At 43.7% G+C, this 144,179-nt stretch overlaps 2 protein-coding genes across 3 annotated transcripts; one reads left to right on the top strand and one right to left on the bottom strand.

Annotated features, from left to right (window-relative positions):
* Positions 1-31,552: 31,552 nt before the first annotated feature.
* On the bottom strand, positions 31,553-104,572 carry ACOX3 (acyl-CoA oxidase 3, pristanoyl). Its single transcript, XM_090035508.1, has 18 exons — positions 104,444-104,572; positions 97,700-97,884; positions 95,563-95,796; positions 93,520-93,594; positions 90,117-90,206; positions 86,460-86,603; positions 83,387-83,475; positions 61,905-62,001; positions 61,439-61,621; positions 59,505-59,627; positions 53,316-53,436; positions 52,681-52,803; positions 51,338-51,451; positions 47,992-48,107; positions 44,314-44,488; positions 43,336-43,394; positions 42,504-42,590; positions 31,553-34,199 (listed from the first exon to the last, which is right to left on the bottom strand). The coding sequence occupies exons 1-18, from the start codon at positions 104,529-104,531 to the stop codon at positions 34,080-34,082; spliced, it is 2,223 nt and encodes a 740-aa protein (XP_089891634.1). The 5' UTR covers positions 104,532-104,572; the 3' UTR covers positions 31,553-34,079.
* TRMT44 (tRNA methyltransferase 44 homolog) lies at positions 104,530-140,033 on the top strand. Of its 2 annotated transcripts, XM_090035507.1 has the most exons (12): positions 104,530-104,863; positions 111,847-111,964; positions 113,383-113,602; positions 115,809-115,877; positions 120,591-120,698; positions 124,210-124,281; positions 129,246-129,352; positions 130,378-130,561; positions 131,643-132,045; positions 132,835-132,951; positions 134,246-134,398; positions 135,029-135,168. In XM_090035507.1, the coding sequence occupies exons 1-11, from the start codon at positions 104,530-104,532 to the stop codon at positions 134,389-134,391; spliced, it is 1,878 nt and encodes a 625-aa protein (XP_089891633.1). In that variant the 3' UTR covers positions 134,392-134,398; positions 135,029-135,168. The 2 variants fall into 2 exon arrangements, with proteins under 2 accessions (XP_089891633.1, XP_089891632.1); XM_090035506.1 differs by lacking the exon at positions 134,246-134,398 and having other exon boundaries at positions 135,029-140,033.
* Positions 140,034-144,179: the final 4,146 nt, after the last annotated feature.

Below are 144,179 nucleotides of genomic sequence, written 5' to 3'. Positions count from 1 at the left end.
CAGACACATCCTTTTATCAAGGATCCGGGATTGAAAAATCCGAAAAATTCTGTGATTGCAATGTAGTCCTTGTTTGTACCTGGGGATCAGGCAGAGGCACAGAAAACTCTAGGTGGGACAGGGGGTTATTCAGACCACAAGAGAGGGAGGGGAGCAGTGGAGGAACACAGTCTTACCTGTCCCTGCCATCTGCACTCAAGTGACAGATGCACTCAAGTGACAGATGCTACTGCTGTGGCTGCTGCTGGGAGACACACTCACTGCAGACTAGGAGCCATCCTTGGTGCCCTGTTCACTCCCCCTCCCTACCCAGATATGCTATTGGCTGAGGGCTGCACCTGCCTTGGCAAAGACTCCTCTGGGGGGGTGCCATTCTGCTTTACCTCCCCTCCCCCCAGATACATTACTGGCTAAGGGGTTGTGTCTGCCTGCTCCTATGGCTATTTCTGCCAGGGCAAAGATTTCCAGGCTGGTGGGGGTGATTCTGGCATCCACTCTAAGATGGTGCCCAGAGCTGGTGTCCTGCTGTACCATGCTCCCCGCTACCAACACCCGCCACCAGCTACACTACTGAGACCAGGGCCCATCTGGGCTGCCCTTAAATTTTTGGATCCATCTGCCCATGACTTCCTTGGCAAAAAGGTATATCACTGTCTGGGACACCCAGATTTCCTTTCCATGCTTCTTTTATCTCCTGACAATTCCTTTAGGTCTGTTGTTGGATGGGGTTGGAGTTCTTTAGTTGACCCAAGATACTCTTCAGTTTGGTGGGGTGCTGTCCCATGCACCTACAATTCAATATTGTGAAACTTCCTCTGTAACTTTTGTTACTAAAGCACGGCATGCTGACTCATGCACACCTGCCACCCATATGAACCAACGTCACTTACTATGATCTTTCTTTTCTCAGGCACATTGGGTATTAGAGCCTCTCCCCTCTGTTCTGATGCAATGAAGCTAAACAATTCCCATTCTTTCTACTACAGTTAATTTATTTCAGACAATATCACTTCCAATAGCAGTAAATTTCCAAAGAAGAAATGGATTGCTCTTCATGACTCACAATAGTTTTCCATCATTTCATAGTGCAGACACTTACTAATTCTCCATCTGTTGTTTTACAGAGATTTTGCATAAATAAGATCGCTGTTTAATCACATTCTTAAACGAAAACATCTTTCAATTTGGTATCTCATTTATAAAAGGATTATAGCTATAAGTAAGGTTTTTAGTAAGGAAATGTACTGTATGGTAAGAATAATTTTGCCTTGGGACAAGATTGTGAAAGATAAGAGAGATGCTTTTGCAGAAACTGATGAGTAAGAAATATTCTGGATTACAGTTGTTTATAATAATTTTGTAGCACTAAGTGATCAATGAAAGCTGCAGCTGAAGAAAATGCTGTTCGCTCAGTGGGCTCAATATTATATAAGCTGTAGACTTTCAAATGAGAATTTAGACAAGAAAACAAACAGAACCTTACATTTTTCATCCAAAGCCACAGTCTGGATATCTGAACAGGAATATATTTATAAGACAAAGTTGAGATTTACCATAATGGACTAGGAAAGCAATGGTTAGAGCCAAATCAAGTTTTCTTTATTTGAAAATAGATATGGGATATTCGCTATAATGAACATGGCATTACCACACATAGTGCTTTACTTTGAGTGGAAACTTACCATCTCTTCTTGTAATGAGCTGAACACCAAAGCAATCATGTGGATTCTGGGTAAAGAAAACAGCCTATAAATAAAGATCTATTAATGGAAGGTCTTTTCCATTCTTCTTTTTTCACCTATTTTCTCTCTTCAGTACTATGTAGCAGCTTTGCTCTCTGCGGAACTGTAAAGGAGGAAGAAAGGGATAAGGATAAAACAGCAATGTGGTTTTGTCTGAAGTGCTTGCTGAATAAAGATGTGATTGTGCATGGGGACTCCAGAGACATTGCAAGCTAGAGACAAGATGAGACAGGTGGGTTTAGAACACAATGGAGGGAGAAGAAAAAGGTAACAATATACTAGGAGATGGTGCTATTCTCATGCTGTATGCTGTTCAGGTATTAACGGCTTCCCTCTTGATTTTCTTCTTCATGTGGCAAGGACATTTTTCCAGGACTTCTGATTTTGGCAGTCATTTATTATGTTCAGAACAATCAGTGACTGTCTCTCACTGGGACAGGTTTTTATTTATTTCTCTAAAGCCTATCAACAATTCGGCAAATTTGAGCAGAGCTGTTTTCACACTCATTACTTGGACTTGACCTTTTTCCTTGAAAAGTTGTTTGTTCCTCTGAAACAACATTTCCTCATGTTCCAGTTTATTATAAACTGGAACATGAGGAAATGTGCAGTCTTTTGCAGCTATACTTTCAAATATGAGTACTATTTTTACGCCTATATAGTACTATTTTTTCAATGGTAAGACCAACTGAATTACAATAACACTCTAAGAACCAATATTAAAAAATGCATTGAATGCTTTAAAAAAGACTGGCTGAGCTATCCTGTTTAAATCACAAAATCCCTGATATGATCACTTTAACAGAATGTGTCCCATTTCTTGCCTATCAGAAGTTAGAAGCTAGTTAATAAATATTATTCAATTCATGCAGGTGAGTGGGGTGCCAAAGAGTTTGCTTGGCAAAATTCACAAGAATGTAGCAATGCTAATTTGGCACAGCCCTTACACAAAGATAATTGAAAACTGACACAGTGACAGCTGGGAAACCAACGTATGAACTATTTGTGTCTGTTTATAGCAGAATTGGCAGCAAATTACTTGGTGCAGTCTCTATAGGACACAGCTATTATGTCTTCCAGATGTGTTTGGCTTTTATTTTGGATAAGAAACAGCTTGCCAGAAAAAGAATGGTAATCTATATACTCTCAGTTCAAGTTGTCAGCTACTTAATTTTTTTAAATAATTTTTCTTAGTGTCTGTGTCTCTATTGTAATTCAGTATGGATAGCTAATGTATACCTGGATGCTTACATTATAAATAACAGGATATAGTTTCAACTTGATATATTTGCATAGCTTCTAATTAGAGGTTGGGGAAAGCTGCAGCCGCCCAATGAAACTTGTATTTGTGTCAGTTTCTCCCCTGCTAGGAGCAGAGACAAACAGCAACAGGGAAATGGACAAGAAAGCAGCGCTGAGTCTGGGGAGCAGATCTTGTGCCAGAAGTACCATGTGCCACTATTTCTGAAACAAAGTTCTTTCAAAATTATTAATGGCTCCTGGAAATAAAAAAAAATGGTTTTAATGAAATCTGACTGAAAACTACATTTCAAACGTACAGAACTGTCTGCAAACTGGAAACCCTGGTTTTTAGTCAGTTCCAGTGAGAGGATCACTTTGTGGCTCTCCATTCAGCTCTTTATGTCTCTGCTGAGATTAGCATCCTCTTTTTGCTAATAAGGGAGTGACATTGTGATGCTGGCATCGGCATTTTTTGAACAGAGGGGACAGCAAGGGTTGAAAGGGTGTGTGGCAGAACTGTGTTGCAGTGTACCCGTCTTTCATACATATAAGGTGTGTTTACACATTGCTATGGCACTGTGCTTTAGTACGTCCTTTTGGAAGTACCTCCTTCCAAAAGGACGTACTAAAGCACAGTACAGTATGGGTAGTTACTGTGCCATGTGCATGGCACATGGTTAGATTTCGCTGCTACGTCACTGTAGCTGCACGCTATACTGGAAGCACTCCGCGTTGCAGTAGGGATGTGTGACCCAACCATTGCCTAAGGCCACCATTCCCCTCTTCCCAAGCCACCTGCTGTCCCCTCTGCCACACACACCATTCCCATCCCCTATGGCAATGGTGGCAATAGTAAGCAGTGCCTGCCAGGGGAAAATTATGAGAGAAAGCATCAGGGGGGCCTGTGGTGAAGAGCTAGGTGAAGAAGAGGGATGCGCTGAGCCAAGCTGAGTGCCATTGATCACCTGTGCTGCTGTGGTCTGGACCCGATCACCTTGCAGACCAGATTCAGCCTATAGGTTATAGGTTGCTGACCCCTGCTATAGAGAACTGAGAAGCCAGAAGGGAATATTGTTTATAATTCCCCAACTGTACAGGATTCTTTAACAAAGGATATTTTCCAGTTTATCCTTTGGACATTAGTCATTTGAAAATATCTTGAAATGTGGGTCAAATCAAGGGAGGGAGTAAAATAACATATTGGTCCAAATTATGAAAATACATAAGTGGCCAAATTGTTTTGGACAGCCCAGGAAGGAAAAACATCTGTGTCAGATAAATGGCTGAAAACCGCTGCTTTGGTAGCAATTTGATGGGATTATAACTTTTTATATGTGCATAGACTCCCACAAGCTAAACTATGAAGATTGTTATGCCAATCCGCCTCCATTAGCAGTTCCCATGTCCTGAATGATGGGCTGCCATAACAGTTAGGTGACCTTTGGTAACTGAAGTGATATACATATGTTTCAAACCAGGCCTCTTGCAGGTGCTGCTGTTAGCAGGATGAAGAGGTGCAGTTAATCCACACTGTAAAAGTGTGGCCTGAAGCCCTGCTTACTTAAAAAAGTTGTAATTAGGAGGGAAACTGCTGGACATAACTATTGTGCCCCAGTTCTGACCTCCGAATCCATGGACCTGACAGTGACATTCAACTTAGTGCACAGCTATTTTAGAGTTAAAAATGAAGGCCCAGGAGCTAAACCAAACTTCCTTATTCTAACATCTTTAAGATCTTTGGACAAAAGAAATGCAGTGTTCCTCAAAGTGCCTATGAGACAGCAAATTCAACGTGAATGTTATTCATCAAATATATTTGTAAAAACTGAACAACCATAGGGCAGCATGTATTTCTTCCAATTAACTCTGAGTTGTAACTCCTGAGATGTGTACCACTCATTGAACTAGTCCCCGATGTAAAATTTTTAGGAGGATCTCTGGAGAAAACGGTAGTTTACTTTGTGCTTTTTTACATTTTTCAGAACTCTTACCTATGTGATGACGGCTATTTTAACACAAGGGAAATTTAGACAGGAAGGTCATGTGGCTTACTCAAGGTCACAGAGCATTTCAGTATCAGTTCCTGGATGGAAACGTTTCTTCATGCCACTGCTGTGCTCTGGCTTCTAGGATATGCCTCATAAAGCTTTCAGGAGCCTGAAATATTGCCTTTGTCAGAAGACTCAACTTGCTTCCCAATCCCATTACTCCCAAAGGGGCATAATACTATTAACATAGACCAGTGGTTTTAAAGTTTTTTTCATTTGCAAACTCCTAAACAATTTTGAATGGAGATGTGGGAGCCCTTTGGAAATTTTGAGTGGAAATGTAGATCCCCTTGAATTGTTAGTGTGGGTATTCACATACTTCAATTGATTGTAGTTATTATTTTCAGACCCTCAGACATAGTCTGCAGACCCCCAAGGATCTGCAGACCACAGGTTGGAAACCATTGACATAGACAAATGAGCACCAACAGTTTCCTTTCTGTTGTGCCAAGACTGGAAATGGCTGGGACATAAGGGACGGCTGACTGCACCCGGGTGCAGGACAGTATCTTTCTGCACATGTGATATCTGGTTGCTCTTGTGTACTAGACTTATTGGAGGTCTTCTCAAGCTGAACACTGATGATTCTGAGGTAACCGAATATTTTCTGTATGTGTTAAATCTTAATTTGTTTGCTTTCCCCAGATACAAATCATCACAAAATACATGTCATATGCATATGACTTAATATAATTTTTATAAGTATACTATGTTATGGAGTGAAAATGGTGGTCTGTCTTAACCTTCTACATTTAATTTCATATTTCCGTTACTGTGACATCCATTTCTCTGGCTATGACAAATTCAGTCTTCCCCTGTTCATAGCTAAGGCTGGCACATAGGAAATGGGGAATAGTCAACAAGTTGAAAAAAGATGAATGTGATAGTAAGATGAATGTGGTAATAAAATGCAGTCATTATTTAATGGTGTCTTAAAGTATGAGTATAGAATTAGAAAAAACCATAAAAAGGTCAGAGTTAAGGTTGTGAATGTGATCTAAAGTGCTTTAGATAATATCTATAGGTCTATAACATCAGTTTGGTTATTCACATGGCAACAACACAATAAATGACTCCATTTAGCTATCTAGACATACTACTGATACTATGTATACCAACATCAAAATAAAACAATACTATTTGCTTCAGTGTACTACACATCTGATGGTAATTAAAAATACAGTAGATTATGTAGATCATTTTGCTGAAACCACAACAAATCTCCTAACTGACCTTGTTGCTGAAATATATTTTGAAGCTTCATTAAACAAAATTAGATTAGCCAAAATTCTCCTGCAAATTTAAAATATAAAATGCAGTTGTAATTCTGTTACTGTCATCCAATGATGGCAACATGTTTCAGTAAATGAAATAATAACAAAAATTGCCAAATATTTTACATTCATGACTGTTGAAATAATGGTCTAATCACCCTTTATTAAATATTTGAGCTAGTTTAACATATGGCAAATAGCTTCTCATTATCACATAATGCTTTAATTAAAAGCAGAATAACTGCATTAGTATTTTCAGTAGAAGAATTCTGATTCAGAGGTTTACATCATGCTTGTAAAATTTTGCTTTTGGATGAAAGTAGACAGGCTTTTTTATACATATATAAAAAATCTGTTGACCCATTTCTAAAGGATGGGGAAAAGTACATTCTTTTTACTTGGTTTAGATATTTGATAGAATTGAAGCAAATATAGATTAATATTCCTTTAGGTAAAATATTATATTGTGGTATTATACCCTTAAGCTTCTAGCTGTGGTAGATAATAACTCAATATTTTTCAGGGCTTTCTTAGGTGTATTGGAACCAAAGAGACTACTGCAGATATCAAAATTAAAGCTGCATCCCTAAAACAAAATATTAAGTTATCTCTTTTCTTAGCAGCACACTTGTCACACAAACCCCTAACCTGACCTCCCGCTGTCTCTCTGTCCTTGAATCCAGACTCTAAATTTTACATATATATTTTTTTCTGTATTACATCTAAAATATAGTCTGAGCCTTCCACGTGACAAAGTCATTCATCCATTCTTTTAATTTTGTATCTCCATTACTGTGACATCCATTTCTCTGGCTATGACAAATTCAGTCTTCCCCTGTTCATACCTGTGCAGCATACCACTGCAAAACTGATCTTCCTGGCCCATCACTTTGGCCATCAATCTTTTTGCACCCTTCTATTGGCTCCTTCATTTCTATAGCATCAAACACAAACTGCTTCTTTTCATTTTCTAGGCCCATTGTGATTTTATCACAATACTCTTAGCTTTCATTCACTTTAAACATGTTGGCACCCACCTCTGATTTATACATCATACCAGCTTCCCTTTTCCATTTGTTTTTGAACAAGTGCTTTCATATTTTCCCTGTGCTGCCTTTCATACCTGAAAAGACTTTGCATGATCATTCATAAAGCTACTTCTTTATCTGCCTTTACCTACCTTCAAACCCCTCCGTCAAATTCTCCTTCACCATGACATGTATTAAAAAATGATTATTAGGCCCCTAGTGCATTGATATTACTGCCTGTCATGCTGATCCCTGTTGTCTCATTCCTCCCCTATATTCACCCATCTCTGCCATTATTCACCCATACATCCATCTGTATTCATCTCCTGTCCCTTATCTTATTTAGCCTGTAAGCTTTGTGAGACAGGGAGCAGATTGAATTTTATTAGTAAATGTTAAGAGTCATGAACTAAAAAATGACAAAAGCCATAAGGGAAATACAGAGTGCCCGAGGGAGGGACTAACATAAAAGAGGTGGGGGTGAGGAGGGTAGTGCAATTAGGTTACAGAAAATACAGCATTAGTCAACTAACCCCGGGGGTGGAGGAAGGGGAGGGAGGGGGGTCACAACCCTGAGAGAGACAGAGGATGGGTACACACAAACCTGTACAATGGTTTGCACTGTTGGAGGGGGCAGTTTGAAGAAGTTGCTCAGTTCCTAAAGTCTTATCGCAGGGGTTCCCTGGACTATGATGCTTAGTTGCTATGAGATTAAAACCAAACACAACAACAAATGAATGAAAAAAGTAATAGAAAATTCTATGGGCCTACGACAAACATAAATGGCTTTGGTAAAAGTTGCTAACTATTCTGCTGAAATCTCTATGATCTAAATAAGATTTAAGGAACTGGAACATTGATGAACAGGTCTGAGTTTGAACCCATAAAAGCTTCTCTAAACAATTATTACTTATCTATTGGGAGGTCCAAAAGGCTATTAATGAAACAGTCAAAACTAACTTTGTGCCAGGGGTGTTTCTGATATAAACTTGTAATGACATTACTATGATATTACCCAGTATAGAAAGAAAAAAATGATGAAATATTTAAAACATCTAAGGAGAAAGCACTTTTTTTTTTTTTGCAAAGAGGTTTGCCCCACACCCTTGGGAACAACCTGAAAATAGCAAAGCTAGCCACTACTTTAGTTTGCAACTTCTTAAGGAGAAAACAAGAAATCTGAGAAACTTAATCATTAAAAAGTTGCTTCGGATTCTGTCTTGGGAGGTTACTGGGTGAATCAGGACTTGGACAATTACATTGTGAAAGAAGTCAGGCAAACAGAAGATGACTCAAACAGCTTAGAGCCAGGACTATTTCTTAAAACACATGTAAATCATTCTCTGAGGTCATATTAAATTTTCCCACATTGAACAATAAGCCTGGCCCCAGAAATAAAAACAGTAAATTGATCAAGCGTTCCTGCAGAAAAGTTCTGAAATCTGAAGTATATGAGGAGGAAAATACAGAAAAAATGGGCATGTCTGGTTGTGAAAACATCTCTTTGGTCAGTTTGGGCTTGGCCTGGATGTAGCTGCTATAGCCACTCTATAGCATACCAAAGTGGCCATATATTTCAAACATGTCAAAAGAAATACCCTGTATACATATTTATACAATAACTATTTCAACTTTAAAAGAACAAATGGTAAAAGCGGTTTATTTTATTAGTGGTTTCAGACAATGCTATGGGACAGGTTCAGGTTAAACTTATTACACCCAGCAGGACAATGCGTCCTGCAACAAAAAGCATGTTCAGGGAAATGCGCTGCCACACAGATTTGTGCTGCTGCAAGCACACGCCCCTGCTCATCTGGACATGGCCCATGTGTCTACATCCTTCCTGTCATGACCTTTTGCAGGACCAGACTGCAATACTCATACTTATGTGGAGTAGCAAGTTATTCCACTGCCATCAGCAAAATTACTCTGTGAACCTCTACCTCTGCTTCCTGGATCTCAGTAATTATTGCATTTTGGATTAAAACAGAGCATGGTTTCCGTGAAGCAGGCTGATACACTTTTAGAGAGCTTGAAAAAAAAATCAAAAACAAACAAACAAGATTTCTCTCCATGTGTATCAAAAAAGAAATGTTCAAGTGGGAACATGCTCCAGGATATATATTTTTCTTGGCTCTGGAGTCACATTAATGAAGAACAGCCAATGCTCAATTCCCAAATTTAAAATGTTTTAAACATCCACAGTTGATAAAAGACATGGAAAAGGCCAAGTGTTTGTGTGGGCTTTTTCTAAGATTCATCCCTCATTAAAAGTTCTCAGTGAACTATATTCCAGGGAGAGCATTTCAAAGGGCACCAGCTGTTTTGAAAAGGAGACCTCAGAAATCCTGGTACAGGATATAACAGACTCAAACTATTTGATTTTTTCTTCTAAGGAGGCTGAGTTTCACATGAATTGCACACGCTTACCCTCAAAGCAAGTGCTTTATGTAAATCACTCCAGAGTCATTTTGTTTTGACAGTTGCTTTTGGAGTGATAGACGCCACTCCTGGTCTCTTAATTGTCTTATCGATGTGCAGTACATAGAATCTGAAATTGTCCATCATTTAAATACATGTTCTCCAGCCATGAAGGAGAGGCAAGGGTTTTTTATTATATTTTTTATTGGACAAACTAGATAATTTCAGGAGTGGTAGGACAAGTTTCTGAGCATCAGGTGTCCTTTCTTAGATCTAAGAAAGAGGCAGATGCAGGTTGAGCTCAATATCAAAGAAAAGTCCCCATGTAAATGCAAACGGTTTGCTTGGAGAGATGGGGGCGGGCTGAGAACTAAAAGTGATCATAGGATCATTGGAAAGTAGGGATGAGAGGGACCTCACAAGAACAGCTAGTCTAGCCCTGTGCTTAGGGTGGGATCATTCCTGACTAAATCATCCCAGTCCAGTGTCTGTCTAACTTCCTCTTGAAAGTTTCCAAGAACGGTGTTTCCATGACTTTTTTTAGATAGCCTGCTCCAATGCTTGACCACTCGCATAGTCAGAAAGTTCCTCCTAATCTCCATCCTAAATTTCTGCTGTAGCTTGAGGCCTTGGGTCCTAGTCCCATCCTCTACAGCTGCAGAGAAAAGCCCATCTTCATCCTTTCTGTAATCACCCTTTGGGTCTTTAAAGACTGTTATCAAATCTACCCTCAGTCTTCCCTTCTCCAGGCTAAATATACTAATTCTTTCAGCCTTTCCCCTTAAATCTTGCCTCCCAGGAATATAATAATTTATTTTGTCCAGTGCTGGACTCTTTCCAAACTGTCCATATCCTTCTTGAAGTGTGGGACCCAAAACTGTATGCAAGACTCCAAGTGAAACCACACCAGTGTTGAATACTTCCCTTGATTTGCAAATGATATTCCTGTTAATACAACCCAAGGTGTGGTTGGCTTTTTGTCTTGCAATAAAAGCATACTTTTGTCTCATATTCAGCTTATGGTCCACTGTAACCTCCAGGTCCTTTTTTGCAATTCTGCAGCCAAGCCAGTCATTCTGCAGTGTATTTGGGCATGAGGTTGTTTCATCCCAAGTGCAGGACTTTGCACTTGTCTTTGTTGAATCTCATCTCATTGATTGCAGACCATTTCTCCAGTCTATCCAGTTCCGTCCAATTTGGTTTCAGCCTCAGTTTTGTTGTGTGCACTCCATCCCATCGTCTAAATTGTTAATGAAGATATTAAACAGTACTAGACCCAGGAGAGACTCCTGAAGTACCCCACTTTATAACTCCTGTCAAGTAGACTCTGCTTGTAAATAGTGCCACTGAGCACTATTTACTGAATATGATGATCCAATCAATTGTATAGCCACCTTACAGTATTTCTGTCTAGTTCTTAAAGAGATCACTCTCTAGCCAGGCTGGTCTTCTACTGCATTTCCCATTCTTCTATCTTATCAGGATAGATAGCTTGCTCCTGTACCCTTAATAGAACCTCCTTAAAGTGCAACAGCTTACCTGAATTCTTTCCCCCCTCAGACCAGCCTTCCAAGAGATCCTGCCCACTAGGTCCCTGAGTCTGCCCCGGACAGTGGCAGCAGTAGGAGAGGGGACATGTGACTGAGTATGAAGAAGAAGAGAATGGAGAATTCTTACCTGCTGCAAGGACTTAAAAAAAATCCCCTGGCTTTTGTTTCTGTGGTCTGGTCAGAAACAGGGGTATGATGATGCCAAGACACCCCCCGTGGATCCACCCTTGTACACAGTATTCCAATGTAGTCCCATGGGGCTATATAAGTAGTTAGAATCAGCTTCCTGATCACTACTCTCCTGTTTAGACACCAATAAAACACATCACCAAAGATGTATTCTTTTGATGGGTGGATCTACTCACCACCTGGATAGAGCAAATGAGGTTGATGTCATACTTGGACTTCAGAAAGGCCTTTGACATGGTCTCCCATGATGTCCTCATGGTCAAACTGGGAAAATGTGGCCTTGACTACTTCATGGTCTGGTGGCTAGGTAACTGGCTCTGTGGTAGGACCCAAAGGGTACTGATCGATGGAACCAAGTCATCATAGTGGAGGGCAACCAGTAGCATCTCTCAGGGGTCTGTACTTGGACCAGTGCTCTTCAACACGTTCATTAACAATTTGGATTCAGGTATTACAAGCAATTTGGTGAAGTTCTCAGATGACACCAAGCTGTGGGGGAGCATTGTCACACTTGAAGATAGGCTGGCAAGACGGGCCGACCTAGACAGGCTTGTGGAGTGGGCAGACTTCAACTTGATGTCATTTAATACAGAGAAATGTAAAGTGCTCCATCTGGGGAGAACTAACCCAAAACACTTACAGGCTCAGCAGTGCTATGCTTGCCAGAACCACAACTGAAAGAGTCCTGGGTGTCATGATTGACAACAAAATGAACATGAGCCACCCATGCAATGCTGTAGCTGGCAGAGCTAACCAAACACTGGCATGCATCCACCAAGGCATCTCAAGCAAGACAAAGGATGTCATCCCTCCGGCTTTACTCAGCCTTGGTGAGACCCTAATTGGAATACTGCGTCCAGTTCTGGGTGCCAAACATCAAGAAGGATGTGGAGAAGCTTGAAAGAGTCCAGAGCAGGGTCACATGCATAATTATAGGCTTGGAAACCAAGACATGAGGAAAGGCTGAAGGTCTTGGGATTGTTCAGCCTGGAGAAGAGAGGACTCAGGGGGGACTTAGTTGCAGTCTATAAGTATATCAGGGGCATACATCAGGGTTTGGGGGAGCTTCTATTCACCAAAACCCTCCAAGGGAGGACAAGGAATAATGTGCACAAGTTGACTGAAGATCGCTTCAGGCTAGACATAAGGGAAAACTTTTTTACAAACTGAGTGCCAAGGGTTTGGAAAAGGCTCTCCTAAGAAGTGGTACAGTAACCCACCCTGGCAATCTTCAAAAAATGTCTTGATGCCCATCTTGCTGGGATTGTTTGAACCCAGCAGTCTTTCCTCCCAGGTGCAGGGGGGCTGGACCTGATGATCTGTAAGGTCTTTTCCAGCCCCTAACAACTATGAAATTATGAAACTATCTAGACTTTTGAAAAAGGATTTACAATGCAGATGGTGGGGTAGATCTTCACATATAAAACAACAACATTTTCTCCACTTAAAATTAAACTAGAAGTGTTATTAATACACTAGACTCCTAGGGCTGTATTATTCAGTTTGAGATTGAAGAAAAGTATATACAATTTAATTGGAATGAGTTAAAAACAATCTGCAGGGTTGTGAAATAGGAGCTTCATTTCATTTCCAGGAGCAGCTAACAGAAAGCAGAATTTCAGAACAAAGGATTCTTGCTTAGTAAAACATGAAGACCATTAAAAAGGAGAGAGCATCATTAGCACCTGTGGGATGAAGAGTTTAGACAAGATCTGTTAGATTATAATGAGCCACAAAGTCAATTGACGCCCTCAGTGCAGCTTGACTAGAAATGTTGTTGCTGCTGCCAGGCAGCTGGTTTTAAACTTTGGGTGGAACAGGAATCAAAGTGGGGTGCAAGTGCACCATTGCACCCCCCCCCCCCCGCATCTGCCCCTGCTAGCAAGGATTATAATCACTATTTTGCCATAGCACATCTGCATTGTCCACTATGACCCTGAGACCCTTCCTAGAGTCGTGGCATTCTAGTATTCAGTGGCCTGAATTCCTATTTATTATTTTGCTTTTATCCACATGAAACTAGTACGAAACATTTTTTCTGTCTTAAGAATATCTTTGTTTGCCTTTTTGTGCAAAGACATCCCGTGACTTGGATCTGGCCCAGGACCCAAGCTGAGGTTGAAAGCCCTGCTCTGGACCATTTAGGAAACTGGATGAAATAATCTCAGAGCTATTAACAATTATCTTTTAGAACTTGGGGAGGACAGGAAATGTTTCAAAGCACTGAACTGGGGGCAGATATAGCATTTATTGAAAAGGGAAGGAGGAGGATCCAGGGATTTATAGACCAACCTGCTCAAGTTCAGTTGCCAAAAAGGTGCTTGAAAAAATAGCTGAATAAACAATGTATAAGCACCAGAAGATAACAAGGCAATAAATAACAGCTAACATGGAATTGTTAAGAACAGTTCCTGTCAAACTCATCTAAAATATTGATATGACATGCTAATATGCCTAAGGGAAACACTGTAAGTTAGATATATCTGGATTTTTATATAGTTCTATATGATCACCTCTTAAGCAAACTAGGGAAATATGATGTAGAAAAAACAACTTTAAGGAGATACTAGTTATCAATAACTCACTCCCCCACTGGACGGAGATATCAAATGTAGTTCTGCAGAACTCTGTCATGAGCCTGATCCTAGTAAAAAAATATATTAATGACTTAGATAATGAAATGGGGAGTACTTTAATAAAAATTGCTGATGGCTGCATGCTGGTAGATGGCTAATGAAATTTCAAGAATAGGATCAGAATTCAAAATGAACTTGATAAATTGAAGAAATGGTTTGTTTGAAATAAATGTGCTGCAATTCTAATACAGAAAATTAAAATGTTATAGTTAGACAGGGATAATCAACTACACAAGTGGCTGGCTAGGCATCAGTTTTGCAGAGTAATCTATAGGTTATGTTAGATCACAAACTGAACATGAGCTAGTAATACCATAGTGTTGTAAAAAAAGCCAACATACTAGCATGTATATACTAAGGGTGTGCAAAACGGGCCATATTCAATTTGGATTTGCATTCGGCCCGAATCAGGGACAGTGATTCAATTAGTTGATTTGGATCACTGTTCCTGATTTGATTCGGCCAAATCTGAAGCTGAAGGTTCGGGCCACAGACACAGCTTTAAATGTTTTTTCTACATACCTCAAGGTACCAGGCACGGCTTATGAACACTGGAATGCTGGGGCGCATGGAGCATCCCACAGGAGAGTTTCCCCCCCCTCCCCCGCATGCTCAGTGGCAAACCCAGAAATGGACCAGAAGTACTTCCAGTCCACTTCTGTGTCCACTAGTGAGTGTACCGGAGTCCCACCATGTCCCACCAGCTTGGTGCTCAGCCATGTGGGGACCCAAGGTGGCCCCCCAGACACAGGAGGCACCAGTTGCCAAGCCAGGGGGGGTGTGGGAGGACCCCTGCGTGCTTCTTGGCAGACCCAGAAGTGGACTGGAAGTGCTTCTGGTCCGCTTCCGGGTCTTCTGCTGAGTGCGCTGGGGAGCCCCACATGCTTTTGTGGGACCCTACATCTGCCCCAGTATCACAGTGTTGTTGAGCTGCCTGGTACCTTGAGGTATGTAGAAAAACATTTAAAGCTGTGTCTATGTCCGAATCACTAAATCTTTCCAAGTCTCTCCAAATTGATTCGGAGGGTTCTGATTCGATTTGGAGAGATTAAAGGGTCTCCTAATTTGATTCAGATTTGGAGATTTAGCCACCAAATTGGGCCAAATCTCCACAGAATCAAACCAGGGACCGAAGTTTCACGCAGCCCTAGTATACACTGTTATATCATTGGTAGGACACTTGAAATGAACCTGCCACTCTACTTATTTCTGGTAAGGTCTCACTTAGAATACTGGATCCCGTTTTGGGCACTGTGTCTCAGGAAGAATATGGACTGATTGGAGACAGGCTAGAGGAGAGCAACAAAAATGACCAGACGGCTAGAAAAATATGATATATGGAGAATGATTGGGAAAAAAATGGGTTTGTTTACTGTAAAGAAGAGGAAACTGAGGAGAGACCCAATAACAATCTTCAAATAGGTAAAAGGTTGTCATATTGAATGTAATAGTTTGAATTCTTGTAATAACTGCCCCTTAGCCAGTTTAGACACAAGGCAAGGTTCATTTTCTTTTCTAGGACATTGCTTGTTTTGCCTGGCCTTGCAGCAAACATGCTGAAAGTCTTGGTTCTTGGATTTTATCTTTAGAGGCTTTTAACAAAATTAACCTAAAAATGACCCTTAAGTAAAAATTCTGAGAGATCAAAACCTAGGGGCTTTTGAAAGGGGGTTGGGAAGAGAGGTCACCGCAGTGGTGTGGAAAATTTCCTGAAGAAGACAAACTGATTACCCAGGAAAGGAATCTGTTGAGTAAAGATCTGAGCCCATATTTGGGAGTAGTGACAGGTTTGGGTAGGAGGGCCTCGAGATGGCAACTCACCCAATAAAAACTGTAACCTACAGTCCCAATTTGGAGGTAACCTCAATTGCAGAACACTGAAGGAAGAATCGCAAGTCTAGGCCAGATCAGACTGATCACCTGAACCACCCTCTCCGTGAACAACAGCTCCCGTTCACGCTGAAGCTGCAGAGTGCCCGAGTGGGACTGAAGGAAGGGCGCTTGTTCCTATCACTGCTGAGACCAACCCTAAAACCATAACTAAAGAATGAGAGTATACCTGGGGATTTGGTTTCTTCAAAAAGGGGAAGAAGGAGGACCCAGGAAACTACAGGCCAGTTAGTCTTACCTTGATCCTAGGCAAGCTGTTTGAGAAAATTATTCTGGCTCACATCCATGAGGGGCCAGCAGGGGACTGCATGCTTAGGAGCAACCAACATTGGTTCATCAGTGGCAGGTCCTGTCAGACCAACCTGGTGGCCTTTTATGATCAGATCACCAGATCATTAGATGCAGGGGTAGCAGTGGACATAGTCTTCCTGGACTTCCGGAAAGCTTTCGACACTGTCTCTCACCCTGTTCTCATTAAGAAACTGGGGGGTTGTGGTGTCAACACCCACACAGTCAAATGGGTCGCCAACTGGCTGGAGGGCTGCACCCAGAGAGTGGTGGTGGACGGGTCATTTCCAGCCTGGAAGGACGTGGGCAGTGGGGAAGCAGGGCTCGGTCCTCGGGCCCGCACTGTTCAACATCTTCATCAGTGACTTGGACGAGGGGGTAAAAAGCACCCTGTTCAAACTTGCTGATGACACTAAGATGTGGGGGGATGTGGGCACACTAAAAGGAAGCAACAGGCTAAAATCAGACCTAGACAGGTTACAAGGTGGGCAGATGAGAATAGGATGGGGTTCAACACAGACAAGTGCAAGGTGATGCACCTGGGGAGGAATAACCAGCACCATACCTACAGGTTAGGGAACTCCCCTCTTGTCAGCACAGAGGCGGAAAAGGATCTTGGAGTCATCACTGACTCCAAGATGAACATGGGCCGGCAGTGTGGGGATGCAGTCAGGAAGATCAACTGTACCTTGTCATGCATCCACAGATGCATCTCGAGCAGGTCTAAAGAGGTGATCCTCCCCCTCTATGTGGCACTGGTCAGGCTGCAGTTGAGTACTGCGTCCAGTTCTGGGTGCCGCACTTCAAGAGAGATGCGGACAGCATGGAGAGGGTCCAGAGGAGGCCACTTGCATGATCAGGGGACAGCAGGGCAGGCCCTATGAGGAGAGGCTACGGGACCTGAACCTGTTCAGCCTCCAAAAGAGACGGCTGAGGGGGGATCTTGTGGCCTGTTATAAACTAGTCAGGGGGGATCAGCAGGCACTGGGGGAGTCACTGTTCCCCTGAGCACTGCCAGGAGTGACCAGGAATAATGGTCACAAGCTGTCAGAGGGTAGATTTAGGCTAGATATCAGGAAGCGCTAGTTCACAGGGTGGTTAGGATCTGGAACCAACTCCCAAGAGAAGTGGTGCAGGCTCCTACCCTGGGGGGTTTTTAAAGGAGGTTAGATGAACACTTTGCTGGGGTCGTTTGACCCCAGTACTCTTTTCTGCCATGGCAGGGGGTTGGACTAGATGATCTACTCAGGTCCCTTCTGACCCTAGAAACTATGAAATTATGAAATGCATTGAGGGAGATTTAGGTTAGATAGTAGAAGAAATATAACTGGACGGATAGTCAAGAACTGGAACAATTCACTTAGGAAGATTGCATAGTCTTCCTCACTGGAAATTTTTAAGAACAGGTTAAATAAATGTCTGTACATCAGTCACATGGCCTGTTCCACCTTCACTACTTTCAACTATTCTTTTCCCTCACTCCTGAGCCTTCAAGGATCTCTGAAAAGATTTCATAGACTTTTCTCTTTTAGTTCCCTTGCAAGATCTTTAACGTCTTCTCTACTCTGATAGTTTCAAGTCATGCTGAGTCATTTGTCCCAGTATGTGTGCCAGTATAAGTGGAAGTTTGTCATAGAAACTGCATAATCCCATCCAGTCTTGATCTTCCATTTCAGAATTTTGCCCCATGGAATGTTGTAAGCTCCTGAGTTTGTAGCATAACTCTAGTATGGGGGATCAGCCTGGTTTGCCGCCATGGGTCAAAGCTTGTGACCTGGTCCCTCCTATGGGCCACAGATATCTATCTCCTGGAGTGTACTGGCCACCTGTGCTATTATCCAGTGTAACCCCCAGTTTACAAGATTCTTCCATCCTACATGCAGGACTTTGCACTAGTCCTTATTAAACCTTATGCGATTTCTTTTGCTCTAATCTTCCAATTTTTCAAGGTCTCTCTGAATCTTAGCCCTACCTTAAACTGTTTCTACTACTTCCCCTTGTTCTCAACAAGTATTTGTGAACTTGTTGAGGGTGTACTCCATCCTGTCTTTCAGGTCACTGATGAAGATATTGAACAAAAAAACTGGCCCCAAAATCGACCCCTGGGGCACTCTACTTGATACTGGCTGCCAATTAGACATTGAGCCACTGACTACTACTCTCTGAACCCAACAATCCAGCCAGTTTTCTATCCATCTTTTACAGATCGTTCATCCAACCCATACTTCCTTAGCCTGTTTGTGAGAATGCTGTGGGAGACCATATCAAAAGCCTTGCTCAAGTCAAGGTATATCGTATCCACTTGCCTCCCCACATCCCCAGAGCTAGTCGTATCATTATGGAAGGCGATCAGGATGGACAGGCATGACTTACCCCTTGTGAATCTATGCTGATTGTTCCACCACTTAACACTGCTTAACATTAAGATTTGGCATGGACTAAATGTATCATGTAATTTCACCCTTGGAGGGTGGAATCCCATGACTTGGGGTTTGGATACTTTTGATCTAGATCTCTAGTTGACCTTTCCTTACCAGCCAGGTTAGAACAATGGACCCAATGGGATTTGGCTTGGGTGGTAAATAATTTTCTTCTTCTATAGGAAGCTTCAAAAGCAATCTTCCCTTTTCAAACAAGGATGCAAACTCCCAAATTTTCACAAGCCAAACACGTGGAACTTTTACAAACTTTCACAAAGTTTAAATTGAGGCATAGAAATTTTTAATAAAGACATTTAATTTTAATGTTGACCATTTTCTTATTTACATACCTAAATGGAGTAGGTTTGACCTGTAAAATATATATTTTTAATTAAAAAAAATCAGAAAGTTTCTACAGCTTTTAAAATATTTTCCTTTGCTTTTTTTTTAAATGGGAAATTCATCAAAACTAACCCTTTGTCATAAATAATTTAAATTCAAACTAATCACCATTTGTGGACAAAAAAGAAAAAGAAAAATTCCCCGACCTGTAAAGTCTTTTTCCTCTGGGTGCTTGTGAATAGCAAACTGATTAATGTGACTCATGTGCTTTATTAGCAAAGGTACATGATGAGGACAGAGAGAAAAGATAAAAACAATAAATGGCCTGTATGTCAGAGCCTTATCTATAACTCTGCTTGCCAGTGTCAGGTAAGTTCTATTTCCTGTGCTGGAAGTGATGCCCAACCTTCTTCAGACAACTCTGTTTCTTTGTCAAAAAGTTCTCTCCAACTACTGATGTACTCTACCACTTCCCTCTCAGGTAGGATCTTTAGGGTTGTAGTGTTCCCTTTAGGCCTAGAAAGACTATATCTATCAGCTGGACAGATATTCCTCAATTTACAGCTTCCCCACTGTTTTCTTGGAATGTTCCGTAACGCTGCCTATCCTTCCTATTGTTTTATGTCCTGTTGGTTTCCTCCTTACAGCCTACTTCAGTTTCTTCAGTCAACAGAAACGATCATCCAAATGACCTGAGGCATACATCATATTTATATATAAAGAAAGCACAGCTATTTCTCTCTTTCACTACCGAAATGTAGTTTTGTTCAAAGATGGAATCTATCTATCTATTCATAGATTCACAGATTGTAAGGCCAGAAGGGACCTTGGAAGATCATTGGCTCCAGCCCTCTGCACCAAGCAGGAAAGATAACTGGGGGTCAGGTGACCCCAGCAAAGTGACTGTCTAGTCTCCTCTTGAAGATTTCCAGGGTAGGCGATTGCACCACCTCTGGAGGGAGCTTATTGCACAGTCTGGACACCCTGACTATGAAGAAGTTTTTTCTAATGTTGAGCCTAAATTGGTCTTCCAGGAGTTTGTGGCCATTACTCCTGGTTTTCCCCTCAGGTGCCCTGGTGAACAGTTGCTCACCAAGCCTTTGATGTACTCCCTTAGTGTAATGGTAAACTGGTACCAGGTCCCCTCTAACCTTCTTTTCCTCAGACTGAATAGTCCCAGATCCCTCAGCCTTTCCTTGTACGGCTTGCCTTTTAAGACTCTGATCATATGCATGGCTCTTCTTTGGATTCTCTCAAGCTTGTCCACACCCTTGTTAAAGTGCAGTGCCCAGAACTGGATGCAGTACTCCAGCTGCAGTCTCACCAGTGCTGAGTAGAGCAGAAGAATCACTTTCTTGGTTTTGCTGGAGATGTGTTTGATGCATTCCACAGTATTATTTGTCCTACTGGCTACAGCATCACACTGCTGACTCATGTTCATACTGTGGTCTATTATTACTCCCAGGTTTCTTTCATTTGGGGTGCTAGTCTGTTTGGTGTCATCAAGCATGTAGGTGTGTTGGGGGTTGCTCATCCCAAAGTGGAGAAGTTTACATTTCTCAACGTTGAACGTCATCAGATTCCGATTTGCCCAACTTGCTAGCCTGTCTAGGTCTGTCTGTATTTTTAGCCTGTCTCCAAGCATGACCATGCTCCCCCATAACGTAGTGTCAGCCATGGACTTGACCAGTGAGCTCTTCACCCCGACATCAACATCTTCATTAATGATTTGGAAAAGTACTGGACTGAGCACTGACCCCTGCAGGACACTGCTGCCCCTTCTTGCCAGAATAACACAGATCCATTTATTACAACCCTCTGGAACCTATCCTGCAGTCAGTTTTGCACCCACCTGACTGTCTCAGAGTTAAACCCACAGTCCTCCAATTTTCTAACAAAGACATTCTGGGATGCTACATCAAAGGCCTTTTAGAAGCCAAGGAATATGATGTCAACCTGCTGCCTCATGTCCAGATGGCGAGTTATCTAGCTAGCTATCTTCTGAGAAAAAGATAGATATTTTGGTCTGTAAATCATGGTGTGATATATACAGCATGAGATGAGAATGTATCAAAATTTGTTGGGTATTTTTTTTAGATTTGAGCGTGTTCATAGCTACTAGGTCTAAGCCAGCATCTACTCCTTAAAAGGTGGATCTACACGAGATGTTTTAATGCACATTAGTCTAATTTACTGCTCAGTCCCCTCACCCCTCCACTTTGGTCCCAAAAACCAGAGACACTGTAACTACTTTTCACATTTTAAGTAGGTTTTTTAATTGTTGGTGTGTGTGGAGGGTGGAGAGGCGGGTGGGGGTGGGTATTATTTAAGGAAATACAGCTTTTTTCTTTCAACCATTTGTGTGTCCTGAGTGTGGTGCTGGGAGTGGGCAGGGGGTATGTGGATGGTGGGCTGGTGGGCTGGCAGTCTGGAGTGGGGACTGCAGGAGGAGGGGGTCACCCAAGTCCTCCTGAACTTGGTGTCCTGGCCTCTGCTGGTGAGTGTGTGGCTGTGGTGGGGCCTGGTGGGAATGGGTGCTGCTGGGGCCAGCACCATGGCCAGCAGGAGCACAGGGTGCTGGTCATCACTGGTTTCAATATGGCTGCCAAGTGCCCAGAGCTCCCCTGGGTAGCCACAGGTCCACATGGCAGGGCTGGAGAGACCTGGTGCTAGATTGAGTGCAAAATCTCTGCATGTGTAGACACCTGCCAAAAATCACCTATTGCGCATTAGCTTAATGTACAGTAAATATAGTTGTACTTAAATGCACATGTAGACATGCCCAAAGTCTTGCACATAGTAGAACTAATAAATGCTGCAGTAGTCATTGACTCTTTGCCATGTGATTTAGTAGTGTGTGGGATGCCAAATTCTATTACATCTCTCTGTGCTACCATTAAACTTTGCAAGTTAGACTCTCGCTTGATTTTGCTAATTCCAACTGAACCTAAAAGCTCCCTTTAAGAGACTTCCAAAATTCTCAGCCAATGACTGGACCTATGAGGAAAGCATATCTGAAACAACACCAATATCAATTCAGGAATGTATAACATACTGCCTGATTAAATCTAGAGGGAAAGAAGAGTTATTAAAACACTCAGACAAAAAACAATAATTACATAAGTTTACAAAAACATAAGGAAAGCCATCCAGCCTGATTTAAAACAAAATCTTATGTGGAATAACAAATAAACTTAGGCTCCCAGAGGAAGAGAAACAATTCAGGAACACTCCCTCAACTTTCCCCAAGAGCTGTACTACATAACTGGCTTTTGTAGTCTATTCTAAAGGTCACCAAGTTTAGGTTGTTTTAGAGCATTTTCTAGAAAGCTTCCATGAAATATCCTCCCAACAGCTTCACTAGAAGAGGGATCCAGGTCAGCTTCTTTTATTTACCCAAGCTATGGTGGAAGTATGTCACCATAAGTGAGGTAATCTTATGTCAATCATAAGAGAGGTAGGGATGTCCCAAGCTTTAAAGGTGATAATCAACATCTCTTTGTGGGTATAGCACACCACATGCACAACTGTGCCCATTTAAGCCTGCTCTGTGTGTGTGTGTATATATCTCAACCAGAGATCCAGTATATACAGCACACAGTAGACACAGTGATTAGGTAGACTCTTGAGGTACACACATTTGTATTCCCCATTTATACAAATTCCAGATGAGGCCCATTTCTAAAGCTTTTTGTGTGCTTACACCCTCTTTGCTTGCCAACAACAATGACTGCATTTCCCAATTTGCTCATATCCCACTCACCTGTGTATGGAGTGGGGTTTGAAATTAATTATGTTTTGCCAATATAGTTCTGGGAAGAAGGATTACTAGCTGATAAATCCAGCAGAGCCAGAAGGTGGAGCCTACAAGCACTAAATATTCTCTGTGTGTCTTGCTGTGAGAGACCTGCTTTTTCAGCTTAGTCAGAGCAGTGGACCTCATGAAAATAATGCAATGATTATAGAACACTATTATTTTTTGAATAACTATGGTACCTAGGAGTCCCAGTCATGAGTCAGTACTCCACTCTTGTACCAAAAAAATGTTCTCTGCCCAAAGAGCTTACAAGGTTAAGCCTAAGAGAAGGAGGAACACATGGCCTGTGGCACCCATTAGGTTTTCAGCTAAGCATTTTAAATGAGTATTTCACATTGTGAAGTATGCATCTTCACATGCAACTGTGACTTGCAGTGACTTGCATATGCTATCAATAACCTATAACATGAATAGGCACATATTCATCTCCTCGTGTGATCCAATCATAATCTTCATGACTCATGTTTGACAGATGTCTTTGGGCCTTGTAGGGCTTCTTTACATGGTGTCTAAGGTAAAGATGGGTTAGGTCACTAGCTCCACTCCTTTTGAGGCAAGAAAGGCCTCAGCAGAATAGTATGCTGCTTTCTCATAGCTCTTCTTTGTAGGTGTTCTTCTGAGGTTCAGTTTATCCTGGTGGCTGCATGAAATATTCAGGCTGGGCATGTCTACATGTTCGCTAATGTGCAGGGGTTACTGCACATTTAATTTAGTACTTGGACCATGTCCCATACTTCAGAACAAGAGACATGCTCAGGTAGGATGGGCTTTACCTCTCCCCCAAAAGTAAGCATGTGTTCTCTTTCAGGTTGGCTGATCTCCTCCGGCAGGCTTTAAACTAGGCTCATTGGGGGAAGGGGAGGATGAGGATGGAGGGAGCCACAGAACACCGAACCAAGAGACACCCACAAGAACAGCCCAGCCAAGTCAGACAACGAGCACAAGAAGTATCCAGGTAAGAGATAGGGGTCCAGATAGTCCTGGGATTAGGGGGGCAGTGCATACACCCTCAGGAGGCCTTAAATGTCTTTACACTAATGCTTGTAGTATGGGGAACAAGCAGAAGAAACTTGCCCTCCTGCTAGCTAACACAAACTCAGACACAGTGGGGCTCACTGAAACTTGGTGGGATCCAGTGCATGACTTGGTGGTAAACATCAAGGGCTATAGGCTGTACAGGTAGGATAGAATGGGGAGGAAAGGTGGAGGTATGGTGCTCTATGTCAAAGAGGAATACACATCCTTAGCAAACAGCACTGTGTCAGAGGAGGGGCAGACTGAAATGCTCTGGGTCAGAATACAAGGGTGTTGTGGGGAAAGGACTTAATGATGGGGGTCTACTACAGACCACCCAAGGGATGTGGTCATCATGGGCGACCTAAACTATCCAGACATTTGCTGGGAAGAGCAGTCAGCTGAGTCTGACTACTCATGTAGGTTCCTAGTTGAGTTACAGGACCTCCATCTAACCCAAGAGGTGCACAGTCCCACCAGGGGAAATGCCTTGTTGGACCTGGTCCTGGCCACAGATGACAACCTGGTGAGGGGACTGTGGGTGCTTGACCACCTGGGCGATAGCGATCATCCAGCGCAGGGTGTCAAAGGCCTGCAGCAAGGCAGCATCCCTGGACTTTAGGAGAGTGGATTTCAATGAGGTAAGCAGACTAGTCGGGGAGGCACTGAGGTCCTAAAAGGAAGGGGAGTTAAGAGTCCAAGAAGAGTGGTCGTTCTTTAAGGAGACGATCCTCCAAGCCCAAAGGGTGACAATCCCAGCATGAATCAAAGGGGGCAAGAGGGCTCAAAAGCCCCCAGGGCTCACCAAAAGCAACCAGGAACATCTCAATGCTAAGGGAGGCATACACCCAATAGAAGGGAGGGGCCATCACCAGGGAGGATTATATACCCCCATTGCTTGAGATTGTAGGGGGGCTGTTAGGAAGGCTAAGGCAGAGATGGAACTGGGACTAGCGACCAGGAGCAAACATAACAAGAAGTCCTTTTTTAAATACACAGGGGGTAAAAAGAAGGTACTGGGTAATGTGGGGCCCCTGCAGGACATGCTTGGCAATCTGGTGGTCGCAGACTAGAAAGCTAACCTCTTTAACAAATTCTTTGCCTCCATTTTTCTGAGCAGGGACTGGGTTATCCCCCCACCAGGATCCCGGATGGACCCAGGGGAGGTGTAGCCAGGCCCAGGGTGAGTGACGACCTAGTGGAACTTCTGGTGGAACTAGACGTGTTCAAATCAGCAGGTCCTGACAATCTCCACCCCAGAGTGCTGACGGAACTGGCAGAGGTCATTGCAGGACCCCTGGCGCAGCTTTATGAGCACTTGTGCTGCTCTGGCAAGGTGCCAGAGGACTGGAAAAGGACCAACGTGGTCCCCATTTTCAAAAAAGGGAGGAAGGAGGACCCAGGAAACTATAGGCCCGTTAGTCTTACCTTGGTCCTGGGAAAGCTCTTTGAGAAAATTATCCCATCTGTGAGGGACCAGCAGGGGAGATTATGCTTAGGGGCAATCAACATGGGTTCTCATTAGAGGCAGGTCCTGTCAGACCAACCTGGTGGTCTTCTACAACCAGGTCACAAAATCCTTGGACACAGGTGTCACGGTGGACAATCTTTCTGGACTTTAGGAAGGCCTTCGACACAGTCTCTCATCTCATTCTCATTAAAACATTGGGCAACTGTGGTGTCACAGGTAGATGGGTTGCAAATTGGTGGGAGGGCTGCATCTAGAAAGTTGTGGTGGACGGCGTCATTTTCAACCTGGAGGGATGTGGGCAGTGGGGTTCCCCAGTGCTCGGTCCTCAGGCCCGCACTGTTCAACATCTTCATCAGTGACTTGGACGAGGGGGTGAAAAGCACCTTGTTCAAATTCGCAGATGACACTAAGATGTGGGGAGAGGTGGGCATGCTAGAAGGGAGGCACAGGCTACAACTAGATCTGGAAAGGTTACTGGGGTGGGCGGATGAGAATAGGATGGGATTCAATACTGACAAGTGCAGGGTACTGCATCTGGAGAGGAAGAACCAGCAGCATACCGACAGGCTGGAGAACTCCCTTTTCATCAGCACAGAGGTAGAAAAGGATCTTGGAGTCATTACTGATTCCAAGATGAACATGAGCCAGCAGTGTGAGGACGTGGTCAGTAAGGCTAACCGCACCTTGTCATGCATCCACAGATGCATCATGAGCAGGTCCAAGGAGGTGATTCTCCCCCTCTATGCAACACTGGTCAGGCTGCAGTTGGAGTACTGCATCCAGTTTTGGGCGCTGCACTTCAGAAGGGATGTGGCCAGTGCATTGAAAAGGTCCAGAGAAGGCCACGCACATGGTCAGGGGAAGCAGGGCAGGTCCTATGAGGAGAGGCTACGGGACCTGAACCTGTTCAGCCTCCACAAGAGAAGGCCGAGAGTGGATCTGGTGGCTGTCTATAAACTGGCCAAGGGGGACCAGCAGGCAATGGGAGAGTCCCTGTTCCCTCAAGCACTACCGGGAGTAACAAGAAATAACGGCCATAAGCTGACAGAGAGTAGATTCAGGCTAGACATCAGGAGGCGCTACTTCACGGTCAGGGCGGCTAGGGTCTGGAAACAACTTCCAAGGGAAGTGGTGCTTGCTCCTACCCTGGGGGTCTTCAAAAGGTAGCTAATCACCTAGCCGGGGTCATTTGACCCCAGCATTCATTCCTGCCCATGGTCAGAGGACTTGATGATCTGCTCAGGTCCCTTCCGACCCTACCAACTATGAAACTACTTGTTATGGATGTCAATTAACGTGTCAACTGGATTTTACATCAATTTTTTTTAACAGGCATTAATCACTCCTGGTACTGCTCTCCCTTCACAGCTCTGCTTCCCTGTGTGCTGGCAGAAAAGTGGCTCCTCTCCCCCACCCCAGACACACAAGCCAGGCAGGGTCCTGGCAGCAGACTGTAGGTCAGTGTATGGGGAGGGTGGGTAGGGGTTGGAGGGTCATATCTTGGAGACTGTTTAAGGTTTGTGTACATGTGTGTAGTTCCAAAAATATTTATAATAAATTGGGATTCTATTATTGTTTACCTGTGTGATTAAAATTGCGAGTAATCACAACTATTTTTTAAAATCTCACGATTAATTACGATTAATTTTTTAATCCCTAGTACTTGTATAATCAAGTACTAAATAAATGCTCAGTAACCTGAATTACTGTGCAGTAGCACTAGTGTATGCCTTTTTAGTAACACTACTGTGCAGTAGCCTAATAATACTGTGCAGTAGTTTAATGGCACTGTTTGTGCTGTGACAAGTTATTCCATGGTATTATTAGGCTACTGGGCATTTAGTGTCTCATGTAGATGTACCCACTAAACAATACCTGTTCTTCAAGTCCCCTAACCTAAAGAGCTAGAGAAGGAAAGCACTTTTCCTCCTATCACTAGTTCCAACTGAGGGCTTCTGAAAGGGGCAGACACAGTAGGCCTCTTCAAGGCCTTTCCTGCCTAGTGTCTCTTTCTTTGTCCAGATAGCACTCCTCAAGTTAAGGGGACCATCCTGCCATAGGGGTGTTGCTATACTATATATTTAGAAAGGTACAAACCTGGACCTTAAATGGACAAGTCATTCAGAACCAAATCTAGCAAAGTGGACAAAGCCAAAGCCCAAAAGCCATGCTCACACAGACCTCTGGGACTGCAGACAGATGTTGCCCCATGCTGTTATAAAACTTCTCATGGCAGTACAAAACCTGAGCAAACAGACATCCAGACACAATTGCCCCAAATTGTAGTAATTCATAGTAGTAGAGTAACCCGGGCGGTACTCCAAGATGTACCCCCCTCTCCAATTGAAGGGATCAGAGCAGGTGCATGAGTGCTGTGGGAGGCTTAGGGACCCTCCCTTCCCCTATAGAGCAGAACCAGATCACAAGTGGGGACTTAACCATATTCCTTTTAATAAGGAAAACATAACACGTATAAACCAGGGAGTATAGGGAACACTACAATGCCCCGAAGGGGTGGGATTCAATAAACATTTGTAGACATATTCCTCCAGTTGGCAAAAAAACAGTTTAAAAAAGTATAAAACACAAACAGCAGAACAAACAATACTGGTTGGCAAAATATAAAATACACAAAATGTCAAATAACAAGCAATATAGGGTATAGGTACATGGAGCAGGCAGGGGGAAAGGGAAAACACAATGACCCCTTTCCACTGCAACCAGAAATCCTTCATATCACTTCACTCACCCCTACTTGGGCCACCCAGGACTTGAACTCATCACTCCCACACAACAAACAGAAACACTATCACACAGCCACCAGTGCTAGTACCAGTTTGAACTGCTAGGGGTTTTGACCTTCCAGGAGCCCTGCCTCATGTCAGGCTTTCCTGCCCCTTCCTGGAAGCAGAGCTGGGAACCTCTCAGGTCACACTGCTCAGCTTCTTGCTGGAGCTGGGGAGCCTCTCCAGCTGGCTGCAGCCTCTTGTACAGGATCCCAAAGCTCAGCAGGGAGCCTCTCCTGTCACCCGCACGCCACGCTGTTGAGGGTCCAACTGCTGCCTGCAGGTCCCACTCCTGGATCTTCTGGGGCACTGCTCCCGCCCTGTTTGGCCCTGCTCTTGCCAGCTCTTTGAAACTCCTTCCTCATGGTCCCTCGCTGGTCTCCCGAGTCAGCTGTGTTGCCCTTTTATTTCCCCTCTGGGTGACCTGAGGGGCCAATCAGGGGACATGGAGGGTAAGTCTCTGGGGTCTGATTGGTGGGGAAGGGGAATCCCAAGCCCTCAAATCATTTCTTACCCTTTCAAAACCCCTGGGCGAAATCATTACTAGATAGCCCATCACAGTAGGTTGTACTGTCTTTTTTGAAGTGAATATCTATTTGCTTATGGTGCAAGAGTGCAGGCAGCCCTGGACTGCCTGCACCCTATAGCTGCCCCAGGCACTTGGGGCTCAGGAGCCTGTTTGTGAGGAACAGCAGCCCTGGGTACCCCAACCCAGGGTGCATAACTGCAGGCCCGGGGCAGGGTTTCCCCATTCCACACTTGCAGACACAGACCCCGGGAATTCCTCTGCAGACATGGAGTGGGGAAGCCCAGTTCTCTGCCTTGCACCTGCAGAGGAAAGCCCAGGGCAAGCACAGAAGGGCCCTATGGCTCTCCTGCAGGGAGATTCCCAGGCACCTATCTACCAGCAGGTGAAATCCCCTGCTTGCAGATGCAGTTGGTAGTAGGTTGAAATGCACACTTGGCAACCACCGCAGTGAGATCCTTGGGGTGTGCATTTCATGCTACCATGCCCTAGTCTGTAAGTGCAGAGGAGGGAATTCACATGGTGCACGTATCACTCTGCTGCAGCCTGACTCGAGTGACACCCAGGGCTGTTGTCTCACAGGATCGGGTGCGTGAAGCTCCAGGAGAAGCAGGGGCCTGACTGCAGGATAACAGCCCCATTCAGTCTCTGTAGGTGCCAGTAAAGTGCATCAGCCATGCCAAGACATCCTAGCACAGCTGATCCCTCTCCAAAAATGACTTCTGTTTATATCCTGGGGACAACACAGTGACACAACATATTGGTCTGGCCCAGTGACCCATGATGACCTACTGTTGAGTATGGGATAGGAAACACTGATGTAGACTACTGGTGAACTTCTCTGGGAACATTGGGACAGGGCTGCCATGTCTGAGTGGTTTGTGAGCGTGCATCCCCTGAGATGCATGTGGTCAGAGATGCAGGCTGCGTGGCATAACCCCCCTCTCTCTCAACACAGCAGACACCCCACTACCATGGCCCCCATCCCCATTGAACCATATGGGCTTGCCTGCTACACAGCCCAGCTGCATGGGCATTCCCAGGCTGCACAGGGGCCCCTGTCCCCTTTCAAGCGCTGGCTTCTCCATCCCCAGGCACAGGGCAGGAAGCAGAGTCTCTTGGAGGGGGAGCAGCACCCGAACCAAGAGCCTGAAGACCATGAAGAACCTTTGCAAGCCACATCTGATGACAGCAAAGTTTGATGTATCCATTCCTCTCACAGAAGCCAAGTATGCAAGCCAAATTAATGTGATAAACAAGGATGTGTAACAATTTTACTACTCTTTCCAATATATACTTTTTAATATAGGAGGAACATAGTATGAACCCTGCTGTGGGTTCTACACCAAAGACCAAACCATGTGCATATTCAAAGTTAAAATATTTTTTAAAAAGCACAAATGCCATATTCACCTAAATCCAAGATAACTTTGATTGGAAGGTAACTCCCCCAATAATGAGATATTTTGGAAAATTTATAAAGCTTTTATAACTTTCTATGTGTAGATTCTAATTATTGGTGTGCTATCTTAAATTTATGCCCCCCCCACTGCTGCAACAGAGCAAATGGCCACAAGGGGGGTAGGCAGCAAGAACCAGGCAGCAAGGGAGGCTAGTGGCCTGACACCTTCCCCTTGCTGGATGTTTCCATCACCGCTTGTGCCCCACTGGGCCTTCTCACTCAGTGCTTGCATGTCCCAGCACCTTGCAGTGATGGCACCTCAAACCCCAGCCTTGGACCCAGGACCAGAGATGCCACCACCAATGCTGTTGCTTCATGACATTCTCTGTGCCCTGCGGTGGAGCAGGAGCCAGAGAGTAAATGTTAACAGGGTACTCCTGAGGCAGTAGTGGTGGCCCTGGAGGAGGATAGGGGAGGGAGGGTTGCAGAGGGGTGGGAGGTAAATGGATATGGGGCAGAGGATCCCCCCCATTTTAATTGGTTAAAAAATACTTGCTCTGGTTTCCAGTGAAAATGGCAATACAATTTCTAGAATCCTAGTTTTTTGTGCACATGGGACAAATAACAAATTTTAATATGGTTATTTTATTTCTGATTAATTTTAACAGTTATAATTTTGTCCATAAAATAATGCCATCTATAGGATATTCTTAGAACTAATGAGATGAAGCAACTCAAATAAAAAACTCTTTAATATGCAAGGGTATGTTTAAATGCTAGGAACATCTAAATTCTTAAAAGGTTTCTATTAGATATGCAGACTAAAGGCGATCCATTATAAAAGGATGAAAGGGGAGATAAAAAGCAGGGATAGGAGAGAGAAAACTCATATTTTGCCACAGAACTAGAAATAAAAAATGAAGCTTGGGGGAAAAATAGAAATGAAGATTATAGGCATTAATTAAAACAAAGATCTAATTTTTCCTTTGGAAATCTGACTTATGTTTTGAAGGTGGGCAAAGTTTCATGAATTTCTTGAATTGCCTTTAGAAGCCTAAACTAAAACTTCAAAAGCTTTTGATTTTGAAAACATTCTTTGAAGAATTCTTATGACATGCTGATAAAAATTAAATGCATCTTCTGTGGCATTTAAAAAGTTTCTCATGTTTTTATTTTAGTGAAACTTTTCAGTCTACTTGATCAAGAAAAGTACTTGATTATAAAGATGTATACATTAGCATAGAAACATATCATGGAATGGCAATCATAAAAAAAAAAAAATTAAAGGATGTGATCCTGTTTCCCTTTATAATACCTAAGAATCTAGCCCTGAATCTTACTCATCTAACATAACATTCCTAACATAAATAGGCTTGAAAGGGTATGTTCATTTGAGTAAAGTGAGGAAGATTGTGTGCTAGATCCATTGAGAGTTATGGAAAAATGAAACAGCAAAGGAAACCAGGCATTTTACCTGAATTTATTTAAAATACATATCATTCTCTGTTATTAAAAAATATGTTAATACCCCTCAATATGCAAAGAAAGTATTCATAACTTAGGGAATATTTATTAAACATACATAAAAATCAATGTCTTTCAGTTCTATGAATTATCAATTCTACTTTGTTACAGACCAAATAATTGCAATATCACTATGAAATAGTTTATTTATAAAAATCTATTTACCAGTTATTTGTCAAATCACCTCTGAAACAAGAGGCACGGTTTCAACAGACATTGAATTACATCCAGTCAGATTTTGTGGGGAGGGGGTGTGCGGGGTGGCAATACCATCATAATCACTAATGAAGATGTACGATAGCTTCAAGTGTGAGTAGGCACACATCACACAAGTGAACAAAAAGCTTTGAATTCACTGTATTTGCAGGGAGGCATAAAACTTAAAAGAAGGATCAATCAAAATCTCAAAATGGAATACAACTTATTACTTCACTTGCACTGAAAGAACAATTAAAATACTTTAAACACTGTGGGCAAGATGATGCAAATCAGAGTAGCTTCATGGGCCTCAAAAGGGTTACTTTAGTTGGCAACAATGATGCTATAGTAGTTTATCCCTAATAGTAGGGCTGGGTGAAGCTTTGGTAGCTGATTTAATTTGGAGGAGATTTGGCCCAATTCGGGGACCAAATCTCCAAATAAAAATCGAATTGGGGGACCAATTAAAAGCACTGAATCTATTCGAAGCATCCAAATCAATTCAGGAAAGCTTTGGAAAAGATTTGGCCGATTCAGAGATTCAGCTATAGACCAAGTAGGCAGCTGATACATCTGCCTCCATCTGGTATATCTTTTGGGTTTGGGGGAGGGAGGAGGGATGACCCGTGGGGGATGGCAGGGATTGGGGCTAAAACTGGGACAAGCTGCCTATCCAGGGTGGGGGGGTGTAGGACTCAGGCATGGGACGCAGGCGTGGCAGTGCTGGGAGTGGGGGCTATGCCCTGCTGCCGCTTGCCCAGCCAGGACAGTGGGGCCGGATGCAGCGGTGCTCTGGGTGGAAGGGGGCAAGCAGCAGCAGGGCATAGCCCTACTTGCCGCTTCTCACAGGCCTACCTAATAGTAATCTGCTGCTCCTTTTTTAAAAAATTCTACTTTGTTTACCCCTGAAGCTTGATACATTTATGCTGGACTAGCTGTCTGTCAGTGGTTGTCAACCTTATTAGACTCAAAACAGCCCCTGTTAGAACTTGCAGCACCCCTTGGAAAATGCCAGCTCTTAGCTTTCACTCATTTTTTTACTTTTGGACTTTAGAAAAATACCATATTTACTCAAAACCAAGATGGGATTTTTTTCCCCATCTAACATGGGAGGTGAGAAAGCTCCTTGTTTTAAAGTACAGAGTATAGAGTACAGAGAGGGGAAGGCAGCTGTTGTTGCTCCAACTCCAGGGTTGGGGTTGAAGCTGCAGATGCTGTCCACCTACCCCCACCCCCAGTCACATCTTCGCTACAGCCCCTCCTCCAGGGAAACCAAGTGCTTCATGTACTGGGCTAGAGTGAGGCTGACCTAGGCAAGGGGTCACAGGCAGCAAAAGGGAAAGTTGTGGGGAGTTGCAAAGTAGTGGTGCAGGGGGGCAAGTGAGAAGAGGGCAAGTGGCAGGGGGTAAGGTGTTAATGGATGCAGGCACTGTGGGGGGAGGCAGGTACTGGGGGAAAGAAAATAGCAGGAGGGCCAGGTGTTGGGGTGGGGGGGGCAAGCACCAGAGTACACAGGCAGTGGGCAGGCAGGGCTAGTGTAATCAGCAAAGGGGACAAGTGGTGGTGGGGAAAGTCAGAAGAAGGGACAAGGTGCAGGGGGTGGTCAAGAGCCAGGGATCAGGATACTTGACCTGCCCCCTACCACTGCTTGCCCCACTGTAGTGGTGGGGGATGAATTTATGATGACCTTCCAATAATTAGATTCTAGAAGTTGAACATTATGATAAGTTTATAAATTTCCACATACTGTACAGAATCTAGTTATTGGACATCACCTTGGATTGTGGTAAATATGGTAAGAGCAATTCATCTGTTGCAAAGAATACAGTAAAAGTAACAGTCACATTGTGTGGTGCCTTGTGTCACCCTTAAAAGAATCTTACAGTGCCCTGGTTGAGAAACATGCATTTATAGCCCAAAGTAGGAAAACTATTTGGATGGTCAAAGTCTTCAGCACGCCAATATTTACAGGATTGGAAGATTCTGATGAGTAATGATGACAGAAATAATATTTAATTTGTACTTATTGAACCCACAAGTTAAAGGTGTGATAAGCAAGTAATATGAATGGAGCTTTTTGACTGATTAATAGCAATACTACGTGGAAATGCTGAAATAATCCTGCCATTATGATATCAACAGTCCTTGAAACTAGGTTGGATTTGATTTCACAGTTGTTCCAGTTCTTCACATCTTAGTATGAAAACCTTCACCTGCAATCCTTTGTTCTTTCTTTTTAGGCCATTTTTTACATCTTGTTTAGGCCATTTTTTACAGTCTTGATCTCAGCCTGCCTACAATGGGCTTATTGGTACAAAATTCTGCCCACCATGATGGTCTCTGCAGGACCTTGCTGCCTTGTAGGACTGTACTCCAGAGATTTTTATATAGCTGCAAAAAAGAGGGGATTAACATAAACCAAATACATAAATCATTTATGTTTTGCATAAGTTAAAAGGTCCAAATAAAAATATTGGAATAGAAGTGCAGCTTTATTTCACGCTTTAGAAATAAACACAAAATAAAAATATGCATAACCATATGAAAGCCACAAAAAAAATTCCAACAACAACAAAAGCATATAGGCCTTGGAGCTTTAACTGCTATAAATCTACACTGCTAAACAGTTTTATGTAAACTGAAGCTCTGCCCTTTTAACTGCTATGAACCAGCATGAAGAAACAGGAGAGGAGTGAAAACTCTTGGGTTCTTGATGTTTTTTGGGACTTTCTTTATTGTGACTGGATATTAATCATTTTCACATGTGTAGTTACTAGAGGAAACATTAAATGAAGCCCTTTCTTATTATGTCCACACCTATAAGATTATAGCTGAGGAAACCTAATTATGTCTGTTTTTATCCTTATGTTTTTATCCTTTTATTTCTTATGTTTCTGGAAAGCTTTAGAATTTCTCTTCCAGATGTGGATGTTTATGGTTGAACATCAGAAATTCCTCTTTTATCTATCAGCACTTCATTAATTCATCAGACTTTTCCAGATTGTTATTTTATACAGCCCCCTTAAAAGGATTAAACGAGATATAAATTCTGCAAAAGTCCATTTTAACAGTGTGGGCTAAGTTGGGCACTAGTCATGCTATACGTTTTGCAATTTGGAATTATCTGACAATTTTACATTTAATTTAAAATTTAAAATTTTAATACTATTATAGAAATGAAGAGAAGAGAAGCCATCTCTTCAGATAGTATCAATGAATATATAACTCTAGATATGTCAAGGGACTCCTGAAGAGCAGGGTCCAGAAGACCTGGGGAGTGTCTGCCCTGCGTGCCAAGCATGCTGTCCTTTTATTCTCTGCAGAGGCTCCGCCCCTGAAGTCAACCAGACCTGCAAGGTGCAGTTCTAAATCAGGTCCAGGGCTCTTTGTCCCTCCCACCCTCCAGGCGAGGCAGGGCAAGCCTCTCCCCGCTACTACCTGATGGGTGGAAATACTCTGCCAATCAAAATTGCCCTCCTCTGAGCCCATCGTGCCAGGCAAAGAAGTGAGGCCACCACAGCCACAAATGAGCAGGCTTCTTACCCATCAGAGGGGATGAGGTTCGGGAACAGCCCACACTAGGACTAATGGGGACAGACCAGTTTGTCACCAGTATATGACATGATTGAGTCCAGTTCCTTTTGCACTAGTCTTATTACAAAAGCATAACTTACACATTTCCCAGAACCCTTTTCCTCACATTTGAAGATCTGGTTGATTTTCTTTTTGTTAGAATGCAGAAATTATGTCATTTAAAAAAGGTGTCCCTCAAAAGTTACTCCATACTGGGCTCAGGTAAGTCCACTTATAAGTAAGGGCTGTTCATTAAGGGCAGTCACCAGAAATTTTTTCCAATCACTAGTAACCACCGATATGACTCAGGAACTAGAATTAGTCCTTAAACCTGGAATGAGAACTGTTTTTCCCTTTGTCCACCATATAATACATATATTAACTCTCTAAAAACATTATGCTATTCTCTATGTCTTGATCACATAGCAAGCAATAAGATGTAGATTTCAAGAGGTAGAAGTCAAAGTATTGAAAAGTATGGGTGTGCTCTATTTAACATTCCTTTCTTGACTTCTTGGCAAACACCCCACAGTATGGAAATTTGATTCAGGCCCATTCCTCACCAGCAAACCAGTTTAAGGGGACAACTAGTTATATTATAGTTATCCTATAGCTTGGTTCTGCTGAATAAGCCCAGATGAAAAATAAGAATATCAGTTAATGATATACATACTACTTCCTTTTGTTTTTTTATTAATATTTTTTAAATTTGTTTCATTAATATTTCAAGGTCTGTTTTGTTGTGTACACTCATATATGTTGAAGGTTTCAAAACAAAACAGACTTTAAAATAAAAACAACAAAAGAAAGGTAGAGACAGATCCCAAAATAACCAACATCTTAATATTTAGGGTATTTTCACAGATTCAAGCTCCTACTCTGTCTGGTTTGCAGTAATGAAGTTAGTTTCTGCTTTAATCAGTCAGTAGCGACTTACTAAACATTCATGGAGCCACAAAAAAGAAAGGAAACAGAGTGGGGACATGAACTAGGTAAATGCTGTAATCAGGCCTATTGGCTATTTTGAGCAGCTCTGTCTACCACTTGGCCAGATTTTCTATCCTTGACCCAAAGCATCTTCACTATCAAATCTTTTATCAAAACCGATATATTTCTACAAAAAGTCTCTCAAACCTGCTGGCACTCATCAGAACTAACATCACGTCATGCTTTTATCTCACTGCCGACCTAGGTTACAACTCTGAAAGATCCATTGCAATAGAGTGGTTTGATAATGCTGTTTGCTTCCATGTGTCCAGAACAAACTGCAGTCAGGGAACACTTTTTTCCTTTCTACTTCTGAAGTTTTTCTCTTTCCACTGATACTACTGTCTCCAGCCTCTGGTTGCCATTCCCCCAACCTATTGCACACCATCCTCTTTATTTATACCTTCTCTCCCTCCCAAATTCTGGAAATTCAGATTTATTCTTTCTGGGGGGCTGTAAATATACCAGGGCACCATTAATTAGGTGGGAGGGTTATGTATAGACTTTTAACTGCATAAATAGTCACAGTCATTGTACAACTGTTTGGGTTAGTATGGCTCTGATTCCTAAGTACAGGACCTGAAGGATGGAAGATGTCTTTATGCTTCTTTATGCTCTCTAAACCATTCTTCTGTCGTTGACCCAGAAATCAAGAATCACAATAATATTACATCCTGCAGTGGCTAGTAACTGGCTCAAAGGTTTATTAGGTGAGCTGGGAATAGCTGCAGAATGTCAGTGTCCCCTCCACTCCAGTAGTGCAGTAATGTTGGGAAGTGATGTCAGGCTGGTTGGCTCAATGCAGTGGCAGGCAATTATTTCAGGCAGAGGGGTACTTACCCAGTTTTGGCAAGCTGTCGAGGGATGCATGGGTAGCCCTGCCCCTTGACAGGTGCCCTGCCCCCTAGTCACCATCTTGGGACCAATAACTCAGGGCCAGCGTCGGTGGGGCCCATAGTGGAGTGCAGGCTGGCTGGGGTCTGTGGAGCAGGGCTGGGCTGAACCAGCAGGGAGAGGGGGGAGCTGGTCCGGCCCCATAGAGCCCCTGCTGGCCAGGACCCTGTACTCCTGCTGCCCTGCTCTGGGCCCCGCCGGCGCTGGCCCCAATTCACTCCCAGTGTCCCCCAGCCCCATGGTACAGGCGGGGGGCAGCACATAGCCCTAACCCCCTGCTCCGTGGCAGGGAATGAGCTGGTGTTGAGCATGGGGAAAAGTCCCCCCCTGTGGCCTGCGTTCCCTGCTGCAGCTGCTTGAAGCTGGCGTGGAGCTGTCCTGAGCAGGCACAGGTGGGGGCTGGGGCGGACAGGCAGCAGTTGTTTGCAGCTGGCCCAGGTTCTGGGTAGCTTCTGACAGATACAGAGCCTGGGCTGGAGTGCAGGGGCTTTGGGTGGGTGGCAAGGGGCAGCAGGGCTGGGGGGCAGGGGCTTTGGGTGGGTGGCAAGGGGCAGCAGGGCTGGGGGGCAGGGGCTTTGGGTTGGGGACAGGGGCAGCAGGGCTGGGGGGCAGGGGTTTTGGGTGGGGGCACAGGGCAGCAGGGCTGGAGGGCAGGAGCACAAGCAGGGCATCCTGAGATGTAACCCCTCCCCTCATCTTGTTTTGAGTAGATACAGGCAGCCCAGTGCAGGCTGTAAGCAGCTGCAGCAGGGACTTCCTGGCACAGGGCAGCTGAGGGGCCGTTTTTCCCTGTGCTCCTCACCAGCTCCTTCCCTGCCCTCCCCACTCTCTTACCTGAGGTTTCAGCGCAGGGCAGCCACGGTCCCTGGCCAGCCCTAGCTGGGGCTTCTGGCTGCGGTGTGGGGCTGGGGGACCCTGCTCTTGTGGGAGCCAGCTGGGCTTCCCCTGGGTCCTACTGCCTCTTGTTTCTGTCATTAATGGCAGGAACCAAAGACAGAGAAATATTAATTTTCAAAATTTGTGAATGGCTCTGCGGGCCAGATAGAATGGCCTTGTGGGCTGGATTTGGCCCATGGGCTGTATTTTGCCCACCCCTGGCTCAGTGACACAGTGGAAATGCTTCATACCAGAGACTCCTCACTTGAACAAAGCAGAGCTAAGGGACTGTAGTGAGGGCAATATCCTAACCCAGAGGTACTTAACTTCTGGCCTCTGGGACAGATCCTGTCCACGGCTGCAAGTCTTCTGGCTGTGGGGCTGCTCACAAGTCTGGGAATTTGGCATGGTGGCAGGTCCATTTCTGGTGGGGCCCACTTCTGGTACGAGAAGTAGAAAGGGGGTGGTACCATGCCCCAGGGCCCAATTTGGCCTGCAGGTGGGCTCCAGGCCACCCATCTGGCCTGTGGTGCCAAAAGGTTGAGCATGTCCTAACTGGCATAAGTCCATCATTGCTAAAGTAAAAGGAAATAAAAGCTATTGCTTTTAAAAGTCTCTTCTCTTCTGCTGCTTCCCACTGTTTCTAGTATTCTCTGTATGGTAACTAATGCAGTACAGCCTACTGATTGGAACACAGTTTAAGTCAGGAACTTAATCTGGGAACTTAACCCAAGCTCCCAAGTGGTGAAAAAGGGCGGCGATTTGACTGTAATGGGCTGCTGGAAGGTTTAATTTACTAATATTTGCTAATTGCTACGAGAAGTTCGTAAGAGTTTTGGAAGAAAAGGCATGGTGGAAATACAAATTCAAAAAATGCCACATTTTACAAACAGGCTGAAGACATGAACTGTTTTAGATGTAATGCTAGTACCTTACAGAGTGTCTAATAAAAGGACATTTGCCAGACTCAGTCAGTTTGCTAGCAGCATGATATCAAAAGTGAGCATCAGCATTCCCTGAACCTCCCACATACACCAGAAATTCCATTTTGATTTGAAACCAGGCTGGCTTTACTTGTAGCCTGGAATACAAGACATATTGTTGGATGCTGTTAGGAAACATCTTTTTGCCTTGGAAAAAAATATTTTTAATACTTAACAGATTGAGTCTGAGCATGACCACAGAAAATAAATTAGGAGCTAAGGCTTTCATTTTGCATAGATATAAATGCTTGATCTAGGAATAGGGTGGCTCTTTCATTCAGATTACTTCATTTTATATCACTGATCTCTCAAGCAGTAACCAGAGAGTGGAACAAAACAAGTCCATCTGTCTTCAAAATTCTGATGATGCTTCTCATATAATTTTTACATGGTGTCTGCATAAAATAAAGCTGAAAATACTATGCAGATTTCCTGAAATGGAGATGACCATTTAAAAATGTTATAGAAACATAAACTTTAAAACTTTTTTTTTTTAGAAGGAATAAAATGTTTTTAAAATGGGCTTTACTATCAAATGGCATTGAGCCAGGTGGTGCTGAGGCCTTGTCCACTGAACTGGGGAGGGGCGGGGAGGGGTGGGGAATTGATGCAGAATCAGTGGGACTCAGTCCACTGACTTCAGCAGGCTTTGTGCCTGGCCCAGTATTCAAGAAACTTTCACACTTCTTTACGTATACTGTACATAGACAAAGCAATATAGGAAATCCCTGGGGAGCAGGGCAACAGAACAGGATTAGTAAAGTGGGGAAACAGGCTGAGAAGGTGGGCAATGGCGACACGTAGGGGATGCAAATGGATGCACGTGCACCCTTGAGATTGGCGGTGCAACCCCTGAGATTGGCTGCCACCGATGCTGCTGGCAGCGCCTGCGGGCAGTCACCGCTCGCCATTCTCCCCTCCTCACCAACAACACCACCAGCTGCATCTGCGGGTGGTCTCCAATCGCCAGTCGGCACTCGCCGTCCCCCTGCCTTGCCACCGACACCATTGTGGCCACCTGTGGAAGCTCCCTGTTTGCCGCTGCCCCTGCTGCCATTTTCTGCAGGACCCCACCGTGCCCCCCTAGCCTTGGGAAGCATGCAACGTTCATAAAGGTGGGAATAATAATACTAGGTGCTCTGTGCTCCATCCAGAAAACTACTGGAGGCATTCTGAATGTGTCCCATCACTCTCTGCTGATGTACAGATCTGTATTTCATTCTTGTCTCTGATCTATCATTATTAGGCACAATAATTCTAGCCATGGGAGAACTGTACATTCTGCTTTGACCAATCTCAGACATTTATTGTAATAAGAAAACTTAAAATCAAAATGATTTAAACATTCTGATCATGATCTTATGATATTATATCCAACTGTAATATAGGCACTTTTCCAAAAGCCTTTGCTCTCTATTGGACCAAGGGAGAGACTGACTCACATAACCCTTATTTAATTTGGCAAGTACAGAGCAAACTGCTTCTAGGGGTATCTGCAAGTCAGCAACACATCCAGGTCTCATAGCAGAATGCTATTGCTAGAACAGGCGCTGTGACACTAATGCGAAGAAACACATTTTAAAATCTTGGCTAAAGTGTTTCCAGGCAGTTCTGGGTGCCTTTGATGTTCAGAATGTGCTAAGCCAGGGATTTTCCCTCTCTTTAAGGAGTGTGTACTCTTTATGGTGGCAGCGGCTGGATGCTGGTGGGGGTGGGCAAGGGTGGTGGAAGCCAGATGCTCAGTGGTGGGGAGATTGCATGTGGTAGCGGCAGCAGCGTGGGGTGGTGAATGGTGACGGCAGTTGCTACGTGTGAACTCCCCCTGCCCCCCACATCTGGGTAACTCCTAGCACTTTTCCAAGCACGCCCGGGGGTACGCATACCCCAGTTTGACAACCTCTGTGCTAAGCACTCACCCTCTGAAACCTGGGGCCCCCTCCTGGTGTTTCAGGTTGGCTTGCCAAAAGCACTTGTTACTTTTGAAGGCGCTGGCCTTGTTTTAACAAACTTAGTTTGAAGCTGAGTTAATTTTTTGTGAAGCACTTGAAGGCCCTTTAAATACTCTTATTTGAAGGCAAAACACAGAGTTGTTATAACTGGTCACTGATGTGTTTTTATGGCATTCTTCAAGCTAAGAGCCATCTCAATCCTTTACAAGGTTTTTACTGACATCTTAAATACTGATTGAGAATGATTTTTTGCTGTGATGCAATGTAATTCCTACTTGGAACAAGTTTTAAATTCACTTTTCTCTTACTATATATAACACTTTCACCAAACGTCTAAAAGTGAAGATGAACTTTCATGTTAATTAGGTCCATAAATGACACTAAATTTGGGGGGATGTGAACATCAGTTAAGTCACTGGAACAATCTTAAGCTATTTAGAAATGGAGACAGAGATATGAGCACAAGTTTCAAACTTGAAAAGTAAAGAGAATAATGCATCTGGTCAGACAATCTGAAACCACAATATTCAGGGGAAAAACTCACCAAAAGCACAGTTAAGATGAAATATTGGCCTCAAAGTCAATGGGAGTTTAGTCAGTGAAGCCAGGATTTCATTCCCAAAGTGATAATGGATGGCAGATTAGATTAACTGGGCAATATAATACAGAAGTAAAAAGCAAACAAAAAAAGCGTAGTCTAGCTTTGGGGTCCATATGCAGTTCCATCATGGAAACTGAACCAATGAGTTCAGGAATCAGAATGAAGAGAAAAATTAGGAGGAAAGTAAAGTTCCTCCAAAGATTACAATATCTAGAAAATAGATTTTTTTTCAAAGAATCATGAAACCCATTTCTCCATAGGATTTAATGTAAATACATATAATTGGTTCTGCACAACCTGCTGCCTCACCCTAGGCCCCGCTGGTGCCCGATTGCTGCAGGCTCAGGACAGAATCCATGCCCTGCAGGTGAGTGCATGACTGGAACAGGGCACAGGCTGCAGCCTGCGAGCAGGGGGAGCTCTGCAAGCTCAGCCCTGTTGCAGCCTGGAGCGGGGGACAATGTGCATGTGTCCTGCCACCCCGGGTCCCACGCTTACACCCTCACCCATGCTTACGCCCCCCACCCACCCACCCCTTCTTGCTGCCACCACCACTGGGGTTCTTTAAATATAATCATTTTTAGTTCTGGGTATGCAGGGATTTTCACAACAGAAAACATCCTGAGTAATAACATATGATTTTTTTTACCATATATTGGAGCTGGTATAAATTGTTGTAGATCAACTGAAGTCAAATTAGTTGCAGCAGCATGTACCAAGGGACTATCTCCCTTATTTCCAGCCTGTGAAACTTCTTCAGCATAAGATATGAGTACGCTTACAGAAATACCATTTCAATGAATGGTTTTACAAACACGGGGATGTTATTTACCTCTCCATCAGATCTGCCAATAGGTGAGTTCAGAATGAAGTCAGGAGGAGCAATGACATCAACCAAGGCAACAGCATCATCTTTCAACTGTTCAAAAACAAAGGGCATAATTTTGGAAGCTCGTATTGATTTCTATAGTTACCTGTAAACAACAGAGAAGCTGAATTCCTGCTCTAGCTACCAGTCAAGAGTAATTTAAAAACTTACATTTTAAAAATTCATTTATCAATTAAAACCATGTAGATTCTTTTCCCCCTTGAGATGAAAACCCCGACAACATTCTGTACTTTACTGACTGCTTTTAAGACATATTTTCATCTAGGCAGTACCATAACATATTAATTTTGTAATTCATTCTTTTAAATAAATCTTCAGGAATTTTCTTCTTCATAATTTCATACATTTCTTGGGCAAAAGTACGTCAGTTTGAAAAAATGTGTGTTGAAAGAGAATAAAACATAGCCAATATTTATGAGCCAAGATGATAACAAAAGAAATAGAACTGCTGTCAAGTGTTTTTACTGGCTCGCCCCTTTAATAAACTTCAAGGCTTCAGATGACAAATGAAACCCAGAACAATACCTGCCAAGCATTTTCTCTAAAACATGAAATATCACTTTATCTAGGCTCTTGGTGAATAACCCTGAGGATTTAACCCACTATTTATGCCACTAACCTGCCCTGTAAGAAAAAAAGCTGTTGAGTTGTTAAAAGTATAGTGTCTAGTCAATGAGCTCTTGAAGTGTAGAATAACTGGTAACGTTTCTTTTTGGTATTAGTTTTATATGCTATCCAACCAGATTAAAACAATATTAGAAGCTTACCTTGGAACAAGTTCCAGAATAGCATTTTGGATGAACCTACTAGGTTGTTCACCTGAAATATATCCACCTGCAAATATATTGATGGAGAAATGAAACTGTGAAGTAAAATCAATTAGAGTTGTACTGATATATTCCTTTTACAAAACACACTATTTACTTGTTTAGCAGCACTGAAGATTATATACAGCCTCTTTTGGGACTCACAGGCTGCTTGCAAACTTAAAAAAAAGAGTGACACTTTGCTTTCAGCTTGGCACATTTCTGTGCCAAGCTTAGCGCATGCCCAGAAGAGGCACTGAGTTAGTTAGACCCAGTTCACTCAACATCTGTATAGCTTGGGCACTTGAGTGGGGCTTTTTGGCTCTTTCATCTAAGCTGATTGAATCAGCTATTGGATAAAAAAACCCAAAAGGCTCTGCTAAAGCACCTGATCTCTACAGAGGCTGGGTTGTATCTTGGTCAAACTAACATGCTTCTTCTTCTAGTATAGCACTGTTTTGTTTTATTTTGTTTTTTTCACGTCTGCAAGCAACCATAGCGATAGTCTTACTCATGACGATGCAAAACTCTGCCTTTTTCATGTAGTTTACATATTCCTCATTCTCTCCCACAGTGGATCGCATAGATGCCCTAACATTGTCTACATATTCTACATTCACTCTCACAGTTGATCACATAGATGGTCTAAGATCTCTATGTTTTTAAAGATTATAGATCAAGTTTTTTAATATTAACAGTAGAGGCTCATGATTTTATATTTAGAGACAAGGAAGGCCTATAGCTTTCCTTGTGGCCATAGGCCTGCCACCCAACTTTCATAGTATATAGGCCTGAATATCTACCCCATAGTGGTGCATAGTATAGACAATGAGAAACAGACCCTGAGTGGAATTCTCTCTTCTTGACAAATGTATAGAATAAATGAAGATTACAATTCAGGGCATTAGACGATGACCAACAGAACATATAGAGGGAATTGATCTCACCTTGATAGAGCACAGCCATATGTTTACTTAAAGACCATAGTCCATAGAGAGCACTGAGTTGCTTTAGTACAGGCTGGAGGGTAGATGGTGTGGTGGGATCATGAGTGTAATCATGGTATCTTTGTAAGACTGTATGCTCAATAAAAGCTATAGCTAATGAACGACAGTAGTATACCTTAAGAAAAAGAAAGGGAGGATTAGATTGCAAAGTTGTTATATAAATAAATGAATTATACTGAGTAAATCACAGATAGATCTGGAACTGCTTGTTTACAGCCAATATGTTGCACTGATCAAGATTGTTTCTTACATTCATTTTGCATTAGTCGTTTGTTTCCTATATATACTTAGTTGCAGTTGGTCTGGTTGTTTTAAATCTCTGTAACAGACAGGAAATATATAGAATGAATAAATAAATATATTATGTATTGTATATAGTCTGTTACAGAAATGTAAAAGAAAACCAAACCAATTATGGCTAACTTTATGTGCATGTAACACATTTAAAAAAAGCATATTCTTAAAAATGCAACTCTCTCTATAACTATTTTATGGCAGTGGTTTTCAAACTGTTTGGACCACATGCCCTTTTACCTGCAAAATATCACTGTTTGTACTCCCTACACCCAATGTATTTCTGCACATTCATTCCTTAGGAAAAGTGTCTACAATGATGTCAGTGCAGTGCAGTGCCATTATGGTGATTTGAATCACTGTCCCGATTCGATTCGGCTGAATCTGAATCCAAAGATATTCAGCACCAAATCTTATTTGGCTGTAGACTATACAGGCAGGCAGTGCTGGTGGGAGCAGCTGGGAGAGCAGCTGGACAAGGCCCAGCTCGAGGCAGCAGCCTGGGAGAAGCCGCGGGGGCTGTGGGGAATGATTGGGGAGCTGGGGGGTTGAACCAGAACCTAGGGAGAAGGCCCTGTTGATTCCCCCAGCCCCTGATCATTGCCCCCAGCTCCCCATTAGAATCCTCAGTTCCCTGTTTGATCCCCCAGCTCCCAATCATTCTCCCAGCGCCCCTATGGTTCCCCCAACCCCCATGGCTTCTCCTGGGGCTGCTAGCACTGCTTGCCTTGCCCCGGGGGGGTGGGGAGGGGACCACCTGGGGGAGCTGTTGGGAGAGCTGTGGCTTGAGCTGGCAGCCCCGGGAGAAGCTGCGGGGGCTGGGGAATCATCGGGGGCTGGGGGAAATGAACATTTGGCTCCCTCCAGCTCCTGGTTCAATCCCCCAGCTCCCAATCATTCCCCCCAGGCCCTTTAGCTTTTCCTGGAGCTGCCAGCACTGCTGGCCTCACTCCAGTGGGGAGGGAGCCAGGGGAGCAGCCAGACAAGCTGTGGTTTGAGCCAGCAGCTCTGGGAGAAGCTGCAGGGGCTGTGGGGAAATGATTGGGGAGCTGGAGGAATGATTGGGAGCTGGGGGAAGCACCTGCTCATTCTCCCAGCCCCTGATGGTTCCCCCCAGCTCCTGGTTTCATTTCCCATTTGATCCTCCAGCTCCCTGATCATTCCCTTCAGCTCCCAATCATTCCCCCCAGCCCCTGTGGCTTCTCCCAGGGGTGCCAGAACTGCCTGCCTCACTCTGCCGGGAGAGGGGAGAGGGTCAGCCAGGAGAGCAGCCAAACGAGCCGCAGCTTCTCCTGGGGCTGCTGGTTCAAGCCGGGGCTCGTCCAGCTGCTCCCATCAGCACTGCCTAGTGCCGGCCTGTACAGTCTATGGTCGAATCTCCGAATCTCTCTGAATCACTTTAGAGGCTTCCGATTGAATTCAGACAGATTAATGGGTCTCTCAAGTTGATTGGGATTCAGAGATTTGGCTGCCAAATTATGACGAATCTCTTCCAAATCGAATCAGCTGCTGAAGCTCTGCACAGCCCTAGTAAACATGGCCCACCTGGAAAACCACTGTTCTGTGGCATCCCAATGTCACAGTCTGATGTAAGGTTAAAAGCCACATCAGAACATCCTTAAACTTTGGGGGGGGAAGAAATATTTTCCTCAACAGCAAGACTTTAACTTGGATCAGAAAGTCATGATTAAAATCAGTTTTTTGGTCACAACCTAGTGGGTCTCAATATTCTGGCTGGATCCCTGAAAAACTCATTCTTGCCCTTCTCTTCCCCATACTTCCCATTTTATAAACACTCTCTTGTAGCCTTTCATTGTTCCCATCAATCATTTGGCCAAGAACAAATGGACAGGATGTCCCTCTGAGCTTGTTAACCTTGTTCAGCCAGCATGAAACATCACTGATGAGTGATGCAAAGCACTCCTCCCTTGCTGCCCTGGGATGTCTCCACTGAACTTCTAACCCCCTAATACCACTGGGACAGACCAGAAATCTCTTCCAGATCTCCTAAAGCAAGACTGAGCACTATTTTGCTTCTCTGCCAGTGGGCAGACAGCAGAGGCTTCTTCATGCCTCAGTGATTTCAAATCAAATCTGCAAGGGGCTTCAAAACTCCAGAGTGTTAATTGTTTTCAGATATTTTTAATGTACACAATTTGCAATAAAAAGCTGCCCTTCCCCTGCATAAGATGCAAAGAATGCCTAATAGCCCAAAGTATTTGGCTTCCTGAGTATAAGAAAGATGCAGAGCAAGACACATCTGTACTGTGCAGTAAAGAAACTTTTTTTTAACATACTAGGCCATATACCACTTTCCCAAAAGGTCTCATTCAGTGACCTAATAGATGCAATCTTAGTATGACTCATACTTCTGTTCGCTGTCAAGACTACTAAGGCAACACGCTGTTCTTGATTTGATTCAGCAAAACACTTCTCTCTTTGCCTGCTCCTATGATGCAGGTGGAGAGGGTTTATTCACATCCATCACTGGTTTTACCAAGTCCCAACCAGGAGACATCCTGGGGGGTAAATTGCTGGGAAAAGCCACACTGTCACTTCTTTGATACTGAGCTGAGTGTTTCTTGTTCTGAGTTTCAATGCACTTTGCAGATAAGGTAGGCTGTCACCAGAGAAGAGAGCTCTCTGGAGTGACAAATATCAAAGTATTCTTTACTTGGGGACAAGCCAATTTTATTCACTGAGGTTCCTGGGGTGTTTGGGAAGCTTGGGGCTGCAAGTGATGGTTTGAGCCTGAGCCATGTTTGGCTGCTAAGCCTTGTTGGGGAGACAGTACGTCCACCATTAGTGGATTGTAAACATTTCCTTTTCAGTCCCCAATGCTGTCAGCCTGGTATCTTTCATTACTGCATTTGAATTATATAAATTCGAGTTGGAAAAGATTGATTAGGTCATCTAGTTCATCTACCAGCCAGAGTGGGATTCTTTCCTACAGTATGTATTTGGCCATAAAAGCAGCATAATATGCAGATGTAGATGTAAAAATCATATGCTGAAGTAGATTTAATAGTAGCAGATACAATTTTCAGAATTGTTTTAAATTAAGAAGCACCATAATAGTGTGTTTCTGTATTTTTCTGCAGGGTACTATGTTTTGGACAAATTTTACTGATCATTCATGCCCTTTAGTTATGCTTAATATGATGCAAATGGATCTGAGTTCATTTTTATTAATTACTATGACTTGTTGCTTTATGCTTCTGGAAATTATATTCGAAGTCATTAAGAGATAAAAGTAAAAGCATTTGAGAAGTATGGATAAAAATAACCAGTAAATAAAAGTAAGGAATCTGAATACATTGCTACCTGGCTGTTGTTTCTTGCCTCAAAATCACTACATCCAGACTGTTTTTTCTGGTTCAACTTTCGGTCACTTTCTTGGAGTAGGTAACACACCAGCCATTTGTAGGCTGCTAAAGGAACTGAAAGAAAAGTAAATTTCCAGGTGGGAAGGAGAAGAAAGCTGAAACACCTGATGCTAATGTTCACACTGCTACATAGCACAAAAAGCATCTTCTGTATTCCAAACCCATATTAGTTTACAATAACACCTCCAATAGGAATCCACTTTAATATATCAATAAAAATCTTTTCTGATAGCATCACCACAAATAAAACAAAATGTGGTTAAATACATTTAACCTTGGTGAGAACCTTGCAGCGATACTGAGGAACCTGCTCTCTGAGCCAGCAGTGAATCAATGCCCCAAGCCTGGTTCTTTGGGGCCACTCTGGACTTTTTGAGATATATCAAGGATAGGCAACCCCCAGCACAGGAGCATGACATGCCAAGGCATTTTGCTTGGCACGTGAGCCTCAGGCCAGATGGCAGGGAAGGGGCTGGGGCTATGTTGCCACACCAAGGATCAGGGCCCTCACAGCTCCTCTGCCACATGCCCCTGGCATGCCAACACCTTAGAAGTCAAGGTTGCAGGTGTTTTTGAGACTCTGCCTAACAATTTTGCTGACTCCTGAGATACATTATTTCTGGTGACAGAGTTCTTTTCATTGGGGGAAAAGTCATCAGGTAGCTGACCGTAATTCTAATTCTAGCATAACAAACTGCTCGAACTTTGCCAGCTGATGTAATACACTTCAGGGCAATTGTAGTGCTACACAGGGGTTCCTGCCCAGTGCGGAGGGCAATCTCCGCTGCCCTCCCAGCCTGAAGACATGTGGTGGGCTCTGCATGAGCCCCCCAAAACTCCAAGGCTACTACAGCAGCCAGTGAGTTTGGGTTTTTTTTGGGGGGGGTCTTAAAGGGCCGGGAGCTGGGGTGGGTGGGGCAGCCATGGGGGGAGGTGGGACAGCAGACCAGGGTTGGGGGGGGCTGAGGGAGCAGGCAGGGGATGGGGACTGGCAGGAGTCCCCCCATAATCCCCTTCCCCCTCCTCCAGCCCCCTCTCCCCTACTTACCAGCTCCGAGTCTGGCTGTAGCTCCCTGCTGCAGCAGGTGGCGACTGCCCGAATCATCAAAGCTCTCCAAACCTTTTCTAAATCTATTCGGAGAGCTTCAAATCGATTCGGACCTTTTAATTAGTCCCCTGATTCGATTCGGATTTGGAGATTCAGCCGCCGAATTGGGCCAAATCTCCTCCGAATCCAATCAGCACCCGAAGCTTCACATAGCCCTGCTACTCAGGGATACCTGAGCAATCTCTGAACATGCTGGCTTAGGGAACAGAAACAATATAGCCTTCTGTTAGTCTTCTGATCAGGGTAAATCAGTGTAGGCACTGTGCTATGCTAACACAGCAGTAGTGTAACTGGGGGTGGTGACTGGGGCAGGACTGGGACAAGGGCGTGGGAAAGGAACATGTGAAAAATCAATTGCTGAGGAAGGTGTTGGTAGCCAGCCGTGCTCTGTGATGATGGTGCTAGGGCACAATTGCCTTGTTAGGCCTCTAACACAGCTACTACTGTGTGCTCATAGAGCTATTCTGGTCCCTGGGCAGAATTTAATTTAATTTAATTTGCATATCACTACAGAGCACTGCAGTTGTTCATAGTAGATCAATGTATGATCTTGGGGCCAGTAGATAGCAATAAAGGATAGGTGTAGCAGAGCTGTACTCTTCACATTGCTTGCCCTGACTAGGGAGGTGGGTGTGGGCAGCCGGTAGCAGTTTTATTAGTGGTACTGCATACTGTTATTCCATCACCCTACTCCAATTTAAGTAGGAAGTGAAATAATTACTTAGTATATAAGCTTATTAATTTTTAAGTACTTTGGTATTTTTAGGGAAGGAATCACCACAACAAACACATGCAAATTTTGTTGATAAATCCTGATTGTCTAAATCCTAGCTAAAGTCTTAGCCAGTAATATTAAATAAATCTTATTAAACAATTAAGAGAAATACAGATTTACAACTGCAATCCTGATGTTTCAACAGGAAAGAGACAGAAATGTGCAAAACAAAACATCGTGTCAGGCAAGCCACCTTCTTCTTCTAAGCCTTTGTATTTCAAAGATAGTAAGATGTCAAGTTTTTTCTCCTAGTTATTGTGACATTATCTCACTTGATATTCTGCATCATTACTAGGGCTTCAGTAATCACAGAACTTCAAGTCAGCTGGTTGAGCACTGATGCTGTCATTACATTCCAGGAAATAAGCAGACTGACTGTTAATGACATGTACAAATTAAGGCTGAATTTTTACCCACAGAATAGTCCCAGTTTCATAGACCTACTTTTGTCTTGATTGTCCATGCAGACCTTATTACCTTTTCAATTTCTCTACCAAGGGCCAATTTAAGCAAATGGCAACAAAACAGTGGGAATGGTACGAAACATTATACTTGAGTTGATCAGAGCAGAAAAAGACAAGAAAACTGCTGAGGTTTTTTGCTCAATATTACTCTACTTTCTCAACCCAAACCAAAGATTACTCTATCCAAACCAAAGATAACATAGTGACATCCTTTAATATAAGACTGCAGGAAACTGTTTTAACTTCAGATGCATACCATGGAAAAAATGTGCCCTGGGTAGCCATCTCTCACTTTCCCCCCAAGCTCCTCTTCTACCCCTTCTTGATTGCAGGAACAGGAATAGAACGGAGAGCTGGTGAGTTTCATGGGCTGCAAAGTGTTCAGGGAATTGTAGTCCTGCAGACTGATAGTGGAGTGTGCTGCTGCTGGGGATAACTTTCACTCCATTTTTTGCCATCAAAGCCCATGTCCAGAAGGGAAATAAAAACGCTAATATGGCAGCAAAAATGGGGGTTAGTTCAGCAAACTCCAGATCTGTAAGTCGTTCGAGAATGTAGTACTTCCCCAAGTCAAGACTCGTCACAGGCAACACCAGAATAGCCTCTTGATGTCTATCTTGGTAAGAAACCAAGAAGTGAAGATCGGATTGAAAGTAGGCGTAAAACCACCATATAATGAAAAGATAATTCTATCTGGACCTCAAATTGGCCCACCTCAAGTTGTGAGGGGATTAGTTCACATTTTAACCTGAGTTGATTAATTCAGCCTTCACCCTTTTGTAGTGAAAAAACCCCTCAGCAAATGTCAACAATGACACAGAAAATAAATATTAGCACTTTTTTCACACTGCATATTAGGGCTGTGCTTCAGAGTAGCTTTGCATGAATATTATGGGTCTGGAACTATTTGTATTGAGAAAGAAAAGAAAATGATTACCTGAAGAGTTCATGCAATCTTCAGCACTAGAGGCTATAAATTTTTGGCTCAGAATATAATGGTAATCTTCCAAAAAGTTTACTGTTCCAAAAGGGGATTCAATAGGCGCTTTATCTGAAATACAAAGGAAAATAAATTGATTTGTTAAAAATCAGAGTATTTGGAGGTAAAACAGTATCTGGGAGCCATGGTTGTTCTTTCATGAGAGGCCAAGTGCACGGACGGCAAAACAGTTAGTTTATTATGGATAATCCAGCTGAATGAGAACAGGTGGTCAAGGCCTGAGAAGCTGATGTGGCTGCTTTTGTGTCCAGGCAGATTCAATCACTATCAGCGGGTTTTCCAAACATGGAGGATTTTGGTTAGTGTCTGTGAGAGCAACATATTCGCTGGATAAAATACTACTGAACAACAAAACAACAATGGAATAATAATAATTATTGGGCTAGGATATATCCATGGTATCATAATACACACTTACACGTAGTGATTTCTCATGCCCTGAGTGGTTTCAGTAAAATGAATGACATGTCCCCTGGAATGAGGCACCATTACCTTTAGGAGAGTGATAGAATCTAAGCTTTATGGTTCAGGTACCAAAATAGCTGGAGCCTTCCTGAGTACAAAACTTCCAGTGATTTCCATTAAACTTCTAGGAGTCTGAATACTTAGCAGAGGTGGCCTGAGGCCCTAAAGTATTTTTGTTGTGTTATTTTTTCATAAAGTATATCTAAAGCAAAGAACAAAAACTGGCTACCACAAAGTCTAGAAGTTAGGGTGACATATAACTGGAATGCAAATATAGCAGGGGTCATAAAAGCTGTTCATGAAGTACCTAACATTGGATTTAGGCTAGATCAGTGGTGCTCAGCCCTACAGGGTGGATGAGTGTCACTGTGCCAACCTCTAAGTGCCACATCCCATACATGAGGCTAGGTTCATTGGCCAGATCCCCTTCGCAGCATGTATATGACTCTTCATGCAGAATCCACCAGTAGCATGACCCTGTGCACCTGGGCAACTGTGTTCACTAGTTCTGGCTGCAGAGTGACTATGTACTGGCACTATATGGCACGTGAGGCTATGTCATCCAGAGCATAGGGATTCTGAAATTTGCCAGTGAGGGAGCTGTAGCAGCATAAATTGCCACAGCTCTGGGAGCAATTAATGCTGCTACTGTTACCTGCTGCTAAATTTCTGGACATATGGGGAGTCCCCACTGGTCAGGTGACAAGGCTCCACAGGCTGGAAGTTGAATACCTTCTGTCAGCATGAGATTACATCCTAATCTCATCACTAAATTATCAACAAACCCAACATGAAATGCAGAATTGCCCACTTACCTTGGTGTTTCACAGTCACCCAACTCAACAAGTAATTGCTAGTTTGCTGCAGCAGGACATTATTGTCTCCTTCGTATGTGCAGTTTGGGTCATTCTCATTGCGGATGTCACCTAGACGATTCACTATAAGAAACAAAAAAGTCACAGACTTCAACATCTTGCAACCTACCCAAAATGTGATTAAGAGTAAAAAAAGATTTAACCTGTGATCAAAGGTAAAAAGCAATTGATATGCTATACAGGATGGGCATTCTTACATGTAGTGGGCTCTAAAGAACAACCACACGGTTCTGAAAACAAACACAGGAGGGTTAATTTTCAAAAGTATCCAGTTTGTGAGTATATTTTTCATCTGCAATAGCAGTATTTGCATTTCTGGACTGAACTCAATTTGCATGTAAAACTTGCCAGTTCTGGCTCCACGTTATTTGCTGGTCCACTACTCCATGTTGCACCAGGAACTTACTCTGTAGAAGCATATTTTGCAGGTCCAAACTGAATATGTAACAAGGAAGACCGACCCAAGGCCCCCTGAAAACTTCTCATCATAAATATCTCTCCCCACAATAACAACTGTGATAAACAAGAGAAACATGTTTTATCTGACCACATTTATACAGTGATTTGTAGCTTACTGGATAGGTAGCCATGTCCTCCACAAGCTTCTCGACACTCCTGTGCTGCCTGCTGTGCAGTCCAGGAGGCCAGTGGTTTGCCAGCAGCAGCCAAAGCATGAAGTTCACGTCCAAGTTCAGCCTTGTGGAAAAAGAGTCACAGGTAAATTATGCAGTAAGACAAAAAAACACACACAAAAAAGGAGAGCGAACCCAAAATCTAGGTTTAAAAAAAAATGTATTTCTGTTTTAATACAATACAAACACCAGAAAAACATATATACCAACTGTACATGTAAGTCTGAACTATACAAACAATAAACAATAAATCTGGGTGCCCCCTCTAAAATCATCTTTACCCTCTAAAATTGGTGGCAGCAGGTTCCTGTCAAGGCCAGGGCAGCTCGTACAACTGCTGTGCCTTCTCCCCAGACACCCTTTGGGAACAGGTATGCGGCCCTGGCTCCCCTGGAGGTGAAGGCAGAAGAGCAGATCCCCAGAGTTATTGATGCTGCTTGACCTACAACATGGGCTGAGAAGAAGTAGACCCTGAGGAGGAGGAGATGTAAAGTTCTGGTCATTGGGGACTCCATCCTGAGGAGAACTGATGGTCCAATCTGTCACTCTGAGCCCTGGTCAAGGCAGGTCTACTGTATGCCCGGAGCAAGGATTCGGGACATCACAGAGACCATCCCAAAAATCATCAAGCCCTCTGACTACTACCTGCTGGTTGTGATCCATGTGGGAACAAATGATGCATCCAAGGGCAAGCCGGACAACATCATGGAAGACTTTGGGACATCAACGGGGGGGGGTTGGGCGGAGATACTGTGGGTCAAACTACAAGGGGGCATGGCGAAAGAGACCTTACGGTGGGTGTCTACTACAGACCACCTAACCAGGGGGAAGAGCTGGACCAGGACTTCTCCGGTCAGCTTATGGAGGCCGTTAGGTCAAGGGATGTCATTGTCATGGTTGACCTAAACTACCCACACATTTGCTGGGAGGAGCAGACAGCCAGGTCTGACTGCTTGCATAGGTTCCTGGCTGTATTACAGGACCTTCACGTTATCCTGGAGGTGCACAGCCCCATTATGGGTAACACCTTGCTGGACCTGGTCCTGGCCATTGGGGAAGACCTGGTAAGGGGACTGCAGATCCTTTACCACCTGGACAATAGTGATCATCACCTGCTGGATTTCATTATCCAACGCAGGGTGTCAAGGGCTTATAGCAAGACTAAAGCCCTTGACTTCAGAAGGGCCAACTTCAACGAGCTTTGGAGATTAGTGGGGGAGACACTGAGGGCCCAGAAGGTAGAGGAGATGGGAGTCCATGAGGGATGGTCGTACTTTAAGGGGTGATCCTCCAGGCCCAAAGGGTAACAGTCCCTGAGAGAAGCAAGACAGGTAAGAGTGCTCAGAAACCCCCATGGCTCAGCAAGGGCATTCAGCAATGCCTGAGGACTAAAAGGGTGGCGTACAACCAGTAGAAGGGAGGGGCTATCACCAAGGAGGAGTACTCCTCCTCGGCCCATGAGTGTAGGAGGGCTATTAGGAAGGCCAAGGCAGAGATGGAACTCAGGCTAGCTTCCAGGATTAAGGACAAAAAGTCCTTTTTCAAGTACATTGGGAGCAAGAAGAGGGCACCAGGCAAAACTCCAGTGGTAACCTTCTGGCTAAGCCGATATTTTTAACAGTTTCTCTGCCTCCGTTTTCTTGAACAGGGACTGGGACATCCCTCCTGCCAGAGGTAGGGACAATGTCAGAGATAGCTCTGACAGGCCTTGGGTCAGCGCAGAGGTAGTTAGGGATCTTCTGGAAGGGCTGGACATTTTTAAATCTGAAGGTCCAGATGCCCTCCACCCAAGGGTGTTGAAGGAGCTGGCGGGGGTCATCATGGAGCCCTTGGTCCGGCTGTATGAGTATTCGTGGTCATCTGGCCAGGTGCCAGGGGATTGGAAACTAGCTAAGGAGGTCCCCATTTTTAAGAAAGGGAGGAAGGAGGACCCAAGTAACTATAGGTCCATAAGCCTCACCTTGGTGCTTCGGAAGATCTTGGAGAAAATCATCAAGGAGCACATCTGTGGGGGACCAGCAGGGGAGATCATGCTCAGGGGCAAGCAGCATGGGTTCATCAAAGGCAGGTCTTGCCTGACCAACCTGATTGCCTTTTATGACCAGGTAACTAAATCCTTGGATGATGATGTCACCGTGGACATAGTCTTTCTATACTTTAAGAAGTCCTTTGACACTGTCTCTCACCTCATTCTCATTAATAAATTGTGGCATTGATGCCTACACAGTTGGATGAGTAAAAAAACTGGCTGATGGGGTGCACCCAGAGAGTAGTGGTGGACGGGTCGTACTCAGCCTGCTGAGATGTGAGCAGTGGGGTCCCCCAGGGCTCAGTCCTTGGGCCCGCACTGTTTAACATCTTCAACAGTGACTTGGATGAGGGGGTTGAAAGCATATTGTCCAAGTTTGCTGATGACACTAAGATGTGGGGCGAGGTGGGCACACTTGAAGGGAGAGAGAGGCTGCAACTAGATTTAGACAGGCTACAAAAGTGGTCAGATGAGAATAGGATGGGGTTCAACGTAGACAAATGTAGGGTGCTGCACCTTGGGAGAAGGAATCCACAGCATACATACAGGCTGGGGAGTTCCCCTCTTGAAAGCACAGAGGTGGAAAGGGATCTTAGAGTCATTATTGACTCCAAGATGAACATGAGCCGCTAATGCCAGACCGCAGCCAGCAAGGCCAGCCATAGCTTGTCATGGACTCAAAGGTGCCTCACAAGTCAGTCCAGGGAGGTGATACTCCCCCTTTATGTGACATTGGTCAGGCCGCAATTGGAGTACTGTGTCCAGTACTGGGTTCTGCACTTTAAAAAGGATGTGGCCAGCCTGGAGAAAGTTCAGAGGAGGGCCACCCATTTGGTGAGAGAGCAGCAGGACAGGCCCTATGAGGAGAGACTGAGGGACCTGAACCTGTTCAGCCTCGGTAAGAGGAAGCTGAGAGGGGACCTGGTGGCTGCCTACAAACCCATCAGGGGAGATCAACAGCAAACAGCCTTTTTCTCCCCAGCACCACCTGGGGTGACGAGGAACAATGGTAATAAGTTGATGGAGAATAGGTTTAGGTTAGAGATCAGGAGGCAATATTTTACAGTTAGGGTGGCCAGAATCTGGAGCCAACTTCCTAGGGAAGTGGTCCTTGCCCCTTCCTTGGGCAAATTCAAGAGGAGGTTGGATGATCACCTGTCTGGGGTCTTGTGAACCCAGCATTCATTCCTGCCTGTGGCAGGGGGTCAGATTAGATGATCTGTTCAGGTCCCTCCTGACCTTAGCTACTATAAAACTATGAAACTATAAGGTAAAAGAAAAGAAAAGAAAAAGTTAAGAGGGAAGGATGGAAGAAGAAAAGCATTCAATGAGTTACCAAAATCTAGCTACCAAATACTGCAAGAATTCCTTCCAAATTGCACTAAATTCTTCAAAGCAGTTAAGCCTGCCCACCATGACTCTCCATAGATGCTAGCTATGCCATCTCATTCTACCAGATTACAACCTTTGGAGATGTCCTACTTGTCTAATGCAGCAATATACCTCTGCATGTTACAAGTAAGGCCCTCTGTAAGAATTGCAATTTGGGAAAGATTCAGTTTGAACTCCTTGGGGATATACCCAAGAACACATTTTCTCCTTACAAACCAGCTCTGTTACACATTGACACTTTAAGCATATCAATTTCATAACTCAGGGCATGACTTCCTGTATGAATTAATGTAATACAGCATTTAAAATTCTATTGTGCCCAAGCCCCATCTAAGGGGCAAGGAATTTGTGAGTGTCCCAGGAGCAAAGCAGGAACCTGATAGTAACTGAGTTGCAATCTGATTGTAGATTCCAGCCTCACACCAGGGGGGATATAATATGTAACATCTGGGTACTTTGGCTCAGATGTACTGGCTGATATTTAAAGGAGAGAAAGCCAGAACTACCATTACCCACTACTCACTTTTGGTTAACAGATGCAGGAGAGGAAGGTTGCATCCCCATGGAAGGTACTTTCTACTCTGTGACAAGTCAGGGCCATTCAAATTTGATGTGACTGAGGGCCGTCCACTGTGTGGGCCATACACTGTAGGGTTGGCTCCCTCCCTCCAGGGGTCCCTCTTGTGTGGTGCAGACTGTATCAGTTTTGTGTGTCCCCCCTCCTCCCTTTCCCCTTCCACCTACTGCCCTCTCCCAAGCCCTCCCTGCTGCATAGTATTGGGAGAGGCAGCTGCAGAGGGGTCTGAGCCTCACATTAACTGGTTACAGGTCATGTGCAGCCCACATGCTCCCAGTTAGACAGCCCTACTTGGGTAATCCCCAAGAATTGAGGCCTGTGTCTCTTACACAGGCCTGTAAGGAGGCTCAAGACTAAGGTTTTAAAGCTCCAGATTTTCAAAAGAGGGTGAAATGGGGGCGCTCAATGATGCTCTATGCTTCTAAGAGTTGCAGAGCCTGAATTTGCGCTGATCTTTGGGGTCCAGCTTGGAAAATTTATCTTGTGTTTCTATCATATGAGCTACAATGAGCTTATAGGAGATGTCCTGCCCATATAGCTGTAGCCTTGTCCAAAAGCAGTTCTGCAGAATTATTCAAGAACTGCAAAAACACTTGTTGAAGGAGAAATTCACTCGGGGGAGGACCTATATGACAGTTATCACTTGAACTAAGAGCAAGGTTTAAGATGGGGACTACCACAAGTAGAAGTATACAACTCTACTGCTTGAAATAAAAGAGCCAGCAGCGTGCAATAAAAAGTTCTGTATCTCCCGTAGCAGTTCAGGAGACAAAAACACACATGACTTAGATTGGTGATGTGATTGAAACCAGAACTTATGCAACATATTGGGTGTCAACAAATGTGGACATGACAAATTCCCTACATTGTAAACTGACGTTACTATAGAGTAAAATGGAGTGAACAGAAGACCTAGCTCCACTATATAGTAAATCACAAATCCAGGGCAGAATGACTCCTTCTGTTCCTTATGTGAGATGTGTTGTGTATTTGCTCCTCTGTTGGATTTCATGTCAGGTGAGCTGTTTGCTCAATGAGAACTGACTCCCTTGTTGCCTAATGACTTGGCACTGTAATAGCACCTACTGCAGGTCACTAGCTTGGGAGACTTGTTCACATTTCCACTCCTTCCTACAGTACAGAGCAATCTAGCATTTCCTATTGGCTGCTGTAGGTAACTCCCCACTCAATGCTTACATACTTTGGAGCTATACAAGGCAGCTCTTGACCATGTGTGAGAAATATGCATCTCCCCAGAGAGAAACAGCATGGTACTCCTGAGGTAAGACAAGTATTTTTGGGATAAGAGGCCATGTTGCCTGAAATACCTAGTAGGTCAAATAGGACTCTGGCCAGGAGAAGCAAGTCATGAGGCATAGTCATTTTCTGCTCTCCACAGGAGGTAATGTCACCAAAACTAGAAGAATTATACACACAAATAAGAAAACTATATAGCACTTATTTAAGTTAAAAGTCAAGCCCTAACCCTGCGCAGGTAGGCCAAAATATTTTTGCTGATAAAGAGAAAGCATTATTTTTGGGATTTCCAAAAATCTGAAATGGTCAAAAAAATCACTGAACTTCATTTTGCCAATATTTGTAAGTGTTAATTTTTGCTATTAAAGTCTTTCCAAGTGCATGAATTGGAATTGCAATATCTATCAAAAACCAGAACATTACCTCTTAAAAAAACCCTTTTATGTGGATCTCATGAAATCTCTTTTCATAGTATTTGAATTTCATGCAATCTCTTTCGTAGTATTGAATTTCAATTAAGGTAATCATAGAAAAGTAGGGCTGGAAGGGACCAAAGCAGGGGCAGCTCTGACTAAATCATGCCTGTCTAGTAATGTACTGCTCAGGCCATCATTTAGGAAAGCACTAATGTATACAGTCTAAACTATGAGTATACTGTAGTCAACAGAACTAAAGATGCACAATAAAGTTAAACTTAAGTGGTTCTTGACTCAGGGTCTTAAATATTGATGTGGTCATTCCAATACCTCAGCCGCTAGCCTATCTTTTTTAATTATAAGACAATCTAGAGCTTGCATATAGGCCATAGTTTAACAAATTGAAAAAATATTGCAAAAAATCTGAGTCTCAGTTAAGAGGATATTTTTAAACATCTCACCTTTCTTCTACTCTTTTCCTTCATCACAAGGCTTATTTTAAATTCTATGAAGTTCATGAACAAAGTCTTGACGAAATGGTCTAAAGCATACGTAGCTGCCAGATAGGGAAGAAGACGCCATTGCTGTAATGAAAAATAAATCCATCTAAAGAAAGATTGATACATAAATATTACCAGATCTATTTAACATCCCTTTAACATTAAACTGTCTTTAGTATATGTACTGCTAAAGTTTCTGGAAAATTACCATTTTTAGATACCAACTTTTAACTAATAACTCATTCCCCTTCTATCCTAATACGCACACTGTTTTTTATGGTTACAATACATTTATAAAGACTCTGTATATCAAGAATGAAATGGATTCACTTCATAGTATGGTTCTGGTGAAATTAATCAAGTTCACAGCTCTTACTAGTTTGTGACAAACAGCACAGTGAACCAACACATAATCATTGAAAGTCTTTGGGGCTGAGACTGTTTTTATTCTCTCTTTTGTGTGGACAGCACCTAGCTCAGTGGAGTCCTGGTCCAGGACAGGGGCCCCTGCTTCAATAACTAAAATACCTTCTATAGGTTGCAAAAGTAGAATATAGAAAAAGAACGTAAATAAGACCTTAGGTGTGTAATGATTTTTGTTAAACCCATCTTATTATGTAAATTACATTTCTTTCTACTGCCTGCAATGAACTAGGCAGTGTATTAATGTAGAAGCTAACAGAATGTAAAAGGGCAATTTTTACCTTGAACAGCTGACTGTCTGAGAAGACAAAGATGCTGACAGTAAGAAATAAAAATATAATGAAAAAGATACACAGCTTTTATACCAATTCTACTTTTCTTCTTTACATAAATTACCCTCCAGCAATACCAAAGTACCCCTGTCTTTTCCGTACCCATTTGCCAATTTGAATCTTTGAGTGTCTCCAGGGTCTTGGAAACAATTTAGATTTAAATGAGGGTGGGTGCATCTACATGTGTGGTTGAATAATTAGCTCAGTAGTAAAGCATCACAGTCACAATCAACACCTGTGCTGATATTAGGGTGTAGTAAACTAACTCCGTTATAGAATAGTACTGTATTATCTTGTGGTGGAGTACTTTACTGTGCTGAAAGGCACATATAGATAGCAACTGGGGGTGTAAATTGCACCTGGTCAGCTAAGGTGCGAATTGCTGGTGTCCTGGGCTCATGCGTTGACACTGCACCATGCAGCAGTTGATTCCAGGGCAAGCTGCTTCGTAGTTTATTGTCACTTTAATTGCACATGTAGACACACCCATTGTGGAGTTTTCTGCTGAACGCCAATGCTTCATGGGTGGGCGACAAGAAGGAATGGTCATGGGAGATGTAGACAAGGGGAAAGTCAAAAAAGGCTTTCTTTCTAAATTTGAAAGAAGTGGGGTAAGAGAAAGATTTCATAAATAATAAAGAGCCTTGAAGGTAGGAAGGAAATCTTTAATCTGATGAGTACAGAAGTAAAGCCAGGCCAGGGATAAAGACTGGTGCATGTTCAGAAAAACATACAAGAAGGATGGTCCCAGTGGCTGTGGTTGGACTGGGGTGGAACTGGTGATGTCAGTGTTGGGAAAACCAGCATGAAAGAAAGTTGATATGGAACCCATGTTTCTAGACTGTAATACATTCCTTCCTACCAGTCTTAGAAATGTTGTTTTCAGATCTCTACACTGTATTTTGGATTTCACCATGCCAAAACCTGATTTTCATTTACCCTGAGGCCCACTTACACCTCTGTGTGTAAAGAGGCCTGAAATGAATATCGAAAGCACACAAATGTATATGCTAACAGAACTTAACCAAGTTCAATACAGCTATGCTGACTTACATCAGCGGAGGAACTGTTTATATTTAAAAATACTATAAAAGAAAAATCTCTAGGTTTGAATGAAAGATTAAACTGAATAGTTTATACCTGCATTTGGTATTCAAGGACTGGTATTTCTTCATCATCTGTCGGCCCAAATTGACGGCGCGTTGCAGAGAAACGAATGGCTATCGATAAAGCGAGCTTTAAATTAGCAACAGACATTTGTACTACAGAAATTCTGGCAGGAGACAAAGCTGCAAGAGAAGCACCAAAATGATCTTTGAGATCCTGAGGAAATAAAAGACACAAAGTAAACCAACCAGTTAACTTGTCATTCAACAATACTAAGCACAATTAAGCTTCTAGCAGGTTCTGACTGCTACACCAAGTGTCACATTTTCAAAAGGCTTGTTAGAGAGTGGGTTCTACATGTCATACTGGCTTTAATGGCATAGGTATAGTAAAATGCTCTCAGTGCCCTGGCCATGATTTAAAGGTGTAGTTCATGAATTTGTGAAATTTCATCATAAAATATTTAATAAATTGGATGCATCAAACATGTAGTTCATACCTTAAATGGATTTGTGTATACCCCATCCACTGTGACAGTTCCAGTTCTATTCAGCAAGTTTTCTTTGGGTATCTTGACATTGTGAAACATGGCAAATCTGTGCAAAGAAATAGATGCATAATATGAATTTCCTCATAATACAGCTTGAGGTAGCTGCACTGTAAATGGATGGCCACGTTATACAAAGGGTTGCATGTAGACTTTAGGCATTGTAGTAAGGGAGAAACAGTATCAGCATAATGCAAGTATTTGGGGGGGATTTGCTTGTGGAAATAGAGATCTCAACACACAAAGCTACAGGGAGAAGCTGACGCTAGGGATGCATTCTGTTATTCACTTGTATTGATGACTTGGTTTTTGAAATTAAATGCAATAGCATTAGGAAAAGTCCTTCCTGACTGCACACACATTTTCTTTCCACTCACTGATTCCATCAGGTTATATTATTTAAACATAAAATCCTGTGCTTATTTACAGAAGTAAGAGATTAAAAAAGAAATCCTGAATACCTTTAGAAAGGACAGATGTTCTCCTCAGTGAAATACAAACCACCATATACAAGAAACCCACAGACCAATATATACATACCTGCACAGAACCAGCGATCACTCCAGACATACGAAGAAAGATGTAATATACTGCTGAATTTGCACTGAGAACACCCGTGATTGTCACCTCACAAATCTCAAAAGGGCTTTCACTCAATAAGGACCCTCCTCCAGAGAGACAGACTGCACTTTTGAAAGAGCTACCCTGATACCACACGAAGAATTTCTGCCGTACTGTACAAAGAAAACCCCACAAATTGAACCCAAATAGTTATGACATACCATCCCTCCCTGGAACCTATATGGAAAATCCTCAAATAATTGCAACCCATACTAGAAGAAGACCCAATTCTTAATGCAGTGTTTTCAGAACCACCCAACTCAGCCTTTAAGCAGGCACAGAATCTTGACAACTTCATCACCAGAAGCAAACTTCCCATGGCCCAAAGAACAATGAATGGATCCAGACCATGCCAGGACAAGAAATGTCAAACTTGCCAACACATCTTCAGCACTCCCACAATAACTACACCTCTCAACAGAACCATTACCATTTCTGGATCTTACACCTTCACCTCCAGAAATGTAATATATCTCATCTTATGCACTGAATGTCTTGCTGGAAAATACATAGGAGAAACCAAACAACAACTGCATACCATAATGAATGTATATCAAAATATCTATCAAAGACAAAAATACTAAATTACTTGTGGGTGCCTGTCAAGTGGCCAGCTGGGTAGCTCACCCTCCCATGAGCCTTTGCGACCTCCTTTTTTGTTTTCTCCTCCCCCAGAGAACTATACACATATATGGATAGATGTTCTAGATGTGTATTTTCATAGGACCTCAGCCTGCCGGCTGAAGTGAAGGACGAGTCTTAGATGGAGAGCCTCACACCCGCATTCTTGTCTGCCACGTCTTTGCTGTTTATAGGAGTATGTTCAGTACCTGGATGTGCAGTTCCTCCTGGTCGTCATTTGCTGTCCTATGATGCTGAGGGCTCCATCATCCCCTACACCCTCGCCCGGTCCACCGGTTGTCTAAGTGTCTTCGGGTTTGGATTCAGCCACTGGGTTCCTCCCCGGGGCCTTTACCTCAACAACAAAAAAATGAAAGGAATCCATGCCTCCTGTCCTGGAGTATTGTCAACCGTCTTTTGGCAATAAACAAAAAAATGAAACCACATCAGTGCAATTACTCTCTCCTTCCCCTGTTCATGTCCTTATGATCGCACCTCTTGTGCCTTCTATTGGGGTCATCACAGTACCCTCATCTCATTGAGGTAATCATTTATAATATTCCTTGTACCCCTTTTAGGGTCATTATGGTACCAGGCTTCGACAGTGCCCCTCTATTAGAGTCTTTATGGTTCCTTTTCTCCATCGCCAGCTGCTGATGAGATCTAGGCAGTTCCTGACCCTGCCACTCTACTGTACCTTCCTTTAGAGCTCCTCCAGGGAGCTCCCTCTCTGTAGGAGCCTCCTGCCAGCCCTCCACATTGCTCTCACAGATTCCTCCAGCATTGCTCTGCCAAGCTCCTTTGCTTCTGGTCCTGCAGAGCCTTCTGCCTGCTCCGGGCTCCTCTTTATACTGCAGTTCAAGTTCCCAGCTCCCCCCATCCAGAAACACCTGGGTAAGAAGGGTTTCAGCTGGGTCCTTTGGGGCTGTGTGTTGAGGGTTGCTGCCTCTTTTTTTACCACGGGCTCTCTCACTCTCTCACAGTGCCCATTTCTCACATGATGTCTGTGGGGCACTGGATAGGGCCAAGGTCCCAGTCAACTTTGCACCCTGTGCGTCTGGGCCATGAGGAAAAAGCCTCATTATCCTCACAGAATCATACAGTAGTAGTTGCCTAGTTCTTTCTTGCTACATCTTAACATAATCTATAGATATTTGTCGCAGGACACTCCTGAGCCCTGCTTCTAGTGAGTTAGGAACTTAAGGGGGGAGGTGTGTCGCAGGGCACTTCAGTGACCTGCTCCTAGGAAAAGGTACAGGTGCCGGTTGCCGGGGCAACTGTAGATTGGTCAGCTGACCAGAAGGGGGCAGGGCCTGGCCTACATAAACAGCCCAGGCTGAGGCCAAGCAGGCAGTTCCCAGCTAACATCCAGGGGAGAAGGAGCTCTGCTGGAGTATGCAGGCTAGGGAATCTTGATGGCCTGAACAGCTTCGGTTTGAGGACTGGGTAGAGAAAGCCCTGGTAGGGAGCGGAATGATGATTAGCCAGGTGGCTTACAGATTGTGTTTTAGCCAGGAGGCTTAGTTTTGAGTTGTAGCTGATTGGTTTATGTTATTGCTTTTGTTGTTACACCAGAGGACTAGGTGAGGCTAATAGGGGTTGGAGGAGGCCTCACAGGGGCTCCACAGTGGTGTGGGGACCCTGGTGCCAGAGAGGGCACAGCATTTAGGGGTGCACTGACCCCAGCCCTGAGAAAGGGCATAGTGCATTGGGGCCAGGTAAGGTTGAGGCTGCCTGAGCCCCACAGGGGTTGTAGACCCGAGGAGGGGATCTAGGGGCCAGGCACGGCTACAGCCACCTGAACCCAAGTGCGGAGAAAGGCCCTAGTGCGGATGAAGCCCCAGGGAGGGCATACAGGCAAGAAACCCCAGGGAGGGCGCACAGGCAAGGAGCCCCAGGGAGGGTGCTCGCTTAAGACCCAAGAGGGGAATTTGGGGGGGCCAGGCACAGCTACGGCCACCTGAGCCGTGATTATGAGACAGGGCCCCAGTGTGGGCAGGATCGCAAGGGAAGGCCCCAATCGCAAGAGTGGGCCCCAGGGTGGGCACAGCCCCGAGAGAGGCCAGAGAGCCTTCACGGAGAACGTGGGCACCTGGGAGAAAAGAGAAGCCAGGAAGTGCTCACGAGGGCTCAGGCAAGACAGCCGCGAGAGAGGCCAGGGAGTGTCCGTGGGGAGCGCGGGCAACTGCGAGGAAAGAGAGGCCAGGGAGCGTCCGTGACGGTGCAGGCCATTGAAAAAGAGGCCAGAGAGCCCTTGAGGGCCTGGCCAGGGGGAGATAACCCCAGGGAGCCCGTGAGGGTGCGGGCAATTACATGAAGAGCCAGGGGTGCCCACAAGGGCCCAGATAGAAGTTGACTAGATAATGTCTGGTACATCTGTGAGGCTTGGGGCATGGTATCAGGGGTGGCAGGAGCCACACGCAGCCCCTAACGCTTTAGTGCATGGAGCACAGACTTGGATACATCGGGTACCATGTCAAAGAGGACAAAAAGGCAGCCTCCCTTAACACTACTTACATCAAAGACGTGGCGGGCAAGATGCTGAGGGTGCATTGACCCCAACTTGGCATGGTAGAGGGCGCTAGGAAAGATCACGGCCACTCCTAGGACCCCGCGCTGTGACAATATTGGGAAGTGTTCTCTTGCTGAAAGTTCACTTTGAGGATGTGAGGCCTCTCTCTCGGGGCTCCACCCTCCCCCTACACTCCAGCCAAACACCAACCAGATGTTATGATATCGCAGGAAATTAACAGATTGTTCTACTTCTTCCATATTCTTTCTTGAGCTCTGGATCTCCTTCAGTGCTAGCTACAGATGAAGAGGCCAGGGTGAACCCCAGAAGAATGTCAAGTCCCCACTATAACCAAAAAGGAAACTGTGACTGCCACAAAACAACATAGCCCAGGTAATTATTCAACACCCCCGAAGTCCCAGAATGCTATGTGCTTTCTGTTTTCTTTTTTCTTACAGGTACAGGTCCCTTTCCCCATGGGCTCAGAAATTTTCCATGTCAGGACACAGCCTTGAGGTAAGAACAACTTAAATCAAAGAGAAAAAACAACTTTACCATGGATAGACAGTGTTTACTCCCCACAGCAGTCCAGTATCCTTTATCACTTGGGGTTTTTCCCTTACCCAATAGGGCCAAAATCAGTCAACCCTCTCTATGTTATATAATAGCAACTCAATGCAAGAAAAAGCAAAGAGAAAAAAACAACAACCTTCTTTCACTCTGAGTGGCTGGCAGCTGCTCTGTCCATCCCATTGCTCCAGTATCCATAGTAGAAGCATGCTGCAACATGTACCTTCAGTAGTTAGAACTCTTCTAAGCTCTGGGACCAAAATCTGGTCCTCTCCCCACCCCCAGGGTTTGCACAGCACAGCTTCAGTCTGAGGTAGGGGAACTATTTTCCCAGTCCATTTTCTCTCTCATCCTCTGCAGGTTCTCCATGGGAAATAGGGCACCGGGTACAGGAAACACCAATCTGGAAGGACCAGCAACTGATAAAATGGCATTCTGGTGGCTGCAATATTCTCCGCATCAACATCACTTCCTGTTGGTCTAGGAAGTTTTCCTGGTTTTCCTTCTTTTTTGCTGAAGAGGCAGAGGAAGCCTCTTCACATAAGGCAACCACTGTCCCTCCAACCCCTCAGTTCTAATCCCGAAAGAGAATTTACAAAATACCTTTCCTAGATGAGCCTACAAACTTCACTTTATAAATCTACTGGATACAAAAAATCATGGACAAAACACAGACATTGGATTTATGGTGCATTATAACCTGCGTAACATCTGATAACCTCAGGTAACCTGTCTGCATTTTACCAGCTACAGTCTATCACAGGGGTGGCAAAATGTGGCCTGCGGGCTGGATGCGGCCTGCCAGGCCATTCTATCTGGCCTGTGTAGCCCCTAAAAAATTTAGAAAATTAATATTTATCTGCTCCTGGCTGCCTGTCATGTGGCCCTCGATGGTTTGCTAAAACTCAGTTAAGCGGCCCTCCACCCAAAATAATTGCCTGCCCCTGGTCTACCACTAGGTCAATATTCCTCCCTCTCCCCCTTCCCCCACCTACCTGTCCTCACAACTATTAATTCACATCCATTCTGATCTTCCCTGCCACACCTTTGCATTTTCACAGACCTGCATTTTGCATATTGGCTTAAGCTTCTATTCTTCCCAGGAGAGCTTACAAACACCAGAAGACTCTCCCTATGCCTGAAGAAGGATGTTTGTGCCTGAACGCTTATAAAGAACATTTTTTTCCATCAATTTAGGTGGTTTAATAAAAGATATCACATTTACTCAAAGAACCTTTTCTGCTTATGTCTTTAGACCAACACAGCTATCACCAAACCCTGAACATATGCAAGACATTTACCTTTGCTCCTCTATTAACAAAGATGCCAATGAAACACCATTCTCTCATTAACTTTGCCTGCCTTTGCCTATCTGGGACCAAACTGTGGCACACCTTTTATGACACCCCCAACCCAAACCTCAAAGGCCCATAGTGTAGAATTTATCTTAAGGAACTGAATGACTCAAGCCACACAGAAAATCAGGATCTGGTTCTGAAAATACTTTGTGGCAAGGCTTATCCATTACTGTATGCCTGTACAGACCCAGTAGAGTTGGCTATAATTTGTACAATAATACAAATAACAAGAATAATACAGAATCAGTATACTGGAAATGAACAGGAAAAGTTCCCTTAATGGAAGTGTTTGCTATGTGTTGTGTGAACACATAGAATCACAGATAAACAGAGTAGGATGGAACGACAGGAGGTCACCTGGTCTACTTTGCTGCTTCTAAGGATAGATTGCATATCCTCAATATGTAATGCTTCATCTTAAAAATATGAGAAAGAAAATCATTTAATAACTTGTGGCATCTGAACAGTAAAACTGAAAGGGGCTGTAATTTTAGGCAGGCATGCTTACTTATATTCCTAAAAAAAGAGTAGAGTAGTCATTTTTAGCCAAATGGGCACTAAGGCTTGGAACAACAGCATAATATCAACTCCATTTCTGGATATCTCAGCATCCAATGGTGCTTGAAAATCTGTGTTAGTAATCAAAGCAAATTCCTTATCCTTGCCAATACAGGCAAGTATATTTAATAACACCCAAGAGACCCAGTCTTTCATATTAATAAATTACATAAGCTTTGCAGTACTACAAGTACTTTGAAAATATAAGTAGTTTCCAAGGAAACATATCTACATATTGTGTTTGCTCTGCTTCAGTGATACAGGGCACATCTACATGAGATGTTTACTGTTGAGTTCCCTAATTAGCTCTGCAGTAAACATCTCAGCTTCTGCATGTGCAGAGCTGTTAGACTGGACTAAACTAATAAACTCTGCCACAGATTAGTACTTGTAAATACAAGTACTATCCTACCATGGAGTTTTTTACTCTGTTGCAATGCATGTGTAGAGGATGGCTGGGGCATGAGGGTGCTTCAGTACAAGGGCTGCCTGTTGGCCAGCCCCACACTGAAGCACCCTCATGCCCCAGCCACCCCTCTGTAGCACATTGAGGCAGGTCAGAGCATCCCCAGGCTGGCAGGCTGACCCCTTGGGCCTCCTGCCAGCTGGGGCTGCTCTGACTCAGCTCCACATGCTGTGGTCCCAGGTGCATGTTCAAACGCAGTGCCTGGGATCAATAAATTCTGGTGTGATATGCATGAGAGTTTATTGTTTCAAATTAACTGCATGTGTAGATGCGCCCACAGAATATTTTTTGCCCAGGACACATACAAAACTGTTATATGTCTTCACTACAAAACAGATTTTTGTTGCCTTTATTCAGCATGGGTGCATCTACACATGCATGTTAATGTGCAGCAATAAACTCTGGCACATATCATACTGGAGTTTATTACTCCCAGGTGCAGCGTTTACATATGTACCCGGAACCACAGCACATTCAGCTGAGTTAGAGCAACCCTGCCTGGCAGGGGACCCTGGGAATCAGCCTGACAGCCTGGGATTGCTCCGACCTAACTCACTATGCTGTGGAGGGGGTAGCTGGGGCACACGTGTGCTACAGTGCAGGGCTAGCTTGCAGGCAACACCTGCAGTCAAGCACCCACATGCCCTAGCCAGCTGGGTCAGTATCTACACGTGGGCTGCTGTGCATGAAAAAACTCTGCAGCAGGACAGCTCTTGTATGTACAATTACTAACCTGCTGTGGAGTTTATTAGTTTCTTGTGCCCTAATAGGACCACATGTGTAGATACTGAGATGTTTACTGGGAGCTGACTAGGCAATTCTGCAGTAAATGTCTCAGTTAGACGTGCTCGTGGACAAGTGCTCTGTTCTGCATGAAGTCCCATTGACTTCAGTGACAGGAATATAGCACAACCTAATGTCTAAGTTCGGGTGGTGAGATCTAACTTTAGGTTGCAAAAATCGTAAGTTCATCTAAGCTAATCTCTATTTGGTTGTGTACAAAAATGTTTATTCAAAACAATAAATCTTAAATTCACTTAACCTATGGTCTCCACCCCTAAAATAATATTCAGAAAAACTATACATTAGGCCAGTTCTAATATTTGTTAGTCATGAATTAGATAAATGTGTCAGGTACAGATATAGTATTCTTACATAATAAAGGGCTGAGTCCATCTGCCTCTGTCCATAATGCTCTTGGAGCAATCTGATTGGTAATGAGACAACCAATCACAGTGTGGCGTGCTGCCATGACAGTGAGGATGGAGGGGATGGAGCAGGGGAACAAGGCCAGCAACACTGGCCTCGTCCCCCACTCTGTCTCTATCATCATAGTGGCACTCGGCGGGGGGAAGGCCAGCAGCGCTGGAAGCAGTAGCAGTGCAGGGTTCTGGCAGAGGGGTACAAAGGGGATGGCGGGGGAAGCTTCCCCCCCTGCTCCCAGGAGGTGACAGTGAGGTGGGGTGTTGGGTGGTGATGCTCTGTCCCCACCTGCCCCCTCACCCCTCTCATTCTTGAGAGGCAGTTGGCTAGCTTACTTATATTTACTATTTATAAGGTAGACCTTAGGAGTCAAACCATGGATCAGAAGCCCATCGTGCTATGGGTTATCCAAACACAAAATAAACATGCAGAATGCTTACAAGAAATAACAAATAAATTTAAGTAGTTGGTGAAGCTCATGGATGTGACATGATAAGCAATATTTAAAACACATCAGGAGCCAAGTTGTTGTAAGAATTAAGATTAACCAGCAGCTTAAAGGAAAGATTTGAAGGAGGTTTGTGAACTAGTTCTGCAGAGGTTTACAGGCAGCAACTTGCAAGCAAAGCGATGACATTGGAGAGAGAGCACAAAAGTACCTGCTTGAAGATCTACTTGGTGGACAATGGAGGTTTGCGTCATGGGACAATCATAGGACAATGCTGACCTGTTCATGCTAAATGAGATGCATAGGGGAGGAATAGGCTGAGAAGAGCTTTAATTGACCTTGATACTAGGAATCACCTCTTGCAAAGACGCACTCTGAGCTGCAATGCTTACTTAATAAAAGGTTGAATGAAGTGAGTGAATATCTTTGGTAGTAATCCCAGTGCACAAGACTAACTCTTTCCACATGCACAGGTTCATCCTACTGCTTATTCACCTATATGAGTTATCTGCTTTGCTTCTGAGAGGAAATGCAGGCTTCATAGACTAAGTGCCAATATCTACAGATCCAAGGAGAGAAATGGCAAAGCCTTGATCTTATCCAAGCACCACACCATTCAAGGCAACTGAGATAAGGACCTGGCACAGATTACTTTTCTTATCAGGGAGCAAAGTGGGTGGTGGCTAGGGTGTGGGGGCAGTGTGGCTTCTAGTGTCCTATTTCTTGATGGCACATGAAGTACCAGGTTCTCTCTTAGAAAGCAAGACGACTGACCAAAACACCAAGCACAGTTGTTGTTTCACTTATTGCTTCTACTTATTGCTTTCTGCTTCAGTGCCATTGCTGAGAGTTGCTCCCTTTGTCAAGAGTTGTGGAGAGACAAAAATAGGACTAGCAGCAGTTATAATGCCTGACAAGAGGAGATAACTGAGACAGAAAATTTTTAAGAAGTGATGGTCAATAACTCATTGACTCAAACAATGCTTTGAAGCATTACATATCTCTGATGTATGCTGCTAAATCTCACTACTAAAGAACGCTGCATTAGCTTAATCTTAATTGGGAGCTTGATGTGCACACAAATAAATGGATCAATGGTTAATTACACAGATCCAATGAAATTTAGTTTCTCTTAAAATCCAGTCTCAGTGTCAACTTTTTAAATACATGGACCTAAACTGATTGGCATTAAAGTAAATGTAGCATTACACAGACTTTTTTTACACAGACCTATACCTGTCAAAAACTTTACTAAGAAGTGCATTTGATTCAATGGGAGAGAACCCTTGTGATAAGTTCATCAACTGGAAAAGTGGTTACAGAACTGAGCTCTTAATATTTAATTGAAAATCCAGTGAGTCCCTTTTACAGAACCACATTCAAGATTTTCTCTAAGAGTTATAGAAGTGACTGAAATATTTTTCCCCTCATCATCTGTTGCAATTTGAGGAAAAAATTACAGAAAGCAAGTCTCTTCTTCTTAGGGGATTCAATATAAAAAACAAAATCCCAGACATCTAAAGTGTCATTTGATCACCTCTATATTGCACAAGATTACCTGGAATTGAAAAGAATATTATCATGAAAAGAAAAAGGTAATATATCCATACAATCACATTTCTTGTAGCAAATGAATCACAAAATAAATTACAACCATTTAGCAGTACATATCTATTTGGGAAAAAAATAATTAAATGAATAAAAGGAGAAAAAGAGGAGCTTTGCATTCTTTAACTAAAATATACTGAAGCTTTTCTAAAGTTCTTTCTTGGTTTTGTACTTTATGGGCTACACATTCCTGCTTTTTCTCCTAGCTTCTGTGAAAATAAAATCATAATGCAAATAGCAAAACCTTTAAGAAGCCTGAATAAGCAGGAAGAAAAATAATATATTGACAAAGTGAGTGAAAAGTGAGATTTAATTTTCATCATATATACGGTATAAGCAGAAGTAAATAGGAGCTGGATGGGCCTGTGAAACTATTGCCAGCTGCCATTATACTACTCCAAGAAATTTTATACTATTTGAAATCTCATTTTGTTAATAGCTAATAATATAGGCCCATTTGAAACGCATATTAAAAGGTGGTATTTCATAAAATGGAAGTTCACTTTTTGAGTTATTACAGACACCATAACTAATAGACCCAACCCAGATCTGTCAAACAAAGTTATGGCAAAAACTCCCTTAAACGAATGGAAAGATTGCACAAATGGCTTGCAGTGTGGAATGGACACAGTCACAGCCACTTTTGCATAGGGGTTATTGAAAGAGGGGCTTGACCCTCCCCTTCTTCTGCTGAATGGCCTTTATCTATAAAACAGTATTGGATGGGAACTCTCCCACACATCTGTTTCTGAGAGGCAGATGTAGGGTCAGACCTGGAACTTGCCTGTTTAAGGTTTATCAGATAACACTAATGCAGACAGAAGCATGTGCTCCCTCCTGCCTCAGCCCTTTCTGATCCGTCTCCACACAATGAACATATGGCAGTTCTACCTGTCAGCATCCCGGCTGAGACCCACTGAGGCAGTACTCTGTGCTATAACCAGAGTGCTACTAAATTTAAAAAAGCATACTGAAGGTGTGCACTAAGTCTGAAGACCTTAGAAATCAATGATCTAGTTTGAAATCTTACATAGAACAGGCCACAGTTTTTCATCCAACCCTGCACTGGAGTTGATAATATATTGGACGAAAGCAGTTCTACCAGGAAGTCAGCCTGTATCAATGTGAAGCCCACCCTAAGTAGTTTGTTCCAATAGTTAACCACCTGTTCTTGTTAAAAACACGTACTTTATTTATTGCTCGGCTGCTAATAAAACTAGACTTATTTCTACAATTTTGCTGCTCTTCGCAATTTATTGTCACTTATTACTTTTGCCAGTCATGATCACTGAAGTCTGGCTTTCACACACAGGAGTCCTAGTTGAGAAGGAAACAGTCACATCTGCCTAACAGAATCTGTCACAGCGCTAGAGCAACCTAACCCCATTGGTGCTACACTGGCAAGTCGGTCCACCAAACAGTAAGAGTAATCTATGGATTTCCATTATTCAATATACACTGATGCAGAACAACTGTACTATATATATTTCTATGTAGGTCAGTAGTATAATCATTGGGTAGGGTGAAGCAGTAAGACAACAGCAGGCTCACTGTCAGATGTCTGGTTAGCAGTATAGGGAACATTTCAAGCAAAGTTAATCTGACTTGCCCTAAATCATGCTGAAATAATTAACCAGATGTGCAACACGACTGATAAAAAGGACACAGGTGGAAAAGCTGCCCATTCCCTTTGCCACCACTAAATTAATCAGCTGTTACTTGCAGTACAGATGGCAAGAATGTGCTTGGAGGAATTTCAAACCTGCTCAAATCTCTTTTTATGCAAATTTCTGGTTCTGAGTATATTGGAAATGTTTAATTGATGGTCCTTTCAATTTGCCTAGCCAAAAATAGAAGACGGGTGGCTGCTATTTGGAGCTTGGGGATAAGAGATCTCATGATTGTTTTGGGGTGAAGATTTCTTTATTGGACAGAAAAGTCCTCTTAAGTTCTATGTTTGCTTGATCCGTGACTGAGGCCCCAAGATGCTGCATTACATGAATAACAAATTCATTGACTATTAAATTGAACAAACATAATTTACAAAGGAATTAAGCTGCTGTATGCTTGGGCAATATGCTGGAAACTCATGTCAGGGAGTTCCAGAACAAAAAGTATAAGATGCTACAATTGAGCTAAAGAGATAATGTTCCCTAGCTAGAAACTTAGTAAACTCCTACTTTCTGGAGACTAAAGCGGAGAGAAAATCAATAATTTTCACTTATAATCACTTCCATTTTTTTCCCCAGGTTTGCCCACTGCTGGTTGTTAGTTCACTCTAGTATTTGAGTCTGGCCCACCATGATTTGGACAGTTGTCACTGAAAATAGGTGTGTGGTAACACTACTCATCCCAACCCTTCCACCACAGAAAAATAAAGTGCTTTGAACAGTCTTAAATAGACTCCCATCTCCTTGCAGTTGGTAAACTTTCACTTCCATAACTTTACCAGTTCTTCATCCATCATAAGTCCTGTCTATGCTAACAAAAATATAGGAGTCGGCAATGGGTACAGCTGAACTAATACAGGGTTTATATATAGCCAGCAATGCATCATGTTCAGTACCACACCAGAAAGCACAGTTAATACAGCTCAACATGCAGTTAAAATGTTCACAATGTAGATTGAATGACACCATTTGCAGTGGCAACCAGGTTTGCCAAAATGGTGCTAAACCGTTTGCCTGCAGTTACTTCTGCGCTTAAACTAGTTTCAACAGTACATCACTTGCAATCATTTGCCAAGGTGAATTTTACAGTTTTCCACAGCAGACAAGCTTGGATTTTCTAAGGTGAAAACTAATGGGAGGAAGGGGGTAGGAAAGGGATATTACTATGTGGTACACTCCTTCCCCTAAATTTTATTTTAAACCTAACTCAAATGTACTTTTATATCTTTTGTGGAGGAGCAGATGTAGGAGGCTGCTGTCACCAATTTATTTTTAATAACTAGCTCGTGGGAAAAATCTTGGGGAGTCTTTCATAACGATGCAGTGATCTCTGCACCTTTAAGATATAAGCCCTTACCCATACTCTGTTACACTATATTTTTTACTCCCTCCTTTTATGGAGCGGGCAAAGCAATGCCCTAACAATGTACACCTTTGAATGTAGCAGTTCCAGTTCCAGATGGATCATGCTCCACCACACAAATGGCAATAAGACTGAAGCAGCCGCACCCTCTGGTGGCTGCACCGTGTTTCTGAATGAGCAGGATGAAGGAAGCAATCTAAGCCTGCAATCTGAAGAAAGTTAGTTTATAGCAGTCAGATATCCTGAATATATAGCAGTGATACTCAACTGCTCAAGGCACCCTTCAGAAAAGGTCAGTTTTTGGTTTCCAGTCTTTTATTTGGCTACAGAAAAATAATAGAGCAATTCTTCTGTTGCAAAGAGCTCAGAAAGATCAAAATAGGTCAGGATGTTTTTAACATTTTGGATCCTATGTGAAAGCTCTGGATTTATCTGGTTAATCATGTTCATGCAGCTAACAATGCTAACATTGTGCAGGATCCTTAGGCACCCTTGAAAGGATCTCATGGCACCCCAGGGTGACCCAGCACTTTAGTTGAGCATCACAGGTTTATAGCATGCTGTAATTTATACACACTAAATGTCATGTGAGTGATTATAGAAAATAAGATGTTTTTATTGGTACCTAAAGTTATCTTCTTCAGGGGAGATTGTCAAAAGCCTTGTTCCTCTGGAGAACCATGTGTCCCTACATCAGTGGTCCTCAAGCTTTTTGGACTCAAGGCACCCCTCACTGGACTTGAGGCCCCCTCCCTAACTTCTGTAAATTGAGTGGCACCCATTTTCAAAAACTAATTTCTATTACACTGCTTACTTCTTTGCAGAGGGGCCTTGCAGTGGGGAAGGGGAGTTGTCCAGGCAGGGATGAGTCTTAGCCTTAGCTTAACAGATCATGGTACCCTCCAAAAGATTTGGTGGCACCCCAGGGTGCCCCAGAACCCTGGCTGATAATCATTGACTTACATAGAGAAACTTCCAGACAGTATAGTAACTAGGATCATCTAAGTTAATTAGGAAGACAGAGAACTAAGGAGGGGAGCCAATGACTTCCACTGGGAACTGTGTTGTGAAGCCAGACGCAGTGTCTAATGAAAGCATAGTCTGCATTGTAAGGAAACTAAATCCAACACTATTGGAAAGCTTGAGGTTAGAAGCCAGAAAACATTGTTAGCATTATCTTATCATTATCTTTCACCTAGCAATTTCTTTAATTTCTCTGCCATGTCCTTGAGTGCCTATAGACTTCCAGAGAAGCTCAATAGTATGAACCCAATTTTAACTCCTGGCAGCCCTTAAGTAAACCTCAAGAACAGCATTAACCTTTTTTACACTCTCAATTCTAATCTTGCAAGTTTACAACAGCACTGCCCCCTCGACTATGGTTTATATCAGTTTAAATGAGGTCAGAATCAGGCCTCACCTGTGCACTTTTATATCAGGCAACACAGAGTGGAACTACTACAAACATTTTGCAGGGTTCATTTTCCTGTAGATTGGAGGGCTAATTAATTGGTTTTCTCTCTTTGATCTGTACTATGCTACCTTACTGAACTCTGTTCTTATTTAAATATTTCTGATTATAGTTTGAGAAGAGCCTGAACTTCTCCTCACCAATGTTTGGGGAAGTTTGCCTGTCAATTCAAGACTTAAACCTTGACTTTTATCTTTAGGTGAAGAGTAAACAGAGCATGTGAATTCTCCTGTTTTACTCCAAGAAACTCAGAGGTCCCCATTTTAATCAGTCAGAAGAGGCACCCTTTAATAAAACATGGTATAAAAATGCTATAAATCTATTCCAAGTTGTATATCTAATTGCAACATCTATGCATCTTCTAGAGATGTATTAAGTGAAGTGAAGCAATTTATACAGTTTACATTTGGGAGAGAAGAGTAAAAGGTATGAAGAGTGAGGCTGATATACCCATTACTGAGTGTGTCGCAAACTCTACTCTGTTGAAAGACTGGTGTAATTTCTTTCCTCAGTTACTGTTCACCCATTTTCATGGCTACAGCCAGAGGGCAACCGTTTTAATTTATAGTTGAGTCTCCAAAGGAACCCAATTATTAGGAGCTGCTCAGCGGGTGCACTGAATCAGCCACCGTGATCATGCCCACTAATTGTTGGTTATTGGGTAGAGTTTGGTATTTCCAGGCCTGCTAGAAGAATTTGATTAGAAGATGCTTTATAGCTCTTTGGATCTTTATCCTAGCACGTTTTCCAACACAACAGGTTTGGAGCTTTGAGTTACACTGGCAGATGGTGAATTACTGCATTGTTTTCATGTGCCCCTGTGTCTGTTAGCAAGCTCCTATAAGTTTCAAGGACTGTCGTTGTTGAATAATGTCCTAGGCCATGGTTGGTGCTTTTACACACTGCTGTAAAATAAAGAGTAAATAATAATAAAAGTAATAATTCTAGAACTGCTAACCCAAAGGGTACAGGGAAAGTACACTAGAAAAGAAAAGTTAGATTATCACAAAATGATATTATCTGTATCCAAAATCGGAATTCCTCATGAAATCTGTGCTTCAAGTTGCACATGGTCCTTACTTAACATGTATTCTATGGACTTCCAATTCAAACATACCACATATATTTTACCTTGAAATACTGCTTACTAAATATTTTAAATTCTATATACCTAAAGACAAATATGTATGCAATAAGCATGTCCTTCCATAGTTACACATACATATATACAGCACAGTCCCTGCTATCCGGCCTTCTACAAGCTGGAACACTCTATGAACTGGAATCTCCAGCCAGCTGGACACAGAGTAGGCCTGTGCGAGTCGGCAGAAATCTGATCCGGCTTCAATGGCTCCAATCCGATCCAGAGCTCACGACCTGGTTTCCACCTTAATCCAGCTGAAGCAGCTCTGAAGCTCTGGAGCTGCCTCGGAGATCTGGTCATAGCATATAATGGGGAATCAATGAAATATCTATAACTTTGTTGTTTTGTGTCTGATTTGGATGAAACTTTTGGGGATGGTAGCCTCTGCTGAGAGCATGAGATGTGCTAAGTTTGAAGAAGATCTGTGCAGGGGCTTGGGGGGAACTGTACCCCAAATTCTTGAAAGCCAAACTCATGTCATAGCTGTGTGTTACAACACGGGGGGGTGGTCAAAACTGCAGTGGTGGTGGCTCTTACTGAGGCCACAATGCCTGCCAAGTTTCAAGGAGATCAGTGCAGGGGTTTGGGGGGAACTGCACCTCAAGTAAAACTGGTGCCATGGGTGACACCGCGTGTGCTAAGGCACAAAGGGGTGACAGCTTCAGGGATGGTGGCCCCTGCTGTGATGCCTGCCAGCTGTCGAGGAGATCGGTGCAGGGAGATTCTGGGGCCCTGCACCCCTAGCTGCTGACAGCCAAAACTCGTGCCAAGCTGTCTCTGTGTTGGGGCAGTTGACTGTCTGTATTGAGTCTTTCCTCTCCTTAGCCTGGTTTTGTAGGTGCTCATTGATGCTCATTAAGTCATCATGTAGTAGCTAGGTCCTGTGTATTGAGCTGGTCCCTGAGTCCCTGGTCCCTGAGTGAATCATGATTGATTGGTAACTGGGAACAGGGCAGCTTAGCAGCCAGGCCTGCAGCAGTGTCTCCCCTCCCACCCCAAGACAGACACAGTCAGTCTCACATCACCCATGGCACCAGTTGTGCTTGCAGCTTGAGGGGCAGTTCCCCTCACCCCCTGCACCGATCTTCTTGAAACTTGGCAAGCTTTGTGGCCTCAGTAGGAGCTACCACCCCTGCAGTTTCAGCTTCCCTGTGTTATAACACATAGACGTGATAGGAGTTTTGCTTTCAAGAATTTGGGGTATAGTTGCCCCCAAACCCCTGCACCAATCTTCTTGAAACTTGGTAGACTTCATCCTCTCTGCAGCATCTACCACCCCTTAATGTTTCATCCAAATCGGACAAAAACAGCAAAGTTATATTTTATTGTTTCCCCATTATACCCTATGGCCAGATCTCTGAGGCGGCTCCAAAGCTCTTTGGAAGCTCCAAACCACTTCAGGAAGCTGAATGAGGCCAGCGCTTCGACCCGGATGTGCTGCTTCAGACCTTGAAGTATCCGAAGCTTATCCGGATCTGCAGCTCTGTCCAAAGCCTTGCACAGCCCTAATGCAGAGGGAAGGTTGGGGGGCAGGGAAAGTTCACATGTAGCAGAGGCCGCTGTCACCCACCACCCTGCACTGCCACTGCTCCATGTACAGGTGCCATCTCCCCCACTCCCCACTCCACGTGCAACCACCCCCTCCCCCTCTCGCTCCCCACCCCAGCCTCCACTCTGCATTATCTGCCTCATATAACCGGAAGTTTTACATAACCAGGACCCAGCGTTCCCTACTCCTGCCGGATAACAGAGATTTTACTGTATATGGAAATTATACATTGATACAAAATTAATTTGCCAGATTCAATAATTTGTGGCTCTGTGCTTCAAACCTCCTCTGCAGCTCAAAAACAAATATGAGCATCATTATTTCATTTCTGTATATAGGTGAAACTTCGTTCCTGCCTTTCGCTACCATCTGCTGGCTTACATTTGAAGTGCACACTAAGACATAAAATAAAGTCTCTGTCTTTTACAGTGTTTTTCATCATAACATCATTTTCCCCATATGTAGGTTTTAGGGTATATACTGAATCTACATAAATTTTTGTATTATCTCTTTTCCTGCCCCATTCAGAGGCACTGCCCCATTGGACTTCTCTTGAAGCCCACTAATCCTGGACAAAGACTACTAATACCAGTCTCAGTGTTGGCAAACAAGAAGGTAATACATTATCACTTGACCATCAGTAGTCAAAATGTCAAATGATGTCATTCGGTAAGGTCCCCTCGTTGTCCCAATGTTGGGTTTATGTCCTCATTTTCTCAAGTGAATTAAAAGGAAGTATTGCTCCTGAAACTGTCTAGGCCTCTAGCCATTTCTATTTCAGACTGCTGTATTGGAGTTTCTGAGCGTCATTCTCTTGGTTTTAGTGCATCTGTCACTATCTTATATGTTCAGTTTTGCCCTTGTTTAATGAGAATTAAAATGCCAATGCTAGTCTGGGTTGGAGATGTCAGTCAAAGCTGAGCTTATGCATTCATTCATTTCAAATTAAGGTCAACACTATAATATTTAAATATTATGTGGATAATCTTCACCTGGCTTGATATGTAGATCTGATTGCAGACAATAGTGCTGGTCTAGTTCTTTAAGGCTTGTCTGCTATTCCTTTTGAATGCTTGCTGTGATTGTTACCTTTTTCCTTCTAATTCCCAACCTCCTCCCCCGCCACAACCTGGTAAACAGATTGAAAATACTGGAGGCATCTACACCTGGGTCATTCACTTACAACTGCATGAAGCCCTTGCTTCTGTTTGCCTTGATGAATGTTTAAGCTTGATTGGATTATGCCCAATGTGGAAAACCTACATTCAGCTGTCATGGTAGAAAATAACAAGAAAACTAGAAAAGCAAAACAGGACATCCAGGAACGCAGGTGATCTGGTTAAAAAGCTGGTTAAAGCTTTGTTAAAAGCCTGCGCACTAATATTTCTTGCGACTACTGGCTTTTATATGTAAATACTGATAATGACTCCTTTCCTTATTCATTCAATACTGAAATAAAATGGGGTAGCAGATTGCCATAATGGGTCAATTGTATCCTTTAATTACTAGGCCACTATGGAGTCAAAACACAAGCTATGTGAATGATGATCTACAGTAGCCTGGTGGACCACATCCTTTCTGACATTTTTGAGAGAAACAGATTTACTTTTCTTGGTGATTTCAACACCAGAGTCAGAAGGAACTCAAACCTCTGGAATGGAACAATCAGCAAGAAAGGAATAGGAAAGGTAAACAACAACATCCTTTTTTTGACCAAATGCGCACAACATGCACTCACAATCACCAACACCTTGTTCCATCAGAAAAACAGGCACAAGGCATCATGGCACCACTCACGATGTAGGCATTGGTACCAAACTTACTACATCATTGTTTGTACAACGCAAGATCGCAAAGATGTCCATATCACCTGACCTATGCTAAGGAGTGTTAATTGCTGGACCAATCACTGACATCCACTTCCTTATCTTACTCAAACTGATGCTCAAACAATGGCTACAGCAGAAGCAATGCCAATGGAAAATCAACATCAAAGGACTCAAGGATACAATCCAGAAAGACCTCTTCTACCAGTGCCTCAACAGAAAACTGGCACATTCAAATTAACAATAATGGGAGAATGTCAGCAGCACTTGGGGGCCTTCAAGTCCACTGTCATTAGCACCTGCAAAAAGACACTTGGATTCTCTACTAGGAAATATGAAGACTGGTTTGATGAGAACAACTGGGAGCATTGATCAATCCCAAATGCAAAGACCTTTTGTGCTTGGCAAAATGATATCAACTGCAAGCAAAAGAAATTTAATTTTCAACAAGCCAAGACAGAGGTTCAAAGAAGGACTTGAAATATGAAGAACAGATGGTGGGAAGACAAGGTGAAGGAGAGTCTACATCTTGCTAATACCCATGATATACAATGTTTTTTTCAATGCCAAAGTCATCAATGGTTCAAACACTCAGGAACCAACACCCTTGGGACCTAAGGATGGAGGAGACCTGATCAAGGAAAGAGGAGCCATCAACACCCATTGGAAGGAGCATTTTGAAGACCTTCTCAATTGAGACTCTGTTGTTGACACGAGTATTCTCAACCCCATCTCAAAATACCCAGTCAGAGACTATCCGGAATCCCTAAAGCCCTTGACAAGGTGAAGAAAGCCATCAAGAAGATGAAGAATGACAAGGCTACTGGAGGTGCTGGAACTCCTGCTGAAATCTTCAAGCAGAGGGGAGAGGAGGTCACATCAGAGCTCCCTGCCCTCATCTTCAGGATTTGGAATGATGATGAGGAAATCATAGATGACTTCAGGGAAGCCATGATTATGATAACCTTCAAGAAAGGAGACAAAGTCCAACTGTGGAAATTACAGAGGGATTGCCTTGCTGTCCTCCACAGGAAAGATCATTATGAGAACACTCCTGAATTATCTCCTTCCACTTGCTGAAGAGTTCCTCCTAGAATCTCACTGTGGGTTTAGGGCTTCAAGAGGTACAACTGGCATGATCTTCACAGCTTGCCAGCTGCTGGAAAAATGCCAAGAACAACATTAACTCTTCTCTAATGGCATTCTTTGACCACACAAAAGCCTTCAACTGTCAACTGCGAAGCGCTGTGGAGGATCCTCCATGGACAATCTTTCATGGGTGCCCACTGAAAATTGTCACCATTCTTTGCTTGCTTCATGATGATGTGTGAGCAGTGGTTCTCAGTAACAGATCTATCATGGATCTTTTTGAGGTTAAGATGGAAATTAAGCAATGCTGTGTCAATACTACAAGTATCTTCTTGATATTCCTTACTGCAGTGCTACATCTGACCACCAACAAGCTTCCAGTCAGAGTAGACCTAAACTACTGAACGGATGTCTCAGCCAACTCTGAGCCAAAATGCAGACCACTCTGACTTCAATCACTGAGCTCCAGTATGCTGATGATGCTATTATGTGGACTCACTTCAAGCAATCATTGACATCTTTACTGAGGAATACAAGAAAGTGGGACTGATGCTTAATATTCAGAAGACTAAGGTCTTTCACCAACAAGCTCTTAACAAGCAGTCCCCAGCTGCCCCCAGTTAATTCAAATTCATGGTGAGACTCTAGAGAACACTGTATTTTACGGACCTCAGAAGCCATCTCTTGCAGAAACCTTACCGTATGGAGCTAAGATGCAGACAATGTATAGGAGACACCTTAAGTTTTGGAGAAGTAAAGTCAACGCTGCCTGTGGAAGATCCTTCTAGTACAGTGGGAAGACAGATGCACCAACATTAGCATTCTCTTGCAAAAAAAAACAGTACAAGCATTAAAGTGATGATCAGCTGACATCAACTTTGTTGGGCCAGCCACGTCATCCAGACTCTGAAGCAAGTTTTATTCTCCCTGCTCAATGAAGGCATATGCTGAAGAGGAGGTCAGAGAAAGTACTTCAAGGACATCCTCAAGAACAACTTGGAAAAAAAAGCAACAATTGTCATCAACTCATGGGAGACTATTACCCAGCACTGCCCCAAAAAGAGGAAGAATTTGCTGCAAGGATTTCAGTGCTTTGAAACCTTATGATGACAACATAAGGAGATGGAAAAAATGGGCATAAACAGTGTGTTGAAGACTAAATTAAAAATCCAGCCCCACCCATCCCATATGCTTGAAATGTGCTTGAGTTGCAACGGAGTCTGTTGATCCCAGATTGGCCTCATCATCCATTTTTGGACTGACAGATTAGGCAACCATTGAAGACAATTATCCTTGACTGCGGGGAAGTGCCAAAGAAAAAGATATGTAAATATGGTGCTTTTTAAAATTAACTTACCCATTATCCAAACCATTCTGCCCAAGTTTCTTTCCTATGTCACCTACCATCACTCCAGGCATTGGCAACAATGTTTTTGTATCTCGAATCTGTGTGGAAATTAAATGATACAATATTTTAGTCATTAGAAAAACTAAAGTCCTCAGTGACCTCTTTCAGACTGAAAATATTCCTATAGTTGATAATTAGATTTTTTATAAAAATCCCACTATTTACCATATACAGGAAAGAAGAATGCAATCCTTATGATTCACTCTCATCCATGACAGGGAACAAGTAATAAAAATGACTTGGATGGCTTCCCGTTTCTTGGTTTATTTGCCTCTGATTCCACTATCATGGCCCAATGTGCATCTTCTTTGGATGAACCCTCTAATTTGTTACACAAAAAGTTACCTCCATATTATTGATTTGTCTCACAAATGTATTATGCCTCTCAGAATGAGCGTTTTCAATTGTATTCCTGAAAATTTGAAAATTTTCTAGCACAAAACCTTTCTGGTCTATGTGGGCATGACTACAAATTAACAAATCTGACTCCTTTCATATCTTTCTTTTTCCTGTCTTTCCCAGGGATGTATAACACAGTCCATCCAGTCAGCAACCAGTCTGTTTAAGATTTTTTCATTTTTCATCTGCAAATTTTCTAGTGGCAGTAGCTCTGATCCTCTATGCTGACCTCTGTGCATAGAACACTGTTCTATCAGATTAGCTTGTGAGATAAGGATAAGTATTAGTATCCTACAAACAGCTTGAAATATTGGCTCGTGTCAAGGAGGAAACTTTCCCAGGGGACTGGGCAGAAGTTCTGAAGTCTATACTTCCATTAAAAAAATATAAAAATAGCATATATATTAAGACACTTCTCCTAGTATCAAGTCCTCTACTTGCATTAATTTCATTTTTGTAAACAACCTTCTTCCTTTATTTACAGGTATAATTCAGTAACCATTCACAAATCCTAATCCCTAAAAATCTGATGTTGATGTCTAGACGTTCTTTTTTACTTTGACAATTCCCTGATCATTGCCCCAAAAGGTCATGTAAACTGACTATGGTCTGGGATGACCTAGTAAGAGTTAGGCTTAAGATAAGTCCATATTTCAGTCCCTACTAATGTTAATAGCAGAACTTCCACTGCCCTTGATAGTGCTGTATTATTAGGACTAGAATCAGATTCAAATGGTCAGTGGACACCATGTGTCTGGAGCTCCACATCTGCAACAGGGAAGGCCTGCACTGGACTCCACCTGGAAGCAGGGGCAGGGCTCCCTCTACTCCTGGAAGATTGCAGGGAAAGCACAGCCAGGAACAGGGGAGACAGCAGGCTCCAGTGTGGGGCTTTCTCCACTGCTACGGCTGGAGCTACAGGCATGGGGAACAGAGCTATGGGGATAAGTCAAGTTCTGCTCCCTCCCCCCCACACACCACTGGCTAGACCCATGCCTGTGCTGGGCATGAGTGCCCTGACATCCCCAGGCAGTGGGGGATGCATGCCATGGAGAAAGTGTATGGGGGTCCCTACACTCCACTACCCACCTTCCCTCACACCCTGCCCAGCTGAGCTCTGCACTCTTGCTGCCTCTCTGGGGGGAGGAGGAGGGGGAAGAGTTCCCCCCAGCATGGAACAGAGCCTCCCCCTGCCCCCCACCCTGCTCTGCAGCCAGGCAGTACCACAGGGAGCGCCCCTTCCCAGCCCTGGGGCAGCAGGGGGGAAGGGGAGGAGGAGGAAGAGTCCCCATCTAGCACCTCACAGAGTCTCCCTCTCCACCCTGGGAGAAGGAAGAGGGGAAAGAGTTCCCCACCAGCACGGAACAAAGCCTCCCTTCCCACCCTGAAGGACAACCTACCCAGCATGGCCCCATTAAGGTGAAGGGGGCAGGGTCCCTGCCCACTGCCTTAATGGGGCCATGCCAGCCAGCGTCTCCACTAGGGCCAGTCCCTGCTCTGGATAGGGAGTGGAGGGGAGGGTCCAGATCTGCTGTGGAGCAGAGAGCCCCGCCCAGCCCAGAGAGCATGCTGGGATGCTCGAGGTGTCTGGTTTATCTTAAACCAGCAAGGGGACTGGGATAGACCTTGCATAAATCAGTTTGAGCCAAATCAGTTGAGTCTGATACACTACATTCAATCGGGTTTATCTCAAACCAGTTTTAGCCGTTTTGAAACTGGTTTCTGTGCACCGAATGTCTATTCTGTTGCAGATTTAAACTAGTTTCTGATCACTTAAACTGTTTTTTGTGTAATGTCGGTCCCTAGCTAAAATGAAAAACACCACAATCCACAACAGCAAAAAACTTTTATGGTCAGCCAGAAATGGAAAAATGGACCTTCTTCAGCAAAACAAACAGCCCAAAATATCCATTTTGGGACAACCCAGAATGTTTTACTGTACTCAGAGAAAAAAAGTGTTGTTTTTATGTCGTTTCACTCTTCTTCTTCTTTTTTTTTTTTAAACTGAAAAGACCAATCTTTAAATGAAAAATGCCATTGTATCAAAACAAAAAAATGAGGTGTTTTTAATTCCCTATTTTTTCAGTTGAAACTATTCACCAAATTCAATCCAAATTTACAAATAGCTTTGGTTCCTTTGAAAATGCAATGCTGACAAAAATTTACCAACTATAGCCATCTCACTAACAGGACTAACAATACTTCTGTTTCCCACCAGGCTAGGTTTCCTGTCACCAAGTGCTTAGTTTACACATGAAAGTACGGAAAACATATAAGGCACTGATGAATGTTCCTTACATAAGCCACTCTGGGTGCATCCCCATGTGCAGAGGCATGAGTTTCCAGGGACATGCCCCTGCACATGCATGTTGGCGCATGTGAAAGTGTCCAGTTGGGGTATATATTTTAAACTGCATATACCATATAATATTAAGGAATATTTGGATCATTTGTATGTTCTAGTTATAAGCTGCTGCTATAAAATGGAATATATTCCTGTCTCAAAAATACAGCAATTCTTTAAAATCAGAAAGTTTGCTAAATACATAATAAATGTTAAGGTCTTCATTTGGTTAGAAAACTGAAAGTAAACCAGCCTGTTAAAGAAACATATATTTTCCACCTGTACAAAAAAGGTATGCAATCCATGGCATTTTCCATCAGGAGTATAGAGCTGGGCATACACAACTGCATGAGTAGCATTTTTTCCCATGTTACCAATCCAAAACTTGGCAGCTTCAAAATCAGGAGTGTTGATGACAAATTCCTATGGAAGCCAGAAAAAAGAATGCCACATGAATCATACATGCCAATGAACAGTCATCTTCAATCAATTTTTATTCATTGCAAGAGTAACATTTTGAAAAGACCTGCATCTCAGCCCAACATCTTTACAACAATAAAAATGTAATCATTGTTGAATATTCTACACTTATTTTAAAATATGTATATCTAGAGATATAGGAGATAGATAAAGGAGAGGCAAAAATGTGATCATCAATTTCAGACCTCATATTTAATCAATGAAAGTTGGGGAAGAAGTGCCCTGGAGATTCTAAAATCTTGATTTACACGCAAGACAGGTTGTGCCCTCACTGAGTTCACTTGAGGACAGGTATCTGTATTTTGCCTAGGTGACCAAAACAGAAAAATGCTTTCAGTCTTACACTACAGATAGAAAAATGAATACCTGTTTGAAAGACTGGAGTTTTGGCTTAGAAAGCAGCATACATAAGCATTCTTAAATTTTGAGTCTATGAGTCTAAACTTTTATTTTCACTAATTCCTCTAATCGGTTACATGAGAATAGTGGCTATCTACCTAACTAATAACCTGGCAAAACTGTTATGAAGATAATTAACTTTTCCCATTCTTGTTGATTATACAAGGGACTATAAATGCAATCTTTGGGGCAAAGCCATGCTGGTACCCAGTGATTATGGACCAAGCACTGGCAGCACTGCCAGAAGGTGGTAAGGACAGCAGATGACAATGCTTTCCCTCCTGAAAAGCCACATATAGCCTTTGATGGTCCTGTGACATGGCAAGTACAGGTCACCACTATAATAAGCCTGACCAGCCCCGAGCCATGGGACTACAAATCCTCAATGATGCAGCAGACAAAAGATGATGCTAGAAGCTCAACAGCTCTGAAAGCAGATGAAGGATGCAATAGAATGAGATGCCTGGTTGTCTTGCTCTCCTTGCCCCATTCTGGAGCCTTGTGAAAGCTGATGTGCAGCAGCTTCTCCACGATAAATGAAGTCACGCACAGGCATCTTCCAGGAAAAAAGCTTTCCCAGAACATTCCTCAAGCCCTTTGGTGACCAGCTAATAGTGACAGGAGCGGGACTGTGAGGTATGAAAGTTCCTAGTCTTGTACTAGCATGAAGACAAGAGTTACAAAGAGGCCATCTAGCACTTAGACAAGACAGGTGTGCAATTTGGCAGCTGTGACTGAGCAGCCCTCTTTCAGGCTGCTCTGTTCACCCACATGGGGAGGGGGCTAGAAAAGAATCCCTAACATAGCCTGGCTAATATAGTATTCTGTATGTCTTCTTGGCAGGATAACTGCCTCCACTGGGATCATCTTTACTGTGGCTGAAAATACCAGCAAAGTCACACAATCACTTTTGGGACCCAGAACATCAGAACCCTAATGAACAACCCTAATAGTGAATACCCAGTGTGCCATACCATAATCGCGGCTGGAGAACTCAGGTGATACAATATCAACATCACTGCACTAAGCAATATCAGGTGAGTGGGAGATGAACAGTCAAAAGAACATGGAGGCAGCTATACCTTTTTCTGGAAGGGTAAACAGGAAGGAGAATGCTGACTTCACAGAGTTGGTTTTGTCATAAAGAATGAGCATAACCACTGAGTTCTCTTTTGGAATTAAAGAGTGCCTCATGACTCTGCGTCTTAAACAGGTGAGGAGCCAATGTGCCAATGTCATCAGTGTTGTATGCCCTGACTCTTGACACTTCTGATGAAACCAAGGAGAAATTCTATGCCAACCTTGACAAAGTTCTTTTTGATGTTCTCCAAGGTGACACACTTATTCTTCTTGGTGATTTCAATGCTAGAGAAGGAAATCTAACCTCTAGAACAGAGCCATCAGCAAGGAAGGAGTAGGAAAGGTGAACTCCAACAGCATCCTTCTGTTGGTCAAATCTGCAGAATGTGGACTCACCATCACCAGCACCCTGTTCCACCGGGAAAACAAGCACAAGATCTCACAGCGACACCCACGAGCTAAGCATTGGCACCTGAGTGACTATGTCATTGTCTAAGGTCATGATTGCATCGCTTGAGTATGCTAGGAGCTGATGATTGCTGGACTGATCACTGACCCATCCACTCAGTTATGTCATTCTGGCTCCCAAATGGTGGCTGCAGCAGAAGGAATGGTGATGGATGGTCAACATTGATCAACTCAAGGACCCAAGCAAACATGACCTCTCCCACCAGTACCAAAAAGAAAAACTGTGGAATTCCAACGAACAACAATAAAAGAATGTCAGCAGTGTGAGAGGTGCACTCAAGGCCACTGTCATCAGCACCTGTGAAGATAAACTTGGATTCTCTATGAGGAAACATGAAGACTGGTTTGACGAGAATGAGTGGGAGATCCAAGAGTTGATTGGTGACAAGCAAAAGAAAATGACCCACGATATGAAGAACAAATGGTTGAAAGACATGGCCAGGGAGATTCAACGTCCTGCTGACATCCACGATATGTGTACTTTCTTCACTGCCACCAAAGTCAGAAATGGCAGGCAAAGCTGAGCTTATGCATTCATTCATTTCAAAATTAAGGTCAACACTATAACATGACGTGGATATGTAGATTTGACCACAGAGAATAGCACTGGTCTAGTCCTCCAAGGCCTGGGTGTTTCTTTTTGAGTGCTTGTGTGACTGTTACCTTTTCCCTTCTAATTCCCAAACCCCTCCACCGAGACTGAATGGACTGGAAGCATCTACAGCTGGGTCATTCACTCACAACTGCATCAAGCCCCTGCTTGTGTTTGTCTTCATGAATGTTTAAATTCATGCTTGACTGGTTTATGCTCATTGTGGAAAACCTACGTATTGCAAGCTGTGTGCATATGAAATAGAATAAGTCTAGTATCTTTCTTTTTTTGTTATATTCCTTAAAGAAGAGTCAGAGATGTAACCTTTTTGATCTGTCACCTTTATTTGCAATAGCAAGTCTTATCAGGGAAAAGAAAGGAATCGACTGAAGTAAAGGCAAGACAATGACCAGTTAAGTGAAGAAGGCTACGCATATAAAGCTTTATTAAGCAGGACCTTTGCTTGCAAAGATTTACATAAGCAAGTAAACACTCTATGCTTAAGTTTCCATTTCTGTTTACCTCTTCAGAAAAGTGCTTTGAGACCTAACCTGGTGATTAGACTGGTTGGAAAGTTTTGGACACAACATTTTTCACAACACCAATTCAATGACCTTAAGATGTTCTGGTGAAGCATGCTGATTCAAACTTTTGACAGCAGCCAGGCAGACAGGCTAAATGGCAGGCTAATCAACCTGGCTTCCTAACAACCCAAGTTCCATTACTTTGGTGGTCTGATTAGCAGGAAACATACCTGTGACATATTCTGATTGAAGGAAATTTCAGGCTATACTCTGCTAGGTGTTAATTTGCATTAATATTATAAAACTTAGAATAAATTTGTTCCAATATTTTTATAAAATAATTCATACAGTAACATATTCAGAGCTAATTATGTCTGTAGACTACAGACTGACCTGACTTCTGGGGTCATATCGGGCAGTTGTCCGGATAGCCTTTGTATTGGTTCCATGGCTAAGTTCAGTCAGAGCAAAACATCCAAAAATCTGAACAGAAGCAAAGCAAACCAATTTTCGTATAACAACTTGAAAAAATAACATTATAATGGCGGCTGACTGCACAGTAGCCCATGACTACAGCACAGTAGCATCATGTGGCAGGATGCATGATGCAACATTACCACACAGTAATCATGAGCTACTATACACTCGGTGTCACGAAAAAGCCATTCCTTGGTACAACTGAGCAGTAACTCAGGTTACTGTACAGTCATTTAGTACTTGTATAAACAACTACTAAATGACTGTGCAGTAATGACCATGCAGTCAGCATTTCATGTAGATGTGGCCAGTATTATGCATTATGGCTATAAAAATGAAAGTAAATGAAAATCCAGGTGCTTAAGAGGGGGTTAGAGTTCCAGGCATTAAGCTAAATTCATCACTGGTGTAAATAAGTATAAATTATGCAGGAAGGGGGCAGGGCTTTTCTGTTGCTTCATTCTCCTGGTGCATGTTAGAAGCCTTTAGGGAAGGGGTGGGCAATTATTTGGGATGGAGGGCCACATTTAATGAGTTTTGATGAGCTCCTGAGGACTGGGGAACGGGTAGAGTGGAGAGATCCCAGTTGACCACCACTGGGAGCCTGAGGAAGAAGGGCTGTGCCCTGTGCCACTCCATTCTGCTGCAGCTGGGGCTGGGCTGGGCAGTATCCATCTCCCTTCCACTGAGCTTCCTTCTGGAGCTGTGCAGTCCTAGCACTGTGACTTCTGAGAGCTGGGCCTGCAATGATTGGCGTGCTATGCACACTGAGTAGCTATCCTGCCTGCCCACCAGAATGAGCTGCTGCCACCGCACCACACTGGGAAAGTCAGGAACAGCTGCCCCTGGCCAAACTCTTTCTGTGGCCAGCATGGACTCAACTCCAAGTGGTGCTCTGGGGACCGTGGTTCACTGTGGTGGCCAGACTGCTGGGTGGGCGAGATTGCTACTCAGTATGCTGCGTTGCAACCCAACCTGTGTGGGCTCAACTGCTGGCAGCCATGGTGCCATGTCTGCACAGCCACAGCACCAGCAGGAAGCCAGGCAGGAGGATTGGGGGAGTGGAGGTGGAGGAGCCTGTGCTGCATGGCCCAGCCCGGTCCTGGCTGCAGCACAGCAGAGCAGTGCGGGGCCCAGCCCTCTCTCCTTAGGCTCTCAGTGGCAGCCAGCAAACAAAATACGATCAACTGGAAGGCTGGATATTTCCCACAGGCCCTATTTTTCCCACTCCTGCTTTAGGGAGATGCTGACTTATAGTAAAAGCACAGGTCATTAAATGCCATCCATTGTATAAGCAGGCTTTTTCGATGCTGAGGTCTATTTGTAATATTAATTGGCTTCCTACAGATAGCTTTACTTTGACTTTCTACAGAATGGATTATATACATGATTATATACACAGTACATGAGATTATCTATGAACAAGTAGCTTTAAAAAAAAGAAAAGAAGAACAATTTAATGACATAAAGATCATGTAGTAGTTTAAAATAGAGGCAGCATGATTTTACTATTATCAATTTTATTACGCTAGTTATCTTAGGAAATAACACAATAAAAAGTGGTAACCAATTTGGAGTGCTTTTTCATAATTATATTATACTTGGATCCATCAGTACTGTATTGTTTCTGGACTATAATGGAATAGATAATTTACCTTAAAAAGCTGACTGAGGAGCAGAACCTACCCAGCTCTTGAAAGAAAGTGAGTAGTCAGCTAAAAAGCTGTTTCTTAAGATCCTTTTAGGGACAATGCCAGAGCCTTAGGATAGGTCTACAGCACTCCCCAGTGCTCTTACAAATGAGATAGCAAAGGCCACTAGAAACACCTCCTGCTGCAGCTCTCAAGTCGGCCAGAAGCAGAGATCTCAGGAGCAGGGAGTATGCCCAGAGATTCGCCAGTTCTCTTCTGGATTTGGCATACATGAGTGAGGCTAGATGGGTGAAGAATGCTTAAAAATAGTGCTCATTGAGCAATTTATGGAAGCAGCATAGACATACCCTTCCTGGCTCCAGCCCCTTGGGGGGGAACACTCAAGCCAGTTTCAGTAGAATGGGTCAGAATAAGAGTACGACCAACTCAGGGGGACCTAAATGGTTGTGTAAACCTGGCCTTAGCCAAACACAACTGTGTCATCTAGAACCATTAAAACAAACAAACCCCCCAACCTCCCCCAAAAAACAAAACAAACCCCACACATCCTATAGGCAGGACAGCTATGATGGGGCGGGGGGGAAACATGATTTAGGTAAACTGCATGAGCAAAAGCTATGCTGCTTTTGGCACTTCATTAAAATTGTTCTTGGAGGAGGTATGGCTGTGCCTGGAAGAGAAATCCTTCTATCATGATATGCTGCATCTCCAGGAGGGGGCTCTGCTGCACAGGTTCAAGTGTCGAAAAATCCTGAGAGACTCTGAGTGAACTTTGTTCTATTCCTGAAACTTAAGAGGAAAGCTTAACTTCCAGGAAAGATAAAAACTTAACTTGTAGGGAAGCGTATAATTAGACGAGAAGAAAAATACAGACTGGTTGTTTGCTGTTCTAAAACCCTTTTGCTGTCCCATCCTCTATGCCAGGGCTGTCCAACCTCTGAGTGTCTGGGGGCTGCACCACCCCGTACTTGCTTCCCCTGTGGGCTGCATTACTCCACCACTGTCTCTGCCATGGGCTGCAGGAAGCAGAAGCTGGAGGAAGGGGAATAGGGGAAAACAGAGACCCTGGATGGAAGATGGCAATGGCAGCAGAAGCAGGCAATGGAGGCAGTGATGGCTGGCAGAACAGCACCCAGACTCATGGGGAAAAGTCTAGGAACCTGAGGAAGTAAAAGCAGCAGGAGTCCGTAGGCCGTAAGTTAACCACTCACAGCCCACAAGCTGCCAGTTGGATAGCCCTGCTTTGTCCCGATGGCTAAATAAAAATACTTTGATTTAAGAAGGTTAATATTGGTTAACTGGTTAATATCGTGGGGTCTCAGGTTCCCCGTGAGTAGGTTTAAGTAAATTGCAATTTTGCATTTTTCACAGAAAATGTGAAATCAGGTGTTTCCTGTGAAAAACAGTTGGCTTCATGATTTTGTCAGGCTTGCTGGGACAAAAACCCTGCAAAAATGATAAGACGTTGGTATATTCATGGTGGTGTAGCCAGATCCAAATCTAAGAATGAAAGAAAAGCAAGATTTCCCCACAAGAAAGATAAGGGAAAGAGACTGAATGGGTGGAAGGGAGCATTCAGAGAGACCAGAAAAGACAAAGAGATATAGTTAGCTTTATAAACAATACAAAACACAGCTTTGAAGAGTTTTACATACACAAAAAATTACCTCCATATTATCGACTTGTCTCACCAATTCCTTATGCCTCTCAGAACCAGAACTTTTAATCATATTCTTGAAATTCTGAAAATATAAAGTGAAGGAGCTGAGAGTGAAATTATGTCCCAGGACTGGAAGGAGAGCTTGCGTAGGAAAAAGAAACTTTACATGTGTTGGTCACCCCTGGCAGGGGCATAGGCAACACCTGAGTTCTTGTTAAACTGTACTTTTGAGGGATTAAACAGTGAATGATTCTGGCCCTGAATTCTCTGGAGTGATTGTCATCCAAACAGAGAAAATTCATTGGACTTTTTTCTGTCATGTGAGTACTAAATCAGTCAAGAATACTATGCCCCTCATGACAGGCTCAGCTTTAGGCAGCTTCAACTTGCTGTACCATATTTACTCGGGATGTACAAAACAGGCTATATTAGATTCAGATTTGGATTTGGCCTGAACCAGGGACAGTGAGTCAGTTCTTTGATTTGGATCACTGTCCCTGATTTGATCTGGCCGAATTCAAAGCTGAAGATTCAATGCCGATTCGGAGAATCAGCAATTCGGCAATTGACGCAGCTTTAAATGTTTTTTCTACATACCTCTGGGACCCAGACGCAGCTCATGAATGCTGCAACGGTGGGGCAGATGGAGTGTCACACAGGAGCATGGGGGGTCCCCCACGTTCTCAGCAGCAAACTTAGAAGTGGACTGGAAGTACTTCTGGTCCACTTCTGGGTCTGTCAGAAAGCACGCTGGGGGCTGTCCCCGTGACCCTCCCAGTTCAGCGATCAGCTGTAAGGGGACCCCGGGTGCCCCCCCAGACCCAGGAGGCACCAGCCACTGAGCTGGGGAGGCATGGGATGGGGGGGCCCGCCATGTGCCCTCCATTAGACCCAGAGGTGGACTGGGAGTGCTCCTGGGCTACTTCTGGGTCTGCTGCCGAGCACACTGGGGAGCCCCCCATGCTCTTGTGGGACACTCCATCCATCCCAGCATCACAGTGTTGACGAGCCACCTGCTACCTCGAGGTATGTAGAAAAAACATGTAAAGGTGTGTCTATGACCAAATCTTCAAATCAATTCGAAGGGTTCCAATTCGATTTGGAGAGATTAAAGGGTTTCCTGATTTGATTCGGATTCAGAGATTCAGCCACCGAATCAGGCTGAATCTCTGCTGAATCAAATCAGGGACCAAAGCTTCTCGCAGCCTACTATTTACACTCTCCTTCATAAATGCTTTAGGTGGGCTCATTTTCCACTTGTATCTGCAGTTTGGGGAACAAAAGCCCCTTCAGGGGTTTCAGACTTTTGAAAATTTCAAGTTTTTAGATGTGTGGGTCTGGACATATGAGCGGCTGGTTCAAACACAGGCCAAATTAGTATCTCCCTAGAAGGCTTTTCCCTTCTAGTGGTGTTCTAATTAGAAAAGAGTTGGTGGCCTCAATTTAGTCTCTGTTGGCTTGGTGTTTACAAAACCACCAGCTCCAACACAATTGATAGTGAGTAGTAATGGTCAGCAAATACCAGGAAAAATACTTTTTCAAGTATATCATTTAAAGGAAATAGTAAGATTTGGCCAATGCTTTTTAATCTGCTCTATGAAATAGCCTTCTGCTTCAATTGAGGGGCAAATGACTGAAAGTCAGGTCCAAGGCTCACTGAAATCAAGGAGAATCTTTTTTTAAATCATGTCCTCATAGAACATAGAGATTAAGTTTTCCTCTCACCTGTAGGTATGGTCCCTCCAAGAGGAAGCTAATTACACTGACAAGCTAGTAAGGGGAGGCTTGCATTACGAAGGCAATGCTGCAATTGTAGTATGCTCTAGGAATGGCATTGATTTCAAATGACTCATCACGTTGTCCTAAACCTATCCAATCTGGCACCTTTGAACAATTTAACTCAGGTTGCTTATTTAGAGAGAAAACATTTGTTTCAAGACATCACTTAAGAAAACTTCCTCAAAGGGAAAAATAACCAGTATAAAGGCACTGAAATTACAGATTACTTGAGTTTAGCTATTCAAAGGACTTTTCTATGAACTATACTCACTTGATCATTTAAGATGTATTTGAGAAACAGAGACCAATCATACATCCCAAGGCACTGTAAAAATATCATAAGTTTTAATGGCTTCACTATGAGATCTTCCCTATTTAGAAACTCATATTCAAAGAGCCTCTTGCAACGCAGGAATGTCAGCTCACGATGTTTCTCTTGGGTTATGTCTTCTCCATGGTGACGAGCGAAGAGTGGATCATTTTCTAAAGCAGAGAAGATTCCATTCTAGATAGGGGAGAAAGATGAGAATAGAAAAGCTTAAAACCAGAGGGGTGAAATAATTAAGGAATTATGTTCATTTTTTTCTGTCACTCAGTTAGGCTTCCTGTCACAAGAATTAGTTTGTTCACGAAAGTCACTATCTAAATCTAAAAAAGCCAAAAGGCAGAATTTAAAAATCGAAATGTACAATAAATAAATGTATCAAAATGTGTTATCACATAGAAAATAGGACTGTACTTTATGAGAGCTTCTGACTCATGAAGAGCTAAGTATACTGCTGCATCACTTTGAAAGATGCACCTTGCAACTTCTCAAAATTAAATCCCCACTGCCCTGGATGACTCAAGCTATCCTAGGAACACTGTTAAGCAGGGGCGCACCAATCTCCATTTCCTTACCTTGTTGCTTTTTATAGTTGCTTTATTATTTTATATCTAAACTCATGGCAGGAGTCTAAATATAATTTCTTAGTTCTAGTCTTCATTTGGCCATCAGTATAGTCAAAAGTGGATTCTTCAGCAGCTAGTAGTGGCTGAGTAATGCTACTCTTCTTCCAAGAAAAGCAGACACCTATTCTATCTAGCCCAACTACTACCTCAACCATCAGGGCTTAATCTTAGGTGACTGATGGTCTTACATGGAATGATTGTTCCCTAGTTGACTTATCATCCATGGAAGATTTTTAAAGAGGCTTTGTGGCCTGCAGCTATCTGAGATTACATAAAATGAAGTTTCACTTGTGAAATTTAGGAGAAATAGTGCCTTGGACTAAAGAGATGTCTTTCCCTGATCTCAATGGAAAGGGTCTGTGGTAGCGAGATGGTTCTTCCTATACTTTTCTGGCAATCAGCAACTATATTATGTTGTCAAATGAACAGTGGTGCTTGCCTGTACAGCTCTGCAGCTCTCTAGCATACAGAAAGTTTGGGCATATATCTGTATGGAGCAAAGCAGCACCGTGTAGAGCAGTGGTTCTCAACTGTGTTAGACTCAAGAAGTCCTTCGTTAGATTGGAGACACCCCTCTAAAAATGCCAGCTCTTAACTTTTACTATTTTCTTGACTGGGGGAAAAAAAGCAATTCTGTTGCCACAAAGAACTTAGAAAGAGCAGAACATGTGGGAATATTTTGGCACTAGAGTCCTACTTGAAATCTCTGGGTTTATGATGTATCATGTATAGATTTGTCATACCTAACAACACTGTTAATGCTGTGTGGCAGTCCACAATACCCTTAAAAAGTTCCCATGGCACCCTGATTGAGAATCACTGGTGTAGAAGTGCGTTAAGCTAGTGTTGTGAATGCCAGCCCAGAAGCAGCATAGCTCTATGAGGATGGTGTTGCTCCCCAGTTAATTAAGTAACCTTGCTCAGAAACAGAGCTTACCCACTGGGTGCTATACTGAAGTAACACAAATATACTGCTGTTAGTACTGAAGCTAATACAGTTTCTGCCTGGCACAACACGCAACTGTATAAACATACCCTTTGTTTCCTTAGTATTTAACTAGCTAAGCCAGATGTACATCAAGCTACTTATCATTTCTGTGATCTACCTTCTAAAATGTGTATGTCTGAGAGACCCAGAGATACTTGCAACTGGGTATAGCCTTATGTAGGTACAAGACTTCGTCACTGCCGTCTCAGTTTGTAGGACTGGAATCCTGGAAGTTAGTCTTTACTCATCTTCCTACTACCCACCATTAGCAGGGAGAACAAACTCTTTATATTGGAGTAGTTCAGCTAAAGAAGTTTTGTTCTGAAATTCACCATAAATTGGCCACGAAACAGTCCCCAACATCTGCCCAATCTTAGTTCAATGGACACTTTTCTTTCCAAAACGTAACCTCACAGATGATTAGAAAGAAACAAATCTTTGCCATCTTTGCAGTGTTTGCAAAGCTTACCTTATATTGGAGGAGTTCTTTTCCCTCTAAAAACACTGCCATCTCCTTCCAGTTGAAGGAAGCCTTCTTGCGATACACACAAAGTGGTCCCTTAGGGAAATCTGGCAGCAAAGTGTCCCCAGAGTTTTCGGTGCCACTGGCTTCCTTCAGGTCAGTGGTGGTTGCCATCTTCAAGCTAAGCACCTCTGCAGGGCAACAAGAACAGATCTGCAATGAACTAAAACATTGCAGAGGCCTAATGTCTCACATATATTTCTTAAAGAAGGAATGAATGGGATTCTTAATTAAATCCAAATGGAGTTGTTCAAAAGGCATGGAGACAGGCAAGGCAGATGCACCTGTTCAAACTGGTCTTACCTTTTTGTAAGGTAACTGGTTTGGTACAAGTGAAACAACAACTGTCTTTGTGCCAATGCTTATGGATTGTTCACTTTCTGTTATTACAATGTGAGCAGAACATTTTCAAATAAGAAACATGCCTCCACTTCTGCATAATATTTCATGACTAAAAGGGAGATTTAGATTTTAAAAGTCCAATAAAAAGTGCCATGCTTTAAACAATATGTGAATAATTAATTGGCCTCACTTCCAAATGAAACTATGAAAATATCAATGGATTCATACATGCAAAAAGGCTTAAAATGAAGGAGGACATTATGTTTCCTCCCACTTAATGTTGAAATAACCTACATGAAAACAACATTTTTCAGTTACTACATATTCAAGCAAAAGGCTTTATTCACCCTTTATTCTTCCAAGTGATCAGTGGCACTGCAAATGCAAGAGTCATACATAAATCAAAGGAAGAGAGAAGCAGTTTGGGGCACAGGCAGGAGCTCTACCCTCATCTTCCACAGAAGCATCTAGCCTCAAGTTATTAGGGCACCCACACACCTCTGCAAAGTACACACAGTATATCAGTGTTAAATGTCACCATATCAGCACGGTATGACTGAACAGCTGCAGTACATGGGAAGGGCAAAAGATCTGCTAAGGTAGCACAGGATTAGGCATCTTCCATCCACAAGACATGGCAGGCTTTCCCTGCCATTGTAATCAGGCCCATCTCTCAGACACACACAAGACCCCTGTCACTTAAGTGCCGAGGTTCTTTCAAACTAGACAAGCTGCTTTGGCCTTGGCTAGAAACTAAAATGGTGTTTCTAGGATCATTGCTGATCCAGCAAACTGTGGGTTCAATTTTCACTAAATATCTATAGATATAAGGTGTTACTCTAATTGTCTGAACCGGGGTCCAGATAACTGAATACAACAAAATGGAGCGATGACTTAAAGTTAAGAATATATTACTATTCAGAATCCTGCTTTTCCTTTTGCTCATAACTCTCTGCAGAAACCCCTCTTTTGGGCTGAAACTTCATATGTATTAAGTGATTTATTTTAAAGAAAATGATACAATGTTCCCTTTTCACTACCAATCTATCTGCTCCCTGGTTCTATGTATATATAAAATAATTTCCCAGATAAAAGATAAACCTTTTCCTGTCAAAATGTACTTTTCTAACATTTGTAAGATATCTAGTAAATAATGCTACATTGTACTAATGCACCTAGACCATTTGGCTCAGCAAAGAGGTTTTATTACTAAGTTTGATAGTTGAATATAGGTTCTCACAGTTAATGTTGTTTTAACTGAGGTAACCCACCCAGATGTGGAGGTAATGCACACTGTTATGAATTTTTAAATAAATTAAATAAATACCTCTCTGTAGCTTACAGGTCTTTCCCTCACTACAATAAATTGCTACAAATGATAGTTTTATATATAAGCTAATGCACATTAGCATTTTGTCTGCAAACAAGGACTTTGTCTGTACTCACCAGTTTTCCTCTGTTCATAGTCCAAAAAACTTATCTCATATACTCAGTGTCAAAAGTCCAGGGTCTGGATTTCAAACTCATCTACTATTTCTTTTAGAAGCAATATTTTCTTATGTGGTGCTTGTAACACAAACAATGTGAAATCTTACTAATACCAGCCTTAATCTCAGTGCAGCTAGACTGTAGGGCTGTGCAAAGCTTCAATCTCAGATTCAATTTGGCCCTATTTGGTGGCCGAATCTCCAAATCCAAATCAAATCAGGAGACCGTTTAATCTCTCTGAATTGATTCAGGGAGATTCAGACATAGACACAGCTTTAAATGTTTTTTCTACATAGTTTCATAGTTTGTAGGGTCAGAAGGGACCTGAAGTGCGGTGCCCAGAACTGGACACAGTACTCCAACTACAGCCTGACCAGTGTCACATAGAGGGGGAGGATCCCCTCCTCGGACCTGATTGTGATGCATCTATGGATGCACGACAAGGTGCAGTTAGTTACGCTTCCTGACCGTGTCCCCACATTGGCGGCCCATGTTCATCTTGGAACCAACGCCGACTCCAAGATCCCTTTCTGCCTCTGTGCTGATGAGAAGGGAGATCCCCAGCCTGTAGGTATGCTGCTGGTTCTTCCTCCCCAGGTGCAACACCTTGCAATTGTCTGTACTGAAACCCATCCTATTCTCATCTGCCCACCTCTGTAACCTGTTGAGATGTAGTTGTAACCTGTCCCTCTCTTCTAGCATGCTCACTTCTTCTTGGGTGCATGGAGTGTCCCACAGGAGCGCAGGGGGGAGGGTTCCCAGCGGGCTCGGCAGCAGACCTGGAAGCAGACCAGAAGCATTTCTGGTCCACTTCCAAGTCCACCGGGGAGCATGCAGGGGAGGGGCTCCCTTGCATGCCCCCCCAGCTCGGCAACTGGTGCCTCCTGAGTCTGGTGAGGAAAGCACCCTCCCTTCAGTGAATCACTGAGCTGGGGGGAGTGAGGGGGGTGGGGAACATGGGAGGCCCCCTGCACGCTTCCCAGCAGAACTGGAAGTGGACCAGAAGTACTTCCAGTCCACTTCCAGGTTTGCTGCCAAGCATGCGGTATGCCCCACCCATGCTCCTGTAGGACTCTCCATCTGCCCCAGCATCGCAGCATTCACAAGCTGCACCTAGTACCCTGAGGTATGTAGAAAAAACATTTAACGCTGTGTCTACGGCCAAATATCTTCAGATTTGGCCAAATCGAATCAGAGACAGCGATGCGAATCAACGAATTGAATCACTGTCCCCGATCCAGGCCGAATCCGAATTGAATATGTCTTGTTTCTGACACCCCTACTGGACAGGCCTGTACAAACAGAGCTGTAACAGGTAGTGCTCTGTACCTGATAAACAGGAATCCAGGTTTTCTGTTCACTATGGAAAAATGTGACAAAACCTGGATTTTCTCATTTTAAGAAGAAAAAATGTGAGAAATGGTGGGCTTCCCCCTACAGGCTAGCACAGTTCCAGCCTGCTAGGGGATGGATGGAGCAGGAGAAGTGTGGTCAGGGAGATGCCTTGTGCATGTGCACATCTACACGTATGCATGGCTGCCAGGTACCTGGGAGAGCAACTTCCCATAAGTAAGTTGGGGTGGGGGGAGATTGAGACTTCCATAGTGAGGGAGGGAGGGAGTTGAGTAGGGCTGGGGCTGCTGCCCAACCAGAGTAGTGTGTGGGGCTTGGGACCTGGGCCATGTGTGGCTGTAAGCCCAAGCAGGCACTGCGATGTGGTTGCGGGCAGCTTTTTGGGGGGTTGGCGGGGGGGAGGAACTGGCTCCCACCACTGTATACACTCACAAGGGGTGGCATGGGAAGCATATGCCCCCCAAATTTGTGTGGGGCAGGGACAAATATGGGCTGCCCACTGTAGGCTTGGGCTCCCCGCCCTGCTGTTCTCCCCGCAGGGCCTCTGTGGCCCAGCAGACAAGACCCAGTGTAGTAGGACAGAGCAGGGCAGGGAAACTCAGTGTCACTGTAGTGAGCCCCATGCCATCATGCCAAGCCACCCCCTGCCCACTCAGCAGAAGCAGGGGTGGTGGTGTGGAGCTGCTGCTGGGTGCACAAGGGGTGTCTCACCATGGTAGCGTAGCGCTCCTAGCAGCAGCAAAAAGCTTCCTCACCTGGTCCTGCTCTGCCCTGTTGCATCGGGTCCTGCCCAGTGGGCCGTGGAGGCCCCAGCTAGAGGACAGCAGAGTATGGACCCCTGTAGCACGAACTGAACTATGTAGCTGATGTTAACATAAAGTGTAATAATACTGAAATGTAACCATGTTAGTCTTCTCCTGTTAGCAACTTGAAAACTCCATTGTGTACCTTTCTGCTTGACATAAGTGAATGAACTCTGCGTAGCTTTTATATACGAGTGTGTGTAAAAGGGTGAATGGTGAGAGAATGATGGGAAGATGTAATTGTTTATGTAAGCAACAAGGCGCCAAATGTAAGTTATCAGTCAGTAAACTAATTAATGAATGACTGAAGAATCACTTTCAGGCTACAAAGAAGATAATGAGGAGAAGGAATGCACGGATCCTGCCAGATGGGCAGCAAAGATGCTCCAAGGCAAAGATGCCAACTTTGACGACCAAAATGACCTTGGGCTGAAATAAGCTGAAGAGGGAAAAGAACAACTGCAAAAACAGAAGCTAAGTATGGAAAAACCCTAAAGCACTGAAACAAAGGATGCCAACCCCTATAGAAAAGAACTTTGAGAATGCCAAGTTGGGTGAGTCTGTCTCTCAGCTGCTCTTTTGCCAGAGCACAGACACGTCTGTTTCACCCTGCTTCAAGCTGCTAGCTACAGTATCTCTCTCTCATAATAACCACCCTACCTGTTATCTGCATCTTCTCTTAATCAAGTCTGGGCTGGCCACCCAGTGCTATTATTGAACAACTGCTGCTGGTAACTATAATGTCTGGATGGAATGGTTGTTTTGTGTTTGGGGATGCCTATGTGTAAGTGTTTTGCATGATGATCTGTGTGAGTCTATGAGTGGTGTGTCTGAACCTCTATGTCTAATTCACATAATCAATAAATGTGGCACTTTACCTTAATCCCCTTTATAAGCTCTCGCTTGTGATTTGAGCAATTGGCAATTTGTGTAACACTCCGAGCCCATAGCAGGCAGCTTGCATCCACGCCCCACCCCCACGGGCTCTGCTCTGGCCATGTCACCCACGGGGGAGGGAGGAGCCAGGATCCACATTCTGCTCTGCTGCAGCAGCTGCTGCTTCCCACAGGCAGCATGCAGGGCTTGGGAGCTGCTGCTGCAGGGGGCAAGAGGTTGCATACCCAGGTCCCTGGCCCTGTACCCCTGGCAGCTGGGGGCCCCCTCCACTAGGGCTGAGGGCAGTGAGTGGAGAGTGAGAAGCACCAGCAGCAGGGGGGAGGGAGGGGGTTGGTTAAGGAGTGAGGGGGAATGGAAGGGTTGTGGGGGTTGGGTGGGGAATGAAGGGCACCAACAGGGCCGAGGGCTGAAGTTTTCAGAAAAAAATTCTAAGTATAATGAGACTCAAGATAAAAATAATAAGAATTAGTAACATGGAGAATGCAAAGTAACATAGGACAGCGCCTAAATGTATATATTTTACTTGCCTGGAAGACAAAAAAGGCAAAGTAGAGTTTCCAACTGGACGGGAAACTCTGGGAAAAGTATCAACCACTTGGCAATTTTTTATGCATGTAAATATACACTGTCCTTCACAGTCATATCAGTGCTATCAGGTCATAGATTTAGAGAGACATCTAAAGCTAACTCCACACTATGAAACTATTTAAAATCATCTCCTATCTTCTTTGCTTTTTCCACCCCTCCTGACCATTTCATTTTATGCTTTACCTTCCCCTACACAACTTCTTTTTCATTCAGGCTTTTCAATTTCTTTGTCTTTTTCTGTATAATTTTTCTCCAAACGCACTCTTTCTTCAACAGGGATAGGTCTCTGGGTTGGCCCCTCACCTGTAATTAGGTGGCCAAGCAAAGTAAGATTTGCTTTAGGGATGTGAAAGGTTAAACATTTAACTGACAAATGCAGTGATAACCAGCTATCCCTTAGCTCAGGGCTGGGCAGTGTTGCAGGGAGGGTGTGAAGGGAAGCTGCAGGTGCCCCAGAAGGAACCAGAAAGCAGCAGGGAGGACCTAGGAGGGGAGAGGGACTCCCCTTAGCACCCACAGCTTAAGAGGAAAACAGCAAGCAGCCTACAACAGGGATCCTAGTTTTCTCTGTTAAAAAATCCAAAACTTTCCAGCTATCTGAGTTGGTCTAATAAAAGATATCGCATTTACCCAAAGAACCTTATCTGCCTATGTCCTTAGGCCAACATGGCTACAACATACACCCCTGATAAAAATCCGTCATTCTGCAATTGAAACCCCCACAAATCAGCATTTCTCTGCGATTAAAATAAAACACCACTATATATAGCGGTATCAATCGAACATGACAACTTTAAAGCAGTTTGGAAGCCTGTCAGTGCCTCAATCATTATAATAAAACAAACTGTAAAGACTTATATACTTTGGTGTTTGACTTAGATTTCTTTTTTTTTTTTTTTACCGTGGAAACCTCCGCCTCCCCGCCCCCTCCGCTCACCAAGAACAGAGAGGCCCCTCCACCCCACCCTCTGCTTTGTGGCCCTGAGCAGCTCCTCACCCCCTAATCCACAGTCCCCCCTGCCCTCGAGCCCTGCTCCCGACCCGCTGCCTCTGCCCCTGCCTTCAGCGTGTGGGGCAGGGGAGGTGCCCGACCCATGGGCAGTGGTGCCACCTCAGTCAGGAGGGCATGTCCCCCGCAGCAAGCGACCAGTCAACTGCCGTGAGGGGGAGGGGGGCAGTTCCCACATCTCCAGTCTCCCAGACCTTGCTCATCGCTCACCTGTCACGCGACGGCAGCTGCCGGAAGTGCTGGGGGAGGCGGAAACGCCCCGCGCCGGAAACAGACGCTCGGGGGCGGGCCGGGCCATGGCGGTGGCCGGGGAGGTGTTCGTGCGGGATTGTAGCTCGCGGCTGCCGGGCGGCTTCTGGGTGGCGGCGGGCGTGTGGCTGGAGAAGCCGCACGTACTGAACCGGCGGTTGTGCGGCTGCCTCCTGGGCGCGGAGGGCGCGCTGCCCCCGGCGGACGGCGCGGGCTCCGCGGCGCTGGCGGCGGCCTGGAGCGCGCTGCGCCAGGCCGGGCCCCTGCCGCCCTTCCTCGGCGCCTGGCTCGGCCCGCCCCGGCCCGCCGCGCTCCGCACCCTGCTGCCCAAGGCTCGCGCCGCCGCCGGCGCCGCGCCCCGCACCGAGCTCGTGCTCAAAGGTGAGCGGGGCCCTCGGCTGCCTGGCACTCGCCGCTGCAGTTCTGCCTCCCTTCCCTCCAGCCGCCCTTTTTTATTTATTTCCCTTTAATAAGGGAAGTTTTCTTTGTCAACAGTCACATTGATCCCAAACCCGCGAGTCATTCAGGATCTGCTACCGCCTGGCAAGCATCCTCCCTGGCTTCCAGATCCTTTGGCGGGCATCCTAAGTGCGGGCCCAAGCTTGGAGACTTGGGGTTCGGATGCCCCTGAGTTTCACTGTATGGCTGCAGGCATGGGCAATACATGGTGGGGGAGGGGAATGCCTCCATGAGACTGGTGGCCACTGCCAGCTTCTGCAGGCGGTTGCCGCTCGCTCTTTGCTCGCGACGCGGCTGCACGTGGTCCCCACTCTCTGCCACCCACAGAGTAGACAGCAGCTGCAGCCAGTCCCTGCACACCACCCCGCCGCAGCCGCCTGTGGTCCCTGCTCTTGCTGCCGACATTGCCACAACCGCCTGCAGGCAATCCCCACTCGCTGCCACAGTGCCCTTGCTGCTGACACTGCTGCCTTTGCCTGAAGGCAGTCGCTGTGCCCCCCACTATATGGGGGCACGCATTGTTCATGGCTGCAGGAGCAAGCTAGAGAGACTTCTCCCTTCACTTTGTCCATCTGCAGCACTGCCTTCCCTCCACTGCTCCTAGTCAGGGAGTTCCCCCTTCACAGCCCCGTCATCTGCTTTTCAAATGTGAACCTGGCCTGGTCACACAGGTCAGCATAAGCCACTTAAATGGCAGGTATTAGCATTACCTCCAGTTCGGAGCAGTTGCATATCCAGGCAGGTGAGCGCCTGGAGGACTGAAAGGTAAGAATCTCCCCTCGATTTCTCCCCCAACTCCATTCCAGTTTTTCCCCACTTCCCTTCAGGTTTGTTCCCCCTTGCTTGTGGCTGCCCACCTGTCTGTCCCTTTGCCACCTGGCTGCTGCTCTTCTCTGGGCTGAGCCTAGGCCAGAGAACAGCAGTGGTGGCCGGACGGGCAGGGTAACGTTTTCCTGTATGCTGTTGAGGGACAGAAATACACATGTTTATGAGTGACTACAGGTGTTATGGACATATTCGAAATCAGAAGCAAGTAAGTTAACTTATCTATGTTAGGTTCCGTGGGTCAATGTGATATATTTCATTAGATCAACTGAAGAGTTAGAAAAAATGTTCTTTGCAAGCTTTTGGGCAAAAACATCCTTCTTTGGGCATAGGGAAGAAGGGTGCTTGTGCCAGAAAGCTTGCAAGGAACATTTTTTTCCAACTGTTTAGTTGGTCTAATGAAAGATGTCACATTTACCCAAAGAAACTAGTCTGCCTATGCCTTTAGACCAACACAGCTACAACCAACAACCCTTAATCTAAGCTAGTCGCATCCATTTGGGAATGGCTGCTTTGGAATGGTTTCTTGCTCAGTAACTTATTGAAATACATTTAAAGTGTAATTTTCAGTTTAAATAATGGCATGGGTGGATGGGGAAAGGATACAACCATTTCACATTTATATTAATCAGCTGTCCCATGTTTGTCTGTTTGAAAACTTCCCCTGTGAACTCCTAGGCTTATGGAATAGCTTGATAGACTTTTGTTTTAGGAGTTAAAAAAAAAAGAAAAAAAGACTACTCTGGAACATCTACCTTGAAATAAGCTTATGCTGGGATCAGATAGAAGATTAGTTAAAGATGAGCTAAGGTGATCAAAGTTATGGTGACCAGATCTATAGATCACGCATTCCTAGCTCACTTAGGATTCCCATTTCCATCTTTAGGCAAGTTGGATTGTATGAGGAGTGATGGAGTCAGTCTTGAATACTCTACCTTGGCCACAGCACGCCTGATCTGGAGCCTTGTAATGTCATTGTTTTGTTGGCATGTTTTGCCTTCATGAAAGTTGATAGAAAATATTTACAAGTAGATGTTGACAAAGTAACTTGTTGATTTACTCTGGACTGCTAGAATCAGGAGAGTGTAGAGAAGGAAGACCATAGTTAAACATTGCCTAGTGTTACTGGTGTTCAACCTCTGAGGCCCTAATGAGCTGGATCGGTGGTACAAGGTCAGCCCACAGGTTGGATCCCATGAGGGTTTGGTCTAGTACACTGGTGCGACCCTGTGCACTGGATCTGGCAGGGGAGCAAGTGTAAACTGGCACAGTCTGGCCATGCCCCCACAGGTTCAGAACTTTGGCTACAGGGCAGTAGTAGCAGAGTCAACTGCTGAGTAGAGGGCCCCCAGTACATGTGGGCTGGGGCCGGGCTCTCCTGGCAGGGGGCAGGAGGAGGCTGGGCTGCACCCAAGGCAGACAGCAGCACTGGGAGGGGAGCTATGGGGGCACTGAAGCCACCCCAAAATTTGCTGTAGCCTCTCCCAGCACCACTACTGCACTCCCCGAGCACAGCCTGATCGAGCCCCACTCCTGGGAAGAGCCTGACACTGGCCCTAGCTCTTAGCAGCAGGCCACCCTCACCCTGCGCACAGATCTGGGAGGCACATGCCCCCATGCCGTCCTGGGGTGCATGAAGTTGCAGGAGCTCCCCCGTCCCTGAGCCCCATCCTGTTCTGGCTGGGTAACAGCTGCCTCTGCACCTGCTCCTGCTCTAGCCTCACTCCCTCCCTCACCACAGCAGCCTCAATCTGCCCTCCTACACACTATCCCTTCCCCCAGATTTACCAACTGGACGCTGCTCTCCAAGGTGCCAGGCCACATATTGGCGATCAGATCAGTGTCGGCTGATATGGCTTGTTAAAAATTGGCCATCGGTATCAGCCCAAAAAATCTCTTTTGGTGCACCCTTATTGCTGAGAATGTGGGAGGAATTAATGCTGCTCCTGCTTCTTGACTGCAAAAGTCCTGGACCCATGAGGAACCCTGTGGGCCACATGATAGAACTGTGTGAGCTGGATCAGGTCCGCAAGTGAGAAGTTGAGCACTACTGGACTAGTTATTCTTACTTACCAACTAACAAGCCTGTGTACCTCTGGAGCAGCAGTAATAATTGGTTTATAGCAGTAACATATGGTGCTCACTAAGCATTTTACAGGTGATATTAAAAAGGCTTATGGAAATTATTAAGGATTTGTAAGATCAGTAGCATTTGAGAATTATCTTGTATGATGCAGTTTGTTTTTTCCCCTCTTTTTTTGTTTTGTTTTTCATTGACAGGAAATTTGAAGGTAGCACACTTTTTAGTTATGTAGGAATTAACTATTCATTAATAAATTCATTAATTATGTAATGAATCATCATTTGGTTATTTTATTTACCAAAGCTAAATGAAACTGATACTTGTGAAGTCATTGGGAGGTGAACTATCTCCACTTCACTAGATTAATCTTGGATATTTGAGGAATATTTTTACCATACTGTAGTAAGAGGACAACAATAACCATCACCAAAAACAAGAAATGCTTACACTGTTTTATTTAACTAAAACAATAAGCTTATGTATTTTGGATATTTTTCTTCAACAACAAATATATAATTATTTTAACAAAACAAGTGTATGCATTTTTGAAGTGTTAACTATTTTAGTTATAAATGTGAAATGTGTTTTTTTTTAAAAAGTTAAATAGGTTATTTCATCCAGGTCAACATGAGAGACTTAAAATACTGGTTTATGCAACAAATTCGGTCTTCACCTTCCTCTTCCAGTTTATTCATAGACCGGAAAAGAAAGAAGAGCTTTCCTGCTTTATCAGTTTCCAAGCAGTTTCTCAATTTAGAATAAATTAGTCCAAAGGAAGATAATATTCTTTCTACACCTGCAGAAGAAGATACTGCTGTTAAAAGCTGGATTGTCACTTCAGTAGTCTCTGATAGATCCAGGTGCTTAAGTATCTTCTGCCAGTTCACTGGTGTGACTTTCTTTAAAACCTCATCAGCAAACATATGTTTCTTGAATGGTTCAACTTTAGCCCTATAATGTATTATAGTTGGTATTTTGGAGGAATGATGCCCATCTTATAGCCTGCTCCTCTTCTTCAGCAGTTAAAGATTGACCCTGTTACTGAGTATTGAGAATATTGGCAAGAAAAGGAGCCTAGAGACAGTGCTTGATACATTCATTTTTTTTAATGCTTGTAATTTAACACTGTCACTGCATTTGTTTTTTTCACTGTCTCACTCAGTTCCTTCCAAATTTCAATGGCATCAGGAATAAAACAATGATTTTCCTCTGTATAAGGCTACAGAAATAGCCTTCAGGATAGTCAGCATATGTTCTACATTTCTCTTTAGCCCAATGTTGAGAACTTTGACTATGACAGGTCAGTTCTGTCATGGTTTTGTTCACAAATTGTGATCAGATTAGGTCAGTTCTCAATATGTTGCTCAAAACAGTCCATTACTGAGTTCCATCACGTCTTGTGGGAGAGTTAGGTTGATTCCTTCTGCTTTCTTCAGAGCAGCTGCTGCAAAGTGGTTGTTTTGGAAGTATTTTGCAATTTCAGCAACATTAGCTTTTATTTCTGAAACACAAATCCACAGTTTGAGAACTGCAGCTAAGCATCATACAGATGATGAACGGGATCTTGGACTGAACACTGAGTCCCATTGGGTAAAGTGGTTTTCTTTAATCTTTACTAATCTTTAGAGGAGCCTCTGAGAACCCCATAATATTGGGCCCGTAATGTAGACCATTGCCTGTTGTCACCTATTTATATATTTTTTCTAAAAAGGTTACATAAATGTGTTGTCCAGCTTTAAAGAGTGACTAAATAAATAGTAAGATATTTTTGACATAGTAGGGTGCACTGTATATCAGTTGGCTATCGGATCAGCACCAATAAAATAAGAAATGATATTAGCAATTATCGGCTTTTTTGGTTCACGGCCAAGCAACGGGAGGGGGAGGGGACTTTGGGGAGCAGTCACAGGGCACTGCGCTCAGCAACAAAGGGACCGTTACTGGCTCCTGTTGCTGCTGCTGCCGCTGCCATGGCAATACTGCATGCACAGCAGGTGCCTGAGCACTGGGGCTGCTGTGGAAATGTTGGGCTATGCATGGGTGGAATAAGACACTGTGCAAGGGACATGCCACTCCACCGGGTACCAGGTGCCTTTGGAAAAGCAGCTTCTACCCTGCGGCTGTAGAAGCTCAGCTGCATGGGGCCCACCAGCACTGGCGCAGAGGTGAGCTCTGGGGCTCCTAATGTGACTGGTACCACTATCCGCACAAGGGTCCCCCCTGGCGTTCTGGTTTGGCAGCACAGAGGGTGCGGGAACAGGGTTGTGGATAGGAGCTGTGGGCAAAAGGGTGACTTGCGTAGGAATAAGGCAGCCACCACCTTCCTCATCAAGGGCCAAAGGAGGCAGGAGGTATGTGTGTATGTGTGATTAAATGCAAAACAAACAAGAAAAGATTTATTTATGCCAGTAGTTTAAAATGCCATGCACCATTACTAAATATAGATTATTGGGTCGGTATCAGCCGATACGGTTAGTTAATCATTGGCTATCAGTATTGGCCAAGAAGATCTTTATTGATGCACCCCTGTTACGAAGGATTGACTTCAGTGGGAGTAATCATGTGTTAAGGGTTTTTTCCCATAGATTTCATAGACGTGGGCTGGAAGGGACCCCAGAGGATCATCGAGTCCAGCCCCTGTACCCAGGGCAGGAAGTCAGAAGGGGTCATAGGATCCCAGCAAGATAAATCTAAATGTCTCTTGAAGGTGGTCAAAGTAGGTGCTTGAACCACCTCCAGTGGCAGTCTATTTCAGGCCTTGGGGGTTCAGACAGTAAAGAAATTCTTTCTTATGTCCAGCCTGAAATGGTCATGGAGGAGTTTGTGACTGTTTGACCTTGTCATCCTTTGGGGCGCTCTGGTGAATAGATATTCCCCCAGATCCTGGTGAGCACCCCGATAAACTTATGGGTGGCTACCAGATCACTCTGAGTCTGCGCTTTTCCAGATTAAAGAGACCCATAGCTCTCAGCCTCTCATCATAAGGTCTGTTTTCCTGAACTATTATCATGTGCGTGGCTCTCCTCTGGACTCTCTCAAGCTTCTCCACATCCTTTTTGAATTGTGGAGCCCAAAACTGGATGCAGTACTCCAGCTGCAGAGCGCAACAGGAGAATGATGTCCTGGGATTTGCTTGAGAAGCATCTAAGTTTTGCTCGCTTTACTAGCAGCAGCATCACATTGAAGGCTCATGTTCATCTTGTGGTCAGTCATGACCCCCAAGTACTTTTCGTCCATAGTACTAGCCAGCGTAGCGCTGCTGAGCCTATGAGGATGCTGCAGGTTTTTCTTCCCAAGGTGGAAAACCTTGCATTTTTCAGTGTTAAACACCATCAGGTTCTTGTCCGTTTGCTGAGCCTGTCATGGTCAGCCTGGATAACCCTCCTGTCCTCAGGTGAGGGCGCTTTACCCCAAAGCTTGGTGTCATCGGCGAACTTGGCCAGTCCACTTCTGATACCAATGTCCGCATCATTAATGAAGATGTTGAATAGTGTTGGCCCAAGGACAGAGCCTTGAGGGATCTTACTGGTCACAGCATACCATGACGATTGATTTCTGTTGACCACCACCCTCTGGGTCCGACCACGGTGCCAGTTCCCCACCCAGCGGATTGTGGTGAAGCTGAGGCCGCAATTGGCCAGTTTTGCTAAGAGGTAATCATGGGATACCAGATCAAAGTCCTTTTTAAAGTCAAGATATATGACATCAATCTCTTCTCCCTTGTCCAGGTGATAGGTCACGTGGTCGTAAAAGGAAATAAGATTGGTCAAGCAAGACCAACCTACAGCAAACCTGTGCTGTCATCGGCCAGGTTAATCACATGCCTAATAATTTGTAGGATTGGGGTTAGAAATTTTGTAAAACATCTTCTAGCAGCATGCTAGATACTGCAAATTGTGTACCACTTCAGTAGCTTTACATAACGAGAGTAGAAGTTTGGTATGAGATCCTTTCTCTACATATTAAATAACATTCTACCATTTACCAATCTTTTCAGATGTTTTAAATGGAACTGTGACATTTTTACCATTGGAAGAAAGTGATGATGGGAAATACCAGCTGAAAAAATGCAACATTTATCAAATTCGACTTAAACACATAAAAGATGATGAATGGTAGGTGCTAGTAGAAGCTAACACTTGCACTAGCTTGAGATTTGACCATCCTCTGGTATTACAGGTCTGAATTATAGTTTGCATACTATAAAGCTTAACCCTGCACCTATATTCATGGGACAGATGTTCACTGATTGTCCTAGGTCAGTGTTTTTGCATCTAAATTAATCTTTAGCATAGTATTATTAGCACATTGTTCTCAAAGATCTATCTTGAGTGTATTCTGCTTGTCCAGTTCTTGATTGTACTTCATCTTACATTGTTGAGGTCAATGGGAGTTTCACCCTACTCCTTTATGAGAATTATCTTTTTAAAATTAATGCATTCTTTCTTTGAGTAGTTATAATGTAGTCTTAGTTGAATTAGCAGATATTTAGTGTTTCTCAATAATAATGATTGATAATTGCTATTAAAAAAATGTAGAATATACCTGTTCCAGTTTTCATGAAATAGGACTCTGAATCACTTCATCTGATTTCAGATTTTAAACCCTCTCCCCCCTATATAATATGACCAAAGAGAGTATCTTCTAAAGTTTAGTTGTATGAGAAAGTAAAGTGCTTGTGGGGTTGGAGCTACCAGCTAGGACATGGGATGATAAACTCATGAGTACTGGAAACCAAATGGATTGCATATGTCAGTGGGGGTCTTTTTGTCAGGTGTGCTGCTAAGTAATCCTCATGGCCTCCCCAAGTGAAACTCCAATCCCCTTCTCCTCTCTGACCTGTTGCTGTGTTGCCCTTTCTCTCTGCTCCCTGTCTAGTCTGTTGCTCTACTGTCTGCTCCTTGCCCAATTGGTTGCTCTGGTCTCTGCTTCCAGCCAGATCTGTCTCTTTTTCCTTGCTTGACCTCATGAGGCCCCTTCTAACCCTACTTTCCTGTGGTCCTATAGCCAAGTTATAAATATCAGGGGTACTCAAGCCCCAACATGCAAGCCAGATTCAACCTGTGGAGACATGCCATTTGGCCCATAGGGATCCCCAGGGGTCTGAAAAGTTGGCAGCAGGGGATCTGGCAGTGCATGGCCCAAGGAGGTGGTGCAGGGCCCCAGTTTGGTAATGCAGAGACTGATCCTTTGGTGAGGAGTTGAGGGAGGCAGTGCAGGGCCCCATTGGGCAGTGGGCAGAATGGAGGTGGTGTGGGGCCTCATCCTGAAACATGAAGTCCCATCTGGCCTGCTGTACCAAAAGGTTGAGCACCCGAGTCAGTATCAATTGTTTTTCTCCTCCTTCATAAGTCAGTTCCTGTCTCCAATGCTTGTGGAAGGATTTTTAGAAGTACTTAATGTTAGGCTTTCTCGTTTCTACTGAAGTTGGTTAGGACTGAGGACTAAGATTCATGCAAAAATACATGTACTTGGTTTAATCCTTGAAAAATTTCTTTCTTTTTTTTTTTTTTTATATATATGTATTTTAAAGGTCTATCTCTATTATAACTTCGTCTCCAGAAAGCTGGGTTTCAGATGGAATCGTGTATCCCAAAACAACATGGTTGGGAAATGAACTGTTGTCCAAACTGGCTAAGTGGTCCCTAGAGCAAAAACAGAGTGAGTTTAAAAGCACACTCTCACTCATTTCTGTAGCAAAGTACAGCAAGATGTATCAAGAACTAAAGGAAAAATATAAAGAGATGGTGAAGGTAAGTGTAAAGGCCATAAATCCCAGAGTGATATCCTGTCAGAACAAGGGTTGATAACAAGTGAACCTGGATTTTACTTGAAAGAAAAAGTTTTATTTCATTAAATTAAAATTTTTTCTTGATTTAAAGATTTATTGTGCATGTGGAAGAGAATTCAATGTCGTTCTATATTATTGATCTTTGTTTGGAGGAATAAAATTGCAAACAACTGAGACTTAAGCCTTGAACAGATATTCATTTCTAGCAGGTGGACATTTCTGAGAAATCTTACCTGCTAGAAATTGTTCTGAGATAGGTCTGGGCTGTAGGTCCTGGCTTTAAGGTGCTGTGCAAGGATGAGTTTCTCCCGCATGGCTGCTGCCCACAGGCCCCCTACCAGGCAGGCCCTGGTCTGTGGAAAGAGTGGGGAGCATTTCCTTACTGCTTTTCTCCATTCTCAGATGGGTCATGGTGGGGAGGGGAGCAAGAGTGCAAAGTCCCTCGGCTGGGTAGTCACTGCTGCTCCCGTCCTGGACCGGACTGGGACATGAGCACAGAAGCATTTGTTGTTCCAAGAGAAAATCTCTCACAAGAGAGATATTCCAGGTCGACACCATGAAGGTCTTGTGGGCAGGGGCATGTTTCCCTCATGGAAAATTGAACAACTGTTTATACACTTGTCACTTCTACCAGGAGAAGGGTGATTCTCTTGATAGAACTGTAATACCTGTACATGGTCTTACTTTCTTACATGCCATGGTTGCTTTTCAGTGTGTACATCTGTCCTACACAGTAATGTATTAGTTGCTCTACCAGATGTAGTCCAAGTGCATTAGTACAGATCTATGTGAGGACTAATTCTCCAGGGTGAAAAGAGCATAATGTGACTAGGTTGCTCCAGTCTAGTGCAGTGCAGGGAGACTCGCCCTAATTCACTCAGATGCTTTTGCAATTGTTGACAGAAACACTGCCTTTCTTTTGTTGTTTTGTTAGTCATTAGACTCAGTCAGCATTATAAGTGCTGCTGCTTTAAGGTATCTAAATACCTTTACAAGTTGCTGTCTAAGCTTTTGAAAAAGGTGTTTAGCTTTTTGGAACTCATGGTTCAAAAGTCACACCAGAGAAGATTCAGCAAGTGCTTTTTCAACCAATACGAATGTTGAAGGGACATTCTTTCCAGTGGTGTGCAGATAGCAGTATAAAAGAAAGAGAAAATGTTCATTTTATGATTTAAAATACTGGATTATGGCTCAGGGAATCTGGGTTTAGTTCCCAGCTTTGTGATAGACTTTCTTCCTATGAAAAGTCTGACTATGGAAAACCGCTTAACCTTTTCTGTACCTCAGTTTCTCAGGTGTGAAGTGGAGGTAAAACTACTTCCTGTCTCCTACCCCTTAACTTCCTTTTTATGTTTATTTTTTTTAATTCTTCAGAATTCTGTTATATCAAATTCTGCTTTTTTGTAATAAAACAATGCCACATAATCTTTGCAATGGTTGACTCTTTCAGTTATGCCTATGTGATTTCTTGCTGAGTAATGCAATAAACAAACAAACACTGTATTCTCTACTAGAGGGCATGTGCTTTCGTTTGGTCTTTGCAAGTTGCATATACAGAACTATCTTTCCTGAAAACTTGTTTGGGTTGAATGATGAAAGATATTCTCCCTCTCTCCACATTCACACACCAATTACTCTATTGGGCAACTCCCAAAAAAATCATGTAGTCTCTTGTTCATGTTCCTAAGATTGAATAATACTTGAGTGAGCTGAAAAGTAGGGCTATGCGAGACTTTGGATCATGCTTTGGATCTGGAGAAGATTTGGATGCTGCTTTGGAGTTGCTTCAGAGATCCGGCAATAGGGTGTAATGGGAAATGAATGAAATATCTATAACTTCGGTGTTTTTTGTGTTTAATCAATACAGACAACTGCCCCAAGATGGAGAAAGTCAGTTGCATAAGCACCCATGTCATGAGTTTTGCCTGTTAGCAGCTAGGGGTGCAGGGCCCCAGAATCCCTGCTGGCAGAGTTCCAGTGAGGGGTGGGAGTGAGGGGTACTGGGCTGGGACTGGCCACTGATATTTACAAATGGGTCCTAATACAAAAAAGGTTGAGAACCTTTGGACTAGAGGGCTATGAAAACCTAAGCGTTTGAATGCACTCTCTAAACTGACAGTTTATAACAATGGCAGAGTAATAGATTATTTTTCCTTGTTTATCTGCAGGTGTGGCCTGAAGTAACTAACCCTGAAAAATTTGTATACGAAGATGTTGCCATTGCTGCATATCTCCTTGTAAGTGACTTCTCAGTATACATACAGTATAGATATCAGAATATCTCATAAGGTCAGAATTTTGTTCTTCTTAAAGATTTTTTTAAAGGGGCTCGAAGCCAATTCATTGGTACATTGATAACTGAATGACCAAGAGCTTCATAGGTTTTACAGATCTGTAAAAAGGAAACGGGTGTACATAATTTTCATGGTAAGTTCTCAGACAAAACTTTAAAAGAGCCTAGAATATGAGGCTACTGCTTATTTTAAGCTAAGATTGAGAAAAAGCTTAGAGCAGGTTGGGCAATTATTTGGGCTGGGGGGCACTTAGTTTTGGTGAGCTGTTGAGAGCCTCATGCACAAATGTGCACACGTATGCATGTGTAGATACATGCACACCCCTGCAGTAGGGCCAGGGCTGGTGCCAGAGCAGGGCCATAAGCCTAACTGGGGCTGTAGCATGCTCTGGTCCCCTCTTCCCAAACCCTGCACATGCGGTCATGTGCGCAGCTCGGGGAACAGGGGTTTTCATCTGACTTTGGACCTTGGTGCTGTCCCACCTTGCCATTAGGGCTTCTGACACATGCATTTACACACACATGCACGTGCACACAGACACACTCACATGGCTCCCAGGAACCCTGATGGTGGTGTGGGATCATTGAATCATAGAAGTAGGGTCGGAAGGGACCTTATAGATCTTCAAGTCCGACCCCCTGCCAGGGCAGGAGAAAAAACTGGGCTCAAATGATCCCAGCTAGGTAGGCATCAAGCCTCCTCTTAAAGACCCCCAGGGTAGGAGCCAGCACCACTTCTCTTGGAAGTTGGTTCCACGTCCTAGCCGCCTTAACTGTGAAGTAGTTCTTACGGATGTCTAATCTAAACCTACTCTCCAACAGCTTGTGGCGTTATTCCTTGTTATGCCAGGGGGTGCTAGGGGAAACAACGTCTCCCAAACCCTTCTGGTCCCCCCCTAGTGAGTTTATAGACTGTCACCAGGTCCCCCCTCAGCCTTCTCTTGTGAAGGCTGAACAGGTTCAGGTCCCACAGTCTCTCATTGTAGGGTCTGCCCTGTAGTCCCTGGATCATGCGGGTGGTCCTCCTCTGGACCCTTTCAATGTTGTCCACATCCCTTCTGAAGTGGGGCGCACAGAACTGGACACAGTTCTCCAGCTGTGGCCTGACCAGTGTTGAGACAGTGCGGAGGCCTGTGGCCAGACTGTCTCCTGTGGCTTGTCCAGGGCCTACTATGCAGTACCAGGTGAGTGGGGCTGCTTCTGCCCAGTGTCCCCTGCAACACCTGGGAATTGCAGTCTGGCTTTGCAGGCCCAGGGTGCTGCATGTCCCAGGTGCTGCAGTGGGGATGCTGGACAAAAGCAGCCCCACCTGCACAACACCATGCGGCAGGTCCTGGACGAGCAGTGCTTCAGCCGTGGCCTATGCTGGTGCTGCACGATGCTGGGACAGCAGGTGGGGCTGCTTCCATTGTAGTCCAGTCCTACAGGCCTTGGGTAGGTTGAACTCCATTCTCCAGGCAGGTGGGCAGGGCTGGGCTTTGTGTAGAGCCCACACATGAATGAATGGAGTTTACCCTCTAGCTGCTGTTCTATAGCTACAGGTTTACTCCTCATAAATTTAACAGTGGGTGTGATAATACTCTTTGGCTGTGTAGCCAAAAGTTGCAGCCAGTCCATTTATGGCTGTGGGTTAAACCTCCAAGTGTGGAACTGCAGCTAGAAGGTGAGTGACACTGTGGAGTGGACTGTCCCTCTGCATTTGGTCAAGAGCATTTAGCTATGGTGAGCCTGGGCTATAGCAGTTCAGATTCTGGAAAAATCTTTTTCCTTCATTGTGCTTTCCCAAAGCAAGGGGCATGTCTTATTTGTGGGGTAAATGTAGGTAGTATGAAAATAGTTCTAGGTTTCTTAAGTTTTTCAGACATTTTAAACTTCATCAGGAAAAAGTTAAAAAATATCTTAAGTGACTTAACAAAAGCTGGGCTATAACCTCTATGTGCTCTTTTGTTTTTTACCCCATCTGTAAAATGGTGCTTGTGATACTTGCCTGTAGAAAGTGTTATGAAAATGCAACTGTGTTATAATTTAATAGTCAACAAAAGCATTACCAGGACTAGGGGGATGCAGCTTTATTACTACAGGCTAAGAACATCAGAATTGACAGAATCTCTAAGGAAACACTTTCTAAAGATATACTTTGTGGTATTGGTTGTAAATTTAACCAGTGGTGTTTCTGCAGATTAGCACGTAGACTAGACACTTGCCCCGTTTCCGTTTTGAAGAGGATGTGTTCTGAAGCTTGATCTGTGTAAGCTATGATTGGCACCTTGCAGTAGTGGGCTTACCATGCCCACATGTTTTGCATCACGATCTATAAACTTTAAAATATAAATACAAGCTGGTATTTTGATGGAATTACACCAAAATAACAGTTTATAGAAGAGAAGGTGCTTGTGACTGTTCCTGAAACCAGCCAATACAACAAGAATCCAAGGCACAAATATCAGTTCTATATCCAAAGCAGTCCTAATATTTTTTTTTGTAGGCAAAAAATAACTATCTGATTGACTGAGGTACCTTTTGTAAAATTCATTTGAGGGAGAGAGCAGGGAGGGCTGTGGAGAAGTATCAGCAGCATAGCACAGGTTAAGGAAGGGGATGTGCAGGGCTGAGCTGCCTGTTGCTGATGCCCTGTACTATGGGCCTGATCTAGTTGCTCTGGGGGGGCAGATCTGGCCCACAAGTGGTAGGCTGAGTACCACTGCATTAGCCATTTCCCAATTCCAGGGATTTCAGTATTAATTGCACCACTCAAAATGGTGTAAGCATGCTTATTCCCACAGTTTGTCCCATCTAATTACACTGGTTACGTTGTTGCCCAAAGCTTGAGCTCAGTCCTTGCTGAGCTTTTCTCACTTCATTAAGACTTTTCACATTGCTATTCTCAGGTTTTCGCCCAAATAGGGGCCTGTCATTACAGAGCCGCTCACTGGCACAGCATGGACAACTGCTGAGATTAGCTGCAACAATTTTCTGTCCTTCCGGTCTGTGGGACAGTTTTCTGATTGCCAAACAAGCCTGCTATATTACTTTAGGGCAGTAGTTGTCATGTTTTATTTAGTCGCTAGACCCCTAAAAAATGGAGAACAGGGTATGGACCTTCTTTGGATCTTCCTTTTGCAGTGGCACTGGGTTTCACTTGATACAGTGTTAGGGGCAAGATGAGGTGATGCTACCTAACCACACCCTGCCTACTACCTGCCTGTTGTTGGTGCTCCAGCTCCCTCATGGTCAGAGGCCTCCTCCCAAGCACCAGCAGCAGGCAGAGCTCCTTCCATGGCTCCAGACTGCCTGCTGCTGATGCTAGGGTGGCCTCTGGCCACAGGGAAGAGCTGGAGCACCAGCAGCAGCACATACTTTGCCTGCTGGCACTGGGCTACCTTCTGCTGGTACTTGGGCAGTCTCAGGTAATGGAGGGAGCTGGAGCAGTGGCACTGGCATCACTTCCCCTTCAGTCAATGTCTTCACAGCCATCTTTACCTTTGCAGACTCCCTAGATGCAACCTATGGACCGGGTTGAAAACCACTGGCTTAGGGTATCCTTCATTTGTGCCTCTCAACAGGTGGTGTGAAGTTTCCCCTGCTTGCAGTTTGTGATCTTATCTCACACAAGACGTACAAAAAACTAGAACTCTTGGTTCCAAAATGATACCTTTTATTAAACCAACTGGAAAATTGCAAGAAAATTGTCCTTTTCTGGAAGCTTTTGGGATCGAAGTCCCTTTGTCAGGCTCTGGGAAAAGTATAGATGGTACAAGATGGTAAAAAGTATGCATGGATAGGAAATAAACTTCATTTTTGCACAGAGGGAGCTGAAGATGGAAGGTTGTCCCTCTGGGTCCAAGAGAGCATCTGTGAGCTGTGCCGGGTAGCTCTTCAATATGTAGATCAGGTAGAATTCCTTCTCTGTCTCAAGTACCAAGTACACCCCTATTTCACATTATAGTACCAAGTACCCTATCTCACACCTGTAGTACCAAGTACACCCCTATTTCACACTTTGGGCCCCATCTGCATAGCCTTGAAAAATCTCAACTTTTGTTGTTTTTGGTGCAATTGGGGGTGCGCAGCAGTCCACAAAAGCACCTGGCTCTTTGTAAGATCATGTTCTTTCTCTTTTCTCCCATGAAAAGCCCCACGCCACTTCTCCTTCCATCCTGTTGTTGATCCCAAGCAACATGGAGTTAGTAAGCTCATGGGGGCAGGAGTGCTCTAACCAGTAGGATACTATATAAAAAGGGCTTGACTGCCCCTTTTATGTACTGTCATTTATAAAAGTCTTGCTCATATCTTTGAAAGGTCAGATTTGGAGAACAGATTTTGGGATATGAATCCCAAGTGGGTAAAGGTGCCGTATGCCGCATAAAATAAGGTACCTAAAGCTCCCAGACTGTGTGGGCTTTCAGGTGTACCTCTTTCCTCATCATTTCCTATTGTCTGTCTTGGGGAGCTCCTTGATCAGTGTATTAATTATTGAGGATCGTATCCTGAGGTCCAACCTTTCTCTATGCTATATATAAAGAGCTTATAAATCTACGGGAAGGTTCTGGATTCCACTTTGGGGCTATATGACCCAGTCTTAATTGGACCTAGCCCTTAGTCGCTATAAAATGCTCCAAAAGATGACAAATTTGCTGTTATTTTTGTTTTTGCTTAGATCCTTTGGGAGGAGGAGCGAGCAGAAAAAGGCTTGTCTAAGAAACAGTCTTTTGTGGATCTTGGATGTGGAAATGGTTTGCTGGTTCACATTCTAAGCAGAGAAGGGGTAAGCATAATTATTTTTAAATACAATTAGAGAGAGCCATTCTTCTAGTTCTGTATTCCATTTATCCAACAGTTTGATAACAGACTGTATTTCAGTAGTACTACTAGAGCATATTTGTGAACCTCCCTAGTCACCAGGAACAAATATTATTACTGGCTGCTTATTCATTTGTAGAAGAAGTGCTTATCTCTGAAATGAACATGTTGCTGGCTTAGGACTCAAGTAAATTAAGTCATTAAAACATAAAGCTACAGTTTATTCCACAAGGCTACAAGGGATTTTTCCATACCTTTACTGATATTGGGGGGGGGAAACCCAAGGATAACAAAAGCAAAAAATCAAAGCCTTAATTTTTAATTGTGAAAACAATAAATTTCTGTTTGTGCATAGAAAGAGAATGGAGGCACAACAACATTTAGGTTCTTGAGGCTATTTGATATCAGAAATATATGGAACAAACAAAGAAGTTCAGTGAATTTTATCAAAACCTAGGGAAATTCCTCTTTCTTTTTCATCTCATAGGATCATAGAATAATAGAATCAATGAGTCAGAAGGGACCTAGACAGATCATCTAGTCTGACCCCCTGCCATGGGCAGGAAGGAGCACTGGGGGTGGCAGGGGTCATAAGACCCCAGCCACATGCCTATCCAGTCTCCTCTTGAAGACCTCCAGGGAAGGTGAGAGCACCACCTCTCTGGGCAGCCTATTCCAGGCTCTGGCCACCCTTACTGTGAAGTAGTTCTTCCTAATATCTAACCTAAACCTATCCTCCCTCAGCTTGTGGCCATTGTTCCTGGTGACTCCAAGGGGGGCCCTGGTGAACAGACTTTCCCCGAGTCCCTGCTGCTGGCCCCTGATAAGGTTGTAGGCAGCCACAAGATCCCCCCTCAGTCTCCTCTTGTGGAGACCTGAAGAGATTCAGGTCCCTCAGCCTCTCCCCATAGGGCTGGCCACGGAGGCCCCCAACCATATGAGTGGCCTCCTCTGGACCCTCTCCAGGTTCTCCACGTCCTTCTTGAAGTGTGGCGCCCAGAACTGGACACAGGACTCCAGCTGCGGCCTGACCAGTGCCGCATAGAGGGGGAGCAAGACCTGTCTGGACCTGTTAGTGATGCCCCCGTTGACGCATGACAGGGTGCGGTTGGCTTTGCCTATTGCTTCGTCGCATTGGCAACTCATATTCATCCTGGAGTCAATCCTGACTCCAAGATCCATCTCTGCCTCTGTGCTGCCAAGAGGGTCACCCCTAACCTATAGCCATAATGCTGGTTCCCTCTCCCCAGGTGCAGCACCCTGCACTCATAAAATTCTTTGTCATTAGGAAAACTTCTGCAAGAATGTTAATTGTTATAAAAAATGTATTAGACTGTTAGGGATGCGCAGACAGAGATTTTTTGGGCTGATACCAATGGCTGATTTTTAATGAGCTATATCGGCCGATACTGCTATTGCCGATATGCAGCTGGGTAGCTTGGAGAGCAGCGTCCAGCTGGTAAGTCTATTGTGGGGGAAGAGGGAAGGGCTGTGGGGGGTTCATACTGTGGCCCTCACAGTGAGGTGGGGAGCAGAGGCAGGCGCTACACAGCAGGGACAGGGGTGTGCTGCCACTGCAGGCTGGGGCAGCGCCGGGTTTTTCCTGGCAGGGAGCTGGTCCTTGGCTGTGCTCAGGGTGGGTGGCAGCAGTGCTGGGAGGGGGCTATAGGAGGGTGGTTGCAGCTATGGCAAAATTTTCCATAGACCCCCCCATAATCCCCTTCCCAGTGCTGCTGCCACCCACCCTAAATGTAGTCTGGCCCAGCCCCCCGCCAGGAAGAGCCCACCCCAGTCCCAGCCTTCAGTGGCAACTCACCCTCGTCCCGCATGCAGATCTGGGGGCACCCCCGCCCCGTGCTCTCCCAGGGTGCATGCAACAATGGGAACTGCTGCCCTCCTTGCTGCACCCCCCAAACCAGCCACTCATGGCTCTGTCTCGTGATGTGTGGTGCCCCATCCCGCCTCAGCTGTGCAACACCTGCCCCGGTCCCACTCCCTCCCTCACTGTGGGGATCTCAATCTGCCCCCCATACCTGGGGCAACATGTAGAGGGTAGGGGCACATGCACCCCCTGAACGTGGTGGTACACTCCCTACAAAAAGGCACTGCTGACACACCACCCTGCTGCCAGCAGTGTCTGTGGGCAGTCCACAATCCCCGCTGGCCACTGCTGTGGGTGGTCGCCGAGCCTTGGTTGGCCACCCCCTTCCCCCTGCTGGCGGCATCTGTGGGAGCTCCCCAGCTTACTGCTGCCACACTCCCACTGCTGCTGTGCCTCCCCAGCTGCTGGAGGCACATGTCATTCATGCCCATACCTCTTTCCTCATAAAAGACTTACCAGCCAGACTTGTCTGCTCTCCACACTGTCGGGCTGTGATCCTGGCTGCCTGCATGCTGCATTGGGGCTGCATACGTGCACAGGGCGTTTATCGATGAAATTCTCGGCCACATCAGCCAAAAAGAGCCAATTGCCAATACTGTCAATTTTCCTTAACGTTGGTGCCAATCCGGCATGAGACTGATGTGTTGGTGCACCCTTAGAAACTGTAGGAATTCCATGAAACATTTATTGACTTTTTTTTTCTCATTCATGTCTTTATTTTGCCCTCCAATGTAAACAGGAGTCTTAGAACAAAAGTTGGGTTGTTAATTTATTTCTTGTTTCTTGGTTTAGTTTGCAGCCATGGCACCTTATGTAAAGATCTCATTGATTGTCATGCAGTAAACATGTTTGGGTGACTGATATTTAAAGTCAGCACTTTTTGGGCAGTAGCATAACTGGGAGAGAGGGGTGGTGAGCAGGACACCAGTCCTGAGTGCCACTGCCTCTTGTGCCCTCGCTGCCCAGGATGCAGAACTGCCCAGCTGTGCCCGTCTTTGAGAATGAAACAGGTAGCATTTCTCCAGAACCCAGGGCAAGATTGCTAACCTGATAAGTTTTGATTAAACAAACAAACAAAAAACTATACTATGCCTCCTTAAATTCATATAAGGACCCAAGACTTTTTCCTATTTCCTAACTTTGTCCTGTATATTGCCAATGGTAAATGTGTTAGGACAAGCCTACACTATAAGCTGTCACTGTTTAAGTAGGATTCCTTGGGTAGCACTCATTTCCTGAACAAGGGCTTAGCATTATTGCATTACATATTGGGTTTTCACGCAAACCAAAACCATTGTTAACTTAAGTTCATATAAGTATCTATAGCATTTTCCTAACATTACACCCTGGGCAAATTTCAAACTGGGTGAAATTCTGACTACCTACTTTGGCTCTGTCTGTTTGACCTGCCCTTCATTTTCTGGCCTACATAGTAAAGCAGTACCCTGTTTCACAGAAGTAGATTAATTTTGCTGTGGATGGTGTCACTTCTGCATGTAGTTTGTGAAATTATTGGGTAAATTTCCTTGAAAATCTGTGATGAAAAGAATGTAAGATAGTATTTTAATTTTTAACTATTAGCTATATATTTCAGCATCCAGGCAAAGGAATTGATGTCAGACGAAGAAAAATATGGGATATGTATGGACCTCAAACACATTTAGAGGTATTTTTAAAATCTGGGTCGATTATACATTAACTGTTTTATTCACTAATTTGTCATTCATTGCAACAAACAAATTTAGTGCAAATACAGATTAGCACATATATCTATTGAGCAGCCAGCTACAATGAGTTCAGTTCAACATGGGGTTGTTTTGCGGGACTAACATATTGAGACCCTTGTTGAGGGCCTGAGAGGCAGGTGACCGTTATTTATTGGATATTTATTTATGGCATATTCTCAGTTTTCTTATACTTTTAGTTGGGGATTAGTGTGATGTCTTAATGTGTGTAGACACCCATTGATATTTCAGTCAAATCCTATGAAGTATATATAGTACTAGGGCGACAATACCATATATTGCTATCATAAAAGATGTTAAAGTTTAGGAATCATGCATGGTTTATTCTAAAAGTTATTAATGGAATTACTCTGAAAGTGATTCTGGTCTCTAGCCTTTCACAGTGATAAGTGCCATTTTTGAAGGGCATTGTTGCTGAATCTTAAAGGGAACAATCATCTGCTATAGTCAATTTGTAGTAGGTCATTACAACAATAACCTGTAGAAAACTGGACAGGAAAGTGAGTCCGAAAGAGGGATTATCTTTCCATATTAGCATTTTTATGAGAACAGGAACAATTGCAGCACAGGAACATTCACTTTAAATCCAGCCATGCATTGTTAGCATTTATCAAATCTTCCTAGTGATGGACAGTTGCCTTTTTTTCTTGTTTTCCCCATTTCCTTTCCTCTAGACTCCTGACTGTCTTCCTACTCAAAAGTATTGCTTATATGCCTATGTTTTCACCAATGAAGTTGTGTTGGCACCTAAAATCATGCCACTGTACATACCCTGAGGTGAAGCAAATCTCAGTGCCTCTTTCATCCTTCTGTCCATTTGGGACAAACAAACAAGGCATCAGCATGCTTAAGTTTAAGAGGCTTGATATGGAAGGAGTGCTTACAGTAAACCTAGCATGCCTTTAGAGCAGCTGTGTTCAGCACAAAGCACAGCAGAATAGCCATTATCTTTTTCCTTTTTTTTTTTTTTTTAAAGGTTGAGGGGAGAAGTAGGTGGAGGTTGTACTGGTGGTGTTTTATGGAGCAGTCTAGTTGGAGCATATGACAAGGAAGTTGGAGATGGGTTGTAATCCCTCCCTCAACCTCACATCTCCAAGTCACCCAAGGTGGTGCCCCCAGTCCAACAGGAGAGGAGGAGGAAGAGGCAGCATTTATCAATCCTCTGCTTAAAGCTGTTTCAACTGTACAGCCAAGCATGCAAAATGAATAGGACCAAGAGGGAATATGATTCTAGCTCAGTGAAGTGCCTGTCTGAGAGGGGAAGAATCTTGTGTTGCAGTCTATGCTCCAAATGCTGCCTGCTTATGCATTTTATTAAAGGATTCTTTAAGTTCCTTGTTCTGGGACTGAAAGGCTAGTGTAGCAAGTTACTGTGCTTAAGCAATGTTCATGCCAATGTCACAGCCAACAAAGGTTCTGTTTGTTCTAGTGATAGTTATTCATTTAGGTCCTGTCTTAGCATCATGGAGTTTTCTTTGGGAGTTTTGCCAATTCATTTGGAGAGGATCATGTCCATATGGTGCTGTCCATCTAGATGCCAAGAACCCTAGCTCTCCTGAGTTGCATTGAGTCAGTGCTTGGAAGTATCAGGCTCTTAACTGCATAGTAATAGGACAAAAAAGAAAAGTGTTTTGCTTTTGCTTTTTTTTCCATTACATAATCATTTTTAGTTTTCATATTGTTTATTAGTCTTGGTTAAATGAACATATACCAATTAAGATACAAGTCAGACAGAAAACCTGTAGACCTGCCATATAAGGATTATTTTGTGTAGGAATAAGAGACAGAACCAAATGTTATCTCATCCATTTGTGTCTAAGAGAATCTTAAACAACTGGATCTGTTAAAGAAGAAAGCACCTGTTCATAGTACCTTTTTATTATCTACAGAAGTTCCTTCATATTGTATGACTTCTTTAAAAGCATGTGTTATGGGACAAATACTACAATCGGTAGCATTCAGTGTCAATACTGAAATTATATGCGAGTGTAACAGGTGGCACATCACAGCACCAAACTGCTGTCAAATATGATGAATAAAAGTCCAATTATGTACAATTATCTAAATGCAGAGTTGCTAATCTATACTAGTTCAACAATGAACAATCAAAACTGAAATCTGCTGTAGGTGGTAATTTTGTTCACAGACCATAAAAACATTTACCGAATACTTTGGCTTAGTACACCTGGGTTTACATACAACCACCTGGTGAGCAGGAAGATGTGTGCATGTGTTAAAGGCCATTGACAGACATTAAATTAAGGCAGTATGGGATCTAATGTGCAGTCCCAACAGTCATGCCAGCTGCCATGTTACACATGCATTGCAGAAGGCATGAGTGAGGGTTTGAGAATCACATTCCAATCATGCCATATTGCCAGTGCAGCTCAGGATAATGAGCAGGCTTGGCTCCTGTGTAGTCCTGTGGCTGGGAGCCCTGGTCAGGTGATGACGGCTCCTAGCCTTGGCTTGGCTCCCATCGACTTCAGTGGCTGGGAGTGCTGGGTAATTGCCTTTCCAAGCCATGGGAGCCAAGAGGTTCCCTGCATTCCCTGTGCTGGGGGGGATCCCGTTATGGGGAGCACATTAGAGCCCTTGTCAGCTACAGCAGCACATGAAGCCTTTCCAAGGGCTCCGTGGCTGGAAACCCTAGTCAGCTGATCAGTGCCCAAATGAAAGAGCACATTGGAACCAAGGGCTCTATGTGCTTCCAGGGTTGGGAGTTGATCATCAGCTGACTAGGGTTCCCAGCCATGGGAGCCAAGCATTCCAGTGCACCTCCAGTGAGCTGGAAGCCTCAATCAGCTGACTGGTACTCCCAGCCTCAGGAGCCCACCAGAGTCTTGAATGGCTCCAGTATACTCCTGAAGCTGGGAGCCACACCTTTAGGTTAAGGCGTGATGGGAAACAGCAGTAATGCTATTAAACACATTTTGTGGCTGGTTCCCATCACACCTTAACCTGAAGGTGTGGCCAGTGCTCCCATGAAGTTTGCGGCTTATTCCCTGTTCTGTGGCTGTTTTCTCAGTCCATTAAAGGAAAGAATGTGTGGCCAGGTCACTACTTAAGACGTGATTAACCAGCTAATCATATCTTAAGCGTATCATCTCTTAAGGGTTTACTGTGTGCTTATACAAGGATGTTTCAGAAAATAATGGCAGTTTTGAAATAAAACCATTTTGTGTGCAATGGCCATTTACTAGACCCCATCACTTCTCTGCATAGTTATAAACTATGGGTATATTTGACAATGCCAGCATTGGTGTTTCCCACTTTGTCACAGACCTACAGTGTAGGCAATGATTTTACCATTAGATTCTGAAGCTGTGCATAATGTGTGTGTCTATATGGGCATCTAGCCTAGGTAAATAAAATTCATGTCTATATAAATAAAAACCATGCATTACATGTACAATGGATGTAGGGGTAGTAGCTACAGAGTTCACCAGACCCTACAGGTAAAGCAGGATTAAAATCCTTGTTTCATGTGTCACTGACTGATTTTTTTTAAATTTCCAAATCTACCCCAATTCTCCTTCAAAGGTCTTTTATATATACTTAAAATGTATATTTTTTTTTTCTAAACTTAGCACTTCTCATCCCTGTTTGTTTCTCAAAAAAAAATCTGGTTTTCTCTCTCCTCTTTGCCAGCTCTGCACCACATAGCTGTCCTCTCACTCTATCAGGGCTCCCAAATCAAAGTCTGTTTCTCTGCATCAGCACACACACAAGTAGCCTTGTGATTTGGTGCACTGTGCAACTGCTCTAAGGCAAGTTGAAGCAGCAGTGAATAGCATCCATAGAGAGACATATGAAAGGGTCTGCTGGGTGGGAAAAACATATGGTTAAGGAAATAGGAGTTCTTTTTTGGGAGAAGCAAAACAGAATCTCTACTAGGCTAAATCACGTGCGCTAGACTGTGGGCAAACGTATGTATCCTGAAGGGCTGCAGTTGAAATGGTGCAGTTGGAAGATTAAGGTACAAAAGGATAACTGACACCATAAGAATGGTAGGGAAGTACAGTCACATTTATACCATTCTGTACCAGGAGAAACAACAAGAATATAGATGTTCAGGACTTTTTTTTCCCCAAGCAAAAATGGCCACCGCAGCAGCAAAAAGATAACCTGGGGGCAACTGGGGTTAAACTACTTCCAAGAGCGTTTCTCCTGCAAGAGTGAATATTATTAGTACATGTTCTTTTCTGAGAGAAGCCACAACGCGGTCCTGTAAGCATGTGCTTTGCTTCTGTCCCTATTCTGCCCGCAGGAAACAATGTGTTGCTCACTGGCTTCCTCTGCTCTGGCAAAGAGCAGAACATACCCCCTTCACAATCGCACATTGTGCTGCAGGAGACCAGGCTGACCCCTAGCAATCTGGGTCAGCTAATCAGGGCTTCCTTGTGCACTGCTGCCATCTGTTGCCAGCCAGACTTGGGAACCTGCAGAGCACCCTGAGTTGTGTGCACAGGGGCCCCATGGCTGTGCTGCTTCAGCACTGCAAACTCGCTTCTCTTCAACAGCTCAACTTTTCAAAAGAGTCTGTTCAGGCATCTGTGGGTAAGTTTTTCTACCAGGAGAACAAACCCAGGAGAATTCTTCTAGATCATTTGATTGTTTGTGCAGCTGTATTAAACTGGCAGTGCAGCTTTACATCTGACTATTATTTTGGGTGTAACCATTAATTCTTTGAAACAGTTAAAAAAAAAATCCTTGCATGGCAAAAACGTTTCTTACAATGCAGTTGGGGAAAATATTGGCACATTCACATTTTACTGTTGTTCACCCTGAAATCTGTCTTTGTTTAGGGTTTCATACTGTTGCTGTGGTATCAAATTTACTATGCTTAAACACATCCATCAAAAATGCACCTTCCTTTCAATAGGAATGTGCAGTCAAACCATGTGGGAGTTACCTGTTTCCAGATGTTAACTGGCTAATAGGAAACCATTCAGATGAGCTAACACCATGGATACCTGTAATAGCAGCAAGGTATGGAAGAAAGGGTGGGGGTGGTATTTTGTTTTTGTTCTGTTTTTAGTGGGAACTTACTACATCTATGACCTGTGGAAACTGTATCTTTTGGTTCTGCAGCTTGTGCCTGTAGCTATGTATGTCTTTTTGCAGGTTTAATGATTGCATGCACAAATCACTATATATTTCCAGGGCTGGCAGTCCCTGGTATGCAAGCCAGAGCATGGCATGTGAGGTTATTTTGTTTGGTACACCACTGCTGGCCCAGGTTCTGGGCAGCTGCTGCCAGCCACGAAGCCCAGCCTGCTCACAGCAGGTGGTGGAGAGGCTGCAAGCCCTGCTGGGAGCAGGCTTTGTGGCAGGTAGCTGGGAGGCTGTAACTGGTGCATTGTGGTCTGGAGCCCTGGCTTGTCTTGCTGCCGGCAGTGGCCACATGCATGCCTCAGGGAGCACAGCAGAAAAGGGGACAGGGCTGCACAGCTGCAACAAGGATCAGACCCCCCCCATGGGTCCCCTGCTGTCTGCCCTGGCATGCCAACATCTTTGAAGTCCAGGTTGTGGGGTTTTTGGCATTTAGTGCAAAGACACTGCAGACCCCTTATAGATTCCATTAAGATGCCTTAGAAGCATTTCACTACTATAAGCATCATGACAGCTACCCTTAATAACAGAGTATACTTGTGAGACAAGAAATATAATAAGGTATTTGCTCCTTAAATTTCAGCCCCATTGCAGTAAACATTTATTATCAGACTTTGTGTCACTTTGAATTCTCTCATTGCAACTATTTGTGTTGATTAGTTTGCAGAACTGGCTCCCTAGGTATTAAACTATGCTGGTATGGTAAATCACTAGAGCAAACATTCGGTTTAATCAGAGACTGTTCCAAAGGAGAAACACTTCTTGCTTGGCCTGGAAGCTCTATTACTGCATGAAAATGTTTTTGGTGCTTGTATCTGAGGGGTTGTTGACAAAGTTTTATGTTTATTCATTGCAATGGTTTCCTGTGACATTTTATTCAGAAGCCCATATCCTTCTTGCAGGTCTTCATATTCTTGTTGCTACTTTGTACTGCCTTGTTGCTTCTTTGATTTTCATGGAAAATATAACCGAAGGCAGAGCAAGAAGACACAGTACAGAGAGTATCTGGATTTTGTTACACAAGTGGGATGTGCGTGTGGCTTTAATGTAGAAGAAGACAGTCTTCGAATTCCCTCAACAAAAAGGGTAATTTTGGATTACATTGTTTTTAAAATGCTGCTAGCTGAGGCATGCAAACTTTTGTTCCTAATGACTGCAGTGAAGCTTAGGTCCCAGTGGATTACATTATTTCCAGCGTTGTCCAAGTGAGGATAAAATCATTCCTCTGTCTTCTGAGAAGTCTGTCACAGCATGCTTATTCCCCCCCCCCCCAAAGGGCTCCAAATAAGCACAAGGGGCTGCATCCCCCTTCTTACATGGCTATTTTATATGTATGGGCATTGAAAGAAAACCTTGTTATGCACCTGCTCTTCTACACCCTTTCTCTTCAATGTCTCACACTGCCTTTGTTTACCCAGTACAGGTTTTGTCACTATTTGTATCCCAGAAGGATCTTGAGACTTGATGCTGCAATCACTCTTTGGACAAGGACGGTCTTTTTGTTCTGTGTTTGCATAGAGCCTACCATAGATGGGGTGCTTATCCCAGAATGGGACTCATACATGCTCTATGCAAATAAATAAATACTTAGCCTTTATCAACTATCGTGTTCCAACACTAAACCCCCATGTTTAGAATTCATACAAGAAAACGTGAAAGGCAAAATACTTACCAGAGGTGAAAAAGGATGTGGGACTTTACCTCATGCCAGCTGCTCTGTAGTAATCACATGCTGTACACTCTTACTTCAGAGTAGATGTATTTCTCCTCTGACGTAGACGCATTTCTCCTCTCATCATGTGCTAAGATTAAGAGATTTTTGGGACGGAATCTGCATTTTATTACATGGGCACATAAGTTAGGGTTGTTTTCCTGATATATAAGGTGTCTAAATGGACTTGGGTTACCTCTGTGCTATTCTAGTTAAAGCATGGTAATTTATCCTTCAGTGAAAGGGGTAGATTACAGCAATGTAGGTGTGGAAAGAAAGCATGTACCTGCCAGGTCCTGCAAAACAGTTGGAGTAGGATAATGCCCTGCTTTTTAAATTCATGGTAAATAGTTTATCCAACCATACTCTAATATTTGCTGATTGGGTGGGCAGGACTTGGATGTAAAACACCACATAGTACAAATTGTAACTTTTTTTTTTTTTATGCTAACATAGGTATGCCTAATTGGCAAGTCCAGAACATATCCATCTACTCAAGAATCTCTAATTGATAAGCAGCGGACACAGTATATCAATAGCCGTCAATCTTGCACTGTGATCCCACAGGACAGACGAGTTGGATCTAATCACTATGACAGTCATAACATAAAAAAGAGTGCAGGTGACAAAGCAGCAGATTTGGAATTTCCTGAAAATGAGACTAAGATGGATGATAGTGGGATCTGGCTATCCGGATTTCGGCCCAGAGAAAAAGTAGAACAAGTCAGGAACTGTGCTACTCTTCCTCGGGATTTTGTAGATGATGTGGTTCTGGATGTTGCTAACTTATTGTTAAGTGCAACTCAAGAAAAACCCTATAATATGCCTGATGGAAGTCTGAATACCTGGAATAGAGGAGGTAAGATTGCCCTTATACGCATAACATGCAGTGGTTCTTGCTATTAAAACTTCATAACTGTCAGTCAGTAGATAGTGTTGCTTTGCTAGTCATAGTTTCCTATATTACATTTAATATATAATTCTCAGGAGACTTTTTAACATGCTAATTGTGGGGACTGCTGGAAAACAATGTAGTAATTAATTATCTGCAAAGGAATTTGCAAAGATTTCTTTGCTAACCTCCTTATATACTGTACTATTTAGATTTTTACACTCCTTATTTGAACTTTTCTCTTGTATTATTGCCAAATTCTTTTTCTATTCCACATTTAAATATTAGGTAAGTGTTTGAATTATAACAACAAATAATTTACATTTTGTTGTTGAGAGTGTTAGTCTATTTGGAAGCTTACATAAAATGGTTATGATTCCCAGAAAATTACTTTTTAAATATCAGTTTGTTATTGCGTGATTGTGAATGTACAGGTAGAACAGAATCTGTCCCATAGTCTTTAGCACCCTGGGAACTCTGAGTACTGCTGCAATGCAAAACTGAGGAATACTCAAGCTTTTGTATTCATATTAGTTATGGAAATTTTCACTGTGAACCCTTAAGAGCAAACAGCAAAGGGAATCTGCTTCACTGTAGAGAAACTAAACAAGTATTTTTTTAAAAAAGCAGGCAGCTTCATCTAAACTGTGCTGTTTAGCTGCTATGCTGCAGTAACTATCTAAATTCTGCCTATAATTATGATGTGTGTGGCAAATTTTCAGTTCATTTTAATGGCTATATTATCATTTGCTGCAGATAGTCTGCCCTTGAGGGAAGTAGCAGAACATTTGGACAAGGAGACATTAAAGAGGCTAAAGAGTGAATATGGGGGTCTGCAAACACTGCTCAAGAACAATCATCAGGTATTTGAAGGTAAAGAGCAGAGAGGTTATTTCTTTTCATTAATCAGCTCTTGTTTGCCTGATTTATTTTTAGCATAAACTTAATTGAAAGATTATAACATTAACTCTTCTCAGTACTGGATGTCTAGCCATAACAAACAGAATTTTCTATATTTGCCCATGTATTTCCCTAGACGACAATAGAAGAAACGACAATGGCAAGATGAGCTTGGTACCTTGCCAGGTGGTGTAGTAATTTTGTGTCTGGCTTATTTCTTGCATAAACCAGGTATGCCCAATATGCCTGTTGTTTTCTAACCAGAGTTCTCAGTTTGATGCTACAGTTTGACTAGGTCATGAAACTTCTGTTTTCTAAAGTGGCCACAGTGTTGAAGGAAGTCAGATGTAGAGGAAGCGCACTGGAGCATTTCATTAAGACTTGGTCTGGACTTAACAAGCCCTACAGAGAGAACTGCCAGCAGAAAACAGAGTTGACCTAGACAAGAGCCTCTAATTATATGAGGCTTGACAGATTTTTACAGGCTGCAGCAGGCTGGCAGAATAAGAAGTTAACAGCTAAATACCTTTTTTTATTATTTTGATTTTCTTAGGATTTTACTTTGCTGTTGTAAATGTAGAATTTTTACATCATTGATATCCAGCAGCAGAATAATACTACTTAAAGCCAGACTTGGAAAGCTGGTATGTAGGTTAGTAAAAAGTTAGGGTATTTTTTATAAAGGTGATTACATTCATGATTCCAGCAATGAGTTAGTAGTAATATGTAAGTGAATTTACCCATGATAAGTCATGCCTAACAATTTATCCATCCAGTAAGTCACCAAGTACCAATAGAGTACTTAGTAGACAACCAGAAAATGGGATATATGCTGCCAGGACTAAATTGAGTAGGTGGAGAAGTCTTCAGATACGTCCACACAACAGGAACTTTTGAGGGATAAAACCAAAAGCCCAAAACAGTGTTGCATCTACACTAGGATTTTCTGTGGACTTGGGTAGCTCTGAACCAGGTTGGATGACACCAGAATCTACACAGCTACCTCCTGTCTATCTTATCACTTCTATTGTTTGTACTGTGAGTGAAGCTTTGTGACCAATGTTAATGCTGTCAGTGTCAGAGATGCTTCAAAATTAAAGCAGAAATTGAGAAGAATGGAGGCAATTCATGCTTATCTTGCATTGAATTCATCCACCTTCCAGATAGAACCCTTTTGTGGAGGAAATGGTGTAGTTCCATTATGTGGGAGGGTGGGACAGGATTTAGGATGGCTAGCAAAGGAGGAGTATTTCTTTTTTCCATAAAGCCAAATTTCCTGGACACTACACACTATCAAAGAAACAGAGATTTGGGTGGAAGACTAGAAGATGCACACAACTATGGATAAATTGCATGGAGATTTCTCACCTTTCCAGCTTCACTAGAGACCACAAAGTCATTCTGCTTTTATGATATGGCTGTAAGTATAGAAAAGGATTCTTACTACCAGCCATCCTGGGAGCCAGCTCCAAAGAGGGCCACACTTAAGATAGCACAGCCACATTTAATCTGTCTTTCTTATGCCACCAATGGAACTGGGAGAATTCTGTACCACTATAGAAGGTGCATGTTTTGGGGGAGTGATGGGATATTCTTCTCTCCACCATGCTCCTTATACTAGGCTATGTCTGTTGAGCAGAATCAGGTTTGCTAGCAACACTGTTCGAAAAAGCATTAGTAGCATCACTAGAAATTATATTGGGCCATACAGCATATAGTGGTCCAGTGTCAGGTTCTTCAAAAGAGATGCATGAAAGGAGGGAAGGCCATGACACAATTACCTACTGTGTAAGGTGCCCTCCCGACTGCCTTATATAACAATAAAAGTATCCAGGAATGGGCAGGTACAGAGGCTCCTATGAGAAATTACCTCTATTTGCTCTGTATGCATTTCTGTAACTGTGCAAGAGTTTAAACCTGGGCCCTGGGTTTTGCGCAGATGATCCATTTGTTTTGTATTTGTGATACAGAGAGACTTTGCACTTTGCCAGTGTAATTCCCATGACCCTCTATTAATGTTTTGTATGTCTGTTTATTTTTTAAACCTCAGTTATAAATGGGAGAGTTCAGATCCGTGACTGGAGAGAAAAGAAGCAGGCCAAGAAACCCACACCAGAAATCAAACGGAGGCTTTCTGCTGAAGCTTTCAAAACACGCCTCTGTTGGTTTTTCATTCATCACCCTGATGGCTGTTCTTTGACTTCTGAATCCTGTCCATACGCTCATGGGACTGAGGAGCTGAGACAACCTCAGATTTTGAAAAAGATAAAGCATATGCAATAATAAAGTTCTGTCAGTTTTAAGCTTAACCAGCATAAACATCTTTCTGACTAATTTCAGGGACTGCATACTACATGCAGAACTGTATAAATTGTTTATAATTCTTTTGTACTTATTTTGTTTATCCGTTTCCTTATACAGCCATCTTTATTTTTTAATGTGGGGATAGTTACATTGAAAGAAACAGTGGTACGATATATGTATTTTCTTTATTTTGGCAACTAAAAATATAGAATATCCCTTTCTGTTTTTTAAAATGTGTCATCTGTCTGCTCACTAGTTTGCAACGCGTTTTGTTGAATCTCAGGCCAGTCTCAAGAGTTGGTTTTTTTGCCCCTTTCAGCTTCTGTGGCTTGTCATCCATATTCCCTATAAAGTCAGCCATTTACTTGATAGACTTTCCATGCAGATGCTTGTTTTTCAGCTCCTAAATGGCATCCCTAAGTAAAGGGTAATCTGGAGCATGGGGATTGCCCATGCAATTAGTTTCAACTAATTTAAAGTAAAGCAGCAGCCAGCAACCTTTAACAAGCTGCAAGCCAGAACACCTCAAAACCACTTCAGTTCCAGGCAAGCTGGGTGGTTCTGGCAGCAGGTTAGTAATGGGGGGGCTTTGCCTGCGCCCAGGCTGCTGCTGCTTTCCCTAGCTGTGACAGGCATAGGGGCCAGGCAGCTGGAAGTTGAGTTCTTGTTGCTGCCACTCCCTCACCCATGCCCCTCTATGCCCAAGCTGCAGCACAGCTCCCCACTGCTGAAAAGGTGTGCTCAAATCACAGCTAGTGAGTGGGGAGCTGTAGGAAGCACTGTAGGCACAGCTTCCAGCTGCCCAGCCCTGGTGCAGCTCCTTGCTGCCTGGCCTTGGGGCAGGTACAGATACAGGCACGGGCACAGGCACAGATAAAGCCTTCTGGCTTTGCAGGCTGAATCTTGTGGCTCACAGGCTGTATATTTCTGACCCCTGAAGTAAAATACAAAATGAGTACTATTTACAGTGTTGGGAAATGAATATGAAAGACCCCAAGGCATTTGCTTTGGGACTTTCTAGAGCACTGTCTGTCCTTCATTTTCAGACCAGGATTAAGTCTATCAAATCAGTGATAAAGAGTATTACACACAGTTTATAGAGTGACAGGATACATGCATATCATGGCAGGAGTATGTCTGCTTCAGACTGTGTAAGGTGCTCCCTGGTGAAGTCTTTTTCTCTGAGCAGCAAAAGTCTTGTTTTGTTTTGTTTCATTTTATTGTAGCTCCTGTATAGGAGTAATCCATTGTTAAGTGATTTGAGAGTTTAAGTCTCAATCTCCAGTTGCCATAACAGCTCTTGGCCTGACAACGTGTGTTCCACCAAGAGTTCTGGGAAACAGATCTCTTGAATTATCTGTAAGGAATGGGAATCTGAGACAGGATTTTGTGTTTAACGAACTGCTGCTGAGAGGAGAAATGTCAGGAAGAAGGAAAGTATCACTAAAAGAATTTGCTTGTGACAGTAAAGGTGTAGAGTGGGATTGGAGAAATGGATCTGGAAGTGGAAATGGGCACACCTGACTGACTGGAAGTAGTGGGGTACAGCAAAAAAGTGAATGCCAGTGTGAGTGGTGGGAGCAGTGCTATGAGTGATAATTTAAAAGAAGATGAATCATGGAGTTAGTGCAAGATCAGATGGAGGATATGAGAGGTGACAACATTTTCCAAAACTACTCTGAAAACACTTTCCCTTCAGTCAGAGTGTCACAGCCCACTATGTGCAGAAAAAGTAGCCAGGCAACATCTTAGTGGGAAAGTCAGACAAATAATCTTTCCCTTGCTACCTTCCATTTCTAGGGAATATGGATATTGCAAGTGTTCCCCTTCTTGTTCAGCAGCATATACCGCATTGGGCCTCATTTTTTTTCTGTTTGGATCAGTAATGTTCAGTCCTAGCAACATGCAGTTTAAGTCATGTGGGTGGGCTCCCTAAACTGCATCTCTACTACCTAGTGGGATTTGAGAAGGATATTGCAAGAAAATCCTAGAAATGGTACAGAGTGCAACTCCTTCAGGTTTTGCCTACGTCCCTACATGCAGGTTTCTCTAGGGCAGGGATGGGCAAAGTCTGGCTTGCAGCCCAGACGTGGTCGGCAATGGACTCCATTTCCCAGCCATCCCTGCGCATGGCTGGGACTTGTCTTTATAGAGACCCCAGCCATGCTGGCAGGGTGCATGGCAGAGCAGTGCAGGGGGCTGCCTTGGAGCTGCTGGGATACTGTGATGGGGGCAGCTTGCTCAGGAGCCAGGGCAGAGCCATAATCTGTAGCCTGCACCCTCTAGGCAGGGGATTGCGCTCTGCCCCTGCTCCTTGCAGCGGTGACAGCCTGGTCTGGGGTATGGACAGAGCCACGCACAGCTGTGGCTGGGGTCTTCATGGGTGACTGGCCCCAGCCATGCACAGGGGCAGCTGGGAAATGGGAGGAGTCTGGCTGCTGGCTGGATGGACCATTTTGCCCACCCCCTGCTCTAAGGCCACATCTGGAAAGATTAAGCACCTGCTTAATCTTTAACAAGTATTTAAATGTTTGCCTGGATTGGGACCACATATTCAGAAACCAGAATAGTGATTTTATGCAGAAAGGCTTGCCTAAGTTGGGTTGGTAGGTTAGGAAGTCAGATTTCTGAAGAACAGGAAATTAAGGAGGCAATGGGATGCTGAGGTCTTATCAAGGTACAAGGATATATATACAGGACTAGATTAGCAAGAGGTATTTTTAAATGTACTTTTTCACCCCTTTTTGAGTCTTCTTATAATCGGTGAGCTGTAAAGATCAACTTCCTCTATATACGTCTTTGTTACCAACACTCCCACATACCGATCCATAAGCCTGTGTCATCATCAAGAATGCATGATAGCGCTCTGCCTCCCTGCCTGGCATCGCTGCAGGTGACAAAACAATCAACAAATCTCCTCCAATTACAGAAACTTCCCTGTTGACTTGAAAAGTGTTGGGGGAAACACACTCCCTCTTCACATGCTTTTATCAAAAGGTTAGTCTCATAAATAATTCCCAGATGTCGATCAGGGGCTGTTCAGGACAGAAAGTTGCTTTATCTCCCCCATCACTTTGTCCATGGTCCACCATCTCCGAATGCTTATTTTTTTAATAGAGCACTCATCTTTGGCAAGAATCAGAGAGATTACATAGGGGGTAGCGCTTCCATCTCCAAAGACTGAAGACTACCGTAAGAATGAAAGGATTTAAATATCCCCCTAAGCTGACTTAATATTTTTCCTTTATATTTTCTGCTACCATCTCTACTTGCTTTGTTAATGACCTTATTTGAATTATACTGTTAAAGGAAAATTTCATTTTTTTTTCTTCCTGCAGATAATGTCTTGTCACCTATCACTAGACATCTGGCCACTTAAGTTCACAGAAACAGCCTGGTTAGGAGATGCCTGATAAGCAGATTCTCTTTATCCAGTTTTACAAATGTGCTTATAAAACCAATAATATAGGTATAAATATAGTGTGAAAATGGATGTCACTTATTTCCCGTTTTAGGACTTATACTGTATTCACTGGGGCTTATCACAACTTTTGGATCAAGTCCAAAGAGAAGAGAGAAAAAATACCAATAGGGAACACTTACACTAACTGGGTGTCTATATGTATTTTCATGATAGCTTCCTTACCAACATGTTTCAAACTAATGAAAGTTGCTATTTTGTCTCTTTGATGATCTGTGTTTATGGCATTGCTGTCAACCATCATTACTGTATGATATAAATTATTAGATACCACAGATGTAGAAACAGTACTTCCCAGAATGATTGCAGACAGTTTGACAGCAACTACTGGCTCCAAGGTAGGCGTAATGAAAGAATGCCGCTTGTGTTTCAGATTCCATGCCAAACCAGCTGGATCTATGTCCATATTATAAAGAATCTTTGAACCACATTTTTTTTTAGCTGAATAAAGCTGTCAATAAATTGTAAAATAGTAAATGATTAATAACTTTGACAAAGGCATTATAATAGAAAATATTTCACAATCAGTCAGGATAAAAATGTCAAAACTGAGCAGGGGGTACTACTGATATGGCAAGTAAAGGAAATACTGGGACAAATAGCTTCTGAAGCCAAAGCCATTGCTTTCATCAAAGTCTGTTCTGGAATAGGCTCAATCCAGTCTACACTGTTCTTAGTGTTTAGTAATTTACTAAAAGTAAACTTAAAGGATACTTTCATACAAAAAGTGAAGCTGCACCCAAAACACAATAATGTCACATTATTAAACTCCTTTCTCCTATGGACTGGACAGTACCCTTTATATAATTTTTGTATTTCTTTAGTGGTGTTCACTTTAATTTCTTGTGAAACTCACCTGAAATAGCAGTCTGAAATCTATATATGTAACCAGACGTTGCATGTTGTGAGCAGGTTTAGCGAATGTTATTTGGACAGAAACATACTCTTGTGGTTCCCTTGTTATGTTTAGTATGTATGGAACAAAACACAGAATTGCTTTAGAGTTCGGCTCCCATCTTCCTAGAACGATCACTTTAAGCTAGTTCTAATGGGGCTCTTTAAATACCCTGCAGGATGAAATGTAGTGGATAATTGCAGCGCAGATCCATTTTTCTCTATAGGACTTCATTACAACTGCTTGAACACGTCAACATAGACAAAAGTGTTTCTGACTCTTACCGCCCCCCGCGTGTAGAGAAATTTTAAGTTTCATGTATGGATGGACATGTTATATATTGCTCATGGTTCAGAAATAAATAGATCCAAAGTATCTTCATTATAGCTTTTAATGAAACATACCATATGTTGATTAAAAAAAAAAAAGAAACAACATAACGGCTTCAAAAATCAAATAGCTTGTATGCCTTAATTCTCCTGTCTTTATGCTGCTAGAGTTGCACCCTAGCACTTTTTAAATGCACCTGATCTAGCTTTTATTGAAAGTTGCTGCCTGACAGCTAGATAGTTACTATTTTTTAGAGACGGATCACTAGAACGCCGAGTACTCGGATTGTTGTTCCTTAAATGGAAGCCTTCCTAATTGTGTATTTGCATTTCCTGAAGAGTACAGAGACAGCTAGGAAACAGCTGTGAAGCAAGTCTGGTTCCATCCTTATTTTAGGCTTTGTAATTTTATTATCCAGTGAGTGAACACAGATCTGACAGGAGATGTCTGAGTTTTCCGAACCCCCCAACCTTAGGCCTTAAACAACAGTAGTTCATGGGGGTTTCCAGTGGCATAGATGTCTAATACAAAATTGTGCTTCTTTTCTTTTGAACTCTTCACTTCTTCTGACTGCCCTTCCATCTCCCCGCCACAAGGAGACACAGACTGTAACACCTAAAGCAGTATTTTGTCCTTTTAAAAGAAATACACTTTTATTCCCACTGTAGGAGATACACCGTTGTGCTGGAATAGTGTGGGCAAGAGCACACCTTGGTTCTTAGCTTGGATTAAATATTTTCAAAAATCCTTTTTCCTTCCTTGTTCTAAATGAAATTATTAAATCTTAAGGCAAATGTAGAGATCTGGCATAAATTTGCTAGACTATATATCCAGCAAGATCATATCCCCTTGCTCTTCAGCTACAAAATAACACTGTATTGTCTGCCGGTTTTCAGCAAGATCATTTATATTAATTTCTGATATATTTTATGCATGAAATATGTGCATCTTTACTCTCATTGTTATTCTGTCTAAATTTGTAAGATTTGCAGCATAAAAATAGTCTGATCTCAGCCATCGTGGCATAGATATGGAATAACTCCTTTACAGTGACTAGAATTACTTTGGTGTGGGAGAAATATTTATCCATTTGCCCCTTTTGTTATCAATCCTGGGCTGTTTTCTAGTATGGCCAGCAGATGGCGAAAGTTAGGAAAGATTCTGTAACGTGCTTTTCATTCCTGGTTAGCTTTCTGCAGATAGATGCTGTTTGACAAAAAGAGACCCGGCTACTTTTTGCCCATTTTAACAGTGGTGGGGACAAAAGGCACCAGTCTATGAGGGCTTTGGCTGTACTAAAATCTGAGTTCTTCTAAAAAGGGTCTCAGTGCAGTCTTCCAGATTTCTCTGATGTTAATGCTATAATAGTTGTATATATTTTAGACATCTTGAAGAGTACATTTATTATTCTAGTCCCTTTCTCTTCCCTTTGCCCCTTAAGAAACTTTAGTACCAGTATATTGTAAATAAATCATGTTTTCAGTAACTGGTATAATCTGTGCCCTAGCTAGAGAGTCAGTTTGAAATGTAATCTGGTGGCATACAGCTTGGTTTCTCTTATACAAACAATATTCCTAAAGCATCACTCTCTTCTCTAAAAACATCATCTAGAGCCAGACTGTGTGTTTGTTTGGTGGGCTGTGTGCGTTTGCAGGGCGTGCTCTGTGGAGCTGGGAGTGCTGCTAGCTGAGTGCTTGCTAATTGCTGAGTAATTGCTGACTGTGCGGACAGAAGTCCTAGTGGGGGCGGAGCCAGTCCAGGCCCAGTAGGGTATAGAAGGATCCTTTCAAAGAAACCAAGGCAGCCAGCAAACGGGGGCAGGAAATAGGGCAAGCAGTTTGCTGCTCATCCCCCTGACTTTGAGGGGAGAGTCTTTCAGCTTGACGTGAGGAAGCAGGGAAAAAGGACCCCCTTGGGGCCAACGAACAATAAACAGGCCAGCTTTCAGATGAGTTTGCTAGGGAAGGTGCGCTTGGAAGAAGGAGGAAGAGAAGTAGTACTTGGAAGAAGTAAGAGAGAAGAGGCAGGTTAAGAGACCCAGGGAAATGTTTGGAGGATGTCACAATGCCAGAGCCACTGCCACTGCCTCTGCTTCCACTTGAGGTTTCTGTCCAGGCAGGACCACTCACCACTGGGGCTTCCACCCAGGTCCAGGTCTGGCGCTGTGGGGACTGCGGCTTGCAGGTGCCTTCCAGTGATGGCAGGTCCAGGAGCGCCTGCGGTGTGAGTGATGCCTCCAGTGGTGTCTCTCAGGGAACAGGCAAGAGAGCTACATGAGGAGGTGGTGCATCTCCAAAGCATTCTCCGCCATGAGGAGTTCATTAATTCAATGCTGGAGGAGAGCTCCGGGACTGTGGGGAAAGAACTGCCAGAGGCAGTACTAGAGAAGGGAGAGGATGTGGACTCCCAGGAAGGTGGAAGCTGGAAAGCTTGTGACCTCTGGCAGCACGCAGAAATCTTCATCTTCTCTGCAGCAGTTTGGAGAATAGATGTGGAGCCCTAGCAACAGAGGGGGAGGAGCATGTTCCAGTGGTGGAGGACAGGCCAGGAAGAAGTGACAGGCGGTGGTGGCTGGAGACTCCCGTCTGCAGGGGGGAAGAGGTATCTAGTAGGACTGTGTGAAGCTTCAGGTGCTGATTCGATTTGGAAGAGATTCAGCCCAATTTGGTGGCCAAATCCCTGACTCCAAATCCAATCAGGAGACCAATAAAAAGGTCCAAATCAATTAGAAGCTCTCCAAATTGATTTGGAAAAGATTCATAGAGCTTCAGAGAGATTCGGGCAGTTCCCACTCGCCAGCACAGGGAACTGGATCCGGACTCCATGCCAGTAAATTGGGGGCTGGAGGAGGGGGGAGAGGACCATGGGGAAACCCCCACCAGGCCCTATCCCCTGCTTGCTCCCCCAGCCTCCCTGACCACCCCCCGACACCTGCCCACTCTCCCAGTCCTTCCCCCATGGCTGCAACCGGCAGGCACTCGCTGTGCAGCGGGGCATGGCATCTGGCTGCAGGGTGCCACACAGGGAGCGGGCGTGGGGGGGGCGCACCCTGCCCCATGTTTGTGCACTGCAGCCGACGGGTTCTGCCTGCTCCCCCCGTGTCCAGTCCCCTCATGCCCACTCCCCTCGTGGCACCCTGCGGCCTCACCCCTGCTGGGCTGCAAGCCACACCATGGCCCCCGCACAGCCATGCACCCCATGTCACAGCCTGGGCTACTCCCCCCACCACACCACACCTATTGGCTCCGACCCCCCACACCCTGCCCCCATCTCTGCCTGTCTGTCTCTCCCTCGGTAAGGCTCCTGGCCATGCATACATAGGTGGCTTGGAGCGCTGCGGACAGACAGACATACGGCCAGAAGTGGTGAGGCTTTTATTATATTAGACTCTGTGGTCCTACCATCTCTCCTGATTTCTGCTTAGTTTCTTTCCTGCTCCCTTCTTGTTTCTTTCTCTTACTCTTTCAAAAAAAATGATCAAGGCCATTCTATGAGACTTAAGACTTCTCCCATTATTTTGGTGGGTTTCCCCATTGATTTTAATGAGAGTCAGATTTTAGTGGGTCCTATAAGGTTTTCTCACACTGAATCTGAAGATGATTACAGTTTTTATGTAGACTTCTTAAGAGCAAGTTATGGAGCACCAGCATTACAACAAGCAGCTCCATGTTCAGCTTCAAGTCTTTCAGTAAGAGCACAAAAATGTACTTCAAATTTCCTTTTAAAATTGTCCACAGGCGCTGAGCCATCAGGAAGTCAATGTCACCTTTAAGTGTGTCCCAGGTATATGGTTACTCATTTTGAACTCAAGAAATAAGAAGATTTTTTGTCATTTGTGCTCTTTGCCAAAGAATATATTTAACAGCAATGTACCTCTGACATAGTCTACAAAGCAGATTTGCATAGTGACTCACACACTGAAATATTCTTCTTTGTTTAAACACTAAAGCTTTCCTCCAGTAAATGTTTATTCTTTGGATTTATATTAGAAAAAGTTTACTCTATTTTTATAGATCTATAGCTTGTACTACTGTGGCTAATTTTTGTTTTTGATACATAAAAGTTATGTTGCTGTCAGGCCTTTATACACCTAAGAAAGGTGATCAAGAAATTGGAAATCACCATTTCCCTGATAACAGAGATACCCATTGACATTGGAAAGGTTAACAGTTGTGGCTTCAGACAGAGAGG

The sequence above is a fragment of the Crocodylus siamensis genome, chromosome 2, assembly GCF_052110815.1.
Source record: "Crocodylus siamensis isolate JL-2025a chromosome 2, ASM5211081v1, whole genome shotgun sequence".
NCBI classification, from domain to species: domain Eukaryota; kingdom Metazoa; phylum Chordata; order Crocodylia; family Crocodylidae; genus Crocodylus; species Crocodylus siamensis.
This window is presented reverse-complemented; position numbering and strand designations above follow the sequence as displayed.

Excerpts from the sequence above, each read along its gene's own strand:
- TRMT44 (XM_090035506.1), top strand. The coding sequence starts at position 104,530 with ATGGCGGTGGCCGGGGAGGTGTTCGTGCGGGATTGTAGCTCGCGGCTG. Across the intron at positions 104,864-111,846 it reads CACCGAGCTCGTGCTCAAAG|ATGTTTTAAATGGAACTGTG; the intron begins GTGAGCGGGGCC and ends CAATCTTTTCAG. Across the intron at positions 115,878-120,590 it reads CCATTGCTGCATATCTCCTT|ATCCTTTGGGAGGAGGAGCG; the intron begins GTAAGTGACTTC and ends GTTTTTGCTTAG.
- ACOX3 (XM_090035508.1), bottom strand. The coding sequence starts at position 104,531 with ATGGCCCGGCCCGCCCCCGAGCGTCTGTTTCCGGCGCGGGGCGTTTCC. Across the intron at positions 95,797-97,699 it reads AAGAACTCCTCCAATATAAG|AATGGAATCTTCTCTGCTTT; the intron begins GTAAGCTTTGCA and ends TCCCCTATCTAG. Across the intron at positions 59,628-61,438 it reads TCCTTGAATACCAAATGCAG|CAATGGCGTCTTCTTCCCTA; the intron begins GTATAAACTATT and ends TTTTCATTACAG.